At 37.1% G+C, this 144,179-nt stretch overlaps 1 long non-coding RNA gene across 4 annotated transcripts; it reads right to left on the reverse strand.

The window, feature by feature from the left end:
• Positions 1-39,007: 39,007 nt before the first annotated feature.
• LOC127561793 (uncharacterized) lies at positions 39,008-100,793 on the reverse strand. 4 transcript variants are annotated; one of them, XR_007953536.1, is made up of 4 exons: positions 100,603-100,793; positions 82,648-82,758; positions 43,861-43,927; positions 39,008-39,324 (listed from the first exon to the last, which is right to left on the reverse strand). It is a non-coding gene; the product is annotated as an uncharacterized LOC127561793 (long non-coding RNA). The 4 variants fall into 4 exon arrangements; XR_007953533.1 differs by lacking the exon at positions 82,648-82,758 and adding an exon at positions 52,199-52,258 and having other exon boundaries at positions 100,603-100,785; XR_007953534.1 differs by lacking the exon at positions 82,648-82,758 and adding an exon at positions 96,505-96,600 and having other exon boundaries at positions 100,603-100,785.
• Positions 100,794-144,179: the final 43,386 nt, after the last annotated feature.

Raw genomic sequence — 144,179 nt, forward strand, 5'->3', positions numbered from 1 at the left:
TCCTATTTTGGATACATATTAACTGTATTAGCTTGTAACTCATAGGGAATAATTCAAAGACTATGGTTGACTGGCATGATGACCTGAATTGCCATATTCTTTTAAAAGTTCATTTCCCCACCTCCTTTTTATGATAATTATCTTTGCTGAAAGGTACTTAAATTTACTAATGGAGGCTTTTAACATAACCACTCTAGAATTTCTCGTCTGTGAATATGAGGGTATGGGCTTCTAGTATAAAGAACAATGTAATGATATTTTACTTTACCTCTCAGTACATCTGGTAACTGGTTCTGGTAACCAATGAATTGCCAATTTGTATCAGTGGAGGATGTTTCTATTGAGTCCTCCCCTCCAACACTAATCCCTTGGGAATGAAGAAACAATAGATTCAGATCACTTTGTTTCCATAAAATATTACAAAATTTCATATATACACTTCAACAAATTAATGATTTCATTTTTGTGGGGATTTTATCCATTAAAGGTCATCCACTGCACTCTGGGCCATTGTCATTCATCCTAAATTTTGTCTGGCCATTGGACTTCACAGCTGTTGTTGCCCTTCATTCTCAAAGAGCTCCAAAATGACATCACCGTGTTAGAGTCATGTGTCCAACTGTAGTTAATCAGACCAATATGAGCTTGGAATGCTCTTCCATAGGTCAGACACAAATAATCCCCAGGAACATTTGGGGTACCTCTCTAACTTTGTTCATCTTGTGTTTCTTTTGAGATACTTCAATTCTGGTTTGTTCATAGGGCATGAAACAGAACCTTTTCTGATGCACACCATGTGGGTAGTTCTGTACCAATGTCTCCCATATCATAGAATCAATTCGGAAGTTTTTCTGAAGAAGAGAATGAGATCAGTGACTTTGCACAATGCTGCCTCACTTAAGACCAATTCCCATACAAGTCAAGACATCATCCTTGTGATATCATTGGTACCATTTGAGAACAAAGGATAAACAGCAACTACAATATGCTTGGGGCATATACCTAGCATTAGAATCTCTAACTCATTTTGGGCACTTTTCTTTCCAGATTGTAATTCCAGATTGCTTTCCAGAATGGTTATATTAATTCACCTCTCTAGCAACAATGCATTAATGCACCTCTCTTCCCACTATTTTTCTAGCATTTATTATTTTCATATCTTGTTATCTTTGCCAGTTTGCTGCGTATGAGATGAAACCTCAGGAAATGATGTGCATTTTTATTATTATTAATGATTTGGAGCATTCTTTCACATGATAACTAATAGTTTGCCATTCTTCTTTTGAAAATTGTTCATATCCTTTGACAACAACTCCATTGTACATATATCCTTGATATCAAACCCTTGGAGATACATTTCATTGTTGTTGCTGTTCAGTCATTGTATCTGACTCTTCATGATCCCATTTGAGGTTTTCTTGGCAAAGATACTAGAGTGGTGTGCCATTTTCTTCACCAGGTCATTTTACAGAGGTGGAAACTGAGGCAAATGGGGTTAAACTACTGTCCAGTAAGTGTCTGAGACAAGATTTGAATTCAGAAAAATGAATCTTCTCAATTACAGGCCTGGTATTCTATTTACTATGCCACTAGCTGCCATGACATATTTAACACAATGATTTTCCCCCAATTGACTGCTTCCTTTTCTTATACTGTGTGCATTCATTTTGTATGTGTGAAATCTTTTTAATTTCACCTAATTTTGATTTTTTTTTTGAGGGCTAATTGGCTCTTTTCCTTTGGGTAAGAACTCATGTTCTTTAGTATTCAGGTTACCTGTTCATTTTTAATTTGTTGTAGAATGTGGTAGAAGATGTTGTTCTAAGCTTAATTTCTGTCAGATTGCTTTCCAGCAATTTTTAATAAATTAGGAACTCTTTCTTTAATAATTTATGTTTTCAGGTTTATAAAACACTGGTTTATTAGGTTCCACTGTTTCTGATTCTCCTGTTTGCTTGCTTTATGGACATACTTTTCTGTTTTTAACTAGTACCAAATGGTTTTGATGATTATTACTTTAGAGAATAGTTTTTGGTATGGAAATACTATTTCCTCTTCATATATTTATGTAAAAGCAAAAGATATGTCTAACATAGGAATTGCTTCTAGGTCTAGAGGGACTGAAAATCTCCCATGTATGCATGATTGGACAGACTTCAGTCTGAGGAGAATCTAAACAATAAAGAGAGGGCTCCTTTTTCTCAGGTTATTAAGTTTATTACACTCTTCCTACTCCCTGACCCTAACATCCCAGAGTTGATTTACTTAAAATTGAGATTTGGGTTCATTTCTGGGATCTTCTCAAAGGGCAGATTAGAAAGGTATTCTATATAAAATATGAATTGCATATGGGACAAGAATTTGGTTTACACAAAGAAGAAATAACAATACAAGAACACTTAATAATAATACAAAACACTTGCGTGTACACATTAACAAAAAAGACTTAAAACAGGATTCAGGAACAGTTTATAGTTCCAGTTATGCTATTCCTTCACATTTAAATGTCATCAGAACATAAAACTGTTTCTAGGACTGTTGAAAAGGCATAGTTATATTTCATCTTGGCTCTGCACTGTCCAATTCAAAGCCCTTATCTTTAAAAAAACTCTCCTGTAATTAAAGCTCTTCTGTTTGTTCATAACAAGCTAGTTTGGGTGGACAACAGAGCATGCAAAAGGGAGTAACATACAGGGTTCCCCCAAAAAGCTTAATCTTAGTAGCTTTAAATATGATAGATTGATGAATGAACAGACAGACAGAAGATACATACATATATACATAGTACATACATATATGCATACATATATAAATAGAACACAAAAACACACATTATATATGCATACATAGAAAGATAGAAGATGGATATATATGTATATATATATATGTATATATATACATATATATGCATATATATACACATAGATAGTTAGCTAGATAGGTATATACATACATACTTGGATAGAGATTTAGATACCTAGATGGATAGACAAGTAAATGGATGGATGGATGGATCAATGGATAGATTGATGAGCCTATGGATGGATGGATGAATGGATGGACAGATGGATGGATAGATGGACAGATAGATAGATAGATGGATCATTGGATGGATTGATGAACTAATGGATGGACAGCTGAATGGATGAATGGATACATAGATAATTAGATAGAAGATACATAAATACATGCATATATAAAAAGATAGAAGAAAGATACATACACATAGATGTACAGAAATAATATACATAGATATTTTAACTAGATAAATACACATAAACATATCTAGGTAGATATCTAGATACCTAGATGGATAGATAGATTAGGTGCTAGATAGAAAGCTAGATAGATCAATGGATGGATTAATGGACAGACATACAGACAGATAGATAGATAAATAGTTGGACATAACTAGATAGAAGATACATATATATATAAATGCACACATAGAAGATAAATACAATATACATAAATAGATACATATAGATACATGCATACATAGATAGAAGATATATACATAGATATATATACAAATAGATACACATACACATACATAAAATATTTAGCTAAATAGGTATATATATATATAGCTAGATGGATTAGATACATGGATACATACATACATACACATATACATATTCCTCACAACTGTCCTGTAGCATAGAAGAAATACTTTATAATTCCCATTTTACAGATGAGGAAAAGGCCCAAAGTTACACAAGGCCTTGAATTCTAGACTAAGAAGTTGCAGCTAGCAAAGTTGGGAAAGAGGTAGAAAGAAGAAACAGAGAAGAAAAGCCTCTGAACAGAACAGCGCCCACAGTGTATTTTAGCAAAACTACCTTTCCATTTATGGGGCAGCCAGTCCAGCCTTTATCTGGAACGTTGCCTCTTTCTGGGGGAATTGCCAGCCAGCCAATCTCAGCCTGTTCCTGGGAAAGCAAACTGCCAGAACCGAATTCTCATAACCTCTGCTGTGTGGTGTGTGGAGGTGGGGAGCAGGCGCCTCAGGAAGCTTTGGCTCCCACTTACTGGATGGGCTGAACCCTGAGGATTTCCCTGGGATCTCTCTGATCCTGCAAGAATTCCAAAATCAGCTCTCAAAGCTAGTGGAATGATTGGGTTGCAAAGGCAACTCACTCTCAAGCTCAGATCTCTGCAGGGTTAGAATTGGGGCCAGGCCTGGAGCCTGAGGAAACAGGCAAGGGAAAAAAAACCCACTACCATTTGGAATTTTGGCCATCAGAGGCTAACATGTTCTCTGTTTCCCTGCCAAAAAAAGGATATTCTAGAGAAGCTTTGAGCTGTCCTCTTTATTCCCTGGTTGCCGTGGCTTTGACTGTACTGGGGTCCTTCATTGTTCTTTTCATCATATGTCCAAACCCCATCGCAGTTCCCTTCTCCCCATTCAAAAATTTAATTTAGGAAGCCTATATTAACTAGTGCCAGGTAGTGTGCTAGTAGCTGGAGATAAAAGACAACGAGAGAGAGAGAGGGGGGGGGGGGAGAAGAGGAAGAAGAGGAGGAGGAGGAGAAAGTGAAGAAAAGGGAGAGAGGAGAGAGACACAGAGACACAGAGAGGGAAACAGAAACAGAAAGATGCATACACAGAGAGACAGAGAGAGAGACAGACACAAAGAGATACAGAGAGAAAAAGAGAGACAGAGACAGAGGCAGAGATAGAATGACACACCCACAGAGACAGATAGACAGAGGCAGAGAAACAGAGACAGAGACAAAGAGTGAGACAGAGAAAGAGAAAGTCAGAGACAGATACAGATAGACACACAGAGAATCCCTCATGACTTCAAGGAGTTTCTAGTCTATTGAGAGGTTCTAGCATAAGAGATTGTAGATAGGAGAATATAGGATATCTGCAAAGTGAATATAAAGTCATATCAGGGATTGAGCATCCAATGACTAGAGGACGTCTTAAGGAAGATAGCACTTAAACTGAGCCTTGAAGAGTGCTAGTAACTCCAGCAGGCAAAGGGGAGAAGGAAAGGTATTGTGGGTGTTGAGACTCTAGCCCAGGCAAAAGCAGGGAGATAAAATCTGACTGGAGTATAATATATATGAATAAGAATAATGTACAATTAGCCTGGAAAGATAGACTTGAGGCAATTGAAATGTTCTCGGCCTAAAGGTTTAGAGGTAATCCCATATGCAACAATAACACACAAACATCCACACTGTCAACCTCCCACTCCTCAGTTCTCCTAGTTTATGTTCAACTAACTTTCCCAGGCCAATAGCATAAACTAAAAAGCCAGCCTGGAAGAGTGATAAGAGGAAGGTCTGGATTTGAATCCTAGGCTATTACCTCTAGGAGCCAGTCCCTTGCCCTTTCTAAGCCTCAATTAAAGTGTCTGCAGAATGAGGGGATCCTGTAATAGGTGGGAAGATCACTGTTCTCAAAGGCAAGAGATCTAGGTTCAAATTTCATTTCAACTATTCCTAGTTAGTAACCATGGACAAGTCACCCAAACTCACTTTAGTTATCCAGAATAACAGCAACACGTCTCACAGGATTGCTAGGAATAATGTATTTGTGTGGAGAAGATTTTTCATGTTATGAGTGCCTTATCTTCCCATCATGCCTTCACATTCACTTCCCGAATTATTTGCCTTGGTCATCTTTGCCACTGGAAAGCTGAATTCGCCCTCTGAACTCTGCTTGGAGGAAGAGCTTTCCTCTGGTTTTGCTCAGACCAGACCTCCATTCCTTGTCCATTTCCCAAACACACACAACCATATGCACTCTCCCTGTTTTCCCATTTTACTTTTCCTCTTATGTCTTCCCTCAATAATATATAATTTTCTTGAGTCTGGTATCTGTCATGCTGACTTGGGAACTTTATATATCTAAGCAAACCATTGATAAGGAATTACTAAATAACTACATGCTTCAGACACTTTTCTCTCCCCATTCTACTCCATCTTCAACAAAGTTGTTAATGACATTTTCTTAAAGGTTAATTCAATAAACTCTAGTGGCTCTCTATTATCTCTAGGATCAATGGTAAGTCCAAAGAATGAAAATACCTCTACTCATGATGAGCTTATATTCTTTTTTTCTATTATAATTTTATTCATTTATTTTAAAAATAATACCTTTTTATTTTCAAAATATAAGCAAAGATAGTTTTAACATTCATTTTTGCAAAATCTCGTGTTTCTCTCTCCCTTCTCCTTACCCCCTCCCTAGACAGCAAGTATTCCATATATGTTAAACATGTGCAATTCTTCTGTACATTTTCTACATTTATCATTCTGCACAAGATCAAAAAGGAAAAAATGAGAAAGAAAACAAAAAGCAAGCAAAAAGAAACAAAAAAGGTGAAAATATTATGTTGTGATCCGCATTCAGGCACCATAGTTCTTTCCCTGGATGCAGATGGTTTTCTTCATCACAACCTGATTGGAATTGGCCTGAATCACCTCATTGTTGAAAAGAGTCACATCCACCAGAATTGATCATTGAATAATCTTGTTGTTGCTGTGTACAATGTTCTCTTGGTTCTACTTGGTTCTACATTTAGCATCAGTTCATATAAGTCTCTCCAAGGTTTTCTGAAATCATGCTGCTGATTGTTTCCTATAGAACAATAATATTCCATAACATCCATATATCATAACTTATTCAGCCATTCCCAAACTGATGGGCATACATTCAGTTTCCAGTTCCTTGCCAGTATTAAAAGAACTGCTACAAACATTTTTGACCATGTGGGTCCTTTTCCCTTTTTTATGAATTCTTTAGGATATAGACCTAGTAGAGACACTGTTAGATCAAAGGGTATGCACAATTTGATAATTCCAATATAGTTCCAAATTAGATGAGATTATATTCTAATAGGGAGTTGTACATTTGAAAAGATTTATAGCATAAATATGGGATGAATAAATACAAATATGTACAAAGTTGTTCAATACAAGTAGCTTGGGAGAGAGAGATACCAGCATTTGGAGGATCAGGAAAGACTCATGTTTGAGTTGCATTTCAAAGAAAGGGTTTCTATGAGATAGAGAGATAAGGAGACAGTTCACACCAAGCAAAAACCTCGGCCCTTGCAAAGACAAAGGGGGAAGGAACATCATGTGTGAAGAAAAGAAAAAAGGCCAATTTGTCTGGCTGGATCACAGAGTGCTAGACATTGTAAGTGCTCAATAAATGTTGTCTATCTGCCCCTAAAGCCCATTTTCAGCTAGTGGGAGAGCAGCAGTTTGAGTCTAGCCAAAGTGACAAAGTGTTGTTTCTTTCTCAGTTACACATCATCCCATCCTCCCATCATCTTCTAAAGTACCCTCTCTCCTCACCTCTACATAGACCCCTTTAGAGCATCTAAAAAGAAAGGAGAGAAACATATTCTATTTCTCCTTAATTCTATTGTCCAATTTCTTTTTGGATTTCTTTCTTCCTTTTTTTGGCCCTTTCCTTTGGGTCCAGCCAGAATTGTAGTTCCAAACAACCATACCAAGTTCTCAAAATCATCCACGCACAGCCCTAGGAACAGACGGCCCCTCTCCTAATAAATCCAACCTCAGTCTCTCCTGTCATCCTTTCTTAGGTTTTCTAGACATTAGAACTGAAAGATCAGAAGCTCTACAGCTAGAAGGGATCTCAGAAATCATCCAGCCCAACTCAGTAATTTTAGAGATGATCAAAGTGAGGCACAGGGAGAGGAAATAATTTATCCAAAATCACACAGGTAAACACCAGTGTCAGGATTTGAATCTAGACCCTATGAATCCAGTCAGGACTTTTCCCACTGTATCTTGCTGCTGTTTTTAGTCCAATCCTCTCATTTTGCAGAAAAGGAAACTGAGGTCCAGAGAAGAAATGACACATCACAAAATCATAGGATCTTAAGCAGCAAGAGACTTTAGAGACTATTTTATCCAAATCTCTATTTTTCCAGATGAGGAGACTGAGAGGGAAGGGAATGAGCATTTACTAAGCACTATGTGTCAGGGTCTGTGCTGAGTGCTTTTTAATATCTCATTTGATTCTTACAACTCTGCAAGATAGGTACTATAATTATTTCCATTTCGGTTGTTGTTTGGGCATGAATGACTTTGTTTTCTTGGCAATGATACTGGCGTGGTTGTGGTTTGTTATTTCCTTCTCCAGGAGCTCAGGCAAACAGGGTAGAATGACTTAGCCAGCTAGTAAGCTCCTGAAGCCAAATTTAACTTTGGGTCTTCTTCAGTCCAATGCTCTATCCATTGTGCCACCTAGCCGCCAAGTGAGTAAGATCCACAGGTGTTGAGCGGCTCACTCAGGTTCACTCAGGTAATAAAATGCCAGAGCTGGCATTCAAACCTGCCATCCCCACACCTCTAGCTGGAGGCTAAGACCAGTCATTGAGCTTCCCTCCTGATAGTGCTCCATGTTTCCTGGTGGGTGTGGGGATGGGCTTCCTGCCCAGGATGGCATGGGGGAGGGTGAGCTGAGGGTAGTGGGGGAGGGCCAGTCTATAAAAGCTTTGAGGATTCCCATGCACACAGATGGCAGATGAAGCTGGGACGGCGGCAGCCTTGAAGTCCCTTACGTAACAGACACACCCACCCAGAGCACACACCACCAGGATCCCTCCAAAAAGAAGCGAGTTTCAACAGTAACAGGCAAGTCAGAGGCCTGGGCATTCTGCCATCCTTGCCATAAAGACAAGGAGGGACAAGGTGCAGGTCTCCCTGACTGGGAAAGCAGGGCACGGGGCAAGGGTCAGAGAGTCATGGCTTTCTCACCCTTTCCTTAGGAGATAACCCGGAGTCGCTATCCAAAGGGGACTGCAGCAGGAAGGGTCCAAGGCCGAAGCGGGGTGCTCTGGGGCAGCCATGGATTGCAGCCCAGGCCTGAGGGAAATTGAGCAATGGGCTAAAAAAGATGCAAGCAACAGGATTAAAAGGAAGCCAGGCACTAGGATAAACAGAAGTCAGGCTTCAGCACTTAATGAATGGCAATATTTACATGAAACGTAGGTGCCTCCACTCTCCTTAACTCTTGGCAGTCTGGCTTCTAATCTCGTTATTCAGCAGAAACTGCTCTCTGCAAAGTGACTAGGAATCTCTTACAGCGCCCGGTGAATGGCCTTTTCTCAATGCTCAGCCTTCTGGACCATTCTGCAGACTGCCACCGCTGCCCACCTTCTATTCTCTAGGTTTTATTGACACTTTTCTCTCGATTCTCCTCCTACCTCTCCGACTCCTCCCCCTCTGTCTTATTTGCTGGATCTTTGACCACATCATACCTGCTAACCATGGGAGCCAAGGTTCTATCCTGAACCCTCTTCTTTCTCTCTGCACTATTTCACTTAATGATCTCATCAGTTTCTATGATTTCAATGATCATCTCTATGTAAAACTCTCAGTGGTTAGTGGTACAGTGGACTGAGCCCTGGGTTTGGAAGCAGGAAAGACTTCTCTTACTGAGTTCAAATCCAGCCTCAGACATTTATTAGCCTGGGCAAGTCACTTTTTTCCTTACTTGCCTCAGTTTCTTCATCTGTAAAATGATCTAGGAAAGCAAATGGCCACTTCTCAGTATCTTTGCAAGAAAGTACCAAATGGGGTCATAAAGAGTTGAACATCATGGAACAACAACAAACAGTATGACTTTGAGATCTACTTGTCTAAATTCCAAAGGACTCAAGATGAAAAATGCTATCCACATCCAGGGAAAGAACTCATGGTATCCAAATACAGATCAAAGCATCCTATTTTCACTTTTTTTCTTTTGATCTGCTTCTTTTTTTACAACATGACTAATATAGAAATTTGTTTTACACGATTGCATATATATACAACAATTTGGAACACAAAATTTTAAAATACATGAATGTTAAAACTTGTCTTTACATGTAATTAGAAAAAACAAAATAGCATTTAAAAAAAAGATATACTTATCTAGCTCTAAACTCTCTCCTAGCTTCCAATCTTATATCTTGACATTTTTAACTACCTATTAGATATCCCAGACTCTATATACTATAGGCCTCTCAAACTCAACATGTCCAAAATTGAATTCATTATCTTTTCCTCAAAACTACCTTCTCTTTCTAACTTATAAGAATAATAAAAACAGCTAATATTTACATAGTGACTTAATGTTTGTAGAAATTGCAGATATTATCTCCTAGGAGTTGGCAGGATTTTCTGACCCCAAGTTAGTGACACCATCCACTGCGCCACTTTGCTTCCCTACTTTTGTTGGAGGAATCCTCCTCCTCCTAGTTACCCATGCTTGCAATCTAAGTATCATCCTCATCTCTTCACTCTCTCTCATCCCCTCCTATCTAATTTGTTTCTAAGTTCTGTGGCTTTTACCTTATAAAATCACTAATATACATCTCCCTCTTTGCTTTGACACTGCCTTCATCTAACTGCAGGAACTCATCACTTTATGCCTGAACTATTGCAAAAGATCTTTGGTGGCTTCCTTGCGATATGTCTTTTTCCATGCCAATCCATTCTCCACTCAGCTGTCAAACTAAACTCTTAAGTGGAGACCATGTCTCCCCATTTCTGTACAATATATTTCAGTGCTTCCCTATTGCTTCCAAGATCAAATATAAAATTCTATGGCCTTTAAAACTGCTCACAAACTGTCCCCTTCCTACTTTTTAGTCTTACATCTTATTTCCCCTCACATAGTCTGAGATCCACTAACACTGTCATATTTGGTATTCCTTGAATACAATTTTCAATCTCTCAATCAGAAGCGTTTTCATTACCTGTCTCCCATTCTCCATCATCTCTGCCTCCTGAATTCCCTGGCTTCTTTCAAGTCTTAGCCAGTATCCTGCTTTCTTCAAAAAGATTTTTCCAATCTTCCTTAATCTAAATGCCTTCTCTATGAGATTATTTCCAATTTATCCTGTTTGTAGCTTGTTTATACATAGTTGTTCATATATGATCTCTTCTACTAGCTTATGAGCTTCTGGAAGACAGGAACTGTTTTTTGCTTCTCTTTTTATCACCAGCATTTAACATGGTATCAATAGACAATTATTGAACCTCATTCTTCATCTAAACTGATTCAAAGAGGGAGGAAAACATATACATATTACATATATCTTAATCTATGGGGAAGTAGGAGGGAAAGTGGGATGACAGAGATAAGATGGAAAATAGATTAATAAATATTTGTTGAGGGAAATGAAATAAAGATGGTGGAGTGAGAGATAGCATTTTTGCCTTAGTTCTATTATAACCTCCTCCACAACAACGTAGAAAACATACCAGATTGATTTCTGAGCAGAAAGCTAAGGAAAAAGTCAGACCAGATAATTTAGGGAAACTTAGGAAGATTGATGAAAAGATCTGTGGATACTGGAGGAGAGGCTGGCCAGGAGTGCAGTGTGATGACATCTATAAAGGTTGGCTGCAGATAGCAGTGGAAGATGCAGAAATAGCAGGAAACATTTTAGTGTCCAGTGACTGAATACTAGAGTCAGAAGAGACCCCAGGGGATTCCTGTATTAGTATTGCTATCTAGCAGTTCTATTGTCCATTATACTCCTAGGTCACAGTTAGGAGTGATCACAAAAAACCAGGAACTCAATTCTAATCTTTAATCTTCCATTTGAGCCTGTAGTAGAATAAAATGGTACAGGATAACAAAATCAAGAGGGATCCAGTGGTTCAGTCATTCAGTCACTGAATCTGAAGAACTGTCCAGAAAGTTAATTGTAATTTTTTTCCAGGTAATCCAAGAATCACTGGGCTACTTGAAAGACATAAGCAAAAAAGAGCCTAGACATTATATTTCAAGAAATAATTTTTAAAAACTATCCAATATCTTAGTACCAAGAAAGCAAAATAGAAACTAATAAAATCCACCAATCCCATCCTGAAAGAAATCCCTAAATGAAAACTCCCATAAATATTATAACCAACATCTACAACTTCTAGGTAAAGGTGAAAATATTGCAAGTAATCAGAGAGAAAATTGAAGTAGTAAAATTCAAGGCTATAATCAGAATGATACAAGATTTAGCAGCCACAACTATAAAGAAATGGAGAACTTGGAATAAGACATTTAAGAAGGCAAAAGAGTTGTGATTACAACCAAGAATAATCTATCCAGCAAAACTGAGTATTATCGGGGGAAATTGACATTTTAATGAAAAAAGAGGACTTTCAAATATTCCTAATGAAAAGACCAAAGCTAAGTAGAAGCATTTAAAAAGTAAGTATGATTGTGAAATCATAAGGGACTAAATATGGTCAAACTGTTTACATTCTTATATGAGAAAATTATATGTATCTCCCCTCAACTTTATCATCAATGGGGATCTTAGGGGGCATCTTCTTAGACAAAGGCCCTGCATGTGTTTATGTTGGGATGGACTCAAAAGAAAAATGGAAGTGTCAGAAAGGGGAATGCACTATGAAAGGGGGAAAGGAACAGGAAGGATTGGGGAAATTATCTCACATAAATGAGATGCACAAAGAAGAATTTATACAATAAATGGGAAAATAGGGGACTATTATTGAACCTCATTCTTCATCTAAACTGATTCAAAGAAGGAGGGAAACATATACATTTATCTTAACCTATGGGGAAGTAGGAGGGAAAGTGGGATGACAGCGATAAGATAGAAAATAGATTAAGAGAGGCAGTGATCAAAAGCAAAATGGATTTTTGAGTAGGAAACAGGATAAAAAAAGGAAAGTATAAAAGAATAAGATGAAAGAAACAATGAACAAACATAATTATGAGTGTAGATGAGATGAACTCATCCATAAAATGAAAAAGGATAGCAGAATGGATTAGAAATCAGAATAGAAGCATATGTTCACAAGAAACATGCTTGATACAGAAAAATACACATAGAGGTAAAATAAGGGGCTGAGGCAGAATCTAGTATGCTATAGCTGAAATAAAGTTGGCAGGGGTAGCAATCATGACCTCGAAAAAGTAAAAGCAAAATTACATTTAATTAAACAGAAACTTTTATTATTTATGTGTATATATATATGATTGATTATAATATATAATTAAAGGGAAACTACATTTTGCTAAAAAAGGATAATAAATTTATATCAATACTGAACATATATGGGCCATATATGTTCATATGCCATATATGGACCAAATGGCATAGCATTCAAATTATTTAAAGGAAAAGTTAAATGAGTTATGGGAAATAGAGGAAATAGTTTTACTATATACTAGTTTTACTATTATATTATATTAGTGAGAAACCTCAATTTATTCCCTCTCAGATCTACATAAGTCTAACCATAAAATAAACAAGAAAGAAATTAAGGAGATTAATGGGATTTTTTTTAAAAGTTAGAAAACAACGTTAGGAAAATATTGAATATAAATGGAAAGGAATATACCTATTTCTCAGATGTGCATGGCACCTTCACAAAATTTGACCATATTTTAGGGCACAAAAATCTTACAAAGGAGTATACTATTGCATATGTCTTTTTCTATTTATAATTCATTAAGATTCCATTCATTAAAGGGTCTTTGACACATAGATTAAAGATAAATTGAAAACTAAATAATTAAAAAAAAAGACTCAAGAAGAAAAGGAAAGTAATAGTAAGAGCATCCCTAGACTAATTCTGTTCCTTGTTATGTAATAGGAAAAAAATTAATTAAAAGTTGTAGGACCTGGTTTCAAGTTTCATCTCTGTGTCACTAACAATTTCTCTGGAGCTAAGGCTTCCTTAGCTATATAAAGAGGGAGTTAGACTAGACGATCTCAGATTCCTTTTAACTCTAAATCCTGAGAATCAAAGCTAAGTCATAATCTTAACCTCGCTGGGTTTCTTCACCTATAAAATAAAGGGGATTAGACTGGGTAATTTTTAAGGTTCCCTTCCAGCTCAAAAGTTATGCACAACTTAAGTACAATAGTACTTAAAAAAAAAACAACAACCACCCAGACCTGTGATTTCATTGGTGTACGGAACTCTGGTGAAGAAGCCATGCAGCCAATTCAGATCAACACCTGCTCTAAGATTGAGAATTTTAGATAGTTGCCTAAAACCATTCAAAGGTTATGACTTCCTCAGAGTTATACAGTCAAGATGTGTCAGAAGTGGGTCTTGAACTAAGGTATTCCTAACTCTGAGGCTATTTCTCTCTCCATGATATTGCAGCTGTCTGATAGAATTATGCATATGCATATTGTATACAGAAATGCTTATAGCAATATGTACCTTATAATTATGAACAATGGTGTCATGTAACAATCAATAATTGTCTATTGATAAATTAATTTGCTGCATATCTCTAGCATCTAGCACTGTGAGGTGCTTAATAAATGCTTATTGATTAATTGGAATGGGAAGAAACTTTAGGTGTCATCTAATTCAACCTTTTCATTTAACATATGAAGAAACTGAAGTCTAGGGAAGAAAAATTTTAAGGTCAGATAATAAGATGAAGAACCAAGATTGAACTCCAGGTTCTCTAACTTCCCTTTCTTGATCTTAATATACACTTAGAGAAGAAAATGGTGAGTACAAAGAGCTAGCATAACAGGCCAGACATAGGTCATCATTTTTATAGGATTACTTAGTGTATGGATTTAAAAAATGTAACAACCTGTCATGCTGACTTGAATTTTTATAAGGGAGATAAAAGAGAAAATAAAACATCTTTCCTCTGCAAAAAAACCCTCAAAAAACAAAACTCCATTATGATCTTTTATGGAAGCTTTGATAAAAAAAAAAATTTTTTTAATAGGATTACAGTAGTGTATGGGCCAGGAGACAAATTTTAGCAAAGCAGTTAATGGGCTAGCTCATTGGAGAAGTGAACTCCAAACAAGTTGAATGATTGAATCCAAAGAGCAGTCATTAATAATTCAATGTTGACATGCCAGGAAGTCTTCAGTGAAATGCCTCCCAAATTAGTACTGTTTAGTGTGTTTATTATCAATGTTCTCGTGACTCTGCTGAAGGCATAGTTGGCATGTGCATCAAATTTCTAAATTATACAAAGATGATGAGAGGGATGGTGAATGTATTAGACAACAAAGTATAGATCCAAGAATATCTTGACAGAGAGAAATATTGGGGCAAATATAAAAACAATGATAATTATTCACATTTAAATTTCACATTTAAGATCTGTAAAATACATTCTTTCAAACTAAAATCTTGTGTGCTAAATGGCATAGCATAATTATGCCCATTTTATGGATGAAAAAAACTAGTACATTTTAGAGATTAAGTGCTTTGTTCTTGATCCCACAGGTAACAAATGTCTGAAATGAGATTCAAACCTCAGTCTTCTACTACTACTTCTATCCACTATGAGTTACAAATGTAAAGTCTTCTACTTGGATTCAAGAAATCAATTTTCCAGGTATGAGATTGAGAAAATATGTCTTTATAGCAGTCATCTGAAATGAACTTGGGGTTTTAATGTACCTCACGCTCAATATAAATCAAAAGTATAATGTGGTATTTGAAAAAGCTAATGCTAATAAGAAGTCACAGGCTGAATGAAGATAAATAAAGCATTCAGAACAAGAGAAACAATAGCTCTGAATGGACCACATGTAGAATATTGTGTTGTATTCCAGACACCATAGTTTTAGTAAAAATGTGGATAAGCTAGAGACCATCCAAAGTATGATGACCAAGTTAGTAGATGGTTTGGAGATTGTGCTATGTAGAATTGTTTAAGGATGATTAGCCTTGAGGAAGAAAGGCTTGGGGAGGGAAAAGAGGATGATATTTTCTTCAAATGTTGAAGAGACTAATGAGAGGAATTAGGAGTTAGGTTCATTCTTTTGAGTTCTAAAGGACAAAGAAAACCAATTTAAGAGCAATGGGTAAAAAAAAAAAAAGTATGGTTTAATGGAAAGAGCACTGGCTTTGGAGACAAAGGATTTGGGTTCCAAATCTAGGTTTGCTATTTTGCTTCCTATATGAATTTAGGCAAATTACTCCCCCCACCCACAAAATTAAGGAATTGCATTAGACCTTTAAGGTTCATTCCAGCTTTAACTGATCATCTTATGTCAATAAGATTATCAATCATTTTATATGAAATTTGATTTACAGAAAATAAATGTTATTTATTTCTTTTATATTTATAATCTGTCCCTCCTACTGTGTTCCCCTCTATTGACTACCAATAGCAATAAGAAAACAAAAACAAAAAATAAAACCTTCATGCTAAACATCCATAGCCAGCAAAATAAATTCCCCACATTGACATGTCTGGAAATGTATGTATCTATGTGCTCTACATTTGTCATTTCTCTGGAATGAGGAGAGTCCACTCAGTGTGTGTGTGTGTGTGTGTGTGTGTGTGTGTGTGTGTACACAATTGGGCTTAAGTGACATGCTGAAAGTCACAGAACTAGAAAGTATCAAGTATCTAAGGCTGAATTTGAACTCAGGTCCTTCTGATTCTAGGTCCAGACTTAAGGACATCCATCTGCACCATCTTGCTACCCCTCCCAATCGATAATTACTACATTTTTACTGTGCACTAGGAACTGGAGCTAGTAAGACAAAAGTAAGATAGCCTATTTTCAAGAAGCTTTCTTTGAATGGGGATAGTGAGAAAACCTTTTCTAAGTCTTCATGATCTATAGAAAGGTAAACTGATGTTTCTTTGCTTTGGTAAAACTTAAGACTTTGGCCCTGTCACATCCCCTTTCTAGCTACCAGGCTGGCCTTCTCCAAGGGCTATGTACTGCTCTGCTCCCTCAACCAACACCAAAATCTCTTTTGGAAAGAGAAAGGTTTAATGATGGGCCTGGGGGAAAGCTTGCTTGGCTACACTGACTATCATGCTACCGAGAAAAAGGGGTTCTCTCATTTTCTACTTCTCTAGTTTCTTCAACAAGAGAAAAGGAGCTTAAGATGAGTTATGAAAGAACCTCCAACCAGCCTCAGACAGAGACACTGGAATTCAGAAAAGAGGAAGAATGGGAGGGAGAGAAAGCTAGAGACAGACACATAGAGAGATAATGAGAGACTCTACCTTCCCTTGTGTCTGATATGGGAGAGATAGGAAGAGACCTGATCAGAAGTAGCAGGATGGACAAAAGAATTTGCTTTGTTGGCTTTGGGCATTTTCCTTTTTTTTTTTTTTTTTTGGTCTAAATCTATGAATTCTGTTGTAGAAATCCCTTGTATTGAAAGTTCTCCTCACTGATGTTTCTGTAAATTTGTGATCTTAAAGAGTTACCTGGAGGCGGAGATCTTAGGGGACTTGTCCCAGGTCACTCAAGCAATTCATGTCCAACACGGGACTTGAACCTAGGTCTTCTTAATGCCAAATTCAGACTGTTGACTCTATTTGTTGTTTCCCAAAGGTATTTCTCTAGAAATTCAAGAACTTCAGGAACTTCATCTATGTCCTGAGACACAAAGAGGTTGCCATCCAATCTCCCCTGCTCTTATTCTTCACCTTCCCTCCTCCTACTCCCTTACCCCTCCCAGCTGCACTCCCTCCCATTTCTGTCTTCAAGAGGCCAGACACATATTATCAGGACTCTAAATGCTGATCCTGGTGCTGACCTTCCTTGCCTTTAATTCAATCAAGAATCATAAGCCCTTTTAATTTAGGAAATAACGGGCAGCTGCTGGGCAGACTATAGAGTGATTGACAGGGCTGCCACAGTGACTGGTCAGCTCCCTGGATAGGAGCAGAGACCCATGACCCCAACTGGCCTCCCTGGAATGAATCTGCTGCCTGGAGGTCTGGGGGAATAAAGGGATAATGACACCCCTTTCCCCCTTTGCCCACTCTGCCAGCCCCCAGCTAAGGAGAGACAGAGGCTGCCAGAGGGGAATCCTGACCCTGCTGGTCTCCCTGAAGGAGGCTCCGCAATAGCAAACTAAATGCAGTGAGAAAGCATTTGGGGTAGACATGAGAAAGAACCTTTCAATTGCTGGGGTGTGGAGAGAATGGGGAAACTAATGCCTAAAGAAGTGGCTTGTCCAAGTTCATAGAAGTGCTACATATCAGAGGCAGAGATTTGGCCCCAGGTCTTCTGATTCCAAAGGATTTACCATTAATTTACACTACATGAATTGACCATGTAATGAAGGCACTCCAAATATTATTGTTTTTATTTTTCAGATAAGGAGACAGGTTCAGACAGGCTATATTATGTTTCTATGGTTACAAAGATTTTAAGTGTTAGGTTTTATATACCTGCCCTTTCCCCAACTATTCCTCACCACTTCTATAATTGAATTTAATATAACTTTAGGAAAGGCATCCAATTCACTTGCATGACATGGCTTCACCTCCCTGAGGTCATTGTTGTCTTTGAGAATGAAAGACAAAAATCAACAATAATAATGGCTAAGAGGATAGAGCGCCAAGCCTGGTGGTCGCGATGATCTGAGTTCAAATTTAGCCTCAGACACTAACTAGTTGGTGCAACCTTGAGCAAGTCCCATAATCTCTATTTACCATGGATGCAATTAGATTGCTCAGTAGATAGAACTCATAGCCCAGCATCAGGAAGATCTGAGTTCAAAGCCAGCCTTAGACACTTACTAGCTCTATGAGACTCTTGGCAAGTAATTTAACTGCTTTTTAATCTGGAGAAGGAAATAGCAAACTACTTCAATATCTTTGCCAAGAAAACTCCATACATAGTTGGTTTACAAGGTCACAAAGAATCCGATATGACTGAACATGACATGTGAACTGCTGTGTTGGTTGCTGGGGGTGTGAAATTTTAAAATGACATAGTTGCTGCCCTTTGGAGCATGTGGGTTTGGGGGGTAAGGCATGAATATTTCAATACTTTTGTGATCTGTGATCCATGTGGGCACTCCCTGTGGTGATACACATTGCCACCCATCCATGCCTCCTCATTTCATTTGACTCTTGTCCATATCCCCCCATGAGTCCTTCAAAAGGGGGCTGACCCAACACACTAGGAATCTTTTTCTGGATCCCTTGACATTTCACGGATGTCAGTGAAGCAAGTCTGAGTTATCTTTCACTTTTAACCTATGACAGGCCCATATATGTCATGTTTTTTTTTTTTTTAAACCAACATCTCTTGTGTCCTCTGTGGTAATGTGTCAAACCTGTTCATATTCCCTATGGACTTCTCCATTGACTTCTAACTAAACCTAGAGTTGAATCCTTAAGATATTGCAATAGCCATACAATTACTGGAAAAGAGTTATTTAAAAGATGGGCTTTTCCTTTCCTCAATGTGGTCAGAGGATATGAATAAACTGTTCTCCAAAGAAGGATTGCTTACAGTGAACAATCATGGAAAAATGCTTCCATTCATTAATAATAAGAGAAATGCACTCAAAACAACCCTGAGTTTTCACCTCATACTAAACATATTGGTACAGAGAATAAAAAAAAAATCCAAATAATTGCTTTTGGAGGAATTATGGGAAAATGCATCTTGATGCATTATTGGTAGAATTTGAACTGATCCAACCATTCTTTTTTTATTTTTGATTGTATTTTATTTTCTCCAAATACATGTAAAGGTAAAATCCAAATAATTGATTTTGCAGAAGTTGTGGAAAATGCATCTTGATGCATTATTGGTGGAACTTTGAACTGATTCAACTATTCTTTTTTTTATTTTTGATTGTATTTTATTTTCTCCAAATACATGTAAAGATTGTTTCAACATTCATTTTTGTAAGACTTTGTATAACAAATTTTTCTTTCTCCCTCCTTAGTCTACCCTCTCTCCAAGACAGCATGCAGTCTGATATAGGTTATTATGTGTAATTCTTGTAAACATATTTCCATATTTGTCATGTTGTGCAAGAAAAATCATACCCAAAGGGAAAAAACAAGTGAAAGAAAACAAGCAACAGATGAAAATACTATGCTTTGATCCACATTCAGGCTCCATAGTTTTCTCTCTTGATGTGAATGGCTCTTTCCATTCCAAGTCTATTGGAATTGCCTTGAATTACTACATTGTTGAGAAGAGCCAAGTCCATCACAGTTGATCATCACATAATTTTGTTGTTATTATGTATAATGTTTTCTTGGTTCTGCTCACTTAGCATCAGGTCATATAAGTCTTTCTGAAATCAATCTATTCATCATTTTGTATAGCACAATACTATTTTATTACATTCATATACCACAACTTATTCAGCCATTGCCCAACGGAGGAAATCTTCACAATTTCCAGTTCATTGCCACTACAAAAAGGGTTGCTACAAACATTTTTGTACATGTGGGTTCTTTCCCTTCTTTTATGATATCTTTGGTGTACAGACCTAGTAGTGATACTTCTATGATCCAAACATTCTTGACAGCAATTTGGAATTAAGCAAAAAAAAAAAAAGTAACTAAAATACCTCTAATCGTTGGTCCAGAGATTATACTATTTAAAGGGATGTCAACAAGAAAAGAAAATTCCCATATGCATCAAAATATCTATAGCAATACTATTTATACTAGGAAAAATTGTAAATAGAAATGCCCATGGAATAAGGAAAGTATATGAATGGAATCTTAATTCATTTCCCATACTCTAAGAAATGATGAAGACAAAGAAATATTAGAAGATTTATGTGAACTTCTTTGACTTCTTTCTTATTTATTTTTTGATTATACTTATCTAATTCTGAGAGGAGAGGATTAATGGTTATACTTATCTAGTTCCAAGAAGGAGGATTAAAAGTCTCCCACTATAATAGTATTACTATATAACTCCACCAATAATCTATTTAACTTCTTTTAAAATTTAGATGCTATAGTATTTGCTGCACATAGATACATTATTAATATTGATTTGCTGTCTATTGTATCTTTTATCAAAATTTGGTTATCCTGTTTATCGCTGTTAATTAAAACCATTTTAGCTATAACTTTGTCTGAAATCATAACTGCTATCCCTGACTTTTTTTTTGCATCAACTGAAGCATAGTAAATACTACTTCAACCCCTCCATTTGAACTCCAATTAAATGAGAACTGGTGCAAAGTGAAATAAACAAAACCAGGAAAACAATATACATATATAAATAGCAATTGAAACAATTCAAGATTTACAAAGTGATATAACATTATGTATCACATATAATATTTAACATTAAACATAATCTATTTAGCATATGTACTCAGTGTGATATAGAATATAAGCCATAGGTTAAATGATTTGGCCAAGATCATACCGACAGTTAGTATCTGTGGTAGGATTCAAACACAGGTCTTCTTAGCTCCAACTTCAATACTCTAACAATGTTAACAGAAAGAAAAACAAAAAATAATTAAAATGCAATACTAAGAGTGATTGATGACCTTTCCATAGGGAGGAGTGAAAACTGCTAGGATTGCACCGTGTGTAATGATCATCTATATAACTTTTATAGGAACAATAATTTCCCTTTTTAATATGTCAGATAAATATTGTAAGAGTTATACTTACACAAATGAAATTATGTTAAGTACTAATATATTTTTTTCACATTTAGTTGCCTGAATAAAAAACTGTTTATCACTGTTTTAAAAAATGGATTCCTAAGAAACAATTATGAACAAATTTGGCCCCAAGGAAGAGATTAGAAGATACCTCCTCCAGTTTCTTGGCAGAGGTAAAGGTCTGGATTTGGAATGTTGCATATAAAGTCAGATTTTTTTTAATATGTTGGATAGTTTTGCCAAAACTTAATTCTTTACTATAAGGGATGGCTTTCTGAGAAGAGCTCAATGAATAATGTTGTAGGTAATGTAAGTGACGTAAAAACAAAAGTTATCAGTTGAAAAAAAATTTAAAGATCTGTTTTTGTTTCAGGGAGAAGAGTATATATGAATGAGATTAATGTGAAATAAGGCTGAGAGTGCATGTAGGTGCTAGATAATGAATGACTTTAAATGTCAGCTTGTATTTTATTCCAAAAGGTACAAGAAACCACTGAAAACTTTTGAATAAGCTAATGACAGGTTAGATCTATGCCTTTGAAAAATGACCTTATTACTTGTGCTGAGACTGGTTTGGGGAAGGAAAAATCTGTAACCAGGAAGGATAAGAGGCTATTTAACTAAATGTTTGTGGCAGCCCTGTTTGTAATGGCTAGAAACTGGAAAATGAATGGATCACCATCAATTGGAGAATGGTATATGAATGTTATGGAATATTATTGTTCTGTAAGAAATGACCGGCAGGATGAATACGGAGAGGCTTGGAGAGACTTACATGAACTGATGCTGACTGAAATGAGCAGAACCAAGAGATCATTATATACTTCAACAACAATATTGTATGAGGATGTATTCTGATGGAAGTGGATTTCTTCAACAAAGAGAAGATCTAATTCAGTTCCAGTTGATCAATGATGGACAGAAGCAGCTACATCCAAAGAAAGAACACTAGGAAATGAACATGGAGTATTTATTTGCATTTTTGTTTTTCTTCCGGGTTATTTCTACTTTCTGAATCCAATTCTTTCTGTGCAACAAGAGAACTGTTCAGTTCTGCAGACATATATTGTATCTAGGATATACTATAGGACTGCTTGCCATCTAGGGGAGAGTGTGGAGGAAGGGAAAAGAAAAGTCGGAACAGAAGTGAGTGCAAGGGATAATGTTGTAAAAAAAAAAAAAAACTACCCAGGCATGGGTTCTGTCAATAAAAAGTTACAATTTTTTTTAAAAGAGGCTATTTGGCTAAAGGTGATGAGGGCCTAAATCAGGGATAAGTGCCACATTAGTAGAGAAAAGGGAATGGGTACAAGAGATGATATGAAAAAAGGACAAATGGCATTTGGAGGAGAGCAGAGGGAACAAAGATGACTCCAAAGTTCTATGCTTGGATGGCTAGGAGCATGATAATATTGATATGTTTAAGGTCCAACACTAAATGATGAGATTGATGTTCAGGCACCAAGTGATGGGATTTAGGAGAGCAGTTGGCACCAAATGTTGGAGTTTGTCATATGAAGAATTCACAATGATTTTTTCCTTTGTCAAAAGGTAGTTTTACTTACTTTACAGACAAAATGAAGAAGTAAAACAGGTACCAGGAATTGTAAACATGAATAAAAATGAAAATAGATTTGAGAGAGAGTTTATAGCTACTAAAAAAAAGGGTTTTTTAACAATTATCAGTGGAAAGGAAAAGTTCCCCAGTGGAACTCACAATTAACTAGGAGGAAGGGATGCACCATAAGGTGGGGGTATGCCCTTAGCTGGCAGGCTAAATTCATAGGAGTTTAGCACCCTAAAAGAGTTGATTAGCTAGGAAAAAAACACTATGAGACAGGAGGGAGGGGAGGGGAAGAAAGATACCATGACACAGAAAGCTGTGGTGAACTAATCCAAAAGGATTCAACAAAGATGGGGTAAGCCATGGACAGATTTATAGGGGAAATTTAACCTCAAGGTGTGACATTACTCTGCTTTCTGACTAGATACAGTAAGGGGGGATTTTACCCAATATCTTCATAGGGATTGGACCTATAAGGCTGAGCTGATCCCTACCAATGCTCTTCCCTGCTTGCCTCAGGGACTAATCTTATCAGTACTTCAGGTTTTCTTTCCCACCTGGTAACCTGTCAGTATAATCTGCCAAAATAGGGAATCTGGTAGAGACATGCAGGTTTTTGGAGGTTGAAAAGTGAAGTTTGGGTCATGTTGATTTGGAGGTATCTATGGGGCATTAAAATGAAATTGTCCAGGAAGTAAATGAAATTATATAGAGTATAGGGGAAAGATTAGGACTAAATACATAAATTTGAGTGTAACCCCTATAGAGATGAAAACCGAATCTTAGAGAGACTCTAAGAAAGCAGAGAACTTGAGGAAATGGTCTGAATAAAAATCTTAAAAAAAAAAAAAAGCAAATAAGGAGAAGTAGGAGTAGAAATAGTAGACTGGGTCAGGTATTCCCTGATTACTGTCAATGAATCAACAACTATTTGATGGCACTTTTCACTATCTGGCACAATAATAAGGACAGATTGCACATCTAGTTTGCAAATCATTTATGTATAACAACCATATTACGTAGATAGGGCAAATAACATTTCTCCCATTTTATAGATGAAGTAACTAAAGTTCAAAGAGGTTAAGTGACTTAATGTTTATTTAGTAAGTTGCACGATGGAGAGAGCACCAGTTCTGGAGTCAAGAAGATCTGAGTTCAAATCTAGCTTCAGACACTCTCTAGCTGGGTGACTCTGGGCAAGTCATTTGACCTCTGTCTGCCTCAGTTTCCTCATCTGCAAAATTGAGATATTAATAGCACCTACCTTCCAGGTTATGAGAATCAAATAAAATAATATTTGTAAATTTAAAACTCTATATGAGTTATAATTATTATTTATATTTCAGAACCAGGATTCAGTCTCAGGGTCTCCTGACTTCAAGTCAAATCAAATTTGATCAACCAGGCTTTGTTACTATGTACTGGGCACTATGCTAGGGAATTAAGATGCAAACACAAAATAGTTCTTGCTCTCAAGGATCTTACATTTGTCTGGGGGGAGGGGAGAGGGAAGGATACAACATTTATATAGAATACAAGAGAAATAATAATGTGGAGGATACTACCCTGGCAACAAGGGGAATCAGGAAGTCATTTCTTGTGGGAGGTGACATGAAGTGAGTATTGAAGGAACTAGTGCAGAGTAGTGGAGAAAGCCCTAGTGATAAAGGACAGTCTAGGAGGCTAGAGACAGGACATATAAGCAGGATCGGACAGATCACCTTGACTGGACCAGAGAATCTAGGAAGTGGAGTGGTATGAAATCAGTTTAGAATGATAGGTTAACTACATAGAATTCCCAATCTCTTTATTTTTGTCCACCTGTGTTTTTTATTTTCTTCACACAATTAATTGTACACTGTTTCAAAGTCCAATTCTTTTTGTGCAGCAAAATGTATGGACATGTATACATATATTGTATTTGACTTATACTTTAACATATTTAACATGTATTAATCAACCTACTATCTAGGGGAGGAGGTGGGGGGAAGGAGGGGAAAAATTGGAACAAAAGGTTTTGCAATTGTCAATGATGAAAAAGTACCCATGCATATATCATGTAAATAAAAAAGCTAAAATTAAAAGAGAGGGAGCTCTTTGCCTTTGCAGAGTCAATTCTTTTTCCTTTTCAATTTTTCTCCAAAGAGAGACCAGGACCATATGTATAATCTCTCCCATAGTCCTCTCTCTGAAAGTGGATGACTCTTTCCATCATTAGTCTCTTGGTTGGCCTGAATCACCTCCCTGTCAAAAAGTAGCTTTTTAATTTTCAAAACACATGCAAAAATAGTTTTCACCCTTGGGTGACATCAAAGTTTCTATTTTTCCAGAGAAAGCCAGAAGAAACATTATTCATCATCATCACAACAGTGATGATGGAAACAACCACAAAGCCATCCAAAGAGGATGCTGTGAGATGATAGTAACCACTTTTTTGACCTAAAAGAAGAGATAAGAGACAATACTCCCTCTTCCTCCTTTTTTGAAGATGTATGGAATGTTGCCTATGATGTCAAAGCTTTGTGATAAATAGGCTAGTTTCAATAAACTGGGTGTTTTTTGCTCTTAAAAGAAATGATTCACTAGGAGGGGGAGGTAAATGCACTGGAAAATTAAGGTGATGTAAAAACAAAAGGAAGTTTAAAAAATCCAAATAATCAGATGGTTCTGTGGAAAGTGATGATGAACTCAGGACAGGATGAGAAACTGGGCTCAAGGTGCCTCAGGTGGGATTAAGGATTAGAGGTAAAGAACTTTTAAGAAGCTTGGATGATGAGACAAAGTTGATGGTCCTCTGGGGATTCTAGTCAAATCATTTCTCTCAGTTTCACTTTCCTCATTGGTTCAATCATTGAATTGAACTAAAAAGTACAGAAGACAGGATTGGAAACCCAGCTCTGTCCCATATTAACCATATGACCTTAAGCATGGCCTCAAACTCTTGAAATCTCTTTCTGCTCTTTTCTGATGCTTCTCAATTCAAAAACAGAAGCAGTTAGACGGTACAGTGGATATAGCACTAGGGCTGGAGTCAGGAAGACCTGAGAGTGACCTTGGCAAGCCTTGGTCTGCCTCAGACTGCCTCGGATCACTTTCATTATTTATAAAATGGGGATAATAATAGTACCTATAACCTAAAATTGTTGTGAGGATCGAATGAGATAATATTTGTAAAGTGCGTAGGTTCATCTATTTGCCTCTATTTCTTCATCTGTAAAATGGGAATATAAGAGGACCTCTACCCTAAGATTGTTGGAAGGATGAAATGAGAGGATATTTATAAAGTGCATGTGCTCCTCTGACTCAGTTTCTTTATCTGTAAAATGGGGATATAATAGTATCTGTACCCTGAGGTTGCTGTAAAGATCAAATGAGAGAATATTTGTAATGTGCTTAACACAGTGCATAGCACATAGGTTCATCCCTATTTGTCTCAGTTTCCTCATCTGTAAAAATGAGGATAATAACAATATCCATAATCCAAGATTGTTGTGAAGGACAAATGAGATAATTTTTGTAAAGTGCATAGGTACAACTGTTTGCCTCAGTTTTCTCATCTGTAAAGTGGGGATATAAGGGTGTTTGGAGGACCAAATGAGAGAATATTTGGAATATGCTAAGCACAGTGCACAGCACATAGGTTTGTCCCTGTTTGCCTCAGTTCTCTCTTCTGTAAAAGTGCCTATACCCTAAAGTTTTGGGGAGGATCAAATGAGAGGATATTTGTAAAGTGCACAGATTTATATGTTTAACTCAGTTTCCTCATCTGTAAAATGGGGATATAATAGCATCTATAATCTAAGATTGTTGAAAGGACCAAATGAGAGAATATTTGTAAAGTGCATAAATTTGACTGCTTCACTCAGTTTCCTCATCTGTAAAATTGGGGGGAGAGAATAAATGCTTGTACTTATATTTGATATTAGAGTCATAGGAAGCCACTGAAGCTTATTGAGTGGGGATTTAGGGGACGAATGGGTAGCAGCATGTAAATAAATTTAAATTATTTTAAATCAATATTAAATATATATTTGTTGAAAAGTAATGAACTATTGAATTGATATTGACATGACATGATATGATACATGAAATCAAGATAGAAATTATGAAGTGTGATACAAATTAAGTTAATACTATATCATAGAGAGATGTATTACTATATCATAGGAAGATGAATTAGATCATCTATTTGATACTAGTCTAGTTTTGGGATGAGATGCTCATTCTCTCTTACTCCTATAAACGCTCTTTTGGGTCTCTAGACCCTAAATTAAGGCAATTAATATGCAAACACAAAATAGTTCCTGCTCTCAAGGACCTTACATTCATCTGAGGGGAGGGGAGAGGGAAGGATACAACATTTATATATCATATATAAACTCAGCCCCACCACCACTCCCTCAGGGAAAGTGGTTGAGATGTCATTAACATTCTAATTGTCCCGCTATTCTCAGACTGTCAACTCACTTCACATCATTCCTTGGACTCTCCATTCTGACTAACCTCACCTCCCATGCCACCCCCAATCCAGTGTCACTGTTAAAGAGAAAGACACACAGAGGGAGAGGGGGGGGAAAGAGAGAGAGAGAGAGAGAGAGAGAGAGAGAGAGAGAGAGAGAGAGAGAGAGAGAGAGAGAGAGAGAGAGAGAGAGAGAGAGAGAAGGGAAAGATAGAGAGAAAATTTGTTTTACAGTCAAAGAATACACCATAACTTTGACCAATAATCACAGATATGTGTCTTTGGTCACAAGATGAGATAGGTGAAACTAAGGATGGAAAATGGTTCAATGAGATTTCATCATTATTAATAACCGTTTTTAACTTTTACTTTAAAAGATCATAGATTTAGAGCTGGAAAAGATCTTAGAAGATGATCTAATATGATATCTTTATTTTATAGATAGAGAAACTGAGTTCCAGAGAGGTGATAATTACTTGTCCATAATCACATGTAATAGCAAAAGCATGATTCCAATCTATGTTATGATCCTAAATCACCTCTTTCCACTAAACCACACTATTTCCCCACTTTGACTACTGCATATATGGTAACAGTACAATCCATAATCTCTTCTTTTCTTTTAAAATCTTTCCCTCTTTGAAATAAAAAAAATTAATGTTTGGGTATCTTAAAAATTATGCTTCCTTATAGAATCTTTTGCATGTACTATCAAGTATGATTGTCATTTAAAAAATTGCTATTGTCTCTCCAATGCATAATTCCTTGGGCACTGAAGCCATAAAGCCAAATGTGGTGGTTTACTGCATTGCTAATGAAAAGGTCACGATATGTCAAAATATTGAGAATTGAGGAGATGCCCATCAGTTGGGGAATGCCTGAATAAGCTGTGATATATGAATGTAATGGAATACTGTTGTTCACTTAGAAATGATGAACAGGCAGGTTTCAGAAAAACCTAAAAAGATTTATATGAACTGATACAAAGTGAAATGAACAGATCAAGGAAAACATTCTGCACAGTATCAGCAACATTGTGTGATGATTAACTATAAATGACTCAGCTCTTCTAAGCAACACAATGATCCATGACAAGTATAAAGAACTCAGAGAGGAAAATGCAATCCATATCCAGATAAAGAACTGAAGGATTCTTAATGCAGATTAAAGCATACTTTTTTCACTTTATCTTTCTCATATTTTTTTCTCCTTTTGGTCTGTTTCTTCTTTCACAACTGTGACTAATATGGAAATATAGGACATGTATACATTATATCAAACTGCCGGCTATATTTGGAAGGCGGAAGGAGGGAGAAAACTTTAAAACTCAAAATCTCATAAAAACTAATACTAAAAAATTGTGGAATGTAACTTAGGGAAAAATAAATTAAATAAAAGAAAGAAAAGGTCACCAAAGAAACAATAACAGATTTAATCCATTTAACAACTGTTTGTTGCTCTCCTTACAATTTCATCATAAAAACTCTCAACAATAAATTGAATGAGATAGGTCTCAGATCAAGCTCTCTGTCAATTCATTTGCCTTTCATCTCCTTTTTGCCATCTTTACCAAATCTGATAGTATTTTTCAAACCTTATCTCCTTCAGCTATCTGCTCATTTAATACTGTTGATCTTCTTCTCCCAGATATTCACTCCCCCAGGACCTTCATGATATTACTCTCTCCTGGTTCTCCTTCCCCATGTCTGACTACTCATCTTCAATGTCATGATTGATGATTCATCATTTATACCATTAACCTCCCTGGCTTCTGATTCCTCATCTGAAAAATGTTCTTTCAAAGAAGACCATTGACATCACAGGATTTAAGGGAGGTATGGTTGCGCAAACACATCAGTCTCTCTCTCCTAGAGTTGTCAGACTGGCAATAGCCCAGGATGCCATGGATAATCTTGGCATTTTGTTGTCTGACCAAGCTCTAAGCTTTACATAGAACCTGCTTCATTGGCCTTTATAGTCATTGGAAAAAATTGTTCTGATCTGCCCATATGATCTGGGAAAGTCTTCACGTGCTTGGGTAGACATCCTCCTAACTCACTGGTGGATTTGATATCTAGCCCTTAACCTGGTTTAGTCCATCTACCAATAAGTTTTACTGCGGTGTGGCTGTTGTACATGCTACAACTTCTTGGAGCCACAGGTAAGAGATGGGTGAAAGGTGGACACCAAATGTGGATGGGCAACCCTGAACAGGGCTTGGCAAAAGCCCACAACAGAAGTGCTAGTCCTCCCAAGGTGAAGTGAAAGATGCATTAGATTTGAAGATTTGGGTTGTAATCCTGCCTCCATCATACAGCCTGTGTGACCTTGGGAAAGTAACTTATTCTTGTAAAGGGATTACACTAGACAACTTTTCAGGTTCCTTCCAGTTCTAACATTCTATATACTAATTTTCTTTCAGGCACCAAAATTTATTCTCCATATTCTAATTGAATATTTTAAGGCTTCTTCCAACCTTAATATTCTATATTCTAAGGTCTTTTCCAGCTCTCTCATTGTATAATCTCAGGTTCTTTCAAGCACTTACATTTCATGTTCTATGTTCTAAGGCCAACTTTATGTTGTGCTCCAACCTTAATTCTGCATTCTAAGATCCCTTCCAGCTCTATCATTCTATATTCTAAGATTCCTTGCAGTTCTAACATTGTGTTCTAACCTAATGTCCCTACCAGTTCTTATGATCTTTTCCCCTTTGCCCCTCTGGCTGCTTTCTCCCAAAGGTGAATTCCTCCCATTTTGGAAGGGTCCAGACTAGCTATCATTCATTATTTTGACTTTGCCACCATGTCTTTAAGAAGGTATCTTCAAGCAATTTGGAACTATGCTCAAAAAGTTATCAAACTGTGCATACCCTTTGATCCAGCAGTGTTTCTACCAGGCTTATATCCCAAAGAGATCTTAAAGAAGGGAAAATGACCTGTATGTGCACAAATGTTTGTGGCAGCCCTGTTTGTAGTGGCCAGAAACTGGAAACTGAGTGGCTGCCCATCAATTGGAGAATGGCTGAATAAATAGTGGTATATGAATATTATGGAATATTATTGTTCAGTAAGAAATGATCAGCAGGATGATCTCAGAAAGACTTATGTGAACTGATGCTGAGTTAAATGAGCAGGACCAGGATATCATTATATACTTCAACAACAATACTATATGATGATCAATTCTGAAGGACGTGGCTCTCTTCAACAATGAGATGAACCATATCAGCTCCAATAGAGCAGTAATGAATTGAACCAGCTACACCCAGCAAAAGAACTCTGGGAGATGACTATGAACCATTACATAGAATTCCCAATCCCTTTATTTTTGTCTGCCTGAATTTTTTATTTCCTTCACAGGCTAATAGTACCCTATTTCAAACTCTGATTCTTTATGTACAGCAAAATAACTGTTAGGACATGTATGCTTATATTGTATTTAATTTATACTTTAACATACTTAACATGTATTGGTCAACCTGCCATCGGGGGGAGGGGATGGGGGAAAGGAGGGGAAAAATTGGAACAAAAGGTTTGGCAATTGTCAATGCTGTAAAATTACCCATGCATATAACTTGTAAATAAAAAGCTATAATAAAAAAAAGAAGAAGAAGGTATCTCCACCAGCCTTTTCAGCTCCCTTTTAATGTGTTGCTTTCCCCTATTAGAATATAAGTAACTGAGGGCAATAACTGTCTTTCTGCATGGATTTTTAATCACCATTGATTAGCACAGTGCCTAGCACATAGCAAACACTTAATAAATGTTATTGATTTGACAAAATGTTATGATCCTGTGCTAACCGTTTCTTACTGTTTCACATAACATCTCCTAATTTATTTTCTTGCAATTTGTTACTCAAGGCTACAGCTAGCTTTGGTGAAGGAGTATGCATCTATAAACCTGACAGTTTCCTATATCGCTCATCATACTGAAGACTCTCAAAAAATGGAAATGATGTCTAAGATGATTATATAGTTCTGAATTTGTTTGGTTACTGGCATGTTTATTTTTGAGTGATTTCTTTTTGGCTAATTTATATTGTTACTCTTTTTGACCCTTTAAGCTTGCTATTTAGAACATGTCATGGAAAAGTCAAGGTAAGAGATTTAATCTTTATCCAGATACATCAACTTTACACAGATAAAACTTCTTTTTTTTTTTTGGTTATAGATTACACCGCTAACTGACCAGAAAAACAGAGGGCTGTCCTGATCTTGAAGGGATAATAAAAGAGTAAGGAAAATAATGATTCATTACAAACCATCCCCACTAAATAATGCTATCTCAGATTTGTATAGTATTGGTTACTTTGGCAGTTGACATTGTATAGTAGAAAGAGAATTGGATTTGGAAACAGGAGACCTAGATTCAAATTCTGGTTCCAAGATTTACTAAGCTATTTCAATTTGGGCAAGTACTCAAATTTTCTGAGCCTCAATCTCTTGCTCTGTAAAATAAGACTTAAATTAGCTGTCTCTTAAAGTTTTTGTGAGGAGAATGCTTTTTAAACTTCAGTATGATATATAAATATCAGTCATTTTTCTTAATGCCTTTTTCTGACATTTCCCAATTATTAGCAATAGCTAGTTCTTCCCTCTTACTTATTTCTTCCCTATTATATTTGGTTACCTCTTTTCTTTACTCTCTTAAAAGAAATTAATCAAAATAAAATCATTGCTGCCCCTTTAACAGTTGAAAACAGTGGGATTCTGAAGATGCTTATAAATTTCCTCTGCTCTGATTGAGATATGAAGCATTAGTTCCTTCATTTTGTTTAAATGTATTTTCCTTTTTAGCTTTCTTATGTCTCTTGTGTTTTTATTTCTGATTTTCCCAACATAAATGTTTAACAAGTCATTTATTCCATTTTTTCCTGTAGGGAAAAATTCTGTTATTTAGGCAGTTATTCTTGGTTATAAGTCTTTTTCTTTTTCCTTTAGATATATCATATTCCAAGATTTTCTTTTCTTTAAAGTAATCATTGCATAATCCTGTGTGATCCTAACTGTGGTTCCTTGGTATTTGATTTTTTTCTTACTGGCTGTTTGTAATATTTTTTATTTTATTTGGAAGATACAGATTCTGGTTATGAAATTTCTGGGCAATTTAATTGGGAGATTTTTTTCATTAGCAAACTAATGTTTTTTTTCTGTTTTCATTTTTCTTTCTGGCTCTAGTAATTGGGAAAATTTTTCTTTTATAATTTCTTTTAACATAGCATTTGGTTTTTGTTTGGTTTGGGTTTTCAGGGAACCATGGACTTCTTAAATTTTCTCTCTTCACCTCATTTTCTAGTTCCATTTTTTCCTCATAGGAAATGCCTCATATCTTCTAGTTCTTTTTTTTTCAGATTTTGGAATTCATAATAATATTTCACGTTTTATTGAATCAGTTTTGTTTTCTCTGTTCTAGTTTTCTGTGTGTCCACTATGTGGGTTAAATTTTCTACCTCCTGTTCTTTACTGTTTCCAAATGCAGTAATTTCATCCTTTACTTCTTGTTTCAGCTCTTTCTTCATGTCTTCCATATACTTGCAATTATTGTGGAGTTATTTCTTTCCTCTGGAAATTTATCTTGAGATTCTTTTAAACCATATAATTTTTTCATTGTTTTGGGGTTTTTTTTCCTATTTGTTCAATTTTTCAACCTTAGCCCTTAGATTGAGATTTTATGTCAAGGATAGGTTCTGCTTCTTTCTTATTCTTGGTTAGGATGATTAGGCTTAGATCCTGCCCTTTCTGTGATCTGAATGTTTCTGCTTACCTAAGGATTAACTGAAACTTGGGTGTCTGGGTCCTGGTCCCATATCCCCTACTTTATTTCCTGGCTAGGACTGATTGGATCTAGGTGCTATGTTCTTTAGCAATCCTGTTCTGAGACTAGAAACTGGACTTGGATCTCAGACCAATCTGCAAATCTGCAGCTCAGTTCTCTCTTTCAGAGAATCCCTGACCCCTTATCAGTCCAACCTTGTCCCATTTCCGTGTTCAGTCCCTTGCTAGAAGGTCTATGATTTTGAACTTTTGTTTTCTAGAATGCTGACCTCAACTGGAAATTATTCTTGCTTCTGGCCTCATTCTATTAGTGCAATCACTTAAGGGATGGAAAAGCTCAGTATTCTCTTTGGGTTTGCTGAATCTTTGTTCTATTTGCATTCTTCCTCATTAGAAGGTGTTTCTCAGAGGGGTTGGGTTTGGCTGCAACTTTTCATGTAATCATCTTTACCTTAATTATTATTAATTAGGTGTTAGATTGAATTATTTCTTTTCCTAGAAAAAGAGCACAACTGTTTTATCTTTTATGAGAGCTGTCCTCTGATCCCACCCACATTCACTTTGAGAACAAGAAGAAATTTCTTAGATATTATGTAGAAATAAGGAAAGAATATCCCAAATTGGTCAGCAATCAGAAAGCTTTTCAATTGACTGAGTGTCCCCTGAAGTTCAGACCAAAACACTCTTTCAGCCTGTTTTTAAGTCCAATAACAAAGAAGAAATGGAGATTCTGAAAAGTGAATCTTCTTACTCTCTTTGGTTAGGGTAGATGGATCCTGAAGTATAGGCTCCAGGCCAAAAAAAGCAACATGGTTAAACTAGTCCTGTAGAATTAAACAATATATATAAGCTTAGATGTTCCATTCTATTAGCTGGAGTAGGAATCATTTCCATGAACTTTCTTCTATATAATTTTTAGTAATTGATTTTTCCTTTCTATTGTAAATAAATATACTTAAACTCAAAATGACCCAGATGTGGTGAAGGAAAGAGGCAAGGGATACCAGAATTAGTAATTTTGCTATGGTAGCATGAGTGAGAAGGATGTGCTAGAGCCAACTCAATTAAGCTCACATCAGCTGATTGTTAAATTTTCAATGTGAGTGTTTACATTCTGAAAATAGGAAACCACTACAAATCAGATCAATTTTCTTTGATTGATGAACTTAAGAAAGTGTTGGAAAGTCATGGAAAGTGGTGGGTCAGAGTATCAATAGGAGAAGTAGAGGGAATATATGGCACATCCCTCTTCTTTCTTAATCTATGTTATCACAGTTATGGAGAGCTCCTTCTCTCACTGAAGATCAGTAGCTGTTGTACAACTTATAATTTACATGTCTTGAAGAATTGATTAAGTGACTTGCTCAGGTTCACATAGCCAGTGTGTATTAGACACAGATTTGCACCTGACTAAGAACGCTTGCTAGCCATTCCCCTCCTCCTGTTGAAATATAGTAGGAACTTAATAAGTTTTTTTGAATATACATGAATAAAATAGATGACTATTACAATGGAAATATTATGAATGTAAAAAATCCAGAGAAGCATGGGAAGACTTATATAAACTAGTACAAAGTGAAGTTAGCAAAATCAGGAAAACTAAATTCACAAATGATTATAACAGTACAAATAAAAAAACCGAATGTTATGTAATGATAATCAAGCTTGAACCAAAGAAAATTTGAGAAAATGTACAAATCTTCCTCCTTTGGAAAAGTATGAGACAATAGATATGAAACATGGAACATACTATCAGGTTTGATTCTAAAGAGATTGTAAGTTTTGTGAAACTGCTTTCATTTCTCTTTTTTTTTAATTCTTCATTATAAGAGGTGACTCATGGGGGATGGACATTAGGAAATGAAAATAATGTAAATCAAAAATTATCAACAAAAAATGAAAATTTTAAGGCTTATTGATTCATTGATTGCTATTCACACTGAAATTGCAAGAATATTGGCTATGGAGCCTAGTCACACCACTTGAATAATGTATTATTTCTCTATAAAGTGAACATTTTGAACTAGATGAACTCTAATGTCTCTTCCAGAGTTAGGACTATGGCTGCATGATCTCAAAGGTCCATCTAACTCTTAAGTCCTTTGATTTTGGAGATCAGTGTTATATTACTGAATTCAAGGAGCAAAGCAGGCTCAGGAGCCAAAGGTTCCTGTGCTTGAAGCTGGGCTTCAGTGATGATGGAAACGTAGGCTTAGTGAAGATCTGAAGCCCTTTGGAGCTGTCCTGAGAAGCACCTGGTGATCGGTTAAACTAGTATAATTCAGTCATATAACAACTGAATTTACAATAGTAACTCACTTTGCATTTATTTTTTTCATTTGATTGCCTGCAGTAATGTTGTGACATAGGTACTAACATCAATCCCATTATAGTCTGAAGCACCTCTGCCTCCTGACTTCCTTGACTTCCTTTAAAATTCAATTTCATTGCCTTTTGTAGGCAGTCTTGCTCCAACTTCCCTTTACCCCCAAATCCCTTCTCCTTAAGATTATTTTTCTATTTACACTGTATATATTTTGTGTGTACACAGTTAATTTGCATATCATCTCCTCTATTAGAAGATCCCTGGAAGAAAAGAATTGGTCTTGCCTTTCTTAGTATACCTAGAACATAGCACAATGCTTAGCATGTGGTAGGCATTTAATAAGTGCTTATTGACTGACTAACTGAACTTAGGTCTTCCTGACTTCCAAATTCTACATATTCTGTCGCATTGCCTTTATGATAATTTATGAAATGGGTTATCTAATTCCTTTATTTGATCCTTTCAACAGTAATGGAGATCAGAGGTCTGGGAAGAGAGGTCACTCAACTCTCCACGCACGCACCCTCTTCCCTTATGGCTGGGTCCCTCAGAAGACAGAACTGTGGCTCTTGGGAGCATGAAGAGACAGCCCTCAGGACTGCTAATGTATGTGATGGTTCAGTGTTACTCTTACTGGAACACTCCTAATTTCATGTTCCAAATGTCTTTAGATTCTTCTGGTAAAGAAAAAGGAAATAAAATAAAAGAACTGTAGCCAGAAAGGATAAATGTAATTTGCCAGGCCTGGGCACCTCACCTGTATCGTTGACAGTGGGTTATGGCTCCCAGCCATTTGGGAATTGCTGGATAAGGGTAGGGAAAAAGAAAGGAGGTGAGTCTAAGAAAGGGTATAACTTTGTCTTCTTTGCTTCCACTCTATGTTACTTGCTCAGCAGGAAAAAAAAAAAAACCTTAAAAGGATGGGCAAGGTTGGGCCCATGATCATAAGCATAGCTTTGCTTCTGGGGAGTTCTGAGAAAGGAAGGGAGCTTCCAAAGGAGGCTACTTATTTAGAGATCTTTATTCTTTTCAGTCTCTTGGAATGTCACAATCCCATTTACTACTAGATGGAACTCTACATTTATCTTCTAGATAACATTAGAACTTTCCTATATTTAAAAAAATTTTTTATACTACTGTCACCTCCCAATAGCTTCCCTTGCAATTATGTAACCAAAAAAGAAACCAAAAAAGTCAGTTAAATAAAACAAGTCTTTATGTTCCCACATATGAAAGTGTATATAATATCCTATACCTGTAGTCCACCACCTATCGGGGGGGGGGGAGCGTATATCCATATTCTAGAGATAAATTGTTCTTATATTTATTCTGAATTTAGGTAGCTTTTAATATTGTGGGGAGGTTTTAGATTTATATTATTGTGGTTATTCTCTTGGATCTAATTTAGTAACTCAGCATCACTTCCTGCAAATCTTCTCAAATTTGGGTTATAGCTGAATTCCTTATAACATTTTATATGGCACAATAATATTCAATTCCATTTATAAACTATAATTTATTCAGTTATCTTCTAATCAAGAGTCATTTCTTTTGTTTCTAGGTTTGTTTGTTGCTGAGTTGTTGGGTTGTTATTTTTTAGGGGAAGGGTGGCTAACACAGAAAGCACTATTGTGTATATTTATATATACATAGGATTTTTCTTCTTGTCTTTGACCTCTTTGGGACCAGTATCTGATAGTGAGCTAAAGAGCTAAGTCAGGATATGAACAGTTTAATTCATTTTCTACTATCATTTCCAAATTGTTTTCCAGAATTGTTGGACCAGTTCATAGCTCAGCCACCACAGAAAATATGCCTGTCTTCCAACATATTTTTCTTTCCAACACTATTTCTGTCTCTTGACATCTTTGCTCAATATTCCAAGAAGACTTAGAATGGTTTTAATTTACATTTCTTTTACTAGTGACAGAGCATTTAAAAAAATTACCCTTACATGCCCATCTTCTTTTGATAACTGCTCATATGCTTTGGTTACTTATCTAAGGATTTTTAGTCCTCTCTATTTGGGTTATTTCCACTCTTGGCTGTTCTTCTAATTCACCAGACTTCTACCACCATAACTCATCTGCTTTCTCATCCTGCATTTTTCTTTAATATCTCCTCCCTTCTCATGAGTTTCAGCTCCCTTTTGTATATTGTCTTCTCAAATTTGAACAAAATTTGTTGCCTTTTTTGTTGCTTGTATCTTCAGAGCTAAGCACTATACCTGACACACAGTAAGTGTTTCACAAAAGCATATTGTTGCCTTGCCTGTCTCCTTTTACCCAATCAGCTCTGATAGCTATGTCAGGGGAATCCTCCAGGCTGCAGAGGAGAGAAACTCTGCTCATATCCTTTTTGGTTTGGTTTAGTTTTTCTCTCAATCACATAAAAGAAAAGCCCTTATAAAACACTCATATAAAATCCTCCTTTCTAAATCAAAACTTTCTTTTAATTTGTAGCTTAAGTCCTTTGGTGTTGGTCATTCAGTCACATCCAACTTTTTGTGACTCTCATGGACCAAAGCATCCATGATACCATCTGTACGCCATGGAGGAAGAAGGCTCAGCAAAGATGTTGCTGTTGTTCATCCTTCATTTCCAGAGGACCAGTGACATCATGGTGTGAGTAGTAATATTTTGACTTGTGTATGATTTGAATTCAAATGAGGTAGAGTTGCACAAAATAAACAGTCTAACTCTTCCCTTCCAGAATTGCCAAACTGGCAATGACCTGGGATGCAGTGGATGGTCTTTTGGTATCTTTGATATCTGCCATTGGAACAAATTATTCTAATCTGCTCATTTCATGGGATGGAAAGAGTAGGAGGAAACATCTTCACATATTTAGGGTAGACAAACTCACCAATGGATTGTTACCCTCAATCCAGTCTAGCCCTCCTGTGGAGACAGTTTTACTGGGGTATGGCTGCTGTGCATGTTACAGCTTCTTTGGAGACAATAGTGAAAGTTGAGTAAGAGGTGAATACCAAATGTGGATGAACAAACCCTCCCACCACAGGTACACCCACACACAATCCACAGAAGGATATTGCATGTAATGAGGAGCACTCCAGACCTAGTCTTTGCTTAGCACAATGAGTCACATGCACTCCATAAGTGCAGAGGGAAGGTGGGATGTATTAAAGGGAAAGCTTTGCTTTCTGTCCTTTAGAAAGGAAGGCTGCTTTCTTCCACATCTCCTCACTGCTCTCTCCATTCAGTTCCCTTTTATATGCTGTTTTCCTCTATCACAAGGAAGACTTAACATTTGTTACCTATCTACTTATCAATGTACAATGTGTTTTGAATATCAGATATTTAATAATTTTTTTCTCACTCCATTGCTTGTCTTCCTTCTTGTTCTGATTTCATTGATTTTGTTTGTTCAAAAGCTTTTAAATTTTGGCTCAAACCTATTTTTGTTCTATTGCTTTCCGACTTTCCCCAGTAGTTCTTATAGAATACCTCCTTCCCCCAGATTTATGATTGGATAAAACTTGCATTCACCTTTTTGGTAATATCGCCTCCTTTATTTAAGACAGAGCTTGTCTTGAAATGGATTCCAGTACTAAGGATCTAGTTATGACAGCAGCAGAAAGAAAGGCATCATAGGATTAAAATTTATCTTTTGTCTCAGAGGACTTGAATTCAAATCCTGAGTCATTTAATTTTTCTGGACTTCTTCTCCCCTGCAAAATGATGAGGGTTAACCATATAACTTCTAAAGTACATTTCACATCTTCTGAAAGGGTGATCATATAGAGTCCTCTGTCCATGCTCCTTCTCCTTTCTCCTATGTGCTGGTAAATGTTTAACAATAGATCTCTGAAAAAAAAATGATATGCCCATGATACAATTTTAAATTTAATCTGTCCCTTTTTTGAGGCAATTGGAATTAAGTGACTTATTTGGGGTCACATGATAAGTATCTAGGATTAGATTTGAACTTGGATCCTCCTGATTCCAGGGTCTGTGCTTTATCTACTATACCACCTAGCTACCCTTACTCTACATAATTAACTTATTTGTTTCACTTTTAAAGTCTAGACAATAAACAAAACAATAAATCAAGTCCTAAATTGTATCACAAGCCAATTGGAACCAATTTAAAAATATCACTGCCTTTATCCCATTAAAATCCTGTTTTAAGGCCTCTATTAATCTTAATCAAGACAAATCTTGCTTTCAACTTCTGTTTGGTACCCTCATCTCTCTACTTCAGGTCACATTTCTCTTCTGCCTTTTCTTGTATGAATTTCATTCTCTATCTCATGATGGTTAGCCTCTATACCACTTACTTACAAAAAATTTTCTAATTTTGCCTAAATAAACAAAAGCAAAAGATTTTTTTGAAAGTCAGCAGGACCTGACTGCAATAGAATATTTTAGGTTTTGGTTTTGATTAAATTCTTAACCATACAGATACACACACATACTTCTATTTCTAATACAGTGTATCTAAGTGCAATAATTACAAAAACAATAATACTAATAACTGATAATCTCTTTTTAAAGATAAGCTTCTTAAAAATTGCGAACCACTGTAAACCTGTACTTCATTTGGGTTTTACAGAAACCCTAGGAGGTAGTTTCTACAGGTATTATTATAGGCAGCAATGGTGTTAATGGAATAAAACTTTGGCTCAAAGTCAAAAAAAACTGGCTTCTAGTCTCAGCTCTCTCTCCTGTGTATACTTGTAAAAGGAACTTTTCTTCTCTGGGTCTCAGTCTCCTAGTCTGTAAAATGGGAAGGTTGGACGACATCACTTCTTTTCAGATACTCTGAGATCTAATCAATGGCACCAGGCTCCTTGCTGTTCCTTAAACAAGAATCCATCTCTCTGCTCTGGAAATTTTCACTGGCTCTCCTCTAGGCCTGGAAATTTTCCCCCTCCTCAGTTCTACCCTTTGCTTCTCTGGTTCCTTTTAAGTTTCATTTTGCAAAAAAGTCTTTCCCATCCCTCTTAAAACTAGTGCTTTTGAGGTTTTCTCCAATTTGTCTTGCCTATATGTTGTTCTCATTTTGCACCTTTTTTTGCATCTGATTGTGAGTTCCTTCAAAACAAGGATTGTTTTGGCTTTTTCATTGAATCTTCAGAGGTTAGCATAACCTGTTATGTAGTATGTGCTTAATAGATGGTTTTTGGCTTGATCAGATCATTCTCTTTCCAGTTAGGAGATTCTATGCTCTGTTTTTTAATGGTTTCTATTCTAAGGTTCTTTTTGGCTTTTTTCTGTGCTTGAACATTTAATATTCTTCTAGCTCTGACATCCTATGCTATGTTCTGTATTAAGTACTTGAAAGGAATCTTCTAGGTTAGACCTAAATTCCTTTAAATGAAGTCAGAACCGGGGGCTTTCTTCAACAATAAGATGATTCAAACCAGTTCCAATGATCTTGTGATGAAGAGAGCCATCTACACCCAGAGAGAAAACTGTGGGAACTGAGTTTGGACCACAACATAGCATTTTCACTCGTTCTGTTATTGTTTACTTGCATTTTGTTTTCTTTCTCAGGTTTTTTTTCTTTCTTGATCCAGCAAGATAACTATGTAAATATGTACACATTTATTGGATTTAACATATACTTTAACATATTTGTCATTTAGGGGAGTGGATGGGGAGAAGGAGGGGAAATTTGGAACAGGTTTTGCAAAGGTCAATGTTGAAAAATTACCCATGCATATGTTTTATAAATTAAAAGTTTTAAATAAATAAATAAAGTCAGAACTAGATCTGTCTGCAGCATGAGAATCCATGTGGAGTAAAAAATCATAGTAGTTAGAGGAAGCTGGATGGAAAAGTGGATAGAGCACTGGCTCTGGAGTCAGGAGGACCTGAGTTTAAATCCAATCTCAGCTACTTATTAACTATGTGACCCTATGTGACCACTTAACCATGATTGCCTAAAAAAAAAAAAGGTGATAGTTCTTATAGCTAAAAGTTATCTAAGAGATACATTTACCCTCTTCTGGGTTATTATAGAAGCCTAGGATGACAGTTTTAGAAATGAAAAGAATCTTAATGGCAAATCAATCCAATTATCTTATTTTGCAGATAAACAGCAAACAAAAGAGCTGAGATTTGAATGCAGGTCTTCTCATTCAAAATCCAATGTTCATCCTAATGAATTGTACTGCCTCCTAATAAAGTTCCTTCTTCTAATAAGAAATACTTTGAGACAAAATAGAATACTGGCCTTAGAGCTCAGGAGACCTGAGGTCAAATTCTACGTCCGATTCTCATTGGCCACCAATAGGTCTTAGGTCAAACCCCATTTGGTCATTGGTTGGATCCTGATTGATTCAGACTGAATGTAAATAGCAGTCATTTCTGCTTTTACCAGAAACCCTGAGAATCCTCCTCTCCCAGATTCATTCATTCATTTATTTATTTAGATTTTTTGGGACTTGATGAAAGAGGAGATTCTTTGCCTCAATTGCTACCTAGCCTTAATCATTGAATGAGTGTGGGCTCAGTCAAACTGAGACCTGTAGAAGACCTTAGCTTAAAAAGGTAGCGGTCTCCCTGCATCCAAGACCATCTTCAGTCATCTTGATCTATATCTTGCCACTGGACCCAGATGGCTCTGGAGAGGAAAGTGAGGTAGGTGACCTTTGCACAGCCTCCCTCACTTAAATCCAACTCACCTGCATGTCATGGATATCACCTCCCTGATGTCATGGTCCTCTTTGACAAGGAAGGACAAACAACAGCTATAAGAACAACCTGATACATACAAGCTAAAGGACCTTTAGCAAGTGACTTCATATGTCAGTGGTCTAGGGTGTCAACTTTTTATGACTTAAGTTGTACATATTTTGTATTACTTGCCATCTAGGAGACGGGGTGGGGGGAAGGAGGGGAAAATTTGGAACACAAAATTTTGTAAGGGTCAATGTTAATGGTCAATGTTGAAAAATTATCCATGCATATGTTTTGAAAATGAAAAACTTTAATAGAAAAAAAGACTAAGTTGTAGAGAAGGTATAACCTGGCCGTGGTAGAGGGTGTTCCCTCTTTCAAGAGAATGAGGAATTCTTAAAAAAAAAAAAAAAAAAAAAAGATGGCTACATGGTACAGTGAATAGAGCACCAAACCAAGAATCACAAAGATCTGAGTTCAAATTCTGCCTCAGACTAGTTTTGTGACTCTGGGCAGGTCACTTTACCCTCTTTGCCTCAATTTCATCATCCATAAAATGAACTGGAGAAGGAAATGGCAAATCATTCTAGTACCTTGCCAACAAAATCCCAAATGGAGTTACAAAGAGTCAAATACAATTTAAACAATTGAACAACAAAATACTAAAAAAAACCTCAATTGTAATTCCTGTCCTTATCTTTTCCCAAAATAACTTCCAATATTTTTATCTAAATCTCTGACTCTGACCTCTATTCAGTTAACCACACTGGAGAGTCTAAAGTTCAGCATTCTACTTGAATCCTCATCAGTGGTCCCGCCAATGCGCCAAACCACAGCCACATGAGGCTGGAACTCCAAACTCTGATACAGGCTTTGATGGAACCAAGTTAGCTACTAATAGGAAGGATTTGATTGCAGGATTTAGAACTGGAAGGAATTTTTTGGTTGTAGAGTTCTTTAAGGCATATCTGATTAGATATGTCACCCAACTAGGTTTTCTTGGCAGATATACTAGAGGGTTTGCCATTTCCTTCTCATTTTACAGAAAGAGACTGAGGCAAATACAGTGAAGTGACTTGTCTAGAGTCACATAGCTAGTAAGTGTCTGAGACCAGGTTTGAAGTGAGAAACCTTAGAGAACATTTTATTCAGTTCCTTCCCTTAACAACTGAGGAATTAAAACTTAGAGACCTCCCCCTGCCAGATCATAAACCCAATAAATAACACAACCAGGGTTTAAATGTAGATCCTCTGCCTCCATATCTAAGGCTATTTCCTTTATGGTTAACAGGAATTTATTCACAGGGAGGAGAAAATAGTCGATTACAAAAGTCAAATAAAGTAGCTAACTTGATTATGTCCCCAAAGTCAACAAGAAGCATCATTTCATGGGATTCTTGGTCATCTTTGTCATTTTTAGGACTCATGATGAGTGTAAATGAAAAAAACCACCATGAAGATAATTCTAGTTTATACAATGGTGTCCATAGCAGAGGGTGAAGAAATAGAGAAAAATCTAAAAGATTTTAACAGGATCCTCCAAACCAAATATATCCTAAATATATCTGACATTTACAGAATTCTTTGAGGTTTATAAAACACTTTGCATGCATTATCTCATTTGGGGGGTAGTTAGATGGCACAGTGGATAGAATGCTAGGCCTAGAATCAGGAAGACTCATCTTCTTGAGTTCAAATACACCCTCAGACACTTACCATCTGTGTGATAACTGGGCAAGTCATTTCATCTGCGTGGCCTCAGTTTTCTCAATTGTAAAATGAGCTGAAAAAGAAAATAGCAGACAACTCTAGTGTTTCTGCCAACAAAGAGATAGACATAATTGAAATAATTGAACAATAACAACAAACTTCATTTGAGACCCCACAACCATGCTGTGATAAAAAGAACCATGGATATAGCTAATTGTTTTATAAATGCGGAAACCAAAGTCAAGGAGGTGGGATGATAATAAGCATCTTAGGCTAGCTAAGCATCCAAGGCAAATTTGAATCCAAATCCAACTCATCGTGTAGCAAGCCAAGCTATCTCCAGAGATTCAGATGTCTAGTTACTTTTGTGCCAAGGTGGACACAGAGGAATGTGGGAGGAAAAGATATTTCAGGAAATATGTTTCAAAATTAAGAAATGAAAGAAACCAAAAACTTGTAGATTACTCAGAAACCCTAAGTTTGTATGCTATGAATACTTGCTTCCAAAATTTAAAAAAAGGTTGATAGGTGTACGATATGGTAAGCACCAAACAACATCATTTTTTAAAAATGAGAATATGTCTTTGCAGACAGGAAATGTCTGGTTACTGACTGGGGAGTCATTCCCAAATCAACTGCTTTTGCAAACAATGACTAGCTAACTATGACTAGTTGGAGCAAAAGTCAAACTTACCACCAGATTCAAAGAAAAGATGATAAAACTTACAACTAGATCTCAATAAATATAGATATTCCCCCTGTACCTCCATAATTGGTTGCATTTATCAAATTTATGCTGTATATTTCATTGGCTGGGACTGTTTATCATTTTTTATATAATTATAACTTGAAAGAGTGAAAGTTTGAAAACATGTGACTACTTCATCAGATTCATTGTTCAAACTAACCACAACCTGACTGTACTTGTGCAATTGCTTCAGCTCCAACCCAACCTATTTTTCAAATATTTGATTGATGCTTTTGGGTTTTTTATTCCATAGTCACTTCCTAATAGCCATCCTCTCTAACAAAGAAAATTGGTCAAACAAAACTAATTAACACAGCAACCATGTCTGACAGTATGGCACCAATAATTCACTTCCGTTCTGCTAAGAGCAAGGAAATATGCTTCATCAAGAAGATACCATATTACAATTGGAAGAGAAACACTGACTTTGGTATTAGAGGATGTGTGTTTAAATCTTAGCTCTTTGAATTACTACCAGAGGACAAAAGTCTATTTCATCAAGGGGGATACCATGGTATAATGGGGAAAAAATGAGCTTTAGAATCCAAGGAAATTTAAATCTTAGCTCTTTGAGTTACTACCTGTGCAACTTCAGGAAAGTAAGAACAACACTGGTCCTGTTTCCTTATCTATAATATAGAATGATTGTGCATTATGATCTCCACCATTTCTTTCATCTCGTAGTCTATAATCCTCTGGATCCAACATTGAGCATTCTATTAACTGTAATCTGATTATCTTTTAATGTTCTTTTCATTTATATTACTGCAGTTATTATCTACTTTGTTCTCTTAATTTTCTGCTTTATTTGCTCTGTATCCTTTCATACAAAATTTTTCCTTCTAATCCAACCCAACTTTAAAAAGTTATCAACTCAGGAAAAAATTATGGGAAATAGACAAAAGTAAAAACATTGACTCAGATTATAACTATTTCTTAAAGATAGTAAACAGATTAGAAAACATTCCCCATAATAAGGAGGCCAAAGAACCGAGAAAATGCCTAGTAAACAATAATTTCAACTCTTGGACTGGCAGAGAGAGACAGATAAAGCATCTATTAAATGACTACTGTGGGCCAGCACTATATTATATGCTGGAATGATTAGAAATGGGAGAGCCAGGGATGATACTATTTTAGAATATTAGCTCATTTGAAAAACATTGCAAAAGAGGAAGATGAAAGGTTTTTTAAATTAGTTTGCCTCACAAAATAGTTAAAAACAGCAAAAAAAAAATATGGTTCTGAAGATAGCTTGATGTAAGAATCAACTAAACCAATTAGGCCAGATTAGCCCAATAACACTTGGAAATGAACACAAGAGGGACAATGAAAAGATATTAAGTGGAACAAATCTGTAAGTGTTTCTTTAGCAATCTGTTTTCTTCATTGATGTAATTAAATCATTTTGATTTTAATATTTGTGACCAATATGGAACCATCCATCACACTTTGATTTTAATATTTGTGACTATTATGCCTTATAAGGAAGTGGAAAAAAAGTGGTTAAGAAAATATGGTAGAGAAAAGCTGCTAGATCAGACCAAAAATACATAGAATAAATCTTTGCTAGAGCTAACACAATTTGAAAGATACTCAAGAACTAATTTTTCAATATATCTCAAAAAGAGGAAAGATTCCAAAGAATAATTAAGATCAAATATTATATCTCATCTCAAAAACTGAGAGGACATCAGTGACTGCCTGGGTATCCTCGAAGAAAACATGAGGAGGGACAAGAAAAGGCATTCACAGCAAATTTTCCCTAATGCATCTAGCATTTTTATAGTCATATAGTTGATGGAAAGAAGAAAAGGATATACAATTTTACTTGTATTTATTGTTTGTTGATGGGGGAGAAGTATTTGATTCAATAATAGAAAATACAGCCTTAAGACATTCCTCTAACAAAGTATCTCCTGTCCTCTTAAAGATCAAAAGAGATTCTTTTGATAGAAGCAATGACAGAGACACTTTTGTTCCACAATCTTCCAATTTTCAATATCAAAAGAGGCATACAAAAGGAAGTTCCATGTTTATCAAAGGAGAAATTGCTGATCTGAAGGATGGGTTAAACAGAATTTAAGTGGAAGAGCAGTTTTCTGAAGATGATGAGATTTCTCCAAATCTCCTGTTTGGGAATGATACCTTCTTGGTTACAGTGATCCTCAGGACTTTATGAGGCCTCCTCAGCAAGATCAACAGTCACTCAAAAGCAATCAAAATACCCAGGAAAAGAAAAAGATAAATGGATTTTAAAATGTATATTTCCCAGATCATGAAACGAAAGTAAATAATTAAGTTTATTAAGTGTATCAGGGTCTCCTTTGTTGTGATGAAAATAGCAATAATCCAGAAGAGAGGTAAAAAGACCATGGACAATGGTGGTGATTGTGTGAATAGAGAAATGATTAAAAATCTATGGACAAGGTGAAATTGACAAGATGATGACAAGTCTATCTTGTTTTATTTTCTTTTGTATTATGTGAACACTATGCTCTAAGAAGAATCAAAATTGTGGGCAACACAAAGGGCCATGGAAAGACATGTAGTAGGTACAAATAAGCCACAGAATGTTGCCAGCAGCAACGTGTCTACCAGAAGTAGCATAAAAGGATGAATGAATGAATGAATGAATGAATGAAAACAAGTTTATTTTTTTATCATGTGATAACTACAAAAACAAAGACAGTCCTTGATCTCAAGGAGACTATGGGGACAACATACATGGTATATTTTGTTTTGAAAAGTTAATGGGATGATGAGCAGAGTCAAATAGAAGATATTTTCAAGGACCCAATGACCAGAAAATTAGTTGAACTAGTCATATAAGATGATCAAGAGATAATAGATGGATGGCTCAAGCTTTGAAGTATCCACAAAAAAAAGATGAAAAAGAAAACCCTTAGCATTCTGGATAGGTTCCATATAGACATTTTAGGCAAGCATATGGATCCGTCACTAGTAAGGTCTTATAATTTCACGATCCTTTTCATGCTTGTATCATTTTCCCCTCTTGATGATAGCTTGAAAACTGAAACTTGTATGACTTTTCTTGAATGAGGTTTCATACATATATATGTATAATCTTAAAATGAATATTTGCATGTAGTTTATTAAATGAGATTATATACATGTGTTTATATAAGTTTGCAAATCTTAAACTGCTACCTATTATTAACTATTAGAATGTTTGCTATTATTAACTATTATTTTATATCTTGCCTCCTACAGCAGAGATTTTATCTGTATGTGTTTAGTGAGATCAAACTCTTTTTTCCAAACTTCATCTTAAATACCACTTCCACTTCCTCATGTAGCAAGTGCTCCTTTCCCTGTTATGTCCTAATAGATACAAGAATACATTTGGGGATGAAGATGCTGTTAATTCCAGGTTCTTCTCACATTGGAGAACCTCATCTCATGAGAAAATTTCCCATTTGTTCTTAGATTTACATATTATTCAAAATTCAAGGCTCAAGTGGGTAATTAGTAAATACATGATCAAATAAAGGGATTGTGCAAGCAATAAGCCAACATCCATGTCTCATAGAAGGCATTTCATGGTTTCCCAACTTTTCAGGATAGAAATTTGTGTGTCCAATTTTTCTTTACTTCCTGGGCCAATTACATATCATAAGAAGTCGGTGTGAAGGAGAACCTTCTTTTATTCATTCATCCATTTATTCTTTCATTTACAGCAATTAATTTGTGGCATTTGCTAGGGAATGGCAATTGTTCAGGGAATCATCAATCTCTCCAAGAGTAGGTAAGCACTGGGCTGGGTACTGTGCTTCTCCATTATTATGCACACTAGTTCCCTGTATGAGGGTAGCTCTGACTGCTCTATCAAATAGATTGAGACCTATCACTCACCCAGCTGCTTCTGCATTAGAGGATACTACCTACCAGTCCTGAGACTTTGATGTGACCATGCTAGTTCCTTCATCCTATTATCTCCATATCTGTCTTTCCTTTTTCCTTTTAGAACTCCTTGAGTCTTGGGTCATATCAGGTCATCCAAGCTGAGTTCTCATCTCTTAGGAACTAAGCATTTCAGAAAAAAAAAGAACAAATGAAGCTATATAGAACTATAAAGATGCTAGGAATATTGAAATGCCCTCTCCACTAGGATTGTAGGTTGTTACTGAGGTGATAGATTCCAATGGCAATTACTCTTACAAATAGATCACCATAGAAATGGTGGCAGATATATTCTATTTTGTTTCTCTTTGTTGACCTCCTACCAGTTTTACAGTGTTCTTGGGGTGATCTGGTTGATATGGGATGATCTGGCTTATACTGAGCTTTTGGTAAGCTTGTTTTACCCTCCACTGTTTTTCGTCACTTTATGAAGCAATACTTTTCATAATCTTCCATCATCTTTCCAAGTATGTTTTGAAAATTAGCTTATTCTCTAAGCCAGTGTTGCCCTTGGCTGCCTTGTCTCTCTGTTTGACAAGGAGATCCAGTGTTTGCTGGCTGAGGTGAATTCTGGGTGCTTTTTTTTTTAACCTCCTTGCCCTTGGTGACTATTTTGTATTGGTTCAATTGTCCTAAGAAATGGTGACAGAGATTGGGTTGTTTAAACAGGCTGGTTTGGAGCTGGTATAATTGTACACAATATCTTCTTCTTATCTTTCTCCTTTCTTCTAATTTATAATGATTTTGACCTTTATTACAAGCAGTGGCTAATCTGACTATACATAGATTGTGAAATGCCTGTCTTGTCAGCATCCAGTCATTTCCTATCTATTAAGATAAAGTCTATTTCACTTTTGTGTGATGTTGCTCAGTGCTTGCCATGACCAAGGTCTCTCATTCTTTACAAAAATACTACTCTGATACTTCATTATGCTACAGATCTGATTATGGGTTTGTTTTTTAAAGTGTCTTTTGTTTTTACATTTTAATCATTTCTATATATACCCCCTCCCATTCTATCCCACTAACATCATAAAAATCCCACCTTTGAAACAAAGAAAAACAGTTTAAAAAATAGCTAGCATAATGACTATATCTAACTGGTTATGTGATATTCTAGACCAATATTTCCCCATCTTTCCAAGGAAGGAAGTGCTTCCTTATCTCTTCTCCAGAAACAAGATTGGTGATTAAAATTGTTCATTTTTAAATTTCATTTTAATCTTCTTTTTGTTTGCATTATTGTAATAATTATATATATTGTTCTCCTAGTTCTACTTTTTCATACGCATCAATTTGCTCATGTTGCCCTCATACCCTTATAGCCTTTCCTAATTGTACAACAATATTTCATTATGTTCATATACCACAGTTTGTTTAGACTTTCAGTCAGGGCCTATTTTATTTGATTTGTTGCTATTACTAAGTAAAGATGCTGCTATAAATATTTTAATATCTATGAGATCTTTCTGGTTTTGATCACTTTAAGAATCTATACCCATCATTGAGATCTCTGGGTCAAAGGGCATAAACAATTTAGTAATTTATCATGTGATTCAAAATTGTTTCCCAGAATGGTTAAATATTAGTTTGCCTGATTTTCCAAAACCCATTCTGTACTATTTTTGTCTTTTGTCATCTTGGCTATTTTTTATGGGTATGAAGTAAAATCTCAAAATGAAAATGAAAACAATTTGTATTAGTGATTTGGAGCAATCTTTCATGTGATTGTTGATGATTTGCACTTTTGAGAAGCATTTATTCATATCCTTTCACTACTTATATTTTGGAACATGGCTTTTAGCCTTACATATTTGAGCTTATTTCCTCTCCGTCTTGGGAATGTCTTTTATCAGAGAGAATTAATGAAAATACTCTCCCCAATTAAAATTCTCCTTTTATTCTAATTTTCTTTATGCAAAAGTTTTTAAGTTTTAAAAATCATCCAGTCAATAGTCAAAAATCACTTAATACCTAAGATGTGTTGATCACTGTGCAAAATGCTGGGGATACCAAAAACATAAAGGATGATCCCTACTCTCAATCAACTTATCCTTTCTTTTTTTTAAGTATCTTTACTCCATATCTATCAAATTGAATAATGTGACAGAAAAGGAAATGATAAATGTTAGAGTAGAAACTGAGACACAAATGCACTATTGGCAAAGTGGTATACCAATCCAACAACCCTTCAGAGAAATTTGGAATTAAGCTCAAAGGGCAATAAAATCATGCTTACCTTTCAACTAAGCAATACTATTAGTAGATCAGTACTTCAAAATGAATTTTCAAAAAAAGAAAAAAAAAACCTTATAAGTACAAAAATATTTATAGCAACTCTGTTGATGATGGCAAAGAATTGGAAATTGAGGGGAATGTCCATCAATTAGGGAATGGCTGAACAAATTGTATATGATTTTACCTGGAATACTATTATGTTAGAAGAAATGACAAGCAGGTTGATCTCAGAAACACCTGAAAAGATTTATATGAACTGATGCAAAGTGAAATGAGCAGAATCAAGAGAACATTGTACGTAGTAAAAGTTTATGTTATTTATCAAACAATGAATAAAGTAATTTTAACCAGAACCAAATAATGTTGATGATTACTACTTTAAAATATAGTTTGGCATCTGACATGACCATATCTTTTCATTCCTATTTTCTTGTCATTATTTCATTTTTTCAGAACTCATCAGCAAAGTCCTTGACACTATCAAATAGTGCTGTGATTTTATCAACAGCCTCCCTAATTAGAATGTGAGTTTTTTGAAAGCAGAAACTTTCTATTTGCATCCTCAGCACTTAGTGTAGTACTTTGCATATAGTAGGCACTTAATAAATGCTTTATCACTCATTCATTCAAAATTTGTCTATCCATTGTTCTTAGCTCTGCCCCCCTAGAGATAAGAAAAACTAGTCTGACTCCTCTTCCTCATGAAGATATCATCTGCTTCTCTCACCCCTGCACCCCACCCTTTTTTTCCCCAACCCTTCCCTCCCCACCACATACACACAAATACTTTTTCTCTGGATTAAATATCTCCAGTTCCTTCAGTCCATTTTTATATGGCATGGTTTATGGACCCCTCACCATTTCAGTCACCCAGTCCTGGACACTTTCCAGTTTGTCAATATTCTTCCTAAAATGTGATCTCTAGAACTGGACAGAACATTCCAGATGTGATCTGATCAATTAATTCTAGGGCTCTCAGATCCTGTGTTCTGGATGTAATGACTCTATTATAATTTCTGCTTAAGGTCCTCTCTGATTTTTAAAAAATGTTCTTGTCATACTGTTGACTCACATCCAGAACTTTTTCACATGAATTACATGAACTATGTAGTCTAGCTATGACTCTCCCATCCTCTACTTCCATCTCTACAACAGCAAATAATTTTTTAAAACCCAAGTGTAGAACATCACATTATTCATATTAATCATATTACATATTAATCATCATACATGATTAATATTACATAATACATGGTTAATATTACATTAATCTATTACATTAATCATATTAAATTTGGTTTTCTAAAAAAATCATGCAGCACAGAGCTTATAATGTCCCTAAATTTAGGTAGAAATCCTGACCACCTCCCAAAGCCAAGTTATTCACATTCAACAACAAAAACTTTAGAAATCTTATCAGAGATTGCTGTTTACCTAATACTCATAAAGAGTCCAACTTGGTGCTCAAAACAGTCTTCCCCAATGCAAAAGCAACTAAAAAAGGAAAAGGAAAAAACATCAAGCTTCTTATGTCAGAAAGAAAATTGGATTCTTATAGAGATTAAAGATCTGGGAACAACTGAAAGTCCACTCAAGTGAAGTCAATTTGGTTTGTATTTCATTGAAGAGAGAGTCAGCTTCGAAGCCAGGGAGATTTGGGTTCAGGTCCTGTTGCTCAACACAGCAGCTGTTTGATTCTAGGCAGATCTCTTTACCTCTTAGTACCCTGGGTAGCTCTTTAAGAGAAGATGCCAAATGCATTAGTAGAAGTAGTTCCCTTACTGGGAAGTTCCCTTGTGAAATCACTTAGATTTGTCCCTAGATTGTGCACATCAATCTAACTAATCAAAATCTTTGGGGATTCCTGATTCTACCATTCACTGTGTTTGTTACACTGATAAACTTTGTAAATCTATAAATGTGATAAGGGTGTATTTTTTTCCTTCACTGACGCCATTGATGAAAACCCTGAACAGCAAGCATAGGGCTAGGGACAGATCTTTGGAACAATCTACTAGAAACCTTCTTCCTAGTTAGGCAGCAAGAAAAAGAAATTGAAGGTCCTAGAATCAGGAAGAACTGAGATTGAATCTTATCTCAGACACTAGCTGTATGATCCTGAGTAAGTTGCTTAATTTGCTTCAGTTTTCTCATCTGTAAAATGGTATAATCATACATAGCATCTACTTCCTAGGATTGTTGTGAAGATCAAATGAGACAATATTTATAAGACACGTTGCATAGCACCTAACACATAATATGTTTAATAAATGCTTTTTCTTTTCCCCTTTCTTCCCCCCCCCCACAAAAAATTTAACATTAATCCAATGACTAAGATTTGGTTGTGTACATTATAAAATGAGGATAATTATAGCATAGGCAGTTAGTTGGTATAGTACATAGAATGTCTGAACTGAAGTCAGCAAGACTCAGCTTCCCAAGTTCATATCTGGCCTTAGACACTTAGTAGCTGTATGACTCTGAGCAAGTCATTTAACCCTATTTGCACTAATTTCTTCATCTGTAAAATGAGCTGAAGAAGGAAATGACAAACTATTGCAGTATTTTTGCCAAGAAAATACAAATGAGATCATGAAGAGTTAGACATGAGTGAAATGGTTCTATCCACAAAAACAATCATGGCATCCACCTCTCAGGACTGTTGTAAGGATCAAATAAGATAATATTTGTCAAGCACATTGAACATAATAGGTGCCTAATAAATGCTTGTTCCCTTCTCCTTTGCTCCACTGACTAATCTTTGGTTTTGATTGCTCAATCAATTCAGAATCTCCCCAAATGCACTATTCTCTAGTCCAAATCTCTTCATCCTCACCATACAGATAATATCAAGTCTTTGAAAAAATGATGTATTACAATCTAAAGATATGATTTCCATGACATCTTTCTGATTTGATTGATCTACAAATTTTGTGACCATGTCAAAAAAAGAAATAAGGTTTATCTAGCATGACCTACACTTTATGAGTTCATATGGCTTCTTTGTTGTCAGTGCTTCCTTTTCTTGATATTCACTAACAAATACTCTCTGTCATAAAACATTCTGGAATTTTGCCAGTGCACCAACCTTTAAGTTTAAAGAATTTACCCTTTTCCCTGAATTGAAAATTGAAACACTGGCTATGATCAGTCCTACAGGAACTTTCCAGTTCACTATGATTTTTTCAAGGCTTAATAAAAGATATGGTGGTCTCAGCAATAGGCTATCTAAAAAACAAAACAGAAAAGAAAAGAATATTATTGATTTTTTAAAAATCTATCAATAATCATTTGTTAATGATCTCTCCATGATAGGCACAGTGCTCGCTTAACACAATGCAAAGACAAATTGAAACAGTCTCTGTTCTCAAAGAACTTACTTTCTAACAGGGGAGACAACTGGGATGCCTATAAATGTAGCTTCTTATTGGCAAAAGAGTTAATGGGAAGCATAGATATTCCCAACTTAAAGAAAGGATTGAAGGATCATAGGAGGTAGAAACCTTGAGAAACATAGAAAGTTAAGTAATTTTTTTGTTTTCAGGAAAGGAGAGTAGAGGATAAAAAAATCATGAGGGTTAACAGATTGCAAGGGAAGAGCTCTGCTACCAAGAGTCAAACATACTCATGAGCAATCAGAGCCCCGTCTGACTGACTGACCTTCTTAAAGAGTGATTTACCTGAAAAGAATTATCTATTTTCTGAATGGACAAGTTTGCCACTCTGTAGGACATGGTGAAGTTGGCCCCTCTCCACTCTCTCTCCTTTGCTTTATTGCTGTTTGGCTAACTGGCATTGCTATCCTCTAGAGTTTCCTATTCTATTTAAACCTCTTTCTTTGCTGTCTGCACTTTTATAAAGTGCTTTGTGTCTAGGTGAAGATAAGCTGATTTCCGTTGCAAGTGTTTGTTATAAAGGTGTGGACCACATAAGAGAGGAAAGCTTAAAAAGGAACTTGAGATCAATTTGATAAACTTAATTGTAAATCTGTATTGAACTCCCTAACAGGTTGTACAAAGGAGGGATTCATGGGTAACCACAAAACAGATACCAGGTAACCTTGGGGAGGAAGGTACTAGCTCTTGTGGGTATCAGAAAAAGCTTCATGCAAAAAGTGAAACAATCTCGGATAAACTATTCTTTGGGATTATCCCACCCCAGGAGTTTCAACAATATTCCATTCCAAGAGGGCAATGAAACAACCTGGGAAATTTGCTGAGAAAGGAATATTCGGTGATCTGAGCTCCAAGATAGCCTGTATGATAACAATAGACATTATTTTACTGGACCCCTATAAACGACCCTCTAGTATCTCCTTCATAGGATTGTTGTATGGATCTAATGAGTAATGTTTGCAAAGTGTGTTGAAAATAACTTGAAAATAGTCACACAGTTCATAAGTGTTAGAAGCAGAATTTCAATTCAGTTCTTCCTAACTATATTCAAAACCAGGGTTCAAATCCTGCCCCAGAGTCTTAGAACCTTGGACAAGCCACTAAATCTTAATTTGCTCATCTATGAGATGATTGTTGAATGAGATGTTGTTGGATCGAATGATCCTTTAGATTACTTCCAGCTCTTAATTTTTGACAAAGAAAATGCCATAGTGCCTCAGGACCTCAATTCCTCAACTAGTCTCAGTTAAAAGTTAAAATTACCTGTAGGAATCCAGAAGAGGAAAAAGGCCAGAGAGGAAGAACTGAGGTTTACACTTCTGTGGCCTATGATTCCCAATGAATGCATTAAGGGAAAGAGATATTCCAAGGAAAGTGCTAAAGAAATCACCATCCCAGCTTCTGTTTCTGTCATTTAGCTTTTCACTGGGAAAAAAAATCTTGTTTGATGACAGGTTTTATTTTCCCAATCATTTGCTATAAACGGAAAATGGGATTAGAGAGTGAGCATAAATCAGTGCAATCTATTCTCACTAAAACAGTCAGACAATTCTCAGATGAAGAAATTGAAACTATTTATAGACATATGAAAATATGCTCCAAATCATTATTAATCAGAGAAATGCAAATTAAGACAACTCTGAATACCACTCCACACCTGTCAGATTGGCTAGAGTGACAGGGAAAGATAATGTGGAATGTTGGAGGGGATGTGGGAAAACAGGGACACTGATACATTGTTGGTGGAATTGTGAACGCATCCAGCCATTCTGGAGAGCAATTTGGAACTATGGTCAAAAAGTTATCAAACTGTGCATACCCTTTGATCCAGCAGTGTTTCTACTGGGCTTATCCCCCAAAGAGATACTAAAGAAGGGAAAGGGACCTGTATGTGCCAAAATGTTTGTGGCAGTCCTATTTGTAGTGGCTAGAAGCTGGAAAATGAATGGATGCCCATCAATTGGAGAATGGTTGAGTAAATTGTGGTATATGAATGTTATGGAATACTGTAAGAAATGACCAGCAGGATGAATACAGAGAGGAGTGGCGAGACTTACATGAATTGATGCTAAGTGAAATGAGCAGAACCAGGAGATCATTATGATACTGTTTGAGGATATATTCTGATGGAAGTGGATCTCTTCGATAAAGAGAGCTAATTCAGTTTCAATTGATCAAAGATGGACAAAAGCAGCTACACCCAAAGAAAGAATACTGGGAGATGAATATAAACTGCTTGCATTTTTGTTTTTCTTCCCGGGTTATTTATACCTTCTGAATTCAATTCTCCCTGTGCAACAAGAAAACTGTTCGGTTCTGCACACATATATTGTATCCAGGATATACTGTAACCTATTCAACGTGTAAAGGACTGCTTGCCATCTGGAGGAGGGGGTGGAGGGAGGGAGGGGAAAAATCGGAACAGAAGTGAATGCAAGGGATAATGCTGTAAAAAATTACCCTGGCATAGGTTCTATCAATAAAAAGTTATTTTTAAAAATAATAAAAAATAAAACAGTCAGAGATCATGACCTATTAATGGGAGCTGGGTAGCAAGAGTATCAGAGAATGCACAGCTGAGAGGGACTATGACTAAAGTAGGTAGAATGCTGGGCTAGGAATCAGAAGACCTGAGTTCCAATGTTGCCCAAGATACTTTCTAGTTGTATGACTCTATTTAACGTCTGTATTTCTCAGTTCTCTCAATTGTAAAAACGGAGATAAGATCATGTCTTTACTTGGTTTTTTGAGAATCAAGTGAAATAGCATGTAAACCTATTTGCAACTCTTATAGTGCTATCCACAGAAATGTTTGTTAATCTTTCTCATTTAAAGCAAGATACTCCAGTTGAAACCAAACTTTTAATGTGACCATTTTGAAAAATCATTTATTTGGTTCATGAGAACATTTTCTGTCTTATAAAAGAACACAAAAGTCATACAGATTCAATAGCAGTAATATTTAATTAAATTATGAAAAAATAAAAACCATTAGAGAAGGAAATAAGCAATGGGTCAAAATATTCTCTATCTCCAAAGGAATTTTAATTCTTTAATTATTCTTTAATCAATGGAATCTTTAATTCCATTGATCCTCCAGCATAGTGAAAGATAAGGAAATATCTTGTCTAAAGTCACAGAGGTTGTTATTTGTCCTTCCTTCTCAAAGAAGACTATTATATCAGGGAGCTGGTGCCATGACATATAAGTGAACTGGATTTAAGTGAGGGAGGGCTGAGCAAGGTCACCTACCTCCTTTCACCTCTGGAGCCATCTGGGTTCAATGGCCAGATAGAGATCAAAAGGATTGGAGATGGTCTTGGATACAATGGGAGATCCTGCCTTTTTTTAAGCTAAAGTCTTGAAAAGATCTCAGTTTGACTGAGGCTGAACACATCCAGTGATTAAGACTAAGTAGGAATTGAGGCAAAAATCTCCTCTTTAGCTTGTCCAAAAAAAAAAAAAAATCTTAATTAATTAATTAATTAATTAATCTGGGAGGAGAAGACCCTCAGGATTTCTGGCCAAAGCAGAAATGGCTGACATTTACATTTAATCTGAGCCAATAAGGACCCAAACAATGACCAAATGGGACTGGGTTTAAGGCCTACTGGTAGCTAATAAGAATCAGAGTGAGCTTGGTTTAAGGCCTTTCCTTGAGGAAAGAAACACAGCCAGTAAACTCCAAGATATTTTGGGAAGGTTCAGAAGTGCAAAAGACAAAAAGAAATGCTTTTAGATAATACCCTATTGTGGGCAGAGGAAAGGCAAGGAAGGAAAGAAGTTAGGAATGGAAGGGAAGGGAAGGGAAGAGAAAGGAAGGGAAGGGAAGAGAGAAGGGAAGGGAAGAGGGAAGGGAAGGAGGAAGGCGGAAGGGAAGGAGGAAGGGAAAAAAGGAAGGAAGGAAGGAGGGAGAGAAGGAAGGTAGAAGGGAAGGAAGGAGTCTTCCAACTGACCAATTTCCAACTCTACTTAGGCATGACCATGGCATCAATGCCTCCCAGTTCCAGTTATGGGAAAAAGATCTTAGTCCCCAATGTCTATGTCAGCATTGAGCCCAACATAGGAGTATTTCCTAAGATCAGCAGCAGTGGGAATGGATTGCAAACAGAGCTTGCAAAATAGCTAGAGAGATGTTAGAAGTCCGTAAAAAGAGGAAGAACTCAGGCTGAGCCCACCCCTGGCATAGTCCCACAATCGCCCACCCCTGACATAGTCCCACAATCTGAAGTCTCTTAAAGCAAGGATCTAGTCTGACCTATGCTATTCAGGAGAAGGAAGAACCTGCCCACAATATTCAGTTGTCAATTAAAATTTAATTGAAATAATTAGTAACCAGAAAAGTTGCTAGAAGAAAAATCCAAATAAATCATTAACATTCATCAAGAAGAGCTAAAAAGAAATTCCATCCAAAATAATTATGGTAGCTAAAAAATATTTGGGAGTATCAACGAAGATTGATGAAGGACTGTGTGAATTTCCTTGCAAAAACATAGATCTGAATAATTAAATAAACATTAATTCTCCAAGAGTTGGTAGAGCCATCATAATATTTTTTAAAATTACTACCTAAATTAACTTCTTTTTCAGTACTGTACCAATCAGTTTCCCAAAAGACTAGTTTATAGATCTGGGGGGAAAAATCACATGGAAGAATCTCAAAGGTAATAATGAAAAAAGTAGGAAGAAAATAGATCTCTCAGTAACAGATCTCAATCTGTACTACAAAGAAGTAACATTTAAAATGATTTAATACTTGTCAAAAAAGAGAGATGTCAATAGACACATGGCAAACATAAGCAAATAAACACAGTGGCATACTATTTGATAAACCCAAAGACTCCATTTATTGAGGGATTTCATTATTTGGCAAAAATTCTATATTTTTCCTGTTTAGACAGCAGTCTGGAATAAATTAAGTTCAGAATTATACTTCATACCATCGTCCAAGATAGACTCCAAAGGGATGCATCATTTAAATATAAAAGGTCACATCATAAACAAATTAAGGAAACTAAAAAGATAGGGAAAGGAAAGGAAATAATCTTTATTAAGTGCCTTTATTAATGTGCCAGACATCGGGCTAAGTGCTTTATAAATATTATTTCATTTGATCTTCACAAAGGGCATATGAGGTAGGAACTATTAACTATAGCTATCAACTAGCTAGTAAGTATCAAAGGCCAGTATTCAACTTAGACATTCCTGATTCCAGGCTCAGAACTCTATTCATTTCACCATTTAACTGCCTTGGGGAAGAAATTAATTTTTAGATCTATGTACTAGGGAGCTCATGACTAAGCAAGTGATAAAACGATAAAATAGACAGTTTTGGTTATGAATTTTTGTTTTGAAATTTAAAACAGTGAAAATTAGAAGGAAAAGAAAAAACTGGGATGAAAATATTTGCAAAGTTTTTTTTTTCTGATAAAGGTCTTTGCAAAACTTAAGAATCATTATACAATAGACAAATAAATAATCAAAGAATGTAGATAGGCAGTATCTAAAGGAAGAAATCCAAGCTCTCAAGAATATAAGGAGAAATCCTCTAGATCACTAAAAGTCAGAGAAATGGAAATTAAAGCAATTTAAGGTTCCACCTTACATTTATCACACTGACAAAAATGACAAAGGGGAAAATGATAGATGTTGGAGGGATTGTGTGAAAACAGGTATACAGAGTTGGTGGAGCAATTTAGAACAATAACTATAGAAGTTACCAAACTGCATATTCTCTGACAGCTATCTCAATACTAGTTCTATACACCAAAGAAATCAAAGAAAAAGGGAAAGGATCTATATGTAAAAAATATTTATATAGAAGTTCTTTTCCTGGCAAGGGCTATTTTATTGGGGAAATGACTAAACAAATTGTGGTATGTGGATGTAATAGAATGTTATTGGGCCATATGAAATGATATGATGGATCATTTTTTTTGAGGAAACTGAGAAGAATTCTGTGAAATGATACAGATAGAAGTAAACAAAAGTACGATAACTTATACAATGATCACATTATAAAAGAAAACAGCTTTGAAAGACTTTGGAACTCTGATCAACACAATGATAAACCATGAGTTTGAAAGAATAAGATGAAACATACCACTCTTCTCCTAGCAGAGAAATGATGAACTTAAAAGCAGAGACAGGCATAAATTTTCAAATATGATTGATATGGCAATTTGTTTTATTGGACAAAATAACTATATATTGAGGCCTTTATTCCTCATTATTTCCCTATTTCTTCATTAAGAGGCTGTATTGGAAAAGACAGATTAATAAAAATGACTTTTAATTGAAAAAAATATAAGTAATAATTATCAAGGCACTGATGCAGTAGGAGACACAAAGTTTAGATGAAACATGATCTATGACTTCTTGGAATTTATATAATCTGTAGGTCAACAAACATTTATTAAGCCCATTCTCTGTGTCAGGCACTGTGCTGAGCACAAAAGAAAGGCAAAAACAGTTCTTGTCTCCAAGCAGCAGACATTCCCATGGGGAAGAGTTTATTGAAAAGCACACTTATCCTGGAGTCAAAGGATCTGGATTCCAATCTTCTTGTGGGCCTCCATTTCCCAATCTGTAAAATGAGGTTGGACCAGATGGCCCCTGACGTTCCTTCCAGCTCACTGTGACTCAAAAACATAGCTGTACTACCTAAGGTCATTACAGACAAGGGATCTGAGAAGGATTTGTGAAAGTAGCAAGACTGTCTGTAGTGAGTTCAAATAACTGACATAATCAAGATTGCAGAAAACAGCTACTTGCTTATTAATGAGAAGGAATTTTTTTAACCTTTGAAAAGAGAGCATATCCTAAAGGGATTGCTTATAGCAAAATAATCTTCTGGGACATCTTTTCTACTTGAGGGAAAGATAGAAAAAGGAAAGAAGGAAGGAAGGAAGGAAGGAAATATAGAAGGGAGAAAGAAAAAGAGGATAAAAGAGAGATAAAGGAAAAGAAAGAATGAGAAGAAGGAAAAGAAGAAAATGAAGATATTATATCCAGTCAGCAATTCTGTATGCAAAGAATGCTTTCTTAAAGGGCAGGAAATTTTAAAGCTTCCATTTATATTACTCAGGTAATTACAAGTAGCCATCATGGTTAGAAAATCTTACTTTGTTCAAACTGAAATTAGAAGCTAGTTTCTTTCCTTTGCAAGTCAACAAATATTAATAAAGAAGCTACTATGTGCAAGGCACCATATTACAAATTGACATTGTAAATGTAATCTTATGCTTGAGCTCAAAAATCAACTTCACAAGGACAAGATGCAGGAAACAAGGCTAGATATTGTTTTTCTGGAAAAGCAATGGAAGCTTTTAATGGTTAATGTTCAGTTGTGTCTGGCTCTTCATGTATCTATGGATCATACTGCCTCTGAGCTTTTTTTGGCAAAGACACTGGAAAATTTTTAATAGAGGTTAGATTACTTGTCTCAGATAACACAGCTACTAAGCATTTGAGGCTAGATTTGAATTCAGATCTTCCAGACTTCAAATCCAGTTTTCAATTTACTGAGCCGATTAGATGCCCCTATGTTCCAGTGGACAACAAGCTCAATATGAATCAACAATATGATATCTACTGCCTCAGTTTCCTCATCTGTAAAATGAGCTGGAGAAATAAATGGCAAAACATTCAAGTATCTCTACCAAGAAAACCCCCAATTTGAGGCACTACGAAGAACTTCCTAACTCCAGGCCCTGTCAGGAGCAATCCTGACATTGAGCAAGCAGAAATTAAATTATTTGCCCAAAATCAGACAACTAGTAAGTTTCTGAGGCTGAATTCAAATGGTTTTTCTTATTCCAGATCTAATGCTCTGTCCTCTACACTTTAGGGGATCACAAGCTCAATATGAGTCAACAGTGCTATATGCAATCCCTCCCCCTCCCAAAAAAAAATAACCAAACACAGTAAAATTTGAGAGCTATAGCACACAGAATGTGGAATCTGACCTTGACTAGTAAGTCAAGGTAATCAGGAGAGTGACGAACCTCAATACTGGCTGAACAAAACAGAAATGTTTAGTCTGGAGAAGAAAAGAATTGGAGAGAGAGATAGGTTCAAAGAGCATGGATTTAAGGCTGGAAGGGATCTTTGAGAGTCATCTCTCATTTGATAGATGAGAATTATAGACCCAATGAGCTTAAGAATATAGACCTAATGAGCCAATTCAAATGGCTTGGCCAGAGTTATTTGATAAAAGTGGGATTTGAACTTGGGACTTAGGACCCCAAATCAAGGACTCTTTATATAATAGCTCAGGTATTTTAAAGGTTGTCATGCTGGAAAGGAATTAAATGTGATTTGACCCCAAATGATAGAGTTAGAAACATTAAGTGGAAGTTATCAAGAAGTAGAATTAGACTTAATCTAAAAAATAAAACAAACTTTAACATTTAGAACATTCCAGAAATGGAATAGGTTTTATATTCTTAAAATAATTTTCTCTCTTCAATAATCAAGTACATGTTAGTATTCTATCTATCCTACCCCTCTTTCAATGAAAATGAACAAAAAAACCACAAAAACTCATAAAATGTGATCAAGCAAAACAAATTCTCACATTGATCACTAGTTCAAAACATAGGTCTCATTCCACACATTAATCTATAACCTTTGTCATGAGTAGACAGTGTTCTTCTTTACTATTCTTCTGGAATCACAGTTGATGATTACACTGATGAGACTTTCAAAATTGTTTGTTTTTGCAATATTGACACAATATAAATTGTTCACTGTGCTCTGCATCAGTTCATATTACTCTTTTTAAGTTTCTTGAAACTGTCTTTTTTCTTCATTTCTTACCTCAAAATAATATTTTATTTCATCCATATAGCCAAATTTTGGATTTGTTTATCTTAAGAGCTAATAGTTTCTTTCCTGAAAGAATACTTTCTTTGAGTAAAGATAGGATAAACATATGTCAGGGAATTTATGAAGGAATTTTCAGATAGAAATTGGACTAGGTAGAGTCCCTAAGGCCTCTTTCATCTCAGAAATTCTATGATTCTGCAATTTTGCAGTAAAAAAAAAAGAGAGAGAGAGAGATTTCTTAACCTCAAGGAGTTTGGTTTCGGAGAACTCCACGTCCTACCTTTCTCAACTCTCAGACAAGCTATCTGTCAGCATTCTGGTCCTTAAGTAAACAGAATCCTTTTTGACTAGAAGCCAAGATTTAGGCCAAAACAGCTGTCTAAGAGGCTGTACCCACAACTTAAATTGGTCCCTACCCGGATATTTCTCTCCACTAATATCTTAATAATTCAAATTGCTATCTTCTTGTTCCTGTTTTAAGGAAACAAAAATTCACCTTTTTCAGATCAAATTAAATATTTGTATTTCATTTCATTCATTCATTCATTCATTCACAAATACAAAATATTTGTAAAGCACTTAGCACAGTACCTGGTATATGATAGGTTCTTAATAAGTGCATTTTCCCTTCCTCCATCTTTTCTAATAAGTTTTTGTGCACTTTTCACTTCACACTAGTAACAACCCATGTATATTATTGATGAGTCTCCTTCACATGTAATGAAGAAGCTCTACCCCCACTTCAGAGTACATTCAGTTATCCTCTGCCTATTTTCTATCATCTTAACACATAATACAAAAAGTCTTTTTAATTCCAGCTGAGCTGGAACCAAGTGTGTGTATAAAAAGACTGCCTTTCTTTTCCCTAATGTTGAGTGGAGCAAAAACTGCTGTAGACGTTTGGAGCTCCTTTCCGATCTAGTTGCCACATGTTATGAATGGATGGCACTATGATTTCTTTTGCCTCTGTTTTGTTTATTCTTTGCTGATTTATTAAGCAAGTGAATTTTGGTAATAGAATGAATACAATAGACTTCATGTTAATTGATTGATACTGATGAGTTGTTAACTGACTGATTTATATTGGGAAAACCCATTGGATGGAGGCTTAAGAGGAATAGTGTTAGTATTAGTAATAGAACTAGAATTAATATCTAATACCCCCTCAATGACTCAAGGTAATCGCTAAGCCTGAGAGGAAATGTAGCCAGCCTTGCTTGAGAAACCAGTTTATTAATTTGAGTACAATTAAAAGAATAAAAGAATACAGTTAAAAGACTCTCGTCTGCACTACACATATAAAATAACTTACAATAGCAAAAAATGGGCTAGATCTGATTAACATAACAGAAGAGGTGGGGGGAAGCATCCAAGTCACCAGTGACCTCACACCCATAGACTAGCCATCAGGAAGCAAAAATCTGTTTCACTACAATGCATGCAATTATTTACAAGGATAAATTACAAGTTCAGAGCTCTTAGAATGGTACTTCATGGCACTCCATCTTCTTGCTGTGCTTTATCCTGACTCTTTTCAGACTTTGTTACTGCCTTCCAGATTCATCTCTACAAGAAACTGTTCCCTATCCCTCTCTCTCTCAATTTAAACTATCTTACATTTCTTATGTGTATATTCTGCATGTTTTGCCTTTCCCAATGAATATGAAATCAGATATTATTTGTTTGCTTGTTTCTTTCCTTTTTTTTTTTTTAAAGTATCCTTGGCCCTAGAATGATGCCCAGAACATAATAGGTACTTTATCAATGTTTGCTGATTGATTGATTATTACAGGGTCAATCTGACCTCATTTACATAATTCTCTAGTCCTTAGAATAATACTTCGTTCCAGATTCTCTACATCCAATCTCATCTTTGCTTCTATCCCTCCCACCTGATTCCAAACCAATCTTGCCGCCAGTCTGATCACTGTGGAAGCAATGTTCCTTCAGGCATAACGCCCAAGAGCATTCTTCTTCACATAGTTTACCAAGACTTCACAAAAAAACTATTATCTTGATCTGATGTCCTACAAAATACAATGGGGTCACAGTATTTAATAACAGATCAGGGAGAACAGAGAATAAGTAGGGCTAAGTTATAATTAATCAACAAACATGTTTCCTACCAGGAAATATACTAAGCATTAGTACAAGGTACAAGAACAAAACAATCCCTACTCTCAGGGAGCACACACTCTAATAGAGGAGCAAGTATATCTATAAGAACAGACAAATTAAATAAAAAGAATAAATTCAAAGTAGTTTAATATTAGTTAGTTTGGGAGTCCCAGGAAAAGTTTCCTGTAGAAGTGGTACTTAAGAGGAACTGAAGAAAATAAGAAAGTTTATGAAAATTATAAAAGGCAAGGAGAAATATATCCCATCCATGGGAGACAGCCACCATAAAATCATAGAGATAGAAAAGGAAGTAGCTTGTGTTTGACTGGATTGCAAAGTATGAAAGGAGGAGTAATATACAATGAGGTTGGAAAAATAGATGGGGTTAGATTATGAAAGACTACAAATTAAACTGAGGAGTTACCATGTTATCCTAGAGAAAAATAGAGAGTTACTAAAGTTTATTGAGTAAGGATATGACATGGTTATAATTGTACTTTAATGGAAACCACTTTGGCAGCTTTGTGAAAAATGAACTGGACTAAGGAGAGACTTGAGGTGTGGGGAAACTAGGGGTCAGCTAAATGAGTAAAAAGGGGGTCAGATGTAGAAATAGCAAGGTTTGGCAACTCATTTGGCTATATGAGGGGAGGTTAAGTAAGGAGTTGAGAAATAGTTGAGGTGATGAACCTGAGAGACTTGAAAAATATTGGTGCCTTTAACAGAAATAAAGAAGCATTGGGGACAGGGAGATAATAAATTCTGTTTTGAATACATTGAGTTTGAGATATTCTCAGGTCATCCAATCTGAATGTCCAGTAGATAGCTGGGGACATAGGACTGATGTTCAGGGGCAAGACTGACACCTAACATATCATCTGCATATGGATGAAATTAAACCCTTGGGAGCTGATGAAGTCACCAAGTGTAAAAAGAAAAACTCAAGATAGAGCTTTGAAAGAATATTCCCAATTATGGACTTTATTATGGATGATGAGATGACAAAGGTAGGAAGACAGTTGGGAGATAGGAGCTTCACAAAAACCCAGAGAGGGTGATCAGCAGAATCATGTGCACCTCCTTCTCTTCTCTGACACTACTGACACTCAAATACAAGTCCCCATCATCTCATATCTAGACTATTGCAATAGCCTGATGGTCCATCCCTGCCTCAGATACCTCCCCTACTCCAATCCATCTTCCACTCAGCTATCAAACTGATTTTAAAGAATAACTTTGAAGAGGCTATTCGCCTACTCAAAAAACTACAGTGGCTCCCTATCACCTTTAATACCAAATATAAAATTCTCTGCCATTCAAAGCCCTTCACAACCCAGCAGCATCCTATCCTTCCAATCTTCTTATATACTCTCTCCCCAAACCCCAGTCACATACACACACATACATATACTTTGTGATCCAATAGCATTGACCTCCTTGCTTTTCCTTAAACAAGACACTCCATCCTCAAACTCTGGACATTTTCACTTGCTTTTAGTCCCCACGCCTGTAATATTCTACCTGTTTCACCTTTAAGTTTTAGTTTCCCCTGACTTTCAAGTCCTAATTAAAATCTCATGTCTTTTTTTATTATAGCTTTTTATTTGCAAGATATATGCATGGGTAATTTTTCAGCACTGATAATTGCAAAACCTTTTGTTCCAATTTTTCCCCTCCTTTCCTCTACCCCCTCCCTCAGATGGCAGATTGACCAATATATGTTAAATATGTTCAAGTATATGTTAAATACAATATATGTATACATGTCCACAAAGTTATTTTGTTGCACAAGAAGAATTGGACTTTGAAATAGTGTACAATTAACCTGTGAAGGAAATCAAAAATGCAGGTGGACAAAAACAGAGGGATTGGAAATGCTATATAGTGGTTCACACTCATAAAATCTCATGTCTTAAGAAAAGCCTTTCCTGGTCCTCCTTAATACCAGTACCTTCCCTCTGTTGATTATGCCCAATTTATCTTGTCTGTATCTTGTTACTGTTTTCAAGTTATCTCTCCCATTAGATTGTGAACCTATGTACAAGAGTAGGAATCATCCTTTGCTTTTCTTTGTATCCCTAGAACTTTTTACAGTATTTGGGACTTGAGAAATATTTATTGACTAACTGCTCCCCATCTTCCCACAACCAAAAACTCCCTTCTGAGCTGTAATTATGGGCAAATCACTTTTCCTCTCTGGATATCACTTTCTCTATCACTTACATGGAAGAGCTAGAAAAGACAATCTATTCCAAGTTCCTTATTTTACAGATGGGAGACTAAAGTCCAAATCATTGGGCCAAGGTCATATCAATTAGTGCAGAGTGTGAATCCCAAGTGTCCACTACAGTGGGCAGAATGGCAAAAAGAGGAGAGGAATGGGATCAGGCAAGTATATCAGTGATGACCTTGGGCTGGAGTGTGGACTGAGGACAACTTGGAACGTTTCCTTCTCCATAGCCAAGGATAGAGCATGGCATTTAAAGCTGAAAGAGACTTTAGAGATCACTTGACAGATGAGGAAACTGAGCCTAGAGAGCAGAAGTAATGTGCCTAACTAAGGTCATACAAGTATTAGGTATTAGAGGTGGCTCCCAAGCCCAGGTCCTCTGACTCCATTCCAGGGTTTTTCCACTCTACTACGATATTTTTCATCCTCACTCAGGGTGTATTTATCCTGCCCAAAGGTAGAGTGTTGGACATGATGATCTATCACATTCCTCTCTCCCATTCCCTTGGCCCCGTGCCATTGCTAACTTCACTGCTGCTCCAGCTGATGTTGGTCTGGATTAGATACTAGGATTCTCTCTGGAGGAGGCCCAGAGACCTATGTTTGTTTTTAATATCAGCATTTCCAGAAGGGTCAGAGACCCCAGAGGAGGATCCCAGAGGAAACTGTCCCCGAGGTTAGGGTCCCCAGAGAGGGAAGAAAAGTGGTAAGTGTTCACTAGAAATTACCAGCCATGACTGAGCTGCTTTCCAATAAATGTAGTGTCAACTGCATCTTCTGTCCACCCACATCTCTCCTCTCCATTAACATAACTGAGATCCCTATAAGAATGGTCCCTTAATCTGGCCAAGAGACAAGGATTCAAAATGGAAAGAATGTCTCCTCTACCAACTCTGCCCAGAGATGACAAGCAATACCACAAGATCATTTGCCATGGGAATAATGGGGAAAAGAACTGGATTTGGCAGCAGAAAATCTAGGTCTGGGTTCTTAACCTAGAGCTAATCAGTGGTCCAAAGGGTCTGTGAATATAGGGAATATTACCTATATACAATAAAAACTTTTGTCATTCAGGCACGTTCAACTTTTTGTGGATTTTCTTGGCAAAGATACTATAGTGGTTGGCTATTTCCTTCTCCAGCTCATTTTACAGTGAGGACATTGAAGCAAACGGGGTTAAATGAATGACCTGCACAGGGTCACACAGCTAGTAAGTATGTGAGGCTGGATTTGAACTCAGGTTTTCCTGACTTTATGACCAGCACTCTATCCACTGGGCTACTTCACTGCCCTCTATAAAAATTCATTTCCTTTATAATTCCTTTGTATTTGTTCTATGCATTTAAAAACACTATTCTGAGTCTGGGGGGGTCTATGTTCTTCACTGGATGGACAAAGGGGGGTCTATGACACACAAAAAAGCTAAAAATCCCCAACCTAGATTCAAATTCTAGGTCAGCCACTTACTGTTGGAGTGACCTTGGGGAAGGTCTTCCTCTGGACCTCCGTTCTCTCATCTTTAATATAAGGGTGGGGGAGGATAGAAATTGAGTAAGCTCTGCCATGAGCTGAAGAACGTCCAGAGTGGGGTTAACCAAAATCAAAACCAAGAAAACAAATCAAAACAAAAACCAGCCTTACTATGACACATCAATCAAAGCAGCCCTGCATCCTCCCCGGAATGCCGCCACCCCCTCACCACCACCAATTCCTATCCACTTCAGCACATTGTTTAAATGTTGGCCTGACCCAAATACTGCTCCATCTCAGTCTCATCGCCCATGCTCCCAAGCTTCTAACTTCAGTGTCAGAATATTGGTGGGCTGACAGCCCCAATCTGAGGGCATCTCTTTCTCCCACCCAGCCCCAGGAAGAAGGCAAACAGGGGCAAGGATGGGTCCTATCCAGTTTACCTCTGCCCCTTGGGAAGACTGTAAGCCATCTGGCTAAGCCAGTTGCTCTGCTGGCATTATGGGTGTGATTCCTGCAGCCTGAGGAGATGGTTTGTCTCACTTCTTCTGTATCCTGCCATGCCTTCACCACAACCTGGCAATAGAGGGGAACCCGTTGCCCCTCACCCCCTCTCTGATTCTCCCCTGGGCAATGGCTGGCAATCCCCAGGAGTTGTCATGGAGGCTGCTGCAATCTCTGGGAGGCATTTGGAACAGGACGTTTTGCCAACATCCTCTCAAGCCAGCACTGCCCCAGCAGGGTGGGCAGCACAAAGAGAACCAGGCAAGAGAGTGCTTCCAGAAACCCATGCCTGACTCTTCCCCTCCTCCATAATCCACCGTTAGCTCTCCTTGCTCCCTTGTAGTCTCGGACGTCTCAGGACTACTTGAGCCACCTTGTTGTCTGAGAAGGAGCTTCTTCTCAGGCTCATGCTGGGGTTATTACCTGGGAATCAGGCTAGATATGGAGAAAGACTGGCCACTGCTAGGGAGACTGAAGGAAAATATGACTGGAATTCTGTAGATATCTTTTAAAAAGAGGGCTATTCTCACCTCCAGGAGAGAAATAAGACCCATGCCTTCTTGAGTAGAGGAGTGAAATGATCAGCTTCGCAACATAGTTAGTCTTTGTTGGCTCCCAAAACCTGTTATGCCTTGCTGCATTGATGAGAGACCAGTTACGGCATAGTCGGTGATTTTTACATTCCTTCTCAGTTCAAGGATCTTCCATGGCTCCCCATTGCCCATGGCAACAAATCTAAATTCCTAGCATTCAGGCCCCTCAATCAACTGCATCCCTCCTCCCTGCTACTCACAATTATTATTATCTTCTGGCACATCTTCTATGTCCTAAGCAAGCAGCTCCAAAATCCTGCCTTATACACACACATACACCTGTACACATATACCCAAATATACACACAGGAACATACAAAAATATGCACACTTACATGTACCTGCTTATACACATAGCTATATATACAAAAATGTGCTTACATACAATTATATACATATATATGTAATACAGATATCCAACATTTACAGCTTTGCAGAATACATTTCCCACCTATTTTTCTCCAATACATGATTTTACCCTGCTTTAAAACTTTCCTCTGTTCCAGGAAATCTCTCCTAATTAGTTCCATGGACCTATTTTACTCTGTGTACTCTCAGTACTTATTTATGACGAACAACTTAGCAGGAAGGATCTGTGATTTCCTGCCAGTATCTGAAACTCTTTTCAGAATACTATTCCCTTAATAAATAGGTCCTAGGGAACTGCCTGAGGCATAGATCAAGATAAATGACTTACTCAGGGTCCTATGTCCACTATAGAAAAGGTAAGACTTCAATCTGACTATGTATTAAGGTAACAAATATTTATCAAACATCTGCTATGTGCTAGGTATTGTACTAACCACTGGAGATACAAATGTAAACCCACACACACAAAAAATAGACAGAGCAAGTAGCTTTCTAAAAGATTCTAAAGATGGAAGACAATACATAAACACACATATAAGAAATGAAAGGAGAGTTTGGGATGATGACAACAATGATGATGATGATGATGATGATGATGATGTTATAATAGTAAAATCTGGAAAAGTCAAAAAGAAAGCCAAGACATAAATCAAGGTTGGCCAGTTTGGGTCCCTCCCCAAAATGGAGGCTTCAAGAACTCCCTACTGAATCTTCGTATATGTTTACTTATTGAGTAAATTTGTACCCTGTCAATTGTCCTTTCTCAGAAATTGTGCCTAGCCCCATCAGACTCACCATGTAGACAAAGATTACTCCTCCCTTGACACACCAATAGCTTCCTGTGGGCACAGGCTCATTTCCCCCTTTTAGACCATAAGCTTCCAGGAGGCAAGAAGTTCTCCCTCTGATCAGGATTTTCCTGAAATCAGTCTTCTGTCCTTCACTCAGTATTCATTCTAAATAGTAATCATTTCTTCTTTGGACAGAAACCCTGAGGGTCTACCTCTTCCAGATTCCTTTATTCATTTAATTGGTTTATTTAGATTTTTTTTGGACTAAGTGAAACAGGAGGTTCTTTGCCTCAATTGCTATCTAGCGTTAATGACTGAATGGGTGTGATATCTCAGTCAAACAGAGAAGTTGAAGACCTCAACTTAAAAAGGACAAGGTCTCCCATTGCATCTAGGGCCATCTCCAGTTGTCTTGATCTATATCTGGACCCAGGTGGCTCTGGAGGAAAAAGTGAGGCAGGTGACCTTGCACAGCTTCCCTCACTTAAACCCAATTCACTTTCATGCCATGGCATCATCTCCCTGATGTCATGGTCCTCCTCGAGGATGAAGGACAAACAACTTCAACAACAACCACAACAACAGCTCATTCAATTGTAGTCATTGACTCCAGCTACTTCTTGCTGATTCTCAGGTCTTTTCCCAAGATTCAGTTCAATTTAACACCCATTTAGTAAACCTGTGTACAAGAGGAAAAGCTTCCTGGAGCAGTGAATAGAGAGGTGGCTTTGGTGTCAGGAAAACCAGGAAGTTCTGACATGAGCTTGGATAAGTCTAACTACTCAACCAAGCAAAACTTCATAGACTGAAGAAGAGTTACTGATCTCTATTGGTTAGAAGGAGTTTCTTCATTCAGAGTTCCCTATACCAAAGAAATCACAAATCTAAAGTCAAAGGCAAATGCACTAAACCCTAGGAGAAAAACATTAGGTATGTAAAAAGAGTAATGAATTTGGAATCAGAAAATCAGAGTTCAAATCCCGACCTTGTCACCTACTACTGTTAGGACTTTGGTTGAATGGGCTTGAGATTTTCCATCCATAAAATGAAGGTGTTTCATATATAACCTATGTAAAATTGCTTGCCATTTTAAAAGGAAAGGAGAAAAATTCGGAACTCTGAATCTTGTAAAAATGAATGCTATATATAATTGGGGAAAATAATTTTTAAAAATAAAATGAGCATCTTTGACTAGATAACTTCTAAGGTCCCTTCAAATTCCAGATCTGTGATCCTATATTACTCTCATTCTATGACTATTGTAGACCTCCCCCACAATTCACAGCTTTCTCCACCTACATTATAGACAGAAAAAGTAAAGAGGAAAGTGGAGGGAGGGAGGAAGGAAGGGAAAGAGGAAGAAAGGAAGGAAAGGAGGAGGAGAGAGGGGGAAAGCAAAGGAGGGAAAGAGAGAGAAAGAGAAGGAAGGAGGGAAGGAGGAAGGCAAGAAGGAAGAGAAGAAGGGAGAAACAGAGACAGAGATAAAGAGAGAGGGAGGGAAGGAGGGAGTTAGGGAGGGGAGGGAAGGAAGGAGAAAAAAAGAGAGACAAAGAAACAGAGACAAACAGAGGCAGGAAGGGAAGGAGGGAGAAATAAAGAGAGAGAAATAGAGACAGAGAGAGATACAGAGTGAAGAAGAAAAAGAGAGATGGAGAAAAAGTGAGGGAAAGGAAGGCAGGAAGGAAGGAAATGAGGGAGAAATATACATAGAGATAGAGACAAGAGATAGAGATAGAGACTCACTTGAACCCCGGTTTGTAGAAGTTAGGGGGTTAAGAAGAGCAGAGAGAGTCAAATGAGAACACAGTGGTTTTTAGGATTGGGAGAGGTGATTGCCTTCATCACCCACCCCAGCACTGCCTAACCCTCTCCCTTATCCAAACAGCTTTTCTCCCTTTCCTCTTTCATCAACTGTGCCCATAAGATGCATGGAAAAAGTCACTTTCCCGGGTAATTTCATAATTTTCTGTTTGGAAAAGATTGCATTTTCCCACCAACTCCTCCCTCCATCCCTGCCTCCAAAACTTAATCCCACAGGCAGAGAGTTTTTATTCATGTGCTATAGAATCCCTGGCTATATATAAATACACGTGCCTATACACATATGTATATAAGTTTTTCACATACACCTATATGTGCTTTTAACATCCATATTCTATGTAGATATACATTTGTATTTTTAAAAGATTTAATCCTAGGAATTTGTATGGTCACAGGAGATGGATTCAAACCCTGTCTTGATTTTACATGTATCACCTTAGGTAAATCATTTAATTCCCATGATCTCAGTTTCCTCATCTGTGTAATGAGAAATTTTATTAGATACCTCTAGGAATCTTTCAGCTTTAGATCCTTGAGTCTATAATCTAGTCCAGAGAGTTCTGGAACTGAGTTTTGAATTGAGTTCTAAAGACATTAAATCAAGATTACACAGAAAATAATTGACCAATCCAAGATCCAAATATAGGTCCTTTAACTCTGGATCCAATGATCCTATCAGATTTAGAGATGGAAGGGAATTTAGCAGCCATCCTTTCCAACCTTCTCATTGCAGTGATGATGAAAACAAAAGTATTGTTTTCAATACTTTCAATCAAGAAAAAAAAGAAGTATTGTGATTTACTTATTACACCACATGAGGAAGGAGGAACTGTGCAAGGAACAAACAAGGTTCTGTATAGCAACAAGCTTCTAGGTTCTATATTCCCCACTCTAGAATGCATGATTCAATCAACCAATCAATAAATATTTTTAAGTATCTTCTACATGTCAGACACTGTGCTAAATTTAGGGGATATAAAAAAAAAGGCAAAGGGCAGTGTTCACCCTCCCTCTGGACTCCCATCTATCCACCTCTGTGAGGATTCTACTTTCATCAGTGAAGTAGTGGGATTCTACCAATGGTTAGTTAGGGGAATGTCTACTCTAAGCATGTGAAGACTTTGCCCAGCAGAATGGGAAGATGAGAACCTTAATGTAGCTTGATTGTAGAGTAGAATGGAGAATGGAAATTGGTGTAGCTTGATTAGGCCATCCTGGAATAGTGTCTTCCAATGGCTATAGAGGTGGCTGAAGCAGGCAGTCTGATCAGACACTAAAGATGCCAAGGACATCCGTTGCTTCCCTGGCTATTGCCAGTCATCCTGACTTTTGTCTTGCACTAGATTTCAATGACTTCAGAAGGGAGAATGAGGCTGACACTTTATACAACTCTGCCTCACTTAAATCCAATTCACGATTAGTTAAGACATCACCTATTTGTGATGTCAGTAGTCCTTTTTTGAAAAAGGACAAACAACAGTACTGGAATTCTAAGGAGTCCTTCCCAATCCTGCCTACAATTGTCTGAAGGAGGTGGGGAGAGGTTGGGAATGACAGTAATAACAGTAACACCTCTCAATTATCCCCTCCTGAGTATGTAAGATATTGGTAAAATAATAAATTAATCAGAAACAATGAGGGGAGGCTTTGGAGATGTCTCTCCTTAACTTAACAAACATTCAACACCTATTATGTGTGAGGCACTGTGCTGAGCTCATGAAGACAAAAAAGGAAAGATCCCTTGTCTTTAAGGAATTTACGTTCTATGAAGGAATGCAGAGAAATAGGTAAAGAAAGTGGATCCAAAGAATTCTTTGTTGATAGTGGGAGTTTTCTTAAGCACCTGTTAATATGAAAGTGGGGTTCATCATTAGGTACTGATCTAATTGGAGAAGTCCCTCAAAATCTGATGGGATTGTAGGAAATTGACTATTTAATGAAAGGAAATGATGTCTCCTAGGGAACTACCAGTGGTGATTGGCTGAGAAGATTAGCCAAGACTTTTAATGGTCTAGATAAGAAGCAAACTGATCCTACACTGAAAATCCAGAATACAGTCAACTCTTAGAAATTGATTGCGGATGAAAGACTGAACTCTTGAGTAAACTCAAGGGTCATGAGGACTCAGTCTTGCAGATTGAAACAAGATGGTGATGGGGGAGGTGGAATTCTCTTTCTTTCCTCCCCTATAGCAGAAACACATGCTTGCACACTGCCTTGAGGACGTTGCTTCTTGAACCCCATTATTCTTGCTCAAAAAGAAAAAGAGCTTGGAACATGAAGCTGGGATATGCCACAAAAAGGCAGAAATGAGAGTGAGGGCTTCTTTCACTGGTCCTAGGCTAAGGAGTTCTGATTTATTTTTCTTAAAAAAAAAAAGAAAGAAAGAAAGAAAGAAAAAAAAGAAAGAAAGAAAAGAAAAAAAGCCTGGCAATTGTGCTAGCCAAATATTTCAGATTATCAAGAAACTGAAGATAACAGAGACTGTTATTTGGAAGGGCAATGTACTCAGGAGAGATCAAGTCAAATATGATCCCAAGAAATCTGTTGATTGTCTAGTGAGGATCATCAAGGGAGCTAGTACGAGAGGATATCAGGGGCCTTGCAGAGTCACAAGTATAAATTACCTATCTTTATATGTTCCATACATGTGAGACCTTCATGTGTGATCTCTGTACTAACGTACTCCCCATTTATCATGTACATATTTGCAAAAGAGTATAACTTAAATTTGTGAGGACAAATGTTTTGTTTTAAATTATTTTACTATGCTATTCTAGGAAACAACTTTGACTTCAGATAATTGTATCCCATAGCTGATTTCTGAAATAAAAACACATTGGTGGGAGCTTCTAAGCTATTATTTTAGGACTGTGGACTCACAGAGAACTTTGGACCTAGAAAATACACTTAACCCTAAGGAATTCATGCTGTAAGTTGTGTGGTAGAGACCTTTGATGTCTTTTATAATGTCCTACTTAATGGTTTTCACTGCTCTTGGCTGGGTGTGTTGCTTTGTTTGCTAGGCTCATTTGATTTGATCTCCCTTAATTAAGCCTATTGCTCTTCCAGTTACAGGCTCTGTTATCTTCATCTTCTATGCCAGGATTTGTTCTATTCCATTCTTCCCCTACCTTTTCTGGAGTCTCTTACCTCCCTACCAAATCAGGTTTTTCTTTCTTTCCTCCATTTTATTGATAGCTTTTATGTCACACACTGCCACTCCCCATCCTATGCAGCAAATGATTCCTGAATCACAAAGAATTTTTAAAAAGAAAAAAAAAGTTACTATTAGAAACAATCAACATTATCAACCAAGTCTGACAGTGTATGCAGTATTTCTCACCCATTTCACACCTCAGGGACAAACTTCTTGTTCATTATTTTTAACACAGTGCTCATTTTCTTTCTTTCCTTCCTTTTTTTCTTTCTTTTTTAACTTTACATTTACATTGCTATAGTTTTTGTATATTTTATTTATCTGCTCCTGCTTACTTTTCTCCTGAAAAATTCCTATGTCTCATTATACTTCAGTGAATTCTTTATATTCATTATATTATTAGGTATTTAGTCTCCTTAGCCTATCCCATTGCCTTTCCATACCCACTTCAAGATTCCTAAGTCTTCAAGTTCTCTTGTATTAACCTCAATCCACCTAGATCCTTTGAGACCAAAGAGCCTTTCAACATTACTGTTTTCCTATTCAACTTTCCCATAAGTCCAATTTCCTTTTTTACTAGAACTATGATTTCCCAGTAAGGAAACTTCTACCAATGCACCCACCTTACAACTAAGTATCTTAGAGCATTGTCTGGGGGCAATGAGAAGTTAAGTGACTGCCCAGGATCCCACAAACAGAATGTGTCAGAGAAAAGACTTCAATCTGAGTCTTTAAAGAAAAGAATTTAAGGAGCAATCAGGGTTGCACAGCTAGTGGCTACATTTGAATTTAGGTTCTCCTGATTCTAGGATCAGTGTTTTATTCACTGCACCATCTACCTGCTCTGAACCTGGAGCTTTTCTGATCCCATTACCAACTGTTTATCCAATCCCTACTATGTGCAAAATGTCTTATTTCATCACACATAAGATTTAGAATTAGAAAAGAACTTAGAAATCGTTCTGCCATATCTTGCTCAATGTCTACAATCCCTTCGTGTGATGAAGCTAAGGAGATTGCTACCAAGAAAATTGTTGTTCATCCTTCATTCTTGAAGAGGATCAATGACATCATGTGATGATGTCTAGACTTGAAAGTGGATTTAAATAAGGCAGAGCTATGCAGATGCATCAGCCTTACAATTTCCCCTGGAGTTATTCAAGTCCAGATAACATAGAAGGGAAATGCTTTGGAGAAATGGTGAAACAGAACGTAGACATCCTATAACTGGTTTGCATCAACTAATCATGAGGTGGGGAGAAGGCTTTTTAACTGGCTGCAGAGGCTTTTAAAAAGCTCAATTACCTGCAGGCTCTTCCTCTTTTTCTACATTCTAGGTAAAGGCCATAGAGTCTCTAACCTATTTTGAAACTTGTTTTGAAAGGTTGAAGAGTGAGTTTCAGGAAACCTACAGGAGATAGAGTCCAAGACAGGTTTTACAGTCAGAATAGCACTGATTCCTCAAGGAATATGGATCAAACTTTGGGGATACTCCAGGATATCAGTCCAGAGACAAGGACACCTCTGGCAGAGATGCTATATTTGGATAGGACCAATGAATAGTATATAGGAACTAAGCATAGTTATGAGCCTCATTCCCCTATTACTCATACAACCATCATTACAGAAACCAAGTTGGTGTGGGTGAGAGTATGCCCCAAGGTGTTGAAGCAAATGTTAGTACTTTCTTCTTGCTATATTTTTGAAATAAATTATCTATTTGTAAAAGTTATTTAATACTAGGTGCTTAGATTGTACTACGTCACTAGTCATCTCCCTAAACATGAGGGAATTTGCCACTTTTTTCTCCAGCCCATTTGATAGATGAGAAAACTAAGGCAAATAAGGTTAAGTGATTTGTCCAGGATCACACAGCTATTAGATGTCTGAAATTAGATTTGCAGTCACAAAAATGACTCTTCCTGACTCCAGGATTGGCATTCTATTCATTGCACTGCCTAGTTGGCCTGTGTAATATTGAGGAGGAGAGAAGGAGTGAGGGAGAGAAAGACACAGAGACACAAAGACAGAGACAAAGAGAGACAGATAAAGACAAAGAGACACACAGAGAGACAAAGACAGAGATAGAAAGAAAGAAGAAAAAAAGAAAGAGAAACAAATAAAGGAGAGAAAGAAAAAGAAACAAAGAAAGGAGGGGAGGAGGGAGGGAGGGAAGGAGAGAAGAAGGAAAGGAGGAAGGGAAGGAAGGAGGAAGGAAGGGAGAAAGAGAAGAAAGGAAGAAGGAAGGAAGGAGGGAGGAAGAAAGGGAAGGAAGGAAAGAAGAGAGGAAGGAAGGAAGGAAGGAAGGAAGGAAGGAAGGAAGGAAGGAAGGAAGGAAGGAAGGGAGGGAGGAAGGAAAAGAAAGAGGGAGGGAGGGAGAGAAGAAGGAAAGAAGGAAGGAAGGAAGGAAGGAAGGAAGGAAGGAAGGAAGGAAGGAAGGAAGGAAGGAAGGAAGGAAAGAAGAAAGGAAGGAAGGAAATGGGTGCATCAGAGAAAGACAGAGACAGACAAATCAGAGAGAAAGGGAATGGGAGAGAGAAGGGGAAAGAAGGAGGGACAGAGAGACAGAGAAAGAAACAGAGAGAAGAAAAAAAAGAGGGAAGGAGGGAAGGGAAGCAGAATGAAGGGAAGATGGTAGGGATGGGAGGGAGAAAAGAAAAAAAGACAAAGACAGAAAGTAGACTGGCTCTGGGAGAGCAAATGACAGCTTATATACTATGTAATCCAACCTCTTCATTTTATAGATGAGAAACTGAGACCCAGAAATGTGAAGTCACTTGTAAAATGTTACAGAGTTAGTAAATAATAGCGTTGTGTGAATATTAAAGAAAAAGCCTTTTGTCTTTTGACTTTTAACTAAGCCCTCTCTTCATCACTTGTGTAGGATTTGTCAGATTAACTATATTATAAGTTTCTTGAGGACAGAGACATCTATTTCTCTGGCATATTCTATGTGATCTTACATAGTGCTGGTCAAGTAATAAGTAACGATATAATAACAGTAACACATTAATGCAGGACTTTACAAAAGCTCTTTATATAACATTGTCTCTCTTGATACTCAAGAGTTACATTATCCCCATTTTATGGCTAAGGAAACTATGGCTAAAAAGTTAAGAAACTTTCTTGTGTTTCCTGAGGTAGCTTGGACCAAAATCCAAGCATCCTGCCCTAAGGCTCCTATATTGTAGTGTGAGGGCAAGCATCGCCCCTTCTCTCCCAAGAGTAATAGAGGTTGAGAATGTCATTGGTGGAACCCTAGTGACATGGAAAAGTATATTGGTATCTCCTGTACACACACACACACACACACACACACACACACACACACACACACCCTTTCCAGAGTGTGGGACAGATTCATCTATTTTTCCAGTCCCACTACTCTTGTTTACTGGAAATGGGAAAAAGCAAAAGATCTGTCTTTGCACGATTCTTTGGTTTGGGCTCTTGCCCAAACCCCCAACCCCATGAACAGACTTACTGGGGTTTTAGGCAAAACCCAAAGGATGCCACTGACTCCTTTCAGGCCTGCCCTTTCCTATTCCCATTCCCTACCTTCTTGCGCAATGTTAGGGCTAGAGTTTCCTCTTTTCCTTTCCTGCTATTCCTTCATGTCTCCACCTCCTCCCAAATATCTGGAGGGAATTTCCCCCAAATGTCCCATGACTTGAGCTTCTAAGAGCTAAGCCCCATACTCCCTCTGCTGGCCAGCTCATCTGCAGTAAAATCTATATATCCTATAGATCCTACACAAACATGGTCAGATGGATGGACCCTGGCTGATGAGATCTGTACAGAGAAGCAGAAGAGAACTTTAGATTTATAGGATTTTTAGAGCTGGGATCTTTGAGATCATTTAGTCCAAGCCTCTCCTTTTACAGATGGGGAAACTGAGGCCAAGGAAGAAGTGACCCATCTAAGATCCCACAAATAGAAAGAGTAATGTTGATGGACAGAATAAGATGCTAGACCACAGAGAGGTTCTCTTAAAGGAAATGACATCTTGTCTAAGCACAACTAGATGTGAAATATTATCATACTGCTCTAGTTGCAGCCCCATAGAAGTCCTGTCTCTGACATTTAAAACTCACAATCCCAAAGGAATTAAGGAATTCTTTTTTAAAGCTTTTTATTTTCAAAACACATGCATAGATAGTTTTCAAGACCCTTGCAAAACCTTGTGTTCCAAATTTTGTTTTCCCTCCCTTCCCCCTACCTACTCCCTGGATGGCAAGTAATCCAATATATGTTAAACATGTACAATTCTTCTATATATATTAAGGAATTCTTTTAAAAAAAAAACATTTTGTTCTGTATTTGAAAGCTCTTGTTTTGAGATTAGAGAGAAGGGAATGTGAATTTATATATTACCTACAAAGTGCCAAGCACTGTGCTAAGTGTTTTACAAATTGGTTGGCCATTTCCTTTGTTCTTGAAGAAGTCCAACTGACATCACTATGTTAGAGTCAAGTTAGTATATATGACTGTGACTGATCAGATCAATATGAGCTCTAAATGCTCTGCCACTGGTGAGGCACAAATAGTTCATATGAACATTTGGGGTGAATTCTGTAGCTTTGTGCATTAACATTTCTTCTGAAGTAATTCACTTCTGCTTTACTCATAGAGTGCTGTACCTTCTCTGATGAGAGCAACTCTGTGCCAGTGTCTCCAATGTCATACAGTCAGTTCCAAAGTTCTTAAGAGAATTTCTTTTTCTGACAACCTTATGAGCATTTGTCCTGGGTGAGTTCTCCATAAAATAGTCTTTTGGCAAGCAAAAAATTGACATTTGAACAATGTGGCCAACCTAGCAGAGTTGTGCTCTCTGCAGTAGAGTTAGAATGCTTGTCAATTTAATTTGAGAAAAGACCACAGTGTCTGGTATTTTATCTTGCCAAATGATCTTCAGAATCTTCCTAAGACAATTCAAATAGAAATGATTCAATTTCCTGGCATGGCATTGGTATACTGTACAGCCTGTGAAAACCTGGTTTTTACAAATATTGTCTTATTAATCCTCACAACAATCCTGAGAGTTAGTTGCTATTATTATCCCCAACTGAGATAAATAGACTTGCCCATTTAGTAAGTGTCTGAGGCTAGATTTGAAGTCAGCTTTTCCTTACTCTAGGTCCAGCCCTCTATCCAGTGGGCCACCAGTTTCCTGATTTAATACCTACATTGGTGATCTTGGTATTAATAAAGCCCTAAGTTTCAGTCTAATTCATGGTGTGGATTATTAGATCTTTGCCCATTTCCTTTTGCCCCCTTCCAGTGAAACCAATCAGCTATGTCTTACTGAATATGAAGGATAGAAGGCATGAGAGTATGAAATATTACATGAGTACCATCCGCACACCTGGAAACATAATTAAGAATCCATGCCCTACAAAGAGTTCCTAGCTCTTTAGCCCTGTCCCATTATCTGAATCTTACTTTCGTTTTCCTCTTCTATGTCTGACTTTGAAAGGCCTAGAAATGGAGTCTAATTATTCCCTGGTGGTCTAAATCAGACTACACATTTCCCTACTACTTGCCCCAAAGGTAGCACTGAAAGACAAATTAAATTCCTTTCTAAATTTCTAAATTAAATTCTTTCCCAAGTCTCAGTTTGTTTGAGACCATGTCTATTCAATATCTAAGGGCTAGGTAGGAATTGGAACAAAAGAAAGCCACAAAATATCAATCTGAGTGGGGAAGACCTCAAAGTCTCCCACAATTCCAATTGCAATTAGACATGACACAATGCACAAATCCCTAAATTTAGAATGAGCAGATTTGCATTAGACTATTGGTTCTTTGGGTAAAGCCACTGTCCTCAGTTTTCTTATCTGTCAAATGGGAATCAAAATTTTATGCTAACCAGTTGCTATGATAAAAGGTTTTAGAAACTAAAGTACAATATGATTTTAAATAATTATTTTTATTTTTTAAAAAATAAAATGTTTTCAAACTGTCATCATTTCCTAATAATATCCTCCTATAGCATTTTCCTGCCTTGTTAACAAAAGAAAAAAAATTAAGAAAAACAAGCCATCCCAGCATTTGAATTTGATATGTTGCACATGTCCACATTCAGCATTCAAAATCTAAAGTCCACCAGTTCATTAGCCTTGAACTTCATATACATTCTAATATTTTTCAGTATCATTTTCATTTTCATTATTGTAGTCATTTTATATACTGTTCTTTTGAGTCAGTTTCCTATTAATAATAACAATATCTAGTACTTATATATCATCTTATGGATTGCAAAGCATTTTACATAACAGCTTTAGGAGGTAAAAGATATTGTTGCTCTTCAGTCTATTCAATTGCATTTAACTCTTTGCTCCCATTCTCATTCTGTCCTTGAGGAAATAGTGATTTGCTACTCCAACACTGGTTTGTCATTTCCTTCTCCAGTGAATTAAGACAACCAGAGGTTTTCCTTATATTTGGTTTCCCTATAATAATCACTCTCCACTGGGACCTCGAACATGCACCCTTCCATTGTTCTTGTCCCAGGAACACAGTTCTGGATTGGGAGCCTGGGGACCTAGCTAATTCAAGCTTACTGTCTATTACTGTCTGTATGGCCTTAGCCAAATCACGTACTATTTCTGGAATTCAAATTCCTCTTTTGTTCTGGACAAGAATTCAGATGGTTCTGTCATCTTCCAACTCCAAATCTAGATCCAATGAAAAGAGCAGGGTTGGATCCAATTTCTAGAAGGTGAATGAGAGATGAATATTAACGTGGAGCTGAAAGGTAATACAGGCATGAAAGGGAAAGTCTGAGGTTAAGGAAGTGAATTTCCAGAGTAGCTTCTGACCAGGAATGACTCCTGTACTTTGACAACCACAGAGAAGATAGTATGAATGATAGCAATCTTTGGAGGCTCAGATCATTAAGCCCTAAGATGAGGGAGGGGAAGGACAGAGCTGGAACAGAGAAGAGGAAAGAGGATCATGACCAACAGGTTTTCACTTGATTTTTCTTTCATTAACTGATCTCTCTAGAGGAGAATATGGGTGAGTCCATTTGTAATCAGAAAACCTAGCTTTGTGACATTGGGCTGGTCACTTTTCTCTGGAACTCAGTTTCCTTAACCATTTAATGATAATGAACCCCAAGGTCCCTTCCAGTACTAACATCCTGAGATGATACTATAATTCTTACTTTATTAGAAGAGGGAAGGGGAAAGGCAAGAGAGAAGAAGAAAAGAAGAGGAGAGGACAAAGGGTAAAAATCTTATTATCAAAAATAGGGCAGGAGGGATGGGTCACCCCTTCATTCAAGATGGATGGACATATGCCTCCAGTAGGCCAGGTCCTGTGACAGAGTCTCTAGGAGTTCTGTCATCCCCATCATGCTTTCATCTCCCCAGATCTCAAACTCAGAAAAGATGGGAGGGAAAAGAGCCTTAGAGCATGAGAATGTTGTGCTGAAGGAATTCTGGTTCCTGAAAGCCACTTAGGAGGAATCCCACTGCTACACTGGAGGGAGGGAGAGTAAGAGAGAAAGAAGCAGAATCTGAGGAGGATAGTAAGAGAAAAAAACATAAAGTAAATGATTTAAAATGATAGATAATTTGTAATAATTTCTTTTTGACTAGAAGACAGTAAGGCACATTTGGGGACTGGCTTTTTTTTTTTTTTTTGAAGACTGATTTCCCTCTCTGATTCCATCTGGCTAAGACTAGTGTTAGAATGAGTTTCCTTCCCTGAAAACATGGCATCTGAGCAATGAGATAAGACAGAAACATTTGAGGGGAAGGAAGGAAGACATCTCAGCAAAAAGCCTTGTTCTGGGTTGTCTGCCAAGCAAATAGCCAGGATAGTAGAGAATTCACAGGATGATCCACAAATGAAGTAACCTCCAACCAAAGATTGAATACTTCACAAACTATTGCAAAATTGTGGAATTGGGGTTGCTAGGTGATGCAGTGGATAGAGCACCAGCCCTGAAGTCAGGAGGACCTGTGTTCAAATCTATTCTCACTTCCTAGCTATGTGACACCCTGGGCAAGTCACTTAACCCAAATTGCCTCGACAACAACAACAACAACAACAAAAAAAAGAATATGGTGTCTGATATGTAAAACTTATATCAAATTGCTTATCATCTGAAGGAAGGGGGAGGGAGAGGGAGAGAGAGAAAATTTGGAACTCAAAATTTTTTTAAAGTTTAAAAATGTTTTTCCTTGTAATTAGGAAAAATAAAAGAAAAAGGAAGAGGAGGAAGGAGAGGAGGAGGAGGGGAAGAGGAAAGGGAAGGGAAAGAGGAATGGGAAGGGAAAATCTAGGTCATTTAAAAACAAAAGATATCAATAAAAATATTTTTTAAAAATAACCTTGTCACACTAGACAAATCTCATTTCCTTTTTTGATAATGTTACCAAATTGGTAGATCAGGGAATGTTTTAGAAATAGTTTACCAAGATTTGAGAAGGCATTTAACAAAGTCATTCATGCAATTCTTGTAGATAAGATGAAAAGATATTCGTGGGACAATAATAGAATTAGGTGGATTTGGAACTGGTTGAATGGCAAAACCCCAAGAGTAATCATTAATGAATGATACAATGGCAGCTTAGAAGGAGGTCTCTATCAAAATATTCCAGAGATCTGTCCTTGGCTATGCACTGGTTAGCCTTTTTATCATTTAGCTAGATGAAAGCATAGATGATATTTCTCAAATGCGCACATTTTATACATTGCATGATTGAGTCAGGATCCAAAAAGATCTTAACAGACTAAAATATTGACTTGAACCTGAAACAAAATGTGATAGAAACAAATTAAATCTTTATACTTGGTTAAAAAATAATAAACTTCACAAACATAAGAAAGGGGAGGTGTGAGCAAATTGTAGTTTATCTGAAAAAGACCAGAAGGTTTAGTGGACTTCAAGCTCCATATAAATCAATAATGTGATATGACAGTCAAAAAAGAATCAAGGGAATCTCGGGCAATATCTAGATGCAGAATGACTAGAACACAGGAGATGATAGTCCTGTTTAGACTGTGTTTAGAATGAGGTCAGTTCTAAGGAAAAAAGAAAGAAGGAAACAAAGGGAGGAGAGGAGAGGGATCATCTAGGTAACAAGTGCTTTCTAATTTCAGTCAGTGTTCTTTCTACTGTTCCATGTTGCTTCAATAAATCACCAATGAGCATGTTCTAGAGTCAGTGAGGAGACTGCCCTAACTGAAATTGTGATTATATTTTAAGGAGTAGTGAGGAGATAAAAGCTCTTCACAATCTGCCTCCAGTTTATCTTTCTAAGCTGATTTCATATTACTTCCCCTCAGGAGATTTAACTTCCATCTCAAACTACCCTATTTGTGGTTTTCATACCTGGCACTCTCCCACCTCCATATCTTTACACAGACTATTCCCCCAGTCTGGAATGTGGTTTCTCCTCATCTCTATCTATTGGAAGCCCTACCTCAAATGTCACCTCTAATCTCTTTTTACAGTTACACCATTTGGGGTTTTTTAGAATTACTTATTTAATAGCATTTTATTTTTTCAATTACATGTAAAGACAATTTTCAACTTCAGTTTTTAATATTTTGAGGTTTCAATTTTTCTCAATGATGGCAAACTATCTGATATAAGCCATACAAGTGCAATCATGTTAAGTATATTTCCACATTACTTATGTTGTGAAAGAAGAAATGGAACAAAAGAAAGCCACCACCACCCTCAAAAAATAAATCCTAGCAAAAACAAAGTGAAAATAGCATGCTTGGATTTGCATTCAAACTCCATCAGTTCTTTCTCTGGATTTGGATAGCATTTTCCATCTCAAGTCTTTTGGAATTATCTCGGATCACTGTATTGCTAAAAAAGAGCTAAGTTTCAAAGTTGATCATTGTACAATGTTGCTATTAGTGTGTACGATGTTCTCCAGGTTCTGCTCAATTTACTCAGCTTCAGTTTATGTAAGTCTTCCAAGTTTTTCTGAAATCTGCTTATCATTTCTTATAGCTCAATAACATTCTATTACATTCATATACCCCAAATTTTTAAATTTACTTATGCATATCTGTAGTTGAACATAAGCTCTTTTTTGGAAAGAATTTTTATATGGAAATATATTTACACATATTGGATTTAACATGTATAACACATAACGGATTGCTTGCCATCTAAGGGAGGGATGGGAGGAAGGAGGGGAAAATCTTAAACACAAGGCTACGTAAAGGTCAAGTTTGGCAAATTATCCATGCATATATTTTGAAAATTAAAAGCTTTAAAATTTGTTTAAAAAAACAATTTTTATATGGATTCCAGTCCCCAGAATCTAGCACAGTGTCTGGCACATAGTAGAGGCTTAATAAAGGCTTACTGAGTAACTAATTAAATGGTAATCTGGGAGGAATGGGACTAGGTTATGAAAAGTTGGCCAAATCAGAAGTTTGTATGTTGATGGTATAGGAAGTAAGAAGCCTTGGGAGTACTTGAACAGAGGAGAGACATAATAAATATTTTAGGAAGTTTCAAGAGGTCAAAGTAAAAGTTAAAGAATTTTAGCTTGAGTGAAATGAGCAGGACCAGGAGATCATTATATACTTCAACAACAATACTATATGATGATCAATTCTGATAGACCTGGCCATCTTCAGCAAGGAGATGAACCAAATCAGTTCCAATGGAGCAGTAACGAAATGAACCAGCTACACCCAGCAAAAGAACTCTGGGAGATGACTAAGAACCATTACATTGAATTCCCAATCCCTCTACCTTTGTCTGCCTGCATTTTTGATTTCCTTCACAGGCTAATTGTACAATATTTCAGAGTGCGATTCTTTTTGTACAGCATGTTTGGTCATGCATACTTATTGTGTATCTAATTTATACTCTAATATATTTAACATGTATTGGTCATCCTGCCATCTAGGGGAGGAGGTGGGGAGAAGGAAGGGAAAAATTGGAACAAAAGGTTTGACAATTGTCAATGCTGTAAAACTACCCATGTATATAACTTGTAAACAAAAAGCTATTAAAATTTTTAAAAAAGAAGAACTTTAGCTTACAAAAAATAATAGTGAGGGGGAGGCAAATCAGGAGTTACAATGAGATTAAAATGTGAGGAAGAGCTTGGACTATGAACCAAAGAATCCAATGTGAAATAGAAACAGATTTTTGTTTGTTTTTAAATCTTACCTTCAATGGGAAGCAGGGGGATGGATGAAATGACCTATTTTTTTTTAATTTTTATTTGAAATGACCTATTAAGGTCTTTTTGCCCACTCTTTCATATTAGGTATTCCTGACTGGGCCTCAGGAAATCTCCATAGGTTATTTACCTGGACATTCAATCACTCCATTGGGCTCAATTCAACCTGAACCAGATCAATGACAATCCTCCCCTCACTTTCTAGCCAGAAAGACCTTTGGAGATCCACCCCAAACTGTTTTACTATCTTGCAGAGACCCAGGTGGGAAGAACCACTCTGGGTGAAGAGTAAACCCCTCACTTATTACACTGATATGTTGTACTCCAACCAGACTGAAGGTGAGGAGATTACCCAAAGTGTTCCACAGCAATATCAAGGAAAGCTGGTGCATCCAGGCTACCCTGGACATTGGCTGAGGCTGATCCTTGGGGAAGGAAACTAGTGGCCCTGAGTAGAAAAAGGTGGACTATGATATACAGAATGGTATACTGCAAAGTATGTTAAATTTGGAGTCAAGGACTTGGGTTCAAATCTAGGCTCTGCTACTTGCTACCAGTACAACTTTGGGCAAGACACTTTATCTGTCTAGACCTTAGTATTCTCATCTGTAAAATGGGATAGGGATATAACAGATAACCTATAAGGTCTCTTCCAATATAAAATAGCTTATGATCCTATGATCTCCACAAAGGAGAAATTTTATCCACTGGCTGTCTAATCTTCTTTCTACAAGGAGGTGCTCCTCTCCCTGCCCCATTCCCTTCCACTTCTCCGAACTGCCTCTCTACCTCAAGATAACAAGACTTACTGTGTACTCTGCTCATTTTAGAGCCTATTTCTAAGTAGTTTTAGATATAGATACTTAATGTGTGTCTGAAGCCAAGAAGACTCATCTTCCTAAGTTCAAATCCAATCTTAGACATTAGATATGTGACCCTGAGCAAATCACTTCACCCTGTTTGCATCAGTTTTCTCACCTATAAAATAAGCTGGAAAAGGAAATAGCAAAACAGCCCAGTATCTTTGCCAAGAAAACCACAAATGGGGCCACAAAGAGTTAGCTATGCCAGAAATGACTGACCAACAATAAATAAGGTATTTTTGTGTCTCTATGTATATATCTGTGTGTCTATATTTTATGTCCCTTAATCCTTCACCAAAGCAGAAATTCCCCAAAGGCAAATGTCTCTCAGAATTCCCTTGAGGGAAGGGACTGTATATATCCCATTAGACTGGGAGTTTTCTGAGGACAGGTACTAAATTTCCTTCTAAACTTTCCTATAAAACCTAACACTAGATTTTAACACACTGTCCACTAGTATTTTTGAGTAATTTGACTAGAATCCAATGACTTTCAGAGGAACCTTAATAAAAAGGTAGAAATGGGGGATATATCCCTGAACAGAGAGGAGAGGAACAAGAATGAAAAGTGATTCTCTGGGTTTGCAGCAAGTAGAATATGATTAAGAGAAGGCTGGAGTTTCAGGAAGAGCAATACAGATGTAATACCAAGGGTGCATCTGAGGCTCCTTCCCGCTCTGAATCTATGATCTTATTCTTTCTAGTTTAAACCACAAAAAGGGATTTTTTGAGGGTTTGCTATGTGAATGGCATTATGCTAGGATTGTTAGGGGTGTGAAGCAGTTTACTGTGTTGTGTAGTACAATCCTTGATTTCATGAGAGGTTAGGTGTACACATGAAAAGATGATTAATGGTACCAGGCAGATTATATATACTCAGTGCCCAAGCAATGGTCGAGAAAGCTAGATAGATAAGAGTGCCAGGTCCAGAATCAGGAAGACTCATTTTCCTGAGTTCAAATCTGACCTCAGACATTTATTTACTGTATGATCCTGGATAAGTCATTTAACCCTGTTTGCCTCAGTTTCCTTATCTGTGAAGTAATATGGAGAAGGAAATGGCAAACCATTCTAGTATCTGTGCCAAAAAAATCCTAAATGGAGTCATAGTCAGACATAACTGAAATGACTGAGCAACAATAATGACCAAACAATGTTGTGCAGTAGACAATGAGTTCTATTAAGAGATTCCTCAGAAGTAGAAAGCATTGGTTCTAGTTTTCCTTTAGGGAAGGCTTCTCAGAGATAGAACTTAAATGAAACCTTAATGGATGGATGGAATTCGTCCAAGATGAATGGATAAGGCAGAGATTGTGTTTCTCTCATAAAGTTTGGAAGATCTGTCCATCCACTAGAAAAACTATGGTATTTATTGGATAAATTCTGGTCTGTGGTGAATATAAAGACAAAAAAAAACAAAACAAAACACATAGCTCTCTTAGAGCTAAAACTCTAGCAGAGTAAAGTAAAGAGTTGGGAGAGAAAAGAACAGAGATAATAAATACACAGATAAGTAAATACAAAATGAAGGGAAAGGGGAGGGGAAAAAAATCCTAGCCACTGTGGGGATCAGAAAAGACATCCTATAGGAAATGGCAGGGCCTAAAATTTAAAGGGAGCAAGATTTCAAGTGAGAAAAGGGAGGTGAGAAGGGGTTACACAAAGGCAGAAAGCAGAGATGCCTGTCATTTACAAGAAACAGAAAGTAATCCAGTCTGGCTAGAATTATGTACAAAGGAATAATGTGAAATCCATATACAACAAGTGTTCTTAATCTGGGGTCCATGAGCTTGGTTTATTTTTTTTTAAATATTTTGATAACCGTATTTTAATATCCCCTCATTGGTTTCTTATATAATCCTATGTAATTCATGTTATACATTTCAAAACATTTTGATAAGGGGTTCATGGGCTTCACCACACTGCCAGTGAGATCCATGACAAAAATGGTTAAGAGTCTCTGATTAAGACAGATAGGTTGAAGCTGAATTGTGAAAGTTCAATTCAATTCAATTCAACTCAATTTATTGCAAGACAATGCCCAAAGTTCCTCTAAATTTGGGAGCTGTTAATCAATACCTGAAAAGGCCAGGTATATATTTAGGCTTGTAGAAGAAACAATGATCTTGCCATCTGGGCCCTATTCACTAATCTCCATAGGAAAATGGAAGAGAGTTCATATTTGAAAACTCAATCCACATATGGTAGTTATTAGGCAAATAAGCATGAGATAGTTTATAGTCTGGCCTTCAAAGATTAAGAACTGGGAGGAATATGAAATTATCACTATAAATTAGAGTGAGGTCTACAACTGAGAAATGCAAGCCCTGAAGAAAAGATTAAGTTAAAGGAAAGGAAACAAGCATTTATATAGCACCTACTATGTGCCAGGCAATTTGGTAGCCACTTTTTCAAATATCATAGCCCATCCTCACTCACAACAATCTATTACCTTAGCAGGGGTCCTCAAACTACAGCCCCGCGGGCCAGATGCAGCAGCTGAGGACGATTATCCCTCTCACCCAGGGCTATGAAGTTTAGTTATTTAAAGCCCACAAAACAAAGTTTTTGTTTTTACTATAATCTGGCCTTGCAACAGTCTGAGGGACAGTGAACTGGCCCCCTCTTTAAAAAGTTTGAGGACCCCTGCGCTTTGGAGACCTAATATTTGAGGTAGATAGAAATTAAAGTGAGGTACCCTGGGTCATACAGCCAGTTAAATGTCCAAGGCTGAATTTGAACTCAGGTCTTCCTCATTCCAGCTCCCTATCCATTGGCATAAGGACAATGGGGAGCAAGGGAGATGCTATTCTTTAGCTTCACATCTAAGATTAAGGCGCTTCTCCCAGTATGATGTTGTGGCTCTTTGCCCTTCATTTTGGAAGAGGACTGATGATATCACAGGGTGATGTCTTGACTTTCTTGTGAATTGGATTTAAATGAGGCAGAATTAGTTACTTTTAAAGTCATTAGCTTGATCCTCTCTTCCAAAGTCATCAAAGCCCTGTGACTAGACAAAAATCAGGGCGTTGGTCCAGGACTGGCATCTTCAATGTCTGATTAAGCTCTAAGTACTCCACAACTCCTGCTTCTGCCACCTCTGTAGATATTGACACAAATTCTTTTCCTGTGCTCATTCCATAGGAGGAAGTCTTCACGTACGTGTGGTATACAGCTAGGATGATAAGATGTCTCAGTAAGCAAAATTCTGAGCGAGCAAACTGGGAAGATTTTTATGTTTGTTTCACCTATTTTTGCTAGTCCTAGAGTAAAAGTGTTCTGCCTTTGCTAAAGAGTTAGGGAAAAGGAGAGGGGCCACCTATAGACGTTAAGCAAAAGCATCATGGCCACACCTGCTCTTCTCAGAGGATGAAATAGCCCAGATTTGGGCTGAGCCAAAAGCTGACGGTTTTGTACTTTACAATCCCACAACTCCCAAAGACCATAGCACAGGAGCACTGAGAGGAGACTAGCTGAGTAAGTCTAGCTGAGATGTGCCCAGAGTAAGTTGGAAAACCAGCAGCATGACATCATTAGAAGAAATCAGCAGCCCTTCCCTACTTACATCTCAGTCACATATGTAGATATAGATATAGATATAGATATAGATATGGATACAGATATGTCTACTCCTGGTACTGGGTGGATTGGTGAAATAACATTCCTGTGTTGATAACGGAAATATTTTATTGCTCTTTTTCTTACTCTACCATTTAATCACATGCATTTGCTTTGAATTAATTAGATCCTCTGACACCTGTTACATGCTAGGCACTAGACTAAGCCCTTCACAATATTATCTCATTTGATACCTCATTGATATAACAACCTGGAACCACAGGAAGTAAGTTTTCCATTTGAGGAAACTGAAGCAGACGTTAAGCCATTTATCCAAGCACATAGCCAGTTAAAGTAACTGAGGCTGAATTAGGTCTTTCCAGTTCTCTCTCCATTTTACCACCTACCTATATGTCAATGGTAAATCCATTGATGGAAGCCCATGAAATATAATTTTAGGGGATGTGGAAAAATGCCTTGAATCTAAAGTTCGCCTCAGGGAACATCAGTATAATACATTATTAAACATTTAGTGGATATTTACTGTGTTTGGGGCATTGTGATAAGGTTAGGTTAAGGGGAGGGAGGTGCTGTTCAGCTTAACTAAGACCCAGTCCTTCTCTCATAGAACCTGCATTCTCTAGGGGTGCTCTTGGAAAGACCACTTGTAGATATTTGCTGGGGAACAGACCAAACGAATTTTTGGCAATTCAGATCACGAAAAGGCAAAGATCCCTTCTACGCAACCAAGTCTGGCTTATCAGAATAGCTTTGGGATGTATTTACCAAGTCCTGGATACTATTTCTTCCCTGTACATGCATGTTCATGCATATACATATATTTTTTAAACAAAAGGAAGATGAATTGGAGAGAGAATAGAATTGAGGCAGAGACACACACAGACAGACCCACACATGTGTTTATGTGATATAGATATGTTTGTATGTGTTTGTATTCACATATAAATGCATATGCATATGTGAGCATGCATGTGTGCCTATGTGTATATGCATATGTGCATATAGTTGCATTATATATGGATTGTGTGCACATACCATATGCATGCATTATATGTATATTATCTATGCATATAGTCACATATGTATATGCATGTGCATATGTATATATATTTGCACATATGTGTGTGCATGTTCCTCTGTTTGACATTTAAAGCTCTTTATAATCTGGCTCTGTCTGACCAAACTAGCCTCTTGAATGAGTAGCCATGCAGCACGATAAATTGAGTACTGGAACTGGAATCAGGAAGGCTTGAATTCATAATCTAGCCTCAGATACTTACTAGCTTGTATGACCCTGGACTTGTTATTTTACTTCTGTTAGCCTCATTTTCCTCATCAATAAAATGGGCATAATAACAGTTTCTACCTCCTTGGGTTGTTGTGAAGTTAATGTGAAATAATATTCTTTTTTTTTTTTTTTGAGGCAATTGGGGTTAAATGACTTGCCCAGGGTTATACAGCTAGGAAGTGTTAAGTGTCTGAGGCCAGATTTGAACTCAGGCCCTCCTGATTTCAGGGCTGGTGCGCTATCCACTGCACCACCTAGCTGCCCCTGTGAAATAATATTCTTAAGACTTAAAGTGCTGTATAAATGCTAAGTCTCTATCATAACATTTCTTCTCCTATCTAACTCATCTTCAAATCTTACTTCCTACAAGAGGCCTTCCGACATCATCCCAGCTCTTAGTATCTCCAGACCTACAACTTGGTATTTACTCTGGGGAGTTTGGGATCACATTTGCCATTCTTCCCCTAGGCAATTTATACCTTTAAAGAATTGTATGGGGTATTGGAGGGGTTAAATGACTTGTCCAGGGTCACATAGCCAGTATATGTCAGAAGCAAGACTTGAACTCACCTCCTCACTCTAAGGCTAGCTCCTTCAAGCTTACTTTATATTCACTTTCTTTATTCATATTATTTTTCCTATAGAAAACAAACTTTTTGAAGGTCAGAGCTCGTGTGTTTTCCTTTGTACCTCCAGAATCTGGCACATAGGAGCTTAATAATGCTTATTAATTGATCAGTTCAATTCTGTGGGGAAAATTTCAAAGAACTACTGAGTCAAGGTTCAGGTGTTTTAAGGGAAGAGCTCTGGATTTGAAGCTGAGAGGTGTGCTGGAGTCTCAACCAGAAAAATTGCTTTACTGTGTTCTAGCTCTGAGCAAGAATGAGTTCTTTCTTGATGTAAGAGAGTGAAAGAAGTAAGATAGCACAAAATTCAAAGCTCAGGGAGGGGCCTGTAGATTGAAAGGGGAGTGTCTGAAAGAGATTATTTAAAGTTCTACACCTGTGGCAAGCTAATGGAAAAAATGAGGCTGTGTACTTGTCACCTGCCCAATGTGGGTCACGTTCAGATATCAAGATTCCCTTGGCCTTTACGAGAAGAAGCTGCTGACTCTGGAGTCAGAGAACCTGACTTTGATGCTTATGAACTATGTGTGACCTCCTTGGTCCTCAGTTTTTACCTCTGTAAAATGAGGGAATTGGATGAGGTGGCCTCTGAAGTACCTCCACACTCTTGATTAGGTGATCCTGGGAACCAGAGAGTTGCTGGCTCTGGATGTTCATTCTGTGGTGGGGGAGTGGTGTCCCCTGAAAGGGGAGAGAAGAGAAGCCTAGACTAGTGAGAGCCCAGATCTATGGAGGGAGAAACCTTCCCTTCTCAAAGCCCTTCCACACCCTCCACAGGTAGTAACAGAGAAAAAAATCTCCTAGGAAGAACAATAATGGGAGCCTAGCCAGCCAAAAAGCCTTCTGTTCGGGGCCTGGGTTTCATCACAACAGGGCTGGGTTACGTAGAGAGAATGTGGGCTGGGTAATCCTAATAACTGCTGACATTTATACAGCTTTTTACAAAGTGCCTCTATATCCCCCACCTCATTTGATCTTCTCAGAAAATGGCAAGCTGGGATTATTATCTCCATTTTATAAGTGAGGAAAATGAACCTCAGAGAGGTTAAATGACTTGCCCAGCTACACAGCTAGAAACAAATTTGACTCAAGGTCATACTATCAAGAGATAGAAAGAATTTCAGACCAACCCTCTCATTTAATGGATGAAGAGATACATTAAGGGTTAGGGAGTGGGGAATTGATTTGCCTGAGTTCATTGTAAGGAGGGATACATGTTCCTGGGCTTGGATAGTCAATTATTTCACAATAATCTAGCTATATTAGAGGTACCTTCTCTACTGGGTGTCTTCCTTAAAATGGCAAAGGAAATTGAATCTCTGGGCATCTAAGTGGCACAGTAGGTACAATACCAGACGTGGAATCAGGAAAACTTATCTTCCTGAGTTCAAATCCACCCTCAGACACCTACTAGCTGAATGACTCTAGGCAAATCATTTAACCCTATTTGCCTCAGTTCTCTTATCTATAAAATGAACTGGAGAAGGAAATGGTGAACCACTCCAATATCTTTGCCAAGAAAATCTTAAATGGAGTCACAAAGAGTTGGACACAAATAAAACAATTGAATAACAACAACAAACCAATGGGACCAGAAAAGAGCTAACCACATATAAGTTTTCCTTACTTCAGGCCCAGAGCTCTAACCACTGTACAACCTAGATGTGTCCAAGGCAAACAGGTTAAGGGATGGTTTAAATGTTCTGAATCCGGAGTTGAACTAAGGTCCAAAACTTTATCTACTGTGCAATGTAGCTGCCACATAAATTTTAAGAGAGGAAAGTATAAGGGCCCAGAATATGAAGCATATTCAGGACTGTACCTCTATACTACTCATCGAGTCTTGAAACAGAGGTCTCAGATCTCACCTATGACAATCCTAATTCTTCCAACAAACTCAATAAACATTTATTAAGCATCTATTATATTCCAAACACTATGCTATGTTCTGAGGGTATAAAAAAGACAACCAAAATGGATTATTGGTATGTGGAGAAAAGTTGCACATGTTGCATATGTTGGATTACTTGCCACTTGTGGGGGGAAGAGGGGAAAAGGAGAGTTAAAAAAACCAAAGTTTTGCAAGAGTGAATATTGAAAATTATGTATGCATATGTTTTGAAAATAAAAAGCTTTTAGAGCACCATCCCTGAAGTCAGGAGGACCTGAGTTCAAATATGACCTCAGATACTTAACACTTCCTATCTGTGTGACTCTGGGCAAGTCACTTAACTTTAATTGCCTCGGGGAAAAAAATCTTTAATAATGAAAAATATTTATAGCAAAATGTGTTACTGTATAGTTACCTGTGGGCAGATGCATATGCATAATAGAATATGTATTAGGGGTTTTGTCTCCTATATACAACTGCCGGAATTGTTTGCCCTCAGCATAGGTCTATATATGTATATCTGTATGTGCTTTTGTCTTTGCATTTGAGTTTGTCCATGCAACACCTATACTTTTGCTCCTAAGCCCACAGAGTGGGTAGCACCAAGACCTCCTAGCAATGCTGAACACTGTGGAGATGTATAGCAAAAGTTCTTGGAACATCAGCTAGCCAAAGCCCAGTGTCCATAGGAGGAAGCCCAACACTTTCCCTGGGAAATAGTCACCATTACCACTAACAACAAACCCTGCAACAAACACACTAGCATTTCCCTCTCCAGGAAAGGCCCTGAGATCACCTGTCGGGAATCCAGGTCTCCTTATCATGTTGGCACATATCCCACTTCTACCTCTGGGCCCCCAGGGGTGGGAGCTCTCTGGGTTAGCCCAAGCTTCCAGCAATCTGTTTGCTTTTCTCTGGATAGGCTCTCTTGTTCTCTTAGCATTCCGGTATATTTTTTCCTAGTTAGATCATTGGGATTGATTGGGGCTAAGGCCAGGGGTGGAGATAGGGTGGAGAAGATAGAAACTAGGTGAACTGACCTTGGTCTGTTGAGCCATCATTCATAGATTGGGGAGTAGTCAGAAAGAGGTTACTTTTGGGCTTCTTCCTCCCTTTCTTCAATCAGCTTCATCATCCTAGAAAGTCATTAATCCATTCATTCTATGAATGTGTGCCAAAAGGTTACAATGTATTTTAAGGGGGTCCTGGGCAATCTGGGCAGGCCTTTTTTGGCCTTCAGGTCTACTGAACTGCTACCTTTTCCTGATCATCACTCTTCCTCTTTTCCCTTAGCACACCTGGAGACCAAAATCAAATATCTCTTCACTTATCCAAAGTTTTTTTTTACTAGAATTCATGTGCCATAGAGTCATGTGAAGTACTATTTAGGTCAGTTCAATAAATATTTATTAAGTGCTCACTCAGTGCAAGGCACAGAGCTAGGCAATAAAAATACAAAGGCAAAGTGAAAACCTTACTAGTCCTCAAAGTATTACATTCTAATGGGGGGAGACAACACAAACATGACTTAATATTTATAAAAAGCATGAAAAATAAAGACAAGACGACCTAGAGTCAGAAGGACACTAGTACCTGATGGAGAAGGGAAAAGGAATATCAGGAAAGGCCCATGAAGAAAATAGTACATCAGCTAAGTCTTGGAAATCAAGGATTCCAAGAGGGATAAGGCAGCTAAATGGAATGATAGAGAGTTGGACCTGAGTTCAACTCAGAGGAAGATTTGAATTCAAATCCTTCTTCAGATACTTACTAGCTATGTTGACTGTGGACAAGTCAGTCTCACTTATCTTATCTGTAAAATGCAAACAATAATAGCTCCTGGCCCTTAGTATTTGTTGCCTATCTTACAGGGTTGCTGTGAGGACCAAATAAGATAACACATATAAAGCACTTCATAATCTGGATCTCAAACTCATTTGCATATATTTTCTTCTTGGTGGAGATTGATTATTCAATGTTCCAAGTCTACTTGAAGGATAGAGTTGATGAGAATTTGACAGAGGAGAAATCCTAACTCTGGGCTTCCAGGTAAGAGGAGACTCAAAGTTCTAGGTTCCTTCAGGGAGATGTCCCCAGAGGGAGAGAAAGACTAGGGGAAGAAGCCATCATGTGGAGAAGACAGCACTTATATCATATCCCTATTCCCAATTTGTTACACTAAAGATCTTGAGGCATCTCCTTTAGGTAAGATCTCTCTGACTCTGTCTCTCTGTGCCTGCCTGTCTATCTGTCTCTGAAATGTCTTGCTTCCTGCAATAGAGCTCATTCTTTCTGGGCATTGTCTGATATATTGTGCTTTGTGTAACTTCTTATTTCTATTGGCTTGAATAAAGGGGTTGTTTGCTATTTACAAAGTTGTGTAACTGGAATTTGGAAAGAAGGAAGTCAAACTTTTCGCTATATAGCTTGGGACACCCTTACATTAAGGGATAATGATCATAAGAATGGCTTGAACCTAAAAATTATTTCCCTTCAGTTAACAATATTTAGAAGATGGATAGAGATAATTCTAGCCTGATACTACTATCTCAGAAAAGCAGAGTGGCCACCTCTTGGATCCAATCTCTTACTCCTCTTCTTGCAGAAATCAATGTAGAGATAGATATTTTTATCTATATACAAATAATACATATATATCTCACATTTAAATTTTTCTTCTTTCTTCCTTCTTTTTCTTTTCTTCCTTCTTCTTCCTCTCCTTCTTCCTTCTTCTTTCTTCCTTCTCCTTCTCCTTCTTCCTTCTTTTTCTTTCTTCTTTCTCTTCTTCCTTTTCTTCATTCTTCCTCTTCTTTTCTTCATTCTTCTCCTTCTTCTTCTTCTTTTCTTCTTTCTTCTTCTTCATCCTCTTCATTTTTCTTCCTCCTCCTCCTCTTCCTTTTTATTTATTTTTTTTTTTTGCTGAGACAATTGGGGTTAAGTGACTTGCCCCCAGGGTCACACAGTTAAGTGTCTGAGAACAGATTTGAACCAGGTCCTCCCGATTTCAGGGCTGGTGCTCTATCCACTGTTCCACCTAGCTTCCCTCTTCTTCTTTCTTCCTTCTTCTTTTTCTTCTTTCTTCTTCCCTTTCTTCCTTCTCCTCTTCTTCTTTTTCTTCTTCTTCTTACTATTATTGTGTTTATTGCCTTATTACCCTCTCTTTAGCCTTATAAAAACCCAACTTTGGCTTCAAAGTGGACGACCCTTTAGGCCTTCCCACCAACTTCCAAGAAATTCCAGAAATTTTAAATATCAGCAGTCCTCCTTTTTAACAAGACCTAATTCATTCATTTGAATGAATCCTTTCCCAGTTTTTTCCCTCCAACTCCATAAAACATAGTTCTTCTTACAGGTCTACCTAAGCCTAATCCCTCAAAGTGAAGGATCATGCCATTATACTGTATAAGCTATTATAATTGTTCGGTCTTTCTTCAGTCATGTCCATCTCTTGGTAACCCAATTTCTTGGCAAAAATACTGGAGTGGTTTGCCATTTCCCTCGCCAGCTCATTTTAGAGATGAGGAAACTGAGGCAAGCAGTGGTAAGTGACTTGCCCAGGGTCATACAGCTAGTTAGTGTTTAAGGCCAGATTTGAACTTAGAAAGATGAATCTTCCTGACTCTAGGCCTAGTGTTCAGTGCACTATGGCATCATCTAGCTGCCCATATAAGCTTCTAAGGGATTATAGCTACAGAACTGAGAGGAATCTCAGAGGATGCTTAATTCAGCTCTCTTATTTTCCAGATAGAATGGAGGCACAGGGAGTATTAGTTATTTGCACAAGTAATTCTGCACTCAGAATCAAGGTAGTAAACATTAGAGGTAGGACTCTAACCCAGCTCTTCCAGAAACTCTTTTCAACTGTGTAACTCTGGGCAAGTCAAGTCACTTAACTCTGCCTTAGTTTGCTCATCTGTAACATGGAAATAATAATAGTGACTATCTTTCATTGAGTTGTGAGAATCAAATAAAATAACATATTTAAACAATTTGCAAACTTTAATTACTACATAAGTATTAACAATTATTATTATTATTAATGTACTATGCTGACTATGTACCCCCAGCTAGCTGGAACAGCTGAGAGAAGAATTAAGTCTTCAGCTGTGAAACAGGGGGTTTGGAATAGGTCCTTTTTAGCTCTGAAATTCCATGCTCTATATTCTGACAGGCACAGAGGCTCATGGCATTAGAAATCAAAGGGACTTTAAGGGTCAACAAGCCCAAATCCTTCATTTTACGGAGAAGGAAACTGAGACCCAAACACTGTGACAAGGTGACACAGACAGTTGCATAGTTGGGATTTGAACCTAGGCTCTTTTCCTTATGTCACCTTGATGCCCCCTTACCTTCAATAAAATGTTAGCTTTCCTTGGACAGAAATTGTTAAACTTTCATCTTTGTATCCCTCAGAGCCTAATACAGTAATTAATACATAGTAGGTTCTTAATGTATTTATTACATTATTTATTAATTGATCAGTTCTGACACTCTATAGACAAACTTAAATTCCAGTTCCAACATTCTAGGTCCCATTATCCCCAGAACTTGAGATAGAAAATAGGAAGAAGCAGGGGAAGATCAGCAATTGTAGGCTGAAGGGTAATTTCCACCTCTGTGCCCAGCCTCCTCTCCTCAAAATAGAATACTGCTTTTAATCAAAGCAGATCACCTATATTGATTAGTCATTTTTTTCAATCAGGTCTGACCCTTCATGACTCTTTTGGGCTTTTTCTTGGCAAAGATACTAGAATGATTTGTCATTTTCTTCTACAGATCACTTTATAGATGAGGAAACTGAGATATACAGGGTTAAGTGACTTGATTAGGGTTACACAGCTCATTAGAATGAGCTTTTCTAATTCTATCCACTACACTACCTATCAGATCACCCATATGTTATCTAAAGATATATCCCATCTAAAGATCTAAGGTAGCCTCCAACCTACCTTTTCCAAAGGCTAAGAATAAGCAGCAAATCTGTCCTCTGCCTTTTCCATACCCCAAAGTGAACAGAAGAGCCAGGGTATGGTGAGTTCAAGAAAATTTTTTATCTTGGGTGGCCTAAGATGAAGGGTGTTATCTAGGAAAGGAGGAAGAGGAAAGAGGATGATGTGAAATAGAAAAAAAAAACTTACAATTTGGCTGATGAGTTATTCCAACAACTTCTATAACCCCTACTCCTGCCATAGTATTCAGCCCATCCCCAGCTCCCCTCTGTACTCTTCCACCCTATTCCCTGGCTCTGGGTGACATGTGAAACCTCAGCCCAGCAAGCATCTGGCGGGCCCTTCAGATGCTTCCTAGGCCATGGGGCATAAAGTTCCAACAAATGAAATCCAAAGTGGCTGCAAGAGAGATCTGGTTTCTGATAAACCAAGGACTTCCTGACACAGGAAGGGAAGGAGTTAGGAGGATAGAGAAGGTCTTTCTTGGAGGCTTCATTCAGAGGACTCACTCACTTTCCAGCTCCTCTTCTCTTCATTCAAACATAATGAACCCAAGTATCTAGGAATTCATATCAGTATTATATTCCCTGACCTCCTCCCAGAAAAAGAGGCAAACAGGAAAGGCATCCATCACCACCAGTTCCCATCACCACCTTTCACCATCATCCACTGGGGAAATTTGTTGTTATGTTTGCCTTCTTTTTTATCCCCTAAGTTTGTATGGTATGGAATGCAAAAATAAATAATTGTGGATTGATTGTTCCTAAATCTTGACTGCTGGCCTAAATACTGCTGCTTTGGGGCTCAGTTTTAAGTTCTAAAAGAACTATTTGAGAACTTACTAAATAGGAGATTTGGTGTTCGCCTTCAGGTAATCTCCCCTGTGGCCAGGGTCAGGGGACTAAAAGAGAGTCCCTATTCTAGAGAAATTGCTACTTCGTTGTATGAAACACAGTCTCTATCTCTACATAGCTCCCTATGAAATAGGAGAGATACAACACCTGCCCTCAGAGAACCTTTGGGACACATTCAAGAAATAATAGACATAAACACAATAAGAAATGGAAGGAAATGGATAGAAAGGGAAAGGGAAAGGGAAAGGAAAGAGTTGGGGAAGAAAAGGAGAGGAGAGGAGAATAGAGGAAAACAAAATACATGATCTTGGGCCACTTAGCATCTCAGAAAATGAAGAAAAGAAAGGAGAGAAAGGAAAGAGAAGAAAAGGAAGAAGAAAAAAAGAAAGAAAGAATGCTAAAGACCAAACATTATGCATGTTAATGATGGAGTTAATCTATAAGGATTATATATAAGGAAGATGACTTCAGCTAGATGGAGTCACTCTGGGAAGACTTCCTGAAAGAGGCAATATGGAAGTCACTTTGGGAAGGCACTCTCCCAGAGGCATTGTGTTCCAGGAAGGGAGAACAGCCCATGTTAAGCCTTAGAGGGAAGAAAATCAATGGCCCTGGACTGTCCATATTAGGTAGCATGCCCCATCTCTCCTCCTGTCCCTCTCCCCACTAGCTGTTGCCAGCTCCTCCTGAGCTGCTGCTCTGCCTGGGCCATGCAGGATGAAAAAGGCCGCATGATAATTATTCAGGGAGGGAAGCAAAGCATGTCTGAAGAATGACACCCAGGTCAGGGTTATTTTAATCCGGGAATCTGCCAGCTCCTCCTGCCCTGGACTGGCTAGGGTTCCTTTCTCAAAATAGCCCAGGCTCACCAGGAGACCCACAACAGGGCAAACTTGATGTCATTATAGACATGTATGGGGGAGGGGAAGGCAAGGCAACTAATTAATGACCCATACCCCTTGTTCCAGATTTCTCTGTGCTTACTGGTTCTTGCATATCCCATCAGACAAGGAGCATCTTGTGACCAAGAATTGTGTTTCCTCAATCAAACTTGGGAGTCCATTAGGTCAGGGACTATTTTGGATTCTGTGTTTATTTATTTTTTTGGGTACAACCCCACCCCCAGTTCTGTTGGTTTTTTTCTTTTTTTTTTCTTTTGTCAGACCTATGATTTCAATAGTATATGAAATTCCTGGTAAGGAAACTCCCTCTACCAATCCTCCTCAGTCTTCAACAAATGTCTGAAGCACTGAGATGTTAAGTGACCCAGGTTCATGCAATCTGTCTTCATTTTGGGGAGGGACTCAGAACTGCCCCTTCATTTCTCTCTGGCTCTGCTTCTGGCTCTCAAGAATTTACCACCATGCTTTAGTAAGGCACTTTTTTCCCTAGTCCTTTTTCAGCTCCTTTTGATAGGTTGTCTCCTCTCATTAGAATTGAAGCTCCTTGAAGGCAGGGACTGTACTAGTCTTTGCTTATAGCAAGTATCTGGCATAGAAGAAGGGCCTGACTGCTTATATCTAAGGAGGGATCTGGACCACAATCCTAAGATTTTCCTGATTGCTTGTTCTCCTGATTCTGGAATATGGTGACACATTGCTGTGTGTGTGCAATATTGAAGATAATGAGCCAACAGTGAGAAAAAACTTGGTCATGCTTGAGGTGAAATTTGGAAATATGGAATAATCTTGGCAGCTGGGACCACTAGTCTTCAAGTGACAAAATAGTAACAAATTTGGGAGAGTTTGCAATTTTCACAGCTGGAAGAGAATTTGCAGATCCATTCATCCAAGTCTCTCACTTTTACTGATGGGGAAACCAAGAGAAGTTTCTTGTTGTAAGGATCAAATCAGGAAGCGTTTTTAAGAGGTGTTGCACAATATTTGGCATATAGCAGGTGATTAATAGCTGCTTACTCCCTTATGTCATCAAACCTGCCAGTCATCATACCTAAATATTCTGACTCTTAATTCAGTTTCTTTCTAATGTATGATAATGCTTATCTAAGTTTTCTCACAAGGCAAAAGAGAGAACCACAAATCAAGAGAGGGTCAGGTGCTGACTAAGATAGAACTACAGGCTATTTTAGCTCAGAAGCCTTTCTTATCCACTGGTGCCCAGATATGGGATGTTTCAAGATCAGAGAACTCAACTGTACAGTTTGGAATACATTCTTCACTGAGCTTAGCTGTTTACAAAATTCAGTATGGACTCCATTTCCTGGACTTTTTAAGGTCTCACAAGGCTCTATATTATAGGAAAGAAGACATAAATTGGAGGCAGTCCCATCCCAGCCTTCCTAAGCCCCTAAAATCATCCTTTCACCTAGTCAACTGCAAAAATGAAAAGAGAATTATTTTCCCTATTTTTGTTTTTGTCTGCACTCATGGTTTCAGCTCAGCAACCAACCAAAAAACCTTTTCTTTACTAGGTAGTAAGCAGAAAGGAAAATGCCTGTAGTTCTTTGAAGCAGAGAGCCAGATCCCTCCATTCCACATCATCACAAACTTCATTGACTAGTCTCGCCTATTAAATTCACATTTGTTATTTCTTATGGGTCTTGTTATTTAAAAAACAAACAACTTAGGTCTAGTAGTCTAGTGTTGGTTCTTGACCTTCATTCTTGAAGAGGACCAAAATGACATCATGTTGTAGAATCAAGTTACAGTCAGACTGTGGTTGATCAGACCAATACGAGCTTGGAAGGCTCTATCAAGTCAGGCACAAGTAGTCCGTATTAACATTTAAAGTGGAGATGATTCTAAATTTGTGCATCTCACATTTCCTTTGAGTTATTGCAGTTCTGCTTTGCTCATGCATAGAGCACAGCTCCTTCTTTGATGAGGGCATGCCATGCTGAGTATTCCTTTGCCTACATCTCTCATGTCATGCAATCAACCCAAAGTCTTTAGAGAGCTCTTAAGAGTATCCTTGATGCTTCTTCTTCTGACCACCATGTGAGTGTCTTCTATGCATGAGTTCTCCAAAAACTAATTTTTTTAGACAAGTATATGTTTGGCTTCATGACCAGGCCATTGGGGTTGTACTCTCTGCAGGGGAGTTTAAATATTTGACATTTCAGTTCAAGAAAGAACCTCCATGTCTAACACCTGCCAGGTGATCTACAAAATCTTCCTTAGACAATTCAAATGGAAGTGATAAATTTTCCTGCTGTGAGTCTGGTATATTCTTCCAGGTTTCACAGGCAAACAACAATGGAATCAGCATACTGGTTCTGTAGAACTTCAATTTGGCAGTTTAATATCTTCTCTTCCACACTTTCCTCCAGAACCTCCCAACCATTAAGTTAGCTCTGGCAATGCATGTATCAACTTCATCAACTATGTAGACATCCCTAGAAAGTATACTGCCAAGGAAGTGAACTTATCCACAGCATTCAAATCTCTCCATTTGTAGTAACTGATGATGTGGTATTTACTGGTGGAGAACCTGTAGAGAAAGGAGGAGTCTAGGCTGAGAGATGCAAGACAAAGTCTAGTATCAGAAGAGCGAGATAATACATAGATTTTAAGTGCCAGAAATAGGTTTCAAACCCAAACTATTTCCAAATTCATCACTCTTTTAACTATGTCTCAATGTTTCTTTCTCAAGGTCAATGAGTATTTATTAAACTCCTACTTTGTTCTAGGTACCAAAAGTACAAAAACAAAAATGAAATAATCCCAAATTCTTCCTCCATCTGATTTTTATTTAGTTTCCTTAAAGGTCCTTGTCACTGATATCTCTTTTGTAAAGATCGAAAAGTAAGAGAAAGGAAGATGATCCTGAAGAGGTTTCTTTTTTAAAGAAAATCTATTGGGAATTTCATAGGATTTCAAGCTGCAAGGGATCATAAAAAACATTTCATTCAACTCTTTCATTTTATAGAGTTTCAAATTGAGGCTCAGAGCCTTTGCCAAGGCCTGGCTCCATCAGCTTTGTTTGGGGCATTGGGAACTGGCTTCATGTGGCCAGTCCCATCTTCACCCTTTAGATTCTGGAGTTAGACTTGTGTGACTACTATTGCCAGAATGAAAAAAAAAAAAAAAAACCACAGAAAGGTCCCCATCAGGTTAGACAAGGATACTCTCTATGTACTCACTTCTTAGAAACAGGATACAATTTTACTTTTCTGTTAAATTATTCATATTCTACTATTTTCCCTGTTGGCTTCCATTCCTTCTTACTCTATTTTCCTCCCTTTCCTTCCCCACCATTAATTTTAGAAACCCATTTCCTTGGAGGATACAAACTTCTTGATAGGGGCAGCTAGGTGGCAGCAGCCCTGAAGTCAGGAGGATCTGAGTTTAAATCCTGCCTCAGATACTTAATACTCCCTAACTATGTGACCCTGGGCAAGTCAGTTAAACCCATTTGCCTCAAGGAAAAAAAATAACTTCTTCATGGCAGAACAGAAGTCCACAATTATAGCCCTTCTTCCTACTCTTCTGATGTTCCTAACACCTTTCCTTTACCCCTATTTGTCTATAAATGGCTAATGATTTCTCCCCCCTCCTTTGTAGCCCATCTCCCACACTATGTTTGGAAAAGCCAATTGGTATATGTGCATGTGTGTTTTACATTTGATATTCTGTAATCCCCCTTCCAGCTGGGGGTTAGGGAAGAAGAGAGGGTCCCAATATCCAAGCCAATATAAATATATCATCATAGTTTATGCTGTGGGGCCAGGGAGTATACACAGGTCAGTCTGCTACCCCCTTGTTTATTCTCTGTGGTTTCATATCCATGAACTCCTCCTTTCTTCCCCGACTCTGAAGTTCAGTCTGCTGGGAGAGCTGGAAAAAGTCTAGGATTGAGGGCGGTAGAAAGTAGAGTTCCAATTAATATTGAATTGAAGTTCAGTATTTGGAAAGACCATCCACAGATTTCCCTTCTGTGATGACAAAGATTCTACCAGAACCTCTGATCCCAAGGGGAAGGCATTATTCCATAAACACAGAAAGAAATGGACGTGTCATGTAATGTGTCAATCTCTGTGCAAATCAACAAGAGACCTTCGTGATCTTCTTTGTGGTTTTCGATCACCTGCCAGCCACATCATACTTGGCTCATATGTCCTTGCACTTGAAATAGAGCAAAGACGTCATTGGGTATTCCTGGGTGGAGCTAGGAGCTGAAATTTGCTCAAAACAATCATCATTAATACCAATTCCTGGCACCAGAATGATATTTTCCCATGTTCCCAAGTATTTGTTTGCTTCCTCTCTTTGCATTCTGCCAATGTGTCCCAGGAGGCAGGCAGGGCAGGTATAATTTCCACTATTCCCAACATGTGGGAAAGAGGAGGTATAAAAGGGGACTTGTCCTAAGATATGATCATTCTTCTGTGAGATTAAAGGAATGAAATTAAAAGTGAAACACACCTTCCCATTCTCTGACCACATGTCAGTACCTGGAGCAAAGCCTAGAATAAAAACCTCTGTTTTGACTCTATTAAGAAGGCATGTAGGGTTCCTTCTTCATATACTAACTAAACAAGAAGATCTAGTAGAATGGAAAGAATATTGGGTTTTGGACCCAAATTTCCTGGATTTGAATTTTAACTCTAACTGTGTCTGGGCTCTGATTGGTCACCTTTTGCCTTATCTATTCAGGCTTCCATATTACTTCTTTTCCAATTTTACCATATGCTACTAATCAGATCCTCCCACTTTACCTCCATTCTCTTTCAAAATCCCCTTTATGTACTATCCTGCCTTAATAGAATATAAGCTCCTGGAGGACAGAAACTGTGTTGCAGCTTGCATATAATTATATCCCCAAGATTTGGCATTGTGCCTGATACATAGTAAGCAATCCATGAATGCTTTACCTATCTGCCTTCCTGTATGACCTTGAGCAAGTGTAACAATTTCACTTGTCTCCTAAAATGAGGGGGAAATGACTCTAAGGTTTCCTTCCAGTTCTAAATCCATGATCATCCTATGATTTTTTTGATTCTTTGATTCTATGACTTACCTCAATATATATACTGAGTTGGGGGAGAGTGAGAATTAAAATCTGTATTTCTTGGCTCTCAATCTAAGCTTCTTTCAATCGGAAGCTGTCATTGAAATAAGGGAAGAGAATGGGGATCACTATTAATCTGATCTCTGTGCATTCAGAGTTTCCAACAAAAATAGGTTCCAAGCACTAATGTCTCTTCCTTCCCTTACCTCACCTTCACTCTAGTGCTGGACAAATAGAGTTTCAATTAGCAAAGGCCATAGGAAATAGTGTCTAGGAATTATGATTTGATGAAATGACTATCAGATAAGAAAAAGGATCACTTCTCAAAACTCCAGATCAACTTGGGGTTTTCTGCTTCCTTTTTTTTTTTTTTTTTTTTTTTGCGGTACTCCAGAAACATTAATGTTACTTGTATCCTTGAGGTGTTTTTTATGCATCTCTCTCCACCAAAGACAACACCATTGGTTTAGCCTTGTACATATGGACCCTATTATTTGCTTAGTGCACCTTAGACAAATGGAGAAGGAAGTTTTCAAAAGAACTTGATTGATACTTAAGCATAGGAGACCAGCAGAATAGCAGAAAGCAATAATAGCTCAGCTCTCTCCCACAACTATTTCAACAAAGATGAAGGTAGAGCACCAAACCAAGTAGTGATTAAGAAATACCAAAAGGCATTAGACTTGGAACCAGAAATAATAGATTGAATTAGTCATTTACTAGTTGTGTGATTTCTGAGAAAATCTCATTGTGAGTTCATCCATTAAATGGGCACAGGAATACTTGTACTATTTATCTCAGAATGAGATTATGAAGAAAATACTTTATAAACTGAGTGACTTTATAGAACTGTGGGCTATTTTTATCCTGAGCTATTATTAAGAGGAGACAGAAATGACACAGATTCATTAGAATTGCTCAGGAAAGAAACCCTAAGAGATAAGTTTTCCAAGGGAGAAGGAACAAGAGAAGAAGATGAAAAGAGAAGGAAAGGAAGAGGATAAGGAGGAAGAAAAGGAAGACATAGAGTAGGAGGATGAGGAGGAAGAAAAAGAAGGAGAGTAGGAAGAGAAGAAGGAAGAGGAGAAGAAAATACGGAGGAGGAAGAGAAGCAGCAGCAGGAGGGAGAAGGAGAAGCACAAGTAGCAGCAGCAGCAGAAGCAGCAGCAACAGTAGAAGCAGAAGTAGCAGCAGCAGAAGAAGAAAGAGGAGGAGGAGAAGGAGAAGGAGAAGCACAAGTAGCAGCAGCAGAACAAGCAACAGCAGCAGCAGAAGAAGAAGCAGCACGAGCAGCAGCAACAGCAGAAGGAGAAGTAGCAGAAGAAGAAGAAGAAGAAGAAGAAGAAGAAGAAGAAGAAGAAGAAGAGAAGAAGAAGAAGAAGAAAGCACAAGCAGCAGCAACAGCAGAAGAAGGAGAAGTAGCAGCAGCAGCAGCAGCAGAAGAAGAAGAAGAAGAAGAAGAAGAAGAAGAAGAAGAAGAAGAAGAAGAAGAAGAAGAAGAAGAAGAAGAAGAAGAAGAATTTATATAGTGCTTGCTTTGTGCCAGAGACACTGTGTTAAATGCCAATTATCTCATTTGTGCCTCACACTGATCCTTCAAATTAAGTGCTATTATTTTTCCTGTTTTACACAAGAGGCAAGCAAGGGAAACAGGTTAAGTTACCCAAGGGTCATACAGCTAGAAAGTATCTAAGGCTAGATATGAACTTGGATCTTCTTGACTCTACATCCAATGCTCCATACACTGGACTACCTATCTACCTTTACTTTGAAGTGAGGTGCATTCTAGTGTGGTAGAAAGGGCATTGGATTTGGAATAAGAAATTATGGTTTTGCATTCTATTTCCAACTTTTACTGGCTATGTGACCTTAGGTAAATCATTTCATGAAAATTCTGACAAGTTATTAATTGAAGGTAATAAAGCACAAGTCACATGATCATCAATTTAGCGTTAAAAGGGACCTCAGAGATCATCTAGCCTAACCTCATTTTACAGATGAGAAAACTGAGGCCTAGGGAAGGAAGTGACTTGCTTAAGATAACACAACAAATAAATCTCAGAAATGGGATCTGAACCAAAGCCCCTGACTTCAGAACATTTTCATTGGACCATCTTGTCATTCTATTTTGTAAACAATCCAGGTAAATCTATGGATCCCTGCTTCCAGACATGAAGAATGCCTGCCCCACCCCTGAATTTTAAGGCCAACAAAAGGGAATTATTCTGGGAAATAGTATGACAGGTGGAGAAGTGAGGCCTGAGAGTTCTAATCTCAGCTCTCCCCCTGACATGCTGTGTGACCTTTGTAAATGGCTTAACCTCTCTGGGCATGAGCCAAGCTCCACATGCCAGGTGATGGTGATCCCACCCAGCCAAGTCTGCTGAGCCAAGCACTGTTGGGAGCCATAGACACCAAGAGGATGAAGTCAGGGAAAAGAAATAATCTGGGAGTCAAGGGTAGGCACTATTTTTTGGTAGCATTCCTGGAAAGTTACATTCTGATTGGACATGGGGTTGGACTTCTTTCCAGCCTTTGCCAGTCAGGAACAAGTCTATTAATAAAACTCTGCTTCTCTCTCTTATTTCTCTTCCCTCCCTCCTTCTTTCCCTCTCCCTCCCTTTCCCCATGAGAACGGGCAGGGCTGCCCTAGGAGGCTGGCCCATCCCTAGCTAGTGTGAGCCAATGATAGAAAAAGCTGTAAAGTCTGTCCTAAGAAAAGTCCTGAAAATCAGAAAAGAAGGCAGAAGTAGGGAGGTACTTGTTCTACCCCCTTACCTAATATCCTCCTTCTCCCATCTCCCAACTTGAAGCTTTGATTTTCACTCATGATAGCTACTTTTCTTTTCCAATAGGTAGGTTCTTTATCATGTTGCATAGTTATATGACCCCCACCCCCACCCAGCCTCAAACATTTAAGTTTTCCTTATGTGCATTATCTCTGATTTATCCTGTCTATACCATATTTGTACATAGTTGCTTTGCATATTTTTCCCTTCCTAGGTTATGAACTCCTTCAGGGCAAAGATTGTTTTTTGCCTTTCTTTGCATCCCCAAGGCTTAGCACAGTGCCTGGCAAATAGTAAATGTTAACTTCCATAAACATAAATGTCTATACATGTATCCAATTAATTCATTCAACAAATATTTGAACAAGATGTGTGTGTGTGTGTGTGTGTGTGTGTGTGTGTGTTTTTAAACTCAGGAAAAGTATATTATAGAAGAATATTTCTGTCCCCATATCATCAAAGCTCACATTTCTTCTCTAAGGTTAAATAATCACAATAATTTGCATTCATATATCACTTTAAAATTTATAAATTTACAAATATTACTTCATTTTATCCTCTCAACCATTCTGAGTGGTAGGAGCTATTAATGCCCCAGTTTTCCAAAAAGGAAACTATGGTAGGCAGAGATTAAATGAACATATTCAGGGTCACACTGCAAGTAAGTCTCTGAGGGTGAATTTGAACTCAGGTCTTCCTGCATCCAGGTCCAGTATGCTTTCTGCTGTCCCACCTAGTTGCCTATGTTTACAAAGAACCCTCTTGAGAAAACTCCCTGACATTGGTAAATATTAGTGTTGTTATTCTCATTTTATAGATGAGTAGAGTGACACTCAGAAGAGTTGACATGATTTGTCCATGGTCTCACAGGTAGTAAATGTCAGGTAAGAATCTAAACCTGAATCTCTCAGCACTGAGCCCAGTATTCTTTCCACAAGACCATGATTCCTTTGGTCAAGAAGAAGGTAAAGGACCGTAATGGGAAACTCATCAGTGAAGCAGAGAAAAGTGAATTGAGAGGCTGGGTGGTTCAGTGGAAAGAGCACCAGATGTGGAGACAGAGGATCTGGGTTCAAATCCTGATTTTGATCTTTCCTATCTGTGGGACAAGTCCCTGTCATCAGTTTCCTTATCTACAAAGTAAAGGGGGAGAGGGAAACTCTGGGAAATAGAACAATGCCCAAATTTTAGAATGACCATTTCTAAGGTCATCTAAGATAACTTCAAAGATCCCTTCCAATTCTCAAACTATGATCAAACTGATTGACTTTGGTCAAGTCCTATAATCTCAGTTTCCCCCCTCAAAATGATGGGGTTAGACTAGTTGGTCCCTTTATGTAACTTCTTTCTCCTAAACTATGATTTTGTTTGGTTTAACAAGGTGAAATGTCTAATCTAAGATTATTCCGTGGCAGAGCCAAGCTGGAGAAGCTGAACCAGCAGGCTCAGGAATCATCAATGGCAGAGGGAGTAGAGGAAGAGAGAGAAGAATTTTTTAAACTTAGCAAGTCTGACTTAGCTAAGGAGAGGGTGATTGCACCTGGAAATTTCAAACCTTTTCCAAGATAAAATAGAAGATGAAGGCTCCTTCAGGAGCATGTTAGGACACAGCCAATACATACACTTATAGATAGATAGATAGATATTAAGATGGATAGATGTGCATAAATATATATATATGAATAAATGAATAAAAAAGTATTTACAGAATGCTGTGTGCAAAGTACTATGCCAAGCTCTAGGAATACACATGGAAAAACCAATCTCTGCCATCAAAGTTCACACAATCTAATAATAATAACATAAATACAGTGCTTTGAGACTCATAAAGTGCTTTACATATATTATAATAGAGGGAAACAACATATATAAGAAGTTCCAGCTGCAAGATTCTGTGGTCCTTAAGGTATAATGGCAAAACATAGTAATTAATGTATTTCTTTAAATTTCATCTTCACTGACAAAATCTTTCTGAAGTTGATCCATTTGACAGTGTCAAGGAGTTTGGTGGGGACAACATTCTTTTCTGGGTCTTCAGAACTGGTGCCTGTGAAAGTGAGGGAGCATATCCATAGTTGGTAATAAGAATGGTCCGTCCATTCTCCACAAGGGCTGTTGCCAAGATGGCTGCAGGGGCCAGGCTGGAAGCATAATAAATGAGGAGATGGGAAGGTATGTAGGAAGGAAGGGGCTCTTGGGCTCAGGAACTTGGACCATTTCTATATGAGATTGAGGAGAAGTTGTGGTCCAGGGAGTGGTGATAGTCTGATTCACCTGCTTCAGCTAGGTGGCAAATAGATTGAATACCATGAATATAACCACATCTCTAAATACACATATATAAGATATATACATGGATCTAGATATGTCTATAGACACACACACATATACATATATATCAATACATGCATATGTATTTATATATATAGTATCTTTATATCTCTACGTATATACATATGTGCATCCCTCTATATAGATACATGTATAAAGGGATTTAAGATTTTTCTGTTTTCTTTCTCCTAGAAAGACTGAGAATACTTGATATCTTCCCAGAGGGATACAGACTAGAGCCTAGAATTGATGCTCAATAAAAATTGTAAAGACAAAGACAGTTTTAAAAATAGTCTAGGGTGGGGTGACTTTCTCCAAGAATATCCAGGGAAGTAATAAAAAATGCCAAGAAAGGGCCTAGGCATACCAGATATAAAACTATATTATGAAGTAATCATCATCAAAAATAGTTGGTACTGGCTAAGAAATAAGAACTGGATTAGTGGAATGGATAAGGCATACAAGTCACAATAGTCAATGAGTTTAGTAATCTGCTGCATAATAAACTCAAAGACTTTAGCTTCTGGAATAAGAATTCATCATTTGACCAAAGCAGTTGGGAAAACTGGAAAATAATATGGCAAAACTAGATGTTGACCAATATCTCTTACCATATAGTAGATAAAGTCATCTAAATATCTGATGTGATTGTGATCTAAATATAAAGTGTGATATCATAAGCAAATTAGGAGAACAAGGAATAGTTTACCTGTCAGATCTATAGAGAAGGGAAGAATTTATGACCAAAAAGGAGATAGAGAACATTATAAAATGCAAAATGGATAATTTTCTCACATTAAAAAGATTTTGCACAAAACCAATGCCTCCAAGATTAGAAGCTGAGAAACAATTTTTATGGCCAGTATTTCTGATAAAGACCTCACTTTTAAAATACACAATAAACTGGGTCAAATTTATAAGAATACAAGAAAAAGTGATTGATAAATGGTCGAAGGATATAAATAGACAGTTTTCAGATGAAAAAATTAAAGCTATCTATCTATAGTCTAATCACTATTGATTAGACAAATCAAACAAACAACTCTGAAGTACCACTACCTATCAGATTGGCTATGAGACAAAAGGAAAATGATAAATGTTGGAGAGAATGTGAGAAAATTAGAACACTAATGCATTGTTGACAAAGTTGCAAATGGATCTAGACATTCTGGAGAGCAGTTTAGAACTATGCTCAAAGGACTATAAAACGGTGCATACACTTTGATCCAGCAATATTATTACTAGGTCTGTATCCCAAAGAGATCATAAAAAGGGGGGAAAGAACTCACATATACAAAAATTCTTCTAGCAGTTTTCTTTATTGTGATAAAGAACTGGAAATCATGGGTGCCCATCAATTAGGGAATGGCTTTATTGTGGTATATGAATGTAATGGAATACAAAATGTTCTATAAGAAATGATGAGCAGGCAGGTTTCAGAAAAACCTGGAAAGACTTACATGAATGATGCTGAGTCAAGTGAGCAGGACCAGGAGGATACTGTATATAGTAATAGATCATTATGCAGATGATCAACTTTGATAGACATAGCTCTGATATGATATGCAATGCAATGATAAAAGACAATTCCAAAAGACTGATGATGGAAAATGCTATCCAAAGAAAGAATTATGGAGTCTGAATGCAAGTTGAAGCAGATTATTTTCATTTTTTGTTGTTGTTTTTTCTTTCTCATGGTTTTGCCCTTTTGTTCTGATTTTTCTTTCACAACATGACTAACATGGAAATATATTTAACATGATTGTACATGTATGTCAGAGAGGGAGGAGTTAGAAAAAAAACAATCTTATAAAAGTAAATGTTGAAAACTATCTTTATATGTAATTGAAAAAAATAAAATAATATTAAGTGAAAAAATAATATGACTTTCTCTTGCAATAATGTGAGCTTGATGATGAGTGGGGAGTAACCCTCAAATGGGCACTATGCATATGTTTTCCCTAGGACTGTGGTGAAGGGGGGGGGGGGTTGTAGTGATCAATCAAGAGAGTAAGAAAATCCTCTCATTTTTTCATGTCTCAGCACAGCTAAATGTGGTATTAAAGAAGGAAATAAACAACTTTTTCTTGTTCATTTTTGGCTTTAATCTCAAGATTCTAAATAAATATCTGACCAGCACCAAATTTGGGGGCTCCTCTGACAATGCATAGTAATGCTCTGCTACTGCTTCCTCTAGTCATGGTGTCCCGAGGCACAATTCTTAGTAATTCTGTCTCCCCATCTTTCTCATGGCTCTATAATATAATCAATCATTATGTTGTTCAGTCATTTCAGCCATGTCTGACTCTTCATGATCCTCTTGGGGGTTTTCTTGGCAAGATACTAGAGTGGATTGCTATTTTCTTCCACAGCTCCTTTTCAGATGAGGAACTGAGGCAAACAGGATTAAATGACTTGCCCAAGGTCACCCAGCTTGTAAGTATTTGAGGCTGGATTTGAATTCATGAAGAGCTTACTGCAAAGCCACCTAGCTGCCTTATAGTATGGTCATCTCAACAACTAATTTCTCAAGCAAACTAAAGATGAAGTTCCAGAGCAGGGATGTCAAACAGTGGTCTTCTGGCCACATTGTGGTCCACAACACTCCCAAGTGCCATTGCACCAGATTAATATGTAATTGGGAAATATTCAACAAAACAAAAATATAGTAGAACATAGATAAAGTTAATATGTAGTAGAAGAGCTACAGGGAGGCTTATGGACAATTTAGAGGCCCCATTTCTATTTGAGTTTGACACCACCAATCTGGAACTATCACTCTCCATCATAAGACTTACCAGCAATCAATCAATTAGAAAGTACAGCAGAATCCCATTTAGTACAAATCATGAATCCTCAAAGTGGTAAAATTACTCTAATTCACACTGCATATTTTCATTGGGCTAGAATTAATTGACGTATTTTACATAATTAAGACTTTAAATAGTGGGAGTTCAAATACATTATTTCTTAAGATCTGCTGTTCACATTAAGTAGGACCTGGCTGAATTTAAGTATCTATTAAGTGTGCCAGACATTATGCTAAATGCTTCAGTATAAATACAAAGAAAGACCTACATCTATGTGCATTTGTATTTGCATGTATTCCTTATCTATATGCATATATAATGCATGTTATTATATATGCATGCATTTATACGTGTGTATATATGTATATATGTACACAGAGATATTAAGAAGCTTGCATTGACTCCAATGGCCTTTTTCCTATTTTATTTCACCTCTTGGGTGCTTTAGCACCTGCTGCCTAAATTTATAGCTTGCAAATTGGCTCCACTACCCCCCTGCTTCCCTTGCTGAGCTTTGCCCTCATTTGGGCTATTCCCCATCCCCTCCCTCCCAGGAGGCTGCTATGTGGGGGCAGCAGAGCTCAGGCATTTGCAATGTCTCTCAGACACCATTGGGTCCCCCCTCCCTCCAAGGGCAGGGTTTTGTGTATATGTGTTTCTGTGTCCGTCTCTATGCCTTTCTGTGAGTGTCTCAGGGAAGGGGCCAAAATCACACAAGGTTGGGGAGCGGGGAGCAGTGAGTGAAGAGGCCAGGTAATAAAATTAGAATAGTCCCTAAGAAGTTTGGCCTTCTCCTATTACCTCTCCCTATTCCTTCTCCTTCCCTTTTTGCCATTAGCCCTCGCCCTCCCCTCCTTCCCCATCATATGACCCAGTGCCCATAGCCTGCTGGGAAGTCCTGTTTCTTGTCACCCCAGACCCACCCCAGGAGGGATGGAAATCTGCTCTTCCCTCTCTGACCATCTATCCCCACAGACCTTGGCTGCCAAGTCTTGATGTTCCAAGGGCACTATGGGAGACACAGGGCAGACTCTAGAGTTAGATAGAATTGAAAGGTTATGCAGACATAAATTATCACTGTCCTCCTCCTTCCCTACCGGAACACGGGTAAATTTTCAGCTCCCGAGGTTGTCAAGTGTCAGGGTCACTCCCTGTAGGAGCTGATCCCCGTGGGAATGAGCAGGGCCCAGATCAGTTCCCTGGCTAAGTTTAGCCTGATTATACTGTACTGACCCCTAGGGAGGGGCTGGGGGACAGTCTATGTCTTGAAGGAAGCAGCTGGTCACTCTAAATTAGTTCCCTCTAACTTTCTTACTTCTTTAATTTGAAGAGTGAGACTGATGTGAAATGACAAAGCCCAAAATTGCTCCTAGTGTGATAGGGAAGGCAGTGTCTGCCCTCAGAGAACTTAGAGTATAATGAGAGCTTTAGCAAGACCTCGGTCTAGTAGGGAAGATGTAGCCCCTGACTTCAGGGAATCCTATTAGTGAGTACCAGAAAAGTATGAGACACACACAGCCCACCCACCCCCACCCCCGCCCAGACTCCTATCAATTGAAGACCACTTTCCCCAAGGTGTCTGTCAAGGATATCATTTTCCTAAGGTGCCCTTCCAGATAGGTTTACACAGTGTGCGATATCCCATAAACTCAGCGGTCCATATTAATTTAGGATCTTATGCCACAGGCTAGCCCAATCATTTAGGAGCAGTTTGAGGCAAATCAGACCAGGGATACCTAGTATTCTTACATACTGCCCTGTACCATCCCTTGCTATCACCATGGGCATCTGGGGTAGAGACAGAGAAGGAGAATTTGCAGAGGAATTGAGGACCTGCTCAATTATACTGGCCTTCTTATTGGTCCACAAATGAGACATCCTCCAGATTCTGGGCATTTTTTCTGTCTCCTATTCCTGTCTCTTGGCTTTCCCACCTTCCTTGAAATTCCAGAAAAATTCTTCCTTCTGCAGGAAGCCTTCCATAATCCTTCTTAATTCTAATACCTTCTTTTAGTTAGTTATTTCCTATGTATCTTGCATGCAGCTTATTTGTACGTAGTCCTCCCAGGACTTTAATCTCACAATCAAGATGGGTCATATGGTGGAGAGGGAGTGGAGGGCAAGGGCTAATAGTAAAAAGGGAAGGAGAAGGAATAGGGAGAAACAATAGAAGAAGACCAATTTTCTCTCCTCACCCATATTCAAGCTGTTGCCAAAAACTGCCAATTTCACCTTTGCAACATCTCAATACTTTGTCTACTTCTCTCCTCTAACACTGCCATCACCATAGTACAAATCCTAATCACTTCACACAAAAATGGCTCAGAGTGAGTGTAAATAGCCATTATTTCTGTTCTGGTCAGAAACTCTGAGGGTCTTCACCTCCCAAATTGATTCTATATTAAATGATCCTTTTTTATTGTTATAGCTTTTTATTTACAAAACATATGCATGGGTAATTTTTCAACATTGACCCTTGCAAAACCTGTTCCATATTTTCCCCTACCTCCCCCCCTCCCAAATGGCAGGTATTCCATGTTAAAATATATGTAAATCCAATATATGTATACATATCCATACAGTTATCTTGCTGCACAAGAAAAATCAGATCTAGGGAAAAAAAACCCCTGAGAAGGAAAACATAAATGCAAGCAAACATCAGGAAGAGTAAAAATGTTATGTTGTGGTTCAGACTCAGTTCCCATAGTCCTTTCCCTGGGTGTAGATGGCTCTCTTCATTATTGAACAGTTGAAACTGGTCTGAATCAATTCATTGTTAAAGAGAGCCACTTTCATCAGAATTGATCATCACATTTACCAATGTACGGCGATCTCCTGGTTCTGCTTATTTCACTTAGCATCAGTTCATGTAAGTCTCTCTAGATCTCTCTGAAATCATCCTGCTGGTCATTTCTTACAGAACAATAATATTCCATAGCATTCATATACCATAATTTATTCAGCCATTCTGAATCATGGGCATCCACTCAGTTTCCAGTTTGCCACTACGAAAAGGGCTGCCACAAACATTTTTGCACATGTAAGTCCCTTTCCCTCCTTTAAGATCTCTTTGGGATATAAGCCCAGTACATACTAAGTTATCTTTTGCCTCAATTCTTACCTAGCCTTTAATGATTGACTGGGTGTTGCTTCACACTAAGTCTTGGGAAAGACCTGAACTTAAAAAGTACAAGGTCTTCCACTATATCCGGGCCATTGGCAGTCATCATGTCTTATGTTTTGCTACTGGATTCCAGTGATTCTGGGGGAGGGAGTGATTTTTTATGGCTCTGCCTCACTTAAATCCAATTTACTTGAAAGTCAAGATATCACCCTCTTGAGGTAATATCACCTATTCTATCCCTCAGGGATAGGGAACCCTAAAACATTAGACTTCCCTTTGGGTTAACCACTAAAATCCTCAGATTTTTTTTCAGATAAACTTCTGTTTAACCTTATCTTGTACTTATGAAGACATTGTAACTTCACAACTCTAGCACTTCACATTTATCCCATTTGCTTATTTATTTACTAAATTTAATGAGCTGATCTTGAAAAGCAACATGGCTTAGTGGATAAAGAGCTGACCTCAAAGCCAGAAAGGCTTCGATTTAATCCCATTTCTGATACTTAGTGGCTGTGTAACTTTGGTCTTATCTCTCAGTTCTCTAGGACAGAAGTGTCAAATACCAGCCCTTGGACCTCCCAGGTATTGTCAGAACCATATTAAAATGTAATTGGGAAATATTTTTTAAAATAAATAAATAAATATGGGACAGTTTGGTCATACACTGGGTAAAGCACTGGTCCTGGAATCAGAAAGAGATGTGTTTAAATTTAGCTCCAATACTTAGCAGCTGCTTGATCTTGGGTAAGTCACTTAACTCTAAATGCCTCAAAAAAAAAAAAAAGAAAAGAAAAGAAAAGAAAAATGCAAAACATAATGTTAGCATGTGGTTTCTAAGTCAATATACTCAAGCAGGGACTTTTGTGGAAGTTAAGTGCTCTAGTTTCTATTTGCATTTGAGCCCCAGCTCTAGGTAATTCTCCAAGGTGCTGACCTGAGTTGGAAGAAAGAATATCCTTATCCAGGTTGACTCTCTGAATCACAGATTCAGTCCTATATCTATTCTTAAATTTCATCTCTTTATATTTACTCTATAAAGTGCATTAGCTATCCTTTCTAGTTTTGTTTCAGTGTCAAATTTGATGTGCATACTAGAACACTAGAATTAGAATTATTATCTAAATCATTAGATATATAATGGTTCAGTGGACAGAGCACTAGGTATGGAATCAAGAAGAACTGAGTTCAAATTCAGTTAAGTAATCCTAGGCAAGTCACTTAACCTTAATCCATTTAACATTTGCCTTAACTCCTTGGAGAAGGAAATGACAAACCACTCTAATATATTTTTTTATTATAGCTTTTTATTTACAAGATATATGCATGGGTAATTTTTCAGCATTGATCCTTGCAAAACCTTCTGTTCCAACTTTTCCCCTCCTTCCCCCGACTCCTTCCCCCAGATGGCAAGTAGACCCATACATGTTAAATATGTTAGAATATATGTTAAATACTATATATTTATATGTATGTGTGTATATATATATATATATATATATATATATATATATATACATATCTATACAGTTATTTTACCGCACAAGAAAAATCAGACTTAGAAATAAGGCAAAATTAACCTGAGAAGGAAATTTTAAAAATGCAAGCAGACAAAAACAGAGAAATTGGAAATGCTATGTTGTGGTTCACACTCATTTCCCAGAGTTCTTTCACTGGGTGTAGCTGGTTCTCTTCATTAGTGAACAAATGGAACTGATTTGGTTCATCTCATTGTTGAAGAGGGCCACATCCATCAGAATTGATCATCATATAGTATTGTTGTTGAAGTATATAATGATCTCCTGGTCCTGCTCATTTCACTCAGCATCAGTTCATGTAAGTCTCTTTAGCACTCTACTATTTTTTGCCAACAAAACCTCACAGGCAGTATTTGTTTGCTATTGTCTGCAGGGTCATGAAGACTTGAACTTGACTTGACAATTGACCAACAAATTCATTAGTAAAAATGTAAAATAATAAAAAATCACTGTACTGGAGACTTTCTTCCAAGTTAACTCAAACCATTAATGACTACTTCTTGAATTCTCCCCACTCATCCATGAGAAATATCAGCAAACATTTTACTCAAATGTAGAAAAACTCTATATTGACTACTCCCCAGATGTATTGGTTTGGTAACACCAGCATTGGAGAAATTAGGTGACATCATCCCGAGCTCGAATTTGACTTTAGATACTTACTTTGTGATCCTGAACAAATCACTTAACAGTATGAAAACCTCAGTTTCCTCATCTGTAAAATGAGTTGGAAAAGGAAATAGCAAACAGTATCTTTGCTAATAAAATTTTAAATGGGCTCATGAAGAGTCAGATAGGACTGAAATGATTGAATAGCAGTAACAAACTCCATCCAAAAAAGAAATGCAATTAGTGTTAACTGATCTGTTCTTGCTAAAGATTTTAGCAAGTTACCCTAATCATTTCCTTTCTAAGTGTTCACCAATCATCCGTGGAATAATCTATTCTAAAATTTTGACAGGAATGGAGACTCATTTGTAGATTCTATTCTTATTTCTTTTTCTGAAAATTATGAGAATAGCTTTCTACCTCCAGGCCTGCTATTAATTTCCTGTTCTCCATGATCTTTCAGATATCCTTGACGGATTATATTATATTAGCAATAAATTATATCCACTTAGTTGTCTTCATACCTAAGGATCCAGTTGTCTGGGGGCAGGTGACTTAAAACTCACCAAGGGAAGCTGGATGCTCTCTTACCATCTTCTCATTTATTTTGAATCTCCATTCCTACTAGTCATTTTGTTCTATTTTTTTCTTATTCAAAGAAAATTAAGCAGCTTAGTCTCCTTCCACTGTGTTATTATTGTTTTATCCTGCCCCAGCCAGTCTCATGCCTTCTTGATCCTTCTCTTTTCCTCAGTTTAGAAAAAGGGGCTGAACCTGTGATTTCATTGATCTAGGAAACTCCCAAGTAAGGAAACTAATGCAGGTCCACACCTGTTCTGCCATTTATAGCCTTAGAGAGTTTCTTGAAGAATTGAAAGTTTATGTGATTCACCTGAGGCTGATATGTATCAGAGGCAAGACTTGAAGATCGAGGTCTTCCTCACTCTTAAGCCAGTTCTCTATCCCACAACACCATGCTGTTTCCATTTCCTCAATATACTAAAAAGAAAAAAAAAAAACAATTCTTTTTATACTCCTTATCTTTCCAACCTGTCTCAATTCATTCTGAGCCTTAGCTTGCTTGACATTCTTCAAAGCTCTTCTATCTTCATAATCTATCACCTACCCTTGCTCTTATTTTCTATAAATTTCTTTAGAAAATCCAATTTGATTGATAAGTTCCTTGTATAACCACAAACAAGTAGAGTGCTTCTTTTTGATCAGAATTATTTCTTTTTGGGTCTTCAGAATTGTATTCTTGAATGTTGCTTAACCCTCCTGGATTATCTTCTCCTGTAAAATGTTATTGCATGGGTCTTTTCCCTGAAATCTTCTCCAGGTTAAACACCCCTTATGTCTTCAATTGATTCTGTGAGATGATTTTGGGCCTTATCACCATTATCATCTCACTGAGACCTTGAATAAGTATATCCTATAGTCTGACACAATGTGAAAGGTCCCTGCCATACTAAGTTTGTGGTACAAATGAGGAAGAATACTTTTATCTTAGACCAAGGCATTCTTGTGATAGAACTTATGAATTAAAAAAAAATAATGTGATACATGGCTTATATAGAAATATGTTTAATATTATTGTACATTTATAACCTATATCAAATCTATTGCCATCTTGGGGAGAGGGGAGAAAAGGAGGGAGAAGAAAAGAGACAAAGGGCGAGAGAAAAAGTTGAAATCAAAATATTACAAAAGTAAATATTGAGAATTAATAGATAATTTTTTTAAAAATGTGATACCCAGAGAAAGGACTGTGGGAACTGAGGGTGAATCACAACATACCATTTTCACTCTTTTTGTTGTTGTTCACTTGCCCTTCTTTTTTTTTTTTTCTTATTTTTTTTCCTTTTTGATCTGATTTTTTTTTTGGTACAGCAAGATAATTGTATAAATATGTTTACATATATTGGATTTAACATATGTTTTAACCTGTATAATATACATTGGATTATTTGCCATCTAGGGGAGGGAGTGGGGGGAGGGAAGGGAAAATTTGGAGCACAAGAATTTGCAAGGTCAATGTTGAAAAATTATCCATGTATTTTGTTTTTCTTCCCGGTTTATTTATACATTCTGAATCCAATTCTCCCTGTGCAACAAGAGAACTGTTCGGTTCTACACACATAAATTGTATCTAGGATATACTATAACATATTTAACATGTATAAGACTGCTTGCCATCTAGGGGAGGAGGTGGAGGGAGGGAAGGGAAAAGTTGGAACAGAAGTGAGTGTAAGGGATAATGTTGTAAAAAATTACCCAGGCATATGTTCTGTCAATAAAAAGTTATAATTTTAAAAAAAAGAAAAATTATCCATGCATATGTTTTGAAAATAAAGTTTTAATAAAAAATAATGTGATAACTATTTCAATAAGTTTCCTTAATAACTCCTATATATTTTAATTATATGTTTTTTAAAACTAGTTATCCCTTCCACATCATGACTTTCCCCATTGCAGTTTTGATATGTTGGCATAAGCAATTAAATGGGAGTTTGGGAGGGAGCTCTGTGAAAGTTGCACATGATACAGAAAAAGTTTAGAAACTCAAAAATACATAAAACACATGCATAATAGTATATAATACAAAACATTTTATCTTTTGATACTGTATACCTCATATAAGAAAAAGAAAAAAATCAGATTTACTCTCTGGTACAAAGGAAGAGCCAAAACATTTTCTGCAGATTTTCCAGAATATAAAAACACTGCACCCCTAACCCCTATGATGTGGAAGGGATAACTGTATTCTGAAAAGGAATTCAAAGGCATCATTGGACTGCTAATGGGGCCAATGGCCTCCTCAAAGTTTAGAAATCTCCAGGCTGGATGAAATCTAAATATGGAGTAAAAGGAAAATAAGTCAAACTTGTTATTCAGCATCAAGGAGAGAAAAGAGCCAGTTGGATTAACTTTTCCCTTGCTTGCTTTAGCTTTGAAGAGAAAGAGATCCAGAAACAGACAGGACACAACACAGCAAAATAGTTTCACGTGTGTGAGAGAGATTAGGAGTGTCAGAGTGCATTGTTCAATGAGCCCCAGTGGGTGGAACAGAAAAGAGGCAAGCATGAACTGAGGTAACCTGGAATGAAGTCTGTCTCTGACACAGGCTAATTTATGGCATCTCCTAGTATTTCCCCTTCTTCAACGATCATCCTTGTAAAATAGAGATAATCATACTCATACTTGTGGTGATAAAATTGCTTTATAAATGTTAAAGCCTTATATAAACGTGAGTTATTAGTATTTTTATGAATATGAGTATCTCTGTGTATTTGTGTATGTGCCCATGTACACACACATGCAAAAACTGGAATCATTTTCAGAGAGAAGCTATGTGATTTCTAGGACAGATTTCTTTCCTTCCTTAAATCTTTCCCACTTGCTACCCCATTACAAACATAAAAAAGCATCCCCTTCCATCTGATCTAAAATTCCTTCAATAAAGGTCAAGTCTTTCGTTTCTCTAAAGGTGAAATGAGTTACCTTGGGAGGTGCTAAATACCCTCTCCTCTAAGAAGATTTTGAATGACCACTTGTCAGATATGTTATAGAAGAAATTCCTTTCAGGTATGGGTTGACGTACCTTCCAACTTGAAAATTCTGGAAGTCCCTGAGAAAACTTATAAGATAGCTGAGAGTCACACTAAAATGTAAATGACTGATACTAGACTTTTTTCATTTTCTACAGAAAATGTATTCTTAGAGAGAAACAGAAGGGAATATGATAATACTAAACATTTAAAAAGTAGAAAAGAAATAAAATGCAGTACTGGGAGCATTCTCCTGATTAGAAGGACATAAAACCAGACTGAGCAGCAATCTCATAAACCATCTTGTCCAATTACATTATTTTACAGTTGAAAAATTAAAAATACAGAGGAGAAATAACTTGCACAAAATCACGGAAATATAGAATCTCAGTTGGAAGGAATCTTAGAGGTCATTTCATCAAACCCATGCCTGAACAGGAATCCCCTTTGTAACTTCCCCCACAAGGGATCATCAAGTCTATCCTTGAAAATTTCATCAGTGGATCAATAGCAAAATTGGAATTTGAACCCAGTTCCTCATATAACAAAGTTCTCTCTAATAAGTTCCAATGCCTTTCCAAAAGGTTACAATATTTTAAAAAGGGAATTGGGTCATCTTGGAAAGAGAACTGCCTATTTCTCCAATTTTGCCTAATGCTAGCTCAAGGGGAGAGGGAGAATGCTACCCAATGAAGATGAAGAGGGTGAGAAAGATGGCTAAACAGAAGAAATGGTCAATGTGGTATTTGTCACAAATCTGCAGCAAAGGAACTAGAATCATCACCAGTATCATTTTATCTTTCTTTTCAAATTTTTGATAAGGTTCAGATTAAAATGGTTGTGGGAAAAACAGCTACCTTATTAGTATTCTTTTAGGTTTTATGTTCTGTGAATTCTTGCCCAGATAGATATTATACCTCCTTTTTGTAGATGAGTGAAAGTATTGGGATACAAAATTATCCTCCCAAGGTTCACTGAAAGCCTTCATGGTACTATTCCTGTCGTTGTTGTTGCTTGTCTTTTGTTTTCAAAGAGAATCAATGGCATCACAAATAGGTGATGTTTTGACTTGCAAATGGATAGGATTTAAGTGAGGCAGAGTTGCACAGTTTCAGCCTCTCTAATGCTCTCATCTGGAAGTCCAGTGACTAGATAAAGGTCAAGATGACTAGCATTGCCCCTCAGACTGGCTAAGATGGCAGAAAAAGATAATGATGAATTTTGAAGGGGATGTGGGAAAACTGGGAGACATTGTTAGTGGAATTGATCCAATCTGATCCAACCATTCTGGAGAGAAATTTGGAACTATGACCAAAGGGCTATCAAACTGTGCATATCCTTTCATCCAGCAGTGTTTCTACTGGGCTTATATCCCAAAGAGATCATAAAGGAGGAAAAGGGACCCAGATGTATAAAAATGCTTGTGGCAGTCCTTTTTGTAGTGGCAAGGAACTGGAAACTGGGTGGATGTCCATCGATTGGAGAATGGTTCAATAAGTTATGGTATATGAATGCTATGGAATATTATTATTCTATAAAAAATGATCAGCAGATGATTTCAGAAAGACCTGGAGATACTTACATGACTGATGCTGAATGAAGTAAATAGAACCAAGAAAATATTAAACACAGTAACAAAATTATGTGATGATCAATTCTGATGGATAAGCTCTTTTCAAAAATGAGGTGATTCAGGCCAATTCTAATAGACTTGTGAATGAGAGAGCCATCTGCATCCAAAAAGAAGGTTATAGGGACTGAATGTGGGTCACAACATAGTATTTTCACTTTTTTGTTGTTGCTTGCTTGCTTTTTGTTTTCTTTCTCTTTTTTTTTCCTTTTTGATCTGATTTTTCTTGTGCAGCATGATAAATGTGGAAACATATATATATATATATATATATAGAAGAATTGTACATGTTTAACATATAACGGATTGTTTGCTTCTAGGGGAGGAACTGGGGGAAGGGAGGGAGAAGGATTTGTAACAGTGTTTTGCAAAGGTGAATGTTAAAAAAAGGTTTTGCAATTGTCAATGATGAAAAATTACCCTTGCATATATCTTGTAAATAAACAGCTATAATAAAAAAAATAATCACTTCAAAAAAGTTGAATGTTAAAAACTTTCTTTGCATGTATTTTGAAAACAAAAGACTATTATTTAAAAAAAAAAAAAGATGACTCATGATGGCTTGAAATGTAATGGACAACTTGAGCATCTTCAATGTCTGACCAAGCTCTAAGCACTCCACAGTATCTGCTTCAACTATTTTCTTGATCATTAAAAAGCTCTAATTTGGAACTATGCTCAAAAAGTTATCAAACTGTGCATACCCTTTGATCCAGCAATGTTACTACTGGGCTTATATACCAAAGAAATCTTAAAGAAGGGAAAGGGATCTGTATGTGCACGAATGTTTGTGGCAGCCCTCTTTGTAGTGGCCAGAAACTGGAAACTAAGTGGATGCCCATCAATTGGAGAATGGCTGAATAAATTGTGGTATATGAATATTATGGAATATTATTGTTTGGTAAGAAATGACCAGCAGGATGATTTCAGAAAGGCCTGTAGAGTACATGAACTGATGCTGAGTGAAACGAGCAGGGCCAGGCGATCATTATATACTTCAACAACAATATTATATGATGATCAATTCTGATGGATGTGGCCATCTCCAGCAATGAGATGACCCAAAGCAGCTCCAATAGAGCAGTGATGAATTGAACCAGCTACACTCAGCGAAAGAACTCTGGGAAATGACTATGAACCATTACATCAAATTCCCAATCCCTATATTTTTGTCCACCTGCATTTTTAATTTCCGTCACAGGCTAATAGTACATTATTTCAAAGTCTGATTCTTTTTGTACAGCAAAATAACTGTTTGGACATGTATACTTATTTTGTATTTAATTTATACTTTAACATATTTAATATGTATTGGTCAACCTGACATCTGGGGGAGAGAGTCAGGGGAAGGAGGGGAAAAATTGGAACAAAAGGTTTGGCAATTGTCAATGCTGTAAAATTATCCATGCATGTAACTTATAAATGAAAAGCTATTAAAAAAAAAAAACAATACATTGCTCTCATTCACCCATTCTATCAGGGGAAGTCTTCACATGCTTGGGGTAGACCATTTTTAACTCACTAATGATGTGTGTGCTACAGCTTCTTGTAGGAGATAAGGTTGAGAGATGGGTGAAAAGGGGACACCAAATGTGGATGAACAGCTCTGAAAAGGATTCAACTAGAGGCAGATGTTCTCTGAACAACTCATACACCTTACTATTCCAGTAACAAACAGGACAACAGGAATCATATGTACTTCACCTTGGTCCCATATGATTTTGATTTTCTTCGTATATAATATATATATATATATATATATATATATATATATATATATATATATACATTTAATTATGTGATGTAGCTTGGAGCTTATGAGTATTTGGTTTGGTGACATATTGAAAATATTGTTCTTAGGTCTCTATGGACTAATATTATGTCCAAGCAGTGGTGAACAACAATTCAGTTTATGATTCTGGACCAATTCCAGTACAATTTATTGACTGAATTCTCCAAGATATTTTAAGATCTGTATTTGTAGCAAATGGGAGGTTTTTCTTGTCTGTCAGTCCATAATTCTTATCTTCAGATCATGTCTTACTAGGTATGTATCAGGTGCTAAGATTTTCTAGCCTATAACAATGTGTTGCATGGCTTCCACTATTTCTTTGTATCATCTACACTGGTAACTAAGTCTGGGGTCCTTACAGATAACCTTTTGATAATTTTTGGTGAGGATCACCTGGTTCTGAATTGTCATCATAAAGTTCTCAGTTTCTACAAATAAACCCAGATGATTCAGCTATTCACTGGAGGCTTCACTGCCAACATGTGGCAGGTGGTGACATAGTCAGACTTTAACTTTAGGATTGGAGTTGGGGGTGAGGGAGGAGATTTGTAGCAGGCAGACCTACCAGCAAGATATTGCAATATTCCGGGCATGAGATGATGAAGACCCACACCAGAGTGACAGCAGTATCAGAAGAGAGAAAAGAAACGTTTTGAAAATTGCTGCAAAACTGAAATCAACAAGCCTTGCCAGCCTTGCCAACAGCTTAGTTATGGGAGGAGTAGAGTATGAGGAATAGTGAGGAATCTAGTATAACTCCTCTGTTGTGAAACTGGGACTTGAAAAAAGTTGCTCTCTAGAGTCATAGTGAAGATGAGGGGACACCTGTGTTTACAAGATAATGAGTTCCATTTTGGACATATTGAATTTAAGCTGACTACTGTATATCTACTTAGAAATGCCTGAAATGCAATTGGAAATGTGAGATTAGAGATTAGCACAAAAATTGGGGTAGGAAAGTTAGAATTTTTAAAATTACTGTAGAAATGGTGATTAAATTCATGGGACCTGATGAGCTCATCAAATGAAATAGAATAGAAGAAGAAGAGGGTCCAAAACAGAACTCCAAGAAACACCAATAGCTAGATCTGGAGAAGGATCGAGCAAAGGAAACAAAAGGAGCAGTCAGATGAGTAGGAGAAGCAGAAGAGAACAGTGTCCTAAAAATGTAGAAAACAGAGAATATCAATGAGAAAAATCAACACTGTCACAAAGGCTGTAGAAAAGTCAAGAAGAATGAGAATTAAGAAAGGAGCCCATTGGATTTGGCAATTAACACTGATAATTTTAAGAAAGAGCAGTTTATGTGGAATGATAAAAGAGAAAGACAGACTATAAAGAAGACAGAGAAGAAAGTGAAAGGAGAGAAAGTGGAGACGCTTATTATAGAAGATCTTTTGGAGAAGTTTAGCTACAAGGGTAGAAGAGATATGGGATGATAGCAGGAATGGAAGGATCAAGTGAGCGTTTTTTCTGGATAGGAGACATGTGGTTATGTTTGTAGACAGTAGGAAGAGTCAGGAAAGATAGAGATTGAATTTAAATGAAAGAGTGGGGATGATAGAGGAGGCAATTTGTTAGAGGAGACAGGATAGAATGGGATCCTTTGAACAAGCAGAGAAGTTAGCCTTGGTAAGCAGTGCAGTGGCTATACTGTTGGGTAAAATAGAAGGCACCTCAGTGACAAGAGATGAAGATAAGGAGAAGGCACTCATCATGAATGGCTTACATTTCTTCTATAAAACATGATACTGAAAGAGGGGAGAAGAAACCATGGGAAGTTTCAGGAGGGATGAAAAAGTTTGGAAGAATGTCTGTGGAGAGTGGGATAATGAGTTGATTTAAAAGAGAGAGAGAGATAATGTAGGATTGCCTAGAAGCAGTGAAGGACCAATAGAGGTCGTGTAATGTAAATGTGTAGTGGGCCCATTCAGAATGGTTGCATGATTTTTTTTCCACCTTCATTTAGTAACACATGTATAGGAGCAAAGATAATAAATGATGGGAGTGATCCACAGCAGAAGTTTGGCTGGATATAATAATGATTTGATAAGGGAACCAGAGATTCAAGAAAAGAGGACAGAGGAAAGTTAAATTTGTTCACCAAGAAGTCAAAATGAAAAGAAAAGAAGAAAGTGTCAAGTACAGGGAATATGGGCTGAAAGAGAAATGAGGGTTCAAAGGATTGGAAGAAGACAGTGACAATGAAGATTGGGATTATATATTTGATTCTAGTCCCACTATAGCAAAGAGATAATAAAAAAGGTCAAAGGACCCACATGTGCAAAAATGTTTGTAGCAGATCTTTTTAATAGTGGAAATTAACTGAAAACTGAGTGGATGCCCATCAGTTGGGGAACTGCTGAATAAGTTATGGTATATGAAGGTAATGAAAGGTAAAGTTTGTGCAACTGCTTGTAAGGCTCCGATTAGAGAGTATTTATTATTGTTCTATAAGAAATGATGAGCAGGCTGATTTCAGAAAAGCCTAAAAAGACTTGCATTAACTGATGCTGAGTGAAGTGAGCAGAACCAGAAAATATTGTACACAGTAACAAGATTATGTAATAATTAACTATGATGGACTTGGCTCTTCTCAACAATGCAGTAATTCAAGGCAATTTCAATAGACTTGGAATGGAAAATGCTATTTGCATCCAGAGAGAGAACTATGAAGACTAAATATGGATTGAAGCATAGTATTTTCATCTTTATATTTGTTTCTTTTTTTCCCCTTTTTTCCCCTCTAGATATGATTTTTCTTATACAACATGAAAAATATGGAAATATGTTTAAAAATATTGCAAATGTTTAACCTATATCATTTTGCTTGCTGTTTTGGAAAGGGGGGAAGAGAAGGAGGGAGAAAAATGTGGAACACCAAATCTTATAAAAATGAATGTTTAAAACTATCTTTACATGTATTTGAAAAAAATAGTATTTTAAAAATAGGGTTTTATAAGGGAAGGCAGAAAAGGAGATGAAAAATGAAAAGATTATAGTAATATAAAAATATTTTGAAATTCTTGAACATGAAAATGGTCCACTTGCAGATGATAGCAAGATCAAGGGTATGACCAATTTTTGTGTGGCTGAGGTAAGGTGGAGAAATAGTTCATGGGAGGTGAGTAGTTGAGGAATTGAATGTTTAGGGTTTTTAAGGAAGAATCAATATAATGCTAAAATTCCCTAGTATGAGAGAAAAAGTTGGGCAGAAAAGAAAGATTGTAAGTCAGTCATTAAACTCATTGAAGAAGGAAAGGGAATAATAGATCTATAGCTTGCTGGGATTTTGATTGAATGGTGAATATTAATAGAATGAATCTCAAAGAAAAAGAGATTACTGATTGATGAAGGAAAGGGGAGAACATGGAAGTAGTAATGGAGAACAAAGAATATTTTGACACCTTCACCTTGACCAGTGAGCCAAGGAGAATGAGCAATGATGTGGCCAATACTAAAGAAAGGAAGTCAAGGAAGCTATATCAACAAGGGGTAACCAGATTTCAATAAAAGCTAGTAAATGAAAGAAACGGGAAAGGAATCAATTTAAGATAAAGGGAATTTTGTTATCTTTGAAACCGCTATTTCAGAGGGTAGTAAAAAGTTTGGGTGGAATTAAGATGAAACTTTTCGGTGGTAGAGTTGAAGATTAGGAATGGGAATCAGGAACTTGATAGGAAGGGTTTGGAATTGGGTTTGGATAAATTCTACAAGAGTTCAAAGTCATGGGACTTTAACATTGAAGTGATTCAGGTCAATTCCAATAGACTTGTGATAGAGAGAGCCATCTGCACCCAAAAAGAGTACCATGGGGACTGAATGTGGATCACAACTTAGTATTTTAACCGTTTTTGTTGTTGTTTGCTTGCGTTTTGTTTTCTTTCTCATTTTTTCCTTTTTGATCTGATTTTTCTTGTGCAGCATAATTGTGGAAATTGCACATGTTTAACATATATTGGATTACTTGCTGTCTAGGAGAAGGAGGGAAGGAGGAAGATAAACTTGGAACAAAAGATTTTGCCAGGGTGAATGTTGAAAACTATCTTTTCATATATTTTGCAAACAAAAAGCTATTTTTTTCAAAAAGCTATTATTAAAAGTATTACTATTAATAAAAATATTTTTAAATCCTATAAAAATAAGAGTCAAAGTCATTGGAATGTTGAGAGTATAACCAGTGTGAGAATGTTCATATTGAGTAGAGAGCACCATTCCTTTGCCCTCAAAGGACAGGTACAACAGAAGCTGTGAAGTCTAATATCAAAGGAAGAATTGTTCTTCTTTGCAATGGAGGTTCTCCACATCCCAGTAGTGACACTGCTCTGGCCAAAGAAAGTTGAAAATTGCACTGGAGCAGATGGAAGATTCTTGGCCTGTTCTCTAGGAGACTTTCCTCAGGCAGGAAATGGAAATTTCCTGGCAGGAGGAAATGGACACAAAAAGAAGTTAAAAAAAAAAAAGTAAAGGAAGAAAATAACTCACTAAGATTCAGAATTGAACATTGAATGATTCAATGACACAACAAGAATCAGTCAAAACCAAAAAAATGAAAAGAAATAGAAAAAAAGATGTAAAATATCTAATTAGGAAAACAACCAACCTGGAAAATAGATCTAGGAGAGATAATCTAAGGGTTATTGGATTCCCTGAAATACATTATGAAAAAAAGAGCTTGGACACTATCTTTCAGGAAATCATCAAAGAGAACTATCTGGATATCACAGAAACAGAAGGTAAAATGACTATTGAAAGAATTCACTGAATACCTCCTGAAAGAAACCCCAAAATTAAAACCCCAAGGAATAGTGTGACTAAATTTGGAAATTATCAGACAAAGGAAAAATAGTACAAGCAGCCAGAAAGAAACAATTCAAATACCAAGAAGCCACAATAAGGATTACTCTGGACCTAGCAACTTCCACTTTAAAGGATCTAAGGGACTGGAATCTGATATTCTGAAAGGCAAAGGAACTTGGAATGCAGCCAAGAATAAACTACCCTGCTAAACTGAGCATTTTCTATCAGGGAAGAAGAAGAACATTCAATGAAACTGATGAATTCCATTTATTTTTGATGAAAAGACCAGAGCTAAACAAAAAATTTGACTTCCAAATATAGATCTCAAGAGAAGCATAAAAAGGTAAAAAGAAAAAAAAATTATTGAGAATTGTATTTCTGTTATGTGTATACATTGAAAGTACATATATAATCTGATTTTACTGTTATGATATAAAAAAGAAACTAGAGATGTAACAGGAAAAAAAAGGGAAAGTAGAGGTAAAATGAGGGAGATTAACTCTCAGGAAGAGGCAAAGAAAACATATTATAACTGAGGGAAAGTAAGCAGGGTGATGAATATTGTATAAATCTTACTCTCATCAAATTTGGCCCAAAGAAAGAATATTAGATATATTTGGTTTCACTGAGAAACATCTTTCATCTTATAGAAAAGTGGGAGCGGAAAGGGGGAAAAGGGAAGAGGTGGGGTAAATAGAAGGGAAAAGAGAAATAGTAGGGGAAAAGTATAAAAAGGGGGGACGTTCTCTAAAGGGGAAGGACTGATTGAGGCAAGTAGTGCTCATAAGTAAAATACGGGGGAGGAGGGAAAGAGAAAAAGGAAAGAAAAAGGATAAGATGGCAGGAAATACAGTATTAGTAGTTTTAACGTAAATGTGAATGGGGTGAACTCTCCCATAAAATGTAAGCAGATAGCAGACTGGATTAAAAGTCAGAATACTACAATATATTGTTTACAAGAAACACATTTAAAGCAGAGCAATACATGCAGAATAAAGGTAAACTTTGCAGCCAAATATATTATGCTTCAGGTGAAGTAATAAAAATAAAAAATAAAAAAAGCAGGGTAGCCATCCTGATCTCAGATCAAGCAAAAGCAACAATTGATCTAATTAAAAGAGATAAGGAAGGAAAATATCTTGCTAAAGGATAGCATAGACAATGAAGCAATATCAATACTAAACATATATGCACCAAGTGGTGTAGCATCTAATTCCTAAAGGAGAAATTAAGAAAGTTGCAAGAAGAAATAGACAGCAAAACTGTAATAATGGGAGATCTCAATCTTGATCTCTCTGAACTAGATAAATCAAACCACAAAATAAATAAGAAAGTTAAAGAGGTAAATAGAGTACTAGAAAAACTAGATAGGATAGATCTTTGGAGAAAATTGAATGGAGACAGAAAAGAATACACTTTCTTCTCAGCAATTCATGGAACCTATACAAAAACTGACCATATATTAGAACACAAAGACCTCAAAATCAAATGCAGAAAGGCAGAAATAGTAAATGCATTTTTCTCAGATCATGATGCAATAAAAATTGCATTCAATAAATAGCAAAGGGAAAATAGACCAAAAAGAAATTGGAAATTAAATAATCTCATATAAAGAATGATCATAGACACAATCAATAATTTTATCCAAGAGAATGACAATAATGAGACAACACACCAAAATTTGTGGGATGCAGCCAAAGTGGTAATAAGGGGAAATTTTATATCTCTAGATACTTACTTGCATAAAATAGAGAAAAAGAGAAGATCAATAAATTGGGCTTGCAACTAAAAAAGCTGGAAAAAGAACAAATTAAAAACTCCCAATCAAATACCAAACTTGAAATTCTAAAAATAAAAGGAGAGATCAATAAAAATGAAACTAAAAAAACTATTGAATTAATATAATTAAGATTTGGTTTTATGAAAAAAACAACAAAATAAATAAATCTTTAGTAAATTTGATTAGAAAAAGGAAAGAGGAAAATCAAATTGTTAGTCTCAAAAATAAAAAGGGAAAACTATCCACCAATGAAGAGGAAATTAGAGCAATTATCAGGAGTTACTTTACCCAATTTTATGCCATAAATTTGACAACCAAAGTGAAATGGAGGAATACCTACAAAAATATAGATTGTGCAGATTAACAGAAGAGGAAATAAATTACTTAAATAGTCCCATTTTAGAAAAAGAAATAAAACTCCCTAAGAAAAAATCCCCAGGACCAGATGGATTTACATGTGAATTCTACCAAGCATTTAAAAACAATTCACTCCAATACTATGTAAACTATTTGAAAAAATAAGGAATGAAGGACTCCTACCAAATTCTTTTATGATACAGACATGGTACTGATACCTAAACCAGATAGGATGAAAACAGAAAGAAAAGTATAGACCAATCTCCCTAATGAATATTAATGCAAAAATCTTAAATAAAATATTAGCAAAGAGATTATAGATAATCATCCCTAGGATAATATACCATGACCCAGTAGGATTTATACCAGAAATGCAGGGCTGGTTCAATATTAGAAAAACTATTAGCATAATTCACTATATCAATAATCACATTAACAAAAATCATATGATTATTTCAATAGACACAGAAAAAGCATTTGATAATATGCAACACCCATTCCTATTAAAAACACTAGAAAGTATAAGAATAAAAGGACTTTTCTTTAAAATAATCAGGAGCATCTATTTAAAACCATCAGCAAGCATCATATGTAATGGGGACAATCTAAAACCATTCCCATTAAGATTAGGAGTAAAACAAGACTGTCCACTATTGTGATGTTCTCTTCTTTTTCTATAATACGATCATTCTCTGTGGAGCAGGATTCTTGGGGAGGTTTCTGGAGGCAGCCTTAGTTTCAGTTCAAAGTAATAATCACCCCAAATGCAGCCAGGAATTAAAATCCAGTCCTTTATTGTGTTCTTCAAAGTAGCTTCAGCCCCTAGCTCCCTCCGAATGTCTCCAGCTAGAACAAAGGTGGTATATGAAATGAATCTGTCTCCACCTCCGAGAGTGGGCTTCTGTCTAGGCTTCTGTGTTTCTGTGTGTGTGTCTGGCCCTGAGACCTTCTTGCTTATATGCTGTACACTGAGTACACACCAATCATTATATCACTGGGAAACCATTATTTGTTGTAGTAAGATTAAATCAATTCTAGACTAGATTTAACCATTGTCTCCTCAATTCCACTTAGTACCTTGTTTCCAGTTCTGGCCCATAACATCTCCTTGTAGGATCAGATCACTCATACTGAACCATGCTAAATTAGATAATTATTGTCTCTATCAATTCTAACGACAACAAATTTGTAAGGATTCCAACATACTATCACCATTACCATATTGTATTAGAAATGTTAGCTTTGGCAATAAGAGAAGAAAAAGAGATTAAAGGAATTAGAGTAGGTAATGAGGAAATCAAATTATCATTCTTTGCAGATGACATGATGGTATACTTAGAGAACCCCAGAAAATCAACTAAAAAGCTATTAGAAATAATCCACGACTTTAGTAAAGTTGCAGGATACAAAATAAATCCACATAAATCATCAGCATTCTTATACATCACTAACAAAATCCAACAGCAAGAGATACAAAGAGAAATTCCATTTAAAATAACAATTGATAATATAAAATATTTGGGAATTTATTTGCCAAGGAAAAGTCAGGAACTTTATAAGCAAAACTACAAAACCCTTTTCACACAAATAAAGTCAGATCTAAGCAACTGGAAAAATATCAAATGCTCGTGGGTAGGTTGAGCAAATATAATAAAGATGACAAAACTCCCAAAACTAATCTATTTATTTAGTGCTATACCAATCAAACTCCCAAGAAACCATTTTACTGAACTAGAAAAAATAACAACAAAATTCATCTGGAAGAACAAAAAGTCAAGAATTTCAAAGGAATTAATGAAAAGAAAAACAAATGAAGGTGGCCTAGCTGTACCAGATCTAGAACTATATTATAAAGCAGCAGTCATCAAAACCATTTGGTACTGGATAAGAAATAGAAAAGTTGATCAGTGGAATAGATTAGGTTCACAAAACAAAATAGCCAATAACTATAACAATCTAGTATTTGGCAAACACAAAGGTCCCACCTTTTGGCATAAGAATTCACTATTCAAACAAAAATTGCTGGGAAAATTAGAAACTAGTATGGCAGATAGTAGACATAGACCCACACCTAACACCGTATACCAAGATAAGGTCAAAATAGATTCATGATCTAGACATAAAGAATGATACTATAAACAAATCAGAAAAATATAGAATAGTTTATCTCTCAGATTTGTGGAGGAGGAAGGAATTTGTGACCAAAGAAAAACTAGATCATTATTGATCATAAAATAGATAATTTTGATTATATTAAATTTAAAAGGTTTTGTACAAACAAAACTAATGCAGACAAGATTAGAAAGGAAGCAATAAACTGGGAAAACATTTTTACATTCAAAGATTCTGATAAAGGCTTCATTTCTAAATTACATAGAGAACTAACTCAAATTTATAATAGTTCAAGTCATTCACCAATTGATAAATGGTCAAAGGATATGAACAGACAATTTTCATCTGTAGAAATTGAAACTATTTGTAACCACATAAAAAGATGCTCCAAATCACTATTGATCAGAGAAAGGCAAGTCAAGACAGCTCTGAGATACCACTACAAACCTGTCAGATTGGCTAAGATGACAGGAAACTCCAATGTTGGAGAGGATATGGGAAAACTGGGACATTGATTCTAGTCACTACAAAAAGGTCCCTACGTGTGCAAGAATGTTTGCGGCATCCCTTTTTGTAGTGACTAGAAACTGGAAACTGAATGCATGCCCATCAACTGGAGAATGGCTGAGTAAATTGTGGTATATGAATGTTATGGAATATTATTGTTCTACAAGAAACGACCAGCAGGATGATTTCAGAGAGGTTTGGAGAGACTTACATGAACTGATACTAAGTGAAATGAGCAGAACCAGGAGATCATTATACATGGCAACAACAAGACTATACAATGATCACTTCTGATGGAAGTGGCTCTCTCTTTAACATTGAGATGATTCAAACCAGTTCCACTTATGCAGTCATGAAGAGAGCTATCTACACCCAGAGAGAGAACCATGGGAACAGAGTGTGAAACACAACATAGCATTCTCACTCTCTCTGTTGCATTATGTTTTCTTTCTCAGTTTTTCTTTTTCTTCCCTCTTGATCTGACTTTTCTTGTGCAACAAGATAATTGTATAAATATGTATACACATATTGGATCTAACATGTATTTCAACATATTTAACATGTATTGGACTACCTGCCAGTTAGAGGAGGGAATTGGGGGAAGGAAGGGAAAATTTGCAACAAAAAGTTATTCAAGGATCAATGTTGGAAAAATTACCCATGCATATGCTTTGTAAATAAAAAGCTTCAATAATAATAATAATAATAATAATAAAATTAAAAAGACAAAAAAAATCTTAAAAAAAAGAAATTGAATGAAGAAGCATGAAAAAAGAGGAAATAAATCATTTTTATAGATTAAAAAAAGGATTTACAATTATGAGATTTTTTTTTAAAATTCAAATATTTTTTCAATTGCATGTAAAAGCAATTTAACATTCACTTTAAAAAATTTCGAATCCGAAATTTTGTCCATCCCCCTCTGAAAATGCAGGCAATTTGAAATAAGTTAAACATGTGCAATCATGCAAGACATTTTTATTAGCCATAATATTAAAAAAAAAAAAACCTACCAAAAAAAAAATCCCAAGAAAAATAAAGTTTTATAAAATATGCTTCAAACTGCATTCAGACATCAGTTCTTTCTCTGGAGGTGGATAGCATTTTTCATCATAAGTACTTCAGAACTGTCTTCAATCATTGTGTTCCTGAGAATAGTTGTGACATTCACAGTTGATCATCATATAATATTGCTGTTACTGTTTACAGTGTTTTCCTGGTTTTGCATGCATCACTTTACATGAGATCATATAACTTCATCCAGATTTTTCTGAAAGCATCCTGCTCATCATTTCTTATAGCACAATAGTATTTCTATTACAATCACACCACATCTTATTCAGTCATTGCCTAATTGATAAGGATCTCCTCATTTAATCAGCTCAAGACAGGCCTCAAATTGAAGATAGTGGGAAAAAAAAAAAACAAAACATAAAGTTTGGAATTAGAGGGCCTAGGTTCAAAACCTCCCTTTGCTTCTTTCTACCTATATGGCCTTGACTCAGTTCCTTAATTTCATCTGCAAGAAAGTGAGACTAAATGACCTTTAAGATCTAAGTTTATTTTTCTTTGATCTTGTAACCCAAGTCAGAAGTCCCTTTTCCAGGAATTGTTCCTAGAAATCTACTCCAAGGAAGATGTCCTTTTGCCCTAGTACTGGGGCAGGGGTGAGAAGTGTGGGACTGATTCATCACCACCTTCGCCCCAGGCTAGGAGCAGTCACTCACCTTCGGGAAACCTTCTGTCACTTAGAGGCAAGGTGTGGTCACAAAGGAGCAACACTTGGGCACAATAGGGGTCAATAGCATGAAGACATCTGTTCCTAGCATTGTGCCCTTCCTAGATCAAAACTACCCTATCCAGGCACTCACCGGCAGATAATCCCAGTTTGTGGCGGGAATAAGGAAGGCAGAAGTTTTATTCCACCTCCTCCCCAAATCCCTCTAGCAACAATCTTTTGAAAACAATCCACTCAAAGGCAGTGGACTGCCTTCAGACTCCTCTTGTTTGGAACTGTATAGTGTGACACAATGGAAAGAGGAACTAAATTCCAAATCTTGCTACATAGGTTGATACTACCAAACCATGTGACCTTGGATAAGTAATTTCCAACTTAACACTTTCTCCAAGGCTGTTTCCTCAAAAAAAAAAAAAAAAAGATACAATATTTAATATTGAGGGGATGAAATAATATTATAAAGTGCTTAGCCCAGTGCCTAGCACACAGTAGGCATTTAATGAATAAGTGTTTTATTTTTAGTTAGCTATATGGGGCAGTGGATAGGGAGCTGCATCTGGAGTCAGGCAAGTCTGAGTTCAACTCGTCTCAGACATTTACTAGCTGTGTGATTTTTGGGTAAGTTATTTCTTTGACTCGGTTTTCTACTCTATAAAGTGAAGATAATAATAATATATATTTTCCAAGCTCGTTGTGAGAACTACATTGATGGGGTGCAAGGGTTGAAACTCCCCCACACACATACATTGGAATTTAGGGCTGGTGTCACAAAGTGTCTCAAAAGAATTTGTTGATTTAGACCATCTCCAAATCAAGAAATAAAGATTTTATTATGTTGTTGGCAGTCAACTAACTTCCAAAAGGGAGTTTAGTGATTAATCAAGGAAAAACTCTGGCTAAGTTCCCTAGCAGAACCCACAATTAAGAGGGGAAGATGCCATTTTAAGGAGGAAAATGCCATAAGGCAGGGCAAAGCTCTTAAAGAACTCACAGTGCCACAAAGTGGATTAAGTTCTTGAAGAACTAGCAATTGTGACACTTAGTAAGCAGGCTAAGTTCTCTTTCTCTCTCTTTTTAAAAATATAAATCTTTTTATTTTCAAAACATATGCACAGATAATTTGACAACATTGACCCTTGCATAGCCTAGTGTTTCAGATTTTCTCCCTCCCCCCACTCCCTCCCCTAGATGGCAGCCATATGTTAAACATGTTAAAATTTATATTAAATCCAATATGTATAAGCTTATTTATACAATTCTTCTGCTGCACAAGAGAAATGAGCTTTTAAAAAGAAAGTAAATGAGTAAGAAAACAAAATGCAAGCAAACAATCATGAAAACAGCAAGAATGTTATGTTGTGATCTACACTCAGTTCCCACAGTCCTCTCTTAATGTAAATGGCTCTCTTCATTACAAGATCATTAGAACTGACATCAATCATCTAATTGTTGGAAAGAGCCACATCCATCGGAATTGATCATCACACAATGTTGCTGTTGGCATGTACAATGATCTCCTGGTTTTACTCACTTCACTTAGCATCAGTTCATGTAAAGCCTTTCCAGGCCTCTCTAAAATCATTCTCCTGATTATTTCTTATAGAACAATAATATTCCATAACATTCATATACCGTAACTTATTCACAGGCTAAGTTCTCTAAGTAACAAAGAAAAAGACACCATAAGAATAGTATTGTTCTGTAAGAAATGACCAGCAGGATGAATATAGAGAGGCTTGGAGAGACTTACATGAACCTGATGCTAAGTGAAATGAGCAGAAACAGGAGATCATTATACACTTCGACAACGATATTGTATGAGGATGTATTCTGATGGAAGTGGATTTCTTGGACAAAGAGACCTAACTGAGTTTCAATTGATAAATAATGGACAGAAGCAGCTACACCCAAAGAAAGAACACTGGGAAACGAATGTGAACTATTTGCATTGTTGTTTTTCTTCCCAGGTTATTTATACCTTCTGAATCCAATTCTCCCTATGCAACAAGAGAACTGTTCGGTTCTGCAAACATATATTGTATCTAGGATATACTGCAACATATCTAACATATATAGGACTGCTTGCCATCTAGGGGAGGGGGTGGAGGGAGGGAGGGGAAAAATCAGAACAGAAACGAGTGCAAGGGATAATGTTGTAAAAAAATTACCCTGGCATGGATTCTGTCAATATAAAGTTATTATTAAATAAAATATTTAAAAAAAAAAGACACCATAAAGCGTGTAAAATTCCTAGAGATTTTGCTGCTATAAGGTGGACAATTCCTGATGAATCTGCTATTTGTGATGCTTAGCAAGCCAGTTAAAGTCCTAATGAACTAACCCTTGTGACACTTAGTAAGCAAGGCTAAGTTTCTAAAAGGAGTTAACCTCATCATTACCAAGGGAAAAAAACATGGGCTAAGTTCCTTACAGAACTCACAGTTAACAAGGGAGAAGACATAGGCTGAGCAAAGTCCTAAAGAACTGGCCCATCAGCAAGGGGAAAGGAAATAATAACCAGATACAATAAGGTCATAAGGTGGGCAAGTACCAATGAATTAGTCATAACAAGGAGAAAGATGCTGAGGCAGGCAAAGCACAGAGAGAATTTGCTCTCATCATTGACAAGGATCAATATATGGTAAAAGAATAACCTCAGGACTTGACATCAATAGCTTGGCTCTCAATTGTTTAAAGTAACAATGGGATCAAAATAATGCTGTCAATGCAAGGAATTCAATTAGGGCCTACTGTATCAAAGGCCCACTTACATTCCACAAAGGCCCTCTCCAGTCAATGCCCCTCCTGCCTCTTTTGCTGGGGTCTTATTCACCTCCATCAAAATGAGATCTTCTTGTTACTGTGTCCTGTGTACAGTGTTCTCCTGGTTCTGTTCACTTCACTTTGCCTTACTTCATGTACATGATGAGGTACAACTTCTAGGGGAGACATAGCAGTGATGAGGTCCCCTAACCTTAGACTGCTTTTGTTCTAACAATCTGTCTGTCAATGATTCTAAAGTCTTCCTGCCTTAGGATAGTGCAACAAATATTGCTCACTGTCAAATAAATAATCTACTAGTCAATGATAACCAAATTCCTGAGACAACAGTGAATAGACCATTCCTCAGTTCTACCTCAGGGCCATAAAACAAGCATTTCAGTGACATGAAGAACTGGATCTCTCTGTCTTTTCCTATAAATTTGTCTTCTTGCTCCTGGCTCTTTACTGAATTCTTTTGGAACTTAGCCGGCTTCAACTGGCATTACAATCACAATAAACTTTGCTCCTTGACTTGGAGATGGATTCAAGTCTGCAAATTCTTTTGAGACATCTCTTGACATTGGTCTGCAACCCCAACCTTTTGAGGTCTCCTAAATCTCAACAAGTCTTTCCAAGTTTTTTTTGTTTTTAAATCATCCTACTAATCAGTTCTTATAGTGAAGTAATATTACTTTACAATCTTATACCACAACTTGTTCAGCCATTTCTCAATTGATGGACATCTCCTCAATTTCCAATTCTTTGACACCACAAAGAGTTGTTATAAATATTTTTGTACATATAAGTCCTTTTCTTTTATGAGAGATCTTGTAAAGTACAGTACCTGGCACAGAGTAGACAATTATGTTTATCTGTAAAATGTTAAAAAAAAAAAAGTGAAATATTGTTGTAATTTATAAATATAATAAGAAGTTGGAGGAAATGACTGAATAATGTCTCAGAGTTTGCTAATTTGGGAAGGACAACAGACTTGAACTCCTCCCTCCAAATCATAAAAACTGGGAGCAAATGTAAATCACTTCCTAGATTAGAGGTCCTCTCACCCTTACCTCCACCCAAGGACACGTTGGTAAATGCCTAACAAAAGGCTTTCTGAAAAAAAAAATTAATAAAGAGAGGACACACTTTTAAATTTAATCTACATTATTAATATTTTTTGCATTATGTTCTTAGGTGAAGGCAATCCAAAGAACAATAAATCAAGTCCTAATTTGTAGGATTTGCACATTTCCAAGGTGTATTTAACCTTGAATATCTAACAATCTACTTTTATGAATTCTATCTCATTCCACCCCACCTTGCCATGTGTGTAAGTATAGACCAGTCCTGTGTGAATGCTACAGTCACTGGAAAGGACCAGAAATGGACTCTGAAAATTCCTTCAAAGATGCCATAGTATCCATCTCTCAATTCCTGTAATTTGGTCCTAGAAGGAAGAGGAAGAGAGAAGGAATAAAAATTGATAGGAAGTCAGATGACCTTGGTTTAAATTATGGCTTTACTATTCACCATCTTATGTATGACTTGGGGATATTAATTAAACCCTCTGTGCCTCAGTTTTCTCCTCTGTAAAATGAGAGGCTTTGCACCAGGGTTATTTCAGAGAATCTGGGACCTCAGTTCAAAACTCTATCCCCAGGAAAGAGTGGACTGAATCTGGTCTCTCTTCCTTCTCAAAAAGGCTAACTTTCTAGGAAATCGCCACCATCCCTGGGCTTGGTTCCCTCTATAACCTATTTCCTTTTGGGGGGTGGAGTGGGGGAGTCCCTTTATGAACGTGCTATCACCGATGACTTAACTATACACAAATGTGAGTGTGTGTAAAAATGTGCGTATGTGTGGAGATAACCTCCGGTATGTTTCAGAGGATATCCTCCCCTGACCACAGAGGCGTGGAGCTTGGTGCGGAGAAAGTGTGGGCCTGGGAGTCAAGATTGCGAGAGTCCTTATCTCATCTCATCCCTAACTCTGTGTGACAAACCGATGCCCCTCTCCCGGCTTCATCTATCCCCATCTGCGATCCAAGAATTACTCCCACTCTCTCTGTGTGTGTGTGTGTGTGTGTGTGTGTATGTGTGTGTGTGTTGGGGGGACTGCAGTGGGAGAGTGGGGGGAAGGGGATAAAGGAGAAGAGGAGGGCAAGAGAAAGGATGGAGAACAAGGAGAGAGCACATCGGTGGAGACTCTCAGAAGGGAAGGTACTCAGGTTCCCACTTTCCACCCCCAACAGGTGCATCTGAACTAATTCTGATTATAAACTCCAATTCATTGAACTTAATTCAGGCGGCCGAGTGCCAGCATATCCATCCGTCCAGGGTGGGAGGGAGGGAATAAGTCCCCATACTTGGCTCTGACTACAAAGGGTGTCTCTTTGGGGGGAGGGCACCCCTGAACTGCTCTAACGCCCGAAGCGCCGCCAGGGAGGGGAGGGGGGGAGGGGCCATGACGTCGAAGTGGCCTCATGCAAACGAGGAGGAAGCAGCTAATTGCCGACCTGATGACTGGGCAGCCTGATGAGTGGGGTGATGAGGCCACTGGTGCAGTGAGGGCTAGGGGAGGGCGGCTGCAGGAGAAGAGATGGCCTGGGACCTTGCCAAGAATGGGACTGGTAGAATCTTATAGGCAGAGGCTAAGGGAAGGAGACGGGAGGGTAGGGAGGGAGGAGAGGGAGAGGAGGGGAAAGGGAGGGGGAA

The sequence above is a fragment of the Antechinus flavipes genome, chromosome 4, assembly GCF_016432865.1.
Source record: "Antechinus flavipes isolate AdamAnt ecotype Samford, QLD, Australia chromosome 4, AdamAnt_v2, whole genome shotgun sequence".
In the NCBI taxonomy this organism is placed as follows: Eukaryota; Metazoa; Chordata; class Mammalia; order Dasyuromorphia; family Dasyuridae; genus Antechinus; species Antechinus flavipes.